Here is a 138,727-nt window from a genome sequence, read left to right as displayed (position 1 = left end):
CCACAGACCGAACTTGGCTGAAGCTGTGGACGGAGTAGCGGGGAAGGGGACGGCACGAGGGGTGGGGAAAGCTGGGAAGGGAGGATTTGGCAGAGGGATGTCATCCTACTGTAGGAGGAGGAAGTTCATCTTTGCCGGTGGGGCTGAGGCGGCCCGAAGCCGGCAAGACGGAGGCTACGGCAGCTCAGGGGGATGACGACGGGGCGAGGAATGAAGGGCTGGGAGTCAGAGGACCCGGGTTCTAACGCCACTCCGCCTCTTCTCTGCTGTGTGACCTTGGACAAGTCGTTTCGCTTCTCTGTGCCTGTTACCTCATCTGTAAAACGCGGATTAAGACTATGGGTCCCATGTGGGACACGGACTGTGTCCGACTTCGTATTTAGCCCAACGCTTAGGAGAGCGGCTGGCCCACTTAATAAATACCAATTTAAAAGGGGGGGGGGGGAGAGTGGTTCAGTGGTTACCCAGGGCCCGTGGGGGCCGAGCGATGGGGAAGTTGGCTCTGGGGGAGATAACAGAGGAGACAACTGCCTTATCTATCCAAAAAAAACCAGGCCTCCAGGCAGCTCGGCTGTTCTCGCCAGGGCGGAAACGGGCACACAGAGATCAACAGCGATTACCAAGCTCAACGGACCCCCCAAAACCTCGCTATCGCCTCTGTGGCCTCTCGGCCCCCAGCCCCACGAGATCCCTCTGCGGGGCTTTGTGATAATAATGGCCATGGTATGTTAGGAGCTTAGTAGGTGCCAGGCACTGTAGTAAGCACTGCGGAAGGTACAAGCTCACCAGGTCTCATATAGGGCTCACAGCCACAGCGGCAGAAGAGATCATGAGTCCCCATTTTGCAGCTGAGGGAACTGAGGCAGAGAGAAGGGTTTTGGGTGGTTTTTTTAATGGTATGTGTTAAGCACTTACCATATGCCAGGCACTGTATTAAGCGCTGAGGCAGAGACAAGTTAATCAGGTTGGGCACAGTTCCTGTCCCACACAGGGCTCACAGTTTTGATCCCCATTTTACAGATGCGGTAACTGAGGCCCAGAGAATATTAACTGTGGTACTTGTTAGGCGCTTTCTAGGTGCCAAGCACCATTCTAAGCACTGGGGTGGGCACAGTCCATGTCCCTCATGGGGCTCACAATCTTGATCCCATTTTACAGATGAGGTAACAAGCACAGAGAGAAGTTAACACAGCACAGTGACCTGCCCAAGGTCACGCAGCGGACACGTGGCGGAGCCGGGGTCAGGACCCATGATCTCTGACTCCCGGGCCCGCTCTCTTTCCACAAGGCCATGCTGTGACTTGCTCGAGGTCACAGAGCCGACACCTGACTCGCCCAAGGTCACACACCAGACAAGGGGCCGTGTGGGGCTTAGAACCCCGGTCCTCAGACTCGCGGGCCCAGATTCTCCAAGAAGCGTCCAGTCTACTGTGAAAAGCAGCCTTTCGCCTCTGGAGGGGAGGCGGAGGACCGGGTCCCCTCACGCCCTCCCCTCCCTGGTGTTCGGAGTCCCGGGGGGGTGAGGGGAAGGGGGTGACCCCGGCCGGATGACAGGATGGACCGGGCGCCCCAGGTTGGCGGCCGGTCTAGACCCTATCTCCCCTACGCCCCCAGCCAACTGCCCACTCATTTCCCCCCAGCCAGCAGGTCGCTGTCGGCTGTTGCCCTCCTCCCGCCCCCACGAACCCCGATTAAAGCTGGGCCCAGAAAAATCCCGAGGCCCCGATCCGATCGCATCCGCACCCGTGGCGGTCTCGTGCCGGACGCGAACCTGAGGTTTTGAGCGGCGGGGGGTCTGGGCCGGTCCACCCCGATGGGTCCCCCCCTCCTGCGGGGCGGGGGGGACTGTCTCGACCCCCATTCCGGGGCTGAGAACCCTTCCGCTGCCCCCTGCTCTACCTGGCCTTCCCCGCCCCCCCCGGGCAAGAGACCCCCTGCCAAGACACACCAGCCCGACTCTTTCGACATTTATTTCTTCGTGAAAAGAAAAATAAAATAAAAACACAAAAACCACCCTCAGGTAACAGGTCCGGGGGGGAGAGGAGCGGTGGCGGGGGAGTTGCACGTGGGCCAGGAGCAAGGGACCCAGGTTCGGGGGACCACCGCCCCTCACCTCCTCTACCCCCCAAGCCGGGCCCGAGAGGTAGGGCCGTTCCCTCGGCCCCTCCTCGGGACCCCGTCCTCGGCTGCCTCCGAGGGAGGGGAGCGGGGCCGCGGCTCGGGCTCCGACTCTGGCCGCCGTGGAGGGTAGGGGAGCCCGTGCTGGAGGGGGAGGTGAGGGGGCGCGGCAAACCATGCGGGGAGGGTGACGGCCATCCGCCCCCTCCCCCGGGGCGGGACGAGGAGGAGACCACGGCGGCCGGTAAAGGGAGACTGGTCCTCTTCGTTCATCAGGCAAGAGACAGAACTGAAGGACGGGGAGGGTGGGTCAGGCCGGGAGCCTGACCTTTCACCCCCAACGGGCGCTCTTCTCCTTCCCCGGAGCCTGCAGCCTCTTTGTTCTCCTCCTCCTCCTCCTGCCATCGCCGGCCCCCGCCTCCCTCCCCAACCCGCCGGCCCTTCCCCTCACCGCTCAGAGCCTCCTGGGCGAAGTATTTGACATCCACATCCTGATCTTGGGTCAGCTTCTCCAGGACTGGCTTGACCTCGTTCTGCAGTGTGCTGGCCAGGGATGAGGACGGAGGGCATCAGAGGGGAGGGCAAAAGGGGCAGGGGCTAGGAGTTCCTGGCTTTGGGGGTTCGGCTGACGCCGACGACACCGGCTCGCAGGGGGGCCACCGACTGTGTTCTAGACTGGAAGCTCGCCGTGGGCGGGGAATGTGTCCGCTATTCTGTACTCTCCCAAGCGCTCAGCACAGTGCTCTGCACACAGTAAGCCCTCAATAAATACAACTGGCTGACCGGACGGCAGCTCTCTGCTCAGCAAGCAGGCGCTCGGGCTCTCCTGCCGCTCACAGCCCCGCCCCGGGGGTGCGCCGTGCGCCCCCGGAGGAGAACGGCCCTCCGGGGCGGGCTGCTCCGCCCTGGTCCGCCCGAGGGGCGGGAGGGAGCGAGCGCCCTGACGTTCGGGGACGGGGGACCGCCTGCCGGCCTCTCCGCCGCTCCCCTCCGCTCCCGGCCCTCACCTGTTGTCCAGGATGGGCCCGATCTTCTGCAGGGACTTGGCCACGTTGAAGCGGACGTTGGCCACGGGGTCGCCGGCCATGCGCAGGACGGTGGGGAGCATGTGCTTGGTGGTGATGTCCTGCCCGCAGACTTCGGACAGCACCTGGGGGGCGGGGACCGAGCGGGCCCAGGCAGAGGCGTTAATAACGACAGCGCTCGTTAGGTGTTCCCTACGTGCCAAGCACCGTTCTAAGCACCGGGGTAGAAACGACGTAGTAAGGCTGGACGCGGTCCCTGTCCACACGGGGCTCACAGTCAAGATCCCCATTCGGCAGATGAGGTAACTGAGGCACAGAGGAGTGACGCAGACTAGTCCTGACTCCCAGCCCCGCGCTCTATCCACTACATCACGTCGCTTCCCACATCCTCCCCCCGCAGCCCCCGACCACCGGGGCCTTCTCCCCTCTCACGGTCACCCCCACCCCGGCTCTCTGACCCCCGCCGGCCTCTCACATTGATGCAGAAGAGCGTCGTCATGCGGTGTAGGTAGTTGGGGTCTCCGGCCATGGCCAGCACCTTGGGGATGATGGTGGCGTGGGCCCACTCCTTCCCAAACTTCTCCACCAGTTTCTTCAGGTTGCTGGTGGCCGCCTCGCGGATGGCGTACACTACGGGGCGGGGAGAGGGACGGGCCCGGCCCGGGATTCAGGCTCCGGCCAGTCGGAGGACCCGAGGCCAAGGGTACGGCTTCCCCGGCCCCGGGTCATCTCGACCAGCACCCCGTCTCTGGGGAAAGCGGTCCCTAACCTCGACCGCGAGTCAGAGGACCACCTGGCCCACGGCAGCCGCGGCCCGACCAGACCTTCCGCCCCCCCGGCGGGGGCCGGGGAGGATCTGAACGGCTGAGGCTCGATCGCTACGGCTGTTCTGACCAACTCTGCGTCCTCCCTCGACCTCCCCTCCTCCGGGCTGACCCAGTAGTCCGGCCGACCCCTGGGGCCTCTCCCCCTCCGGCTCCCGGGACCCCTCCCCCTCCGGCCCCGCGCCCAGCCCAGAGGGCACGGCCGCCCCGGCCCGATCCGCTCAGCCCGGCCCCGGCCCTCCCCCGTGGTCGTCGCTCACCGTGGTCCACCAGCCAGGCCATGCACAAGGAGTTGAGCTTCTCGTCGAAGAACTCCACGCCCTGCGGGCAGAACGTTACGGGCCGGGGGTGAGGGGCGCGGGGAGGCCGAGGGGCCCCCCTCCCGGGGAGAAGCCGAAGCACAGAGCCGAGGGGGAACCGTGACCCCGGCCCGTGCCCTTCCGAGGTCAATTCTGTCTTGCTTTTGGCACCCGGTCAAGAGCCCGCGCCCCTCGCCCGTGGGGCCCTGGCCGTGGCCCACTCACCAGCTGGCCAGCCAGCAGGGGCATGTACTCGATGATGGCCAGGCGCACGCGCCACTTGGCATCCTCGGCCAGCTCCACGATGGCGGGGAGCAGCGACTGCGACAGCTGGCGGATGCCGATCACCTCGTTCACGCAGTCCAGGTTGGAGATGATGTTCAGCCGCACCTCGGGGCACTGAGGAGGTCCCCCCCCGGTCACCACTCCTCGACTCCGCCGGTCCCAAACCCCCCTTCCCGAGTGATTCCCCACTCCCGAGGCCCACCAGCCCCACACCCCCGTCCCCTAGCCCCCACCGGTCAGCCCCACCTCATCCTTCAGCTGGGCCAGGAAGAGGGGCAGGAGGTGCTCGATGGTGTTGTCCTTGCCCAGGATGGGGGACAAGCCCATGATGACCGAGGCCAGGGCCGACTTGACGTGCTGGTTGGCGTCCGACACCAGCTCCTGGCGAGCGAGGGGCGGTTAGGTGGGGCGGGGGGCCGGTCCCCGCCAACGCTACCTGGTCCCTCAGGACTCCCCCGCCCCGGTTCGCCTCCCCGCGCCCACCCCCGGCCCCTCACCTTGATGCAAGGCAGGATCTGGGTCATGATCACGTTCTCCCGACAGTCGGAGGACAGGTTTTCACAGAACTCTGGCCCCGGGAGAGACGAGAAGGCGTGATCTCGGCGGCCTCCCCCTTCCCCGCCTGCTCCCTCTCCCGCGTCCGGACTGCGGCCTCCCACGCCCCCCGACTCGATCCCTGACCCGTCACCGACCTTTGACCTTGTGAGAGGCTGCCGCCCTCACCTCGGCCTCACAGTCCTTCATGAGGTTCTGGAAGGCCGGGACCAGGTCGGTCTTGGTGATCTCGGGCCCGACCGCCTTCTGGAGCTGAGGAGACGGAGAGACAGACGCAGTCGCGGGTCAGGATCGATCCGCGGTATTTCCTGAGTGCCCGCTGTGCGCTGAGCGCTCGGGACGGTGCGGTAAAACTGAGTTTGCAGACGTTTCCTGCCCACAGGGAGCTTACAGTCTAGAAGGGGAGACAGACGTCAACGTAAACACAGACTACGGATACGTACACGAGTGCCGCAGGGCTGAGGGGAGGGTCAAGAGAGGGAGCGAAACCGAGCGCAACGGTGACACAAACGGGCACGCGCCAGTCCCGACCCTAAGCCTTCCCCTCCCCTCACCCCATCCCGGGATACCTCCGTGATCTGGTCGGCCACCACACAGTGGACACACCGGAACCCGTCCTCGGGTGCAAGCCAGCCCCAAGCCTTCCCCTCCCCCTGCCGCCCAGCCCCCCCGTCCGGGTCACCTCCGTGAACTTGTCGGCCACCATGTAGCGGACGCGCCAGGACTTGTCCTCGGCCGCCTGGCGCAGGGTGGGCATCACCAGGGCCTCCAGGTCCTCCTGGGGCAGCAGCTGGGCGATGTTCACGCAGGCCTCCACCGCCAGCAGCCGCACCGAGTCCTGTGCCCCGGGGTGGCGAGGCCCGGGGTGAGAAGGGAGGGGAAGGCGGACGGTCGGGAGGATGCGGCGGCCAAGCGGGCCCGGCCCCTGACCGGCAGAGCACGGGCCCGGGCCGGGGGGGGGGGGGGGGGGCGGGTCGGGGGCTCCGGGCCTCAGAGCCACCCTTAGGTCTGAGTCAGCACCGGGAGCCGCGTCGGGCTCGTGGGTTGGGGACGGATGAGCTCGGGTCGAGCCTGGGAGGGAGAAGGGGTGTGGCCAGGAGAAAGAGCACGGGCTCGAGTCGAATCGGGAGACCCTGGTTCTAATCTAAGCGGCCGGGGCAAGTCGCTTCTCTGGGCCTCGTTTCCTCAGCCGCACGATGAGGACGGGACACCTGTTCTCCTCCCCCCTCGGCCCGTGGGCCCTGGGCGGGCCGGGGCCGACCCGACTGGATCCCGTATCCTCCAGCCCGGCGCCCGGCGAGCGGTTGGCCGACGTCACCGCGACGGTTCTAGGGGGAGACCGTACAGGCGGAGGGCGGGGAGGAGGAGGAGGAGGAGGACGGCCACCTGCTCGTCGGAGGCCAGGTTGGAGAACATGGGGATGATCTCGCTCTTGACGTTGTCCAGCTCCAGCACCTTGGCGAACTCCCCCAGCTTGGAAGCCGCCGCCCGCCGGACCATGGGGGTGTCGTCCGAGCACAGGTTCCGGAAGTACCTGCTGGGCGGGGGTGTGGGTGTGGGGGAGCGTTCTCCCCTTCCGGACCGGGAGGGCCGAGTCTCTCCTTGCCCGGTTGGGTTGCCCGGCGGCCAGGGTCCCAGAGGGGAAGGAAGATGCCCGGAGTTCACCCGGGGAGGCCGCCCTCACTCCCTGGGGCGGCTGGGAGGATCGGAACCCTCCCCCTCCCCCCCGGCCCGGCCCTCCCCCGCCGGGCCCCGGGGGGCCGGACTCCCACTCACTGGCGCAGCTCGGCCTTGACGGCGCTGGAGACGCGGGGGTAGCAGACGGAGAAGAGGCCGCAGGCCGAGGTGCGGGAGGTGAACCAGTCACCCCCGGCCAGCCGCTTCACCAGGGGCACGAAGTGGGCTTCCAGGTCCGAGGGCGAGTGCTCGTGCGAGATGGCCCGCAGCGACTCCACCGCCTTGTCCCGCACCACTGTCTCCTCCACCGTGGCCAGGGACTCCAGGGGCGGCTGGCGGGAGGCGGCGGGGGGGCCCCAGGTCAGGCGGGCGCACGCCTCCGGCTTAACCGAGCCCACCCCCGCCCCCGGCTTACGCTGACCTTCTCCAGCTCCGGTCCCGGCCCGCGCCGTCATCCGGCCCGGAAGCGGCACCCTGCTCTCCCCCCCCGCCCCCACCTCCTCCGGGAGGCCTTCCCCGCTGGACCTCCGTGTCCACCCCATCCCTCCTCCCTGCCCCACAACACTTTAAGTACACATCTGTAATGCGAGTGACGTACATTAACGTCCGTCCCCCCTTCTGAACTGTAAGCTCATTGGCAACGGGTCTACTTACTGTCATACCGTACTCTCCAGAGTGCTCGGCGCAGTGCTCCGCACACGGTAAGCGCTCGATACGACCGAACGAACGAACGCCGGCTCCTTTAGGCCCAGTTGTTCCCCGACTCCCTCATCTGCAGGTCTGATGTCTCCCGGCAGCGAGGCGAGGGGTCCGCCCGGGTCCCCGGCCCCGACGGGACTGGCCTCCTGGGGTCCCACACCCCGATTCCTCCCCGCCCCCGCTCACCAGCAGACAGTGGACGTACTCCGGCCCCCCGACCAGAGAGGTGAAGGTCCCCAGCTGCTCCGCCAGGGCCAGGAGCACCTCGTCTTCATCGTAGATGGTATCTGGGGGGGGGGGAGACAGAGAACTCGGACGGCCGCCTCCCGCCTCCGCCCCCCGGAATCCGGTGACCCGCCGGTGTGGGCACCCCATCCTCCCGTCCTCTGTCCTTTCCGCCCCCCCGGCCCTGATCACCCCAGCCCCAGTACCGGTGAGGAAGGGCAGCAGTTCGCTGCGGGTCCTCTCCACCCCCAGCGCCAACGCAATCGTCGACAACTTCTTGATGCTGTTGAGACGGAGCTAGAGGAGGACAGTCGGGGGAGGGAGAGAGTCAAGGGACTGATCGGGAAGAAACATCCTCCCCCTGGCTCCCGGCCCGGGACCCGATCCCCTGGGAAAGCGGGCCTCTGAAGACTCCTGCCCTGTCAATCCCCCTGCTCCAGATGCTTCCCGGGATCCCTCCCTTCGAAACTCACGCCCATCCGAGGGATTACGGAAACCGGCCAAGGGTCGGTCTAGTTTCCATCCTCTCCCTCCCCTGGGAAGAATCCTCAGCCAAGGGGACGGCTCGATATTAAGACCGTAAGCTTGTGGCGGGCACTCTCCCAGATGCTTAGTACGGTGCTCCGCGCAGACTAAACGCTCGATATTAAGGATCGGCTTCCACGGGACACTATCCTCCAAGGTCCTCTCCGTCGGCCCCAAAACCACGACACTGGCACGAGAAGCCCGGCGTGCCAGTGGGCCGTGACCCAGTGGAAAGAGCCCGGGCCTGGGAGTCAGAGGACCTGGGTTCTAATCCCGGTCCCGCCACTCGCCTGCTGCGTGACCTTGGACGGGTCGCTTCACTTCTCTGCGCCTCACTTTCCTCCGGTGCGAAATGGGGATTCGACACCTGGACCTCCTCCTACGTAGCCCGTGCGCCCCATGTGGGCCAGGGGGCCGTCCCTGACCTCACTCGCATCCACCCGGCGCTCAGAACAGCCCCTGACACGCGGTGAGCGCTTAAATACCCCGATTATTATCAGGGAAACCGGCCAAGAGTTGGTCGAGTTTCCGTCCCCTGGGAAGAACCCTCGGCCGACGGGACGGCTCCATATTAAGACCGTGAGCTCGTCCCTCTACACCGTAAGCTGGCTGTGGGCAGGGAACGTGTCTGTTGTCTCGGCGTACTCTCTCACGTGCTTAGGACGGTGCTCCGCGCAGAGGAAGCGCTCAGTATTATTCATCCAATAGCATTTCTTGGGCGCTTGCTCCGTGCAGAGCACTGGACCGAGCGCTCGGAATGGACAATTCGGCAACTGCTAGAGCCCATCCCTGCCCAGTGACGAAGGACTGGCTATCGCAGGACACTATCCTCCGACGTCCTTTCCGTCAACCCTCCTTCCAAGGATGTGGAGAGGGCCACGGTACCCCCCAGATCTCCGGGGGGGGGGGGGAGACACCCAGAAATGGGCCAATGAGAAGGCGGCTCTGGAGCATCCCTTTCGGCCAATGGGATGCTCCATTGCTTAAGGAGGGAGGGAAGGAAGACTTCCGGTTAATCCGGTCTTTGGGCCCGAGAGATAAGATCTGCTATTGGCTCCTGCAACGAGGGGCGAGGGAAGGCGGGGAACTCGCTGACCCCCCACTTGTCCATCATCCACCTCCACTATTCTGTGAGCCCGACAATGGGCAGGGACGGTCTCTCTCTGTTGCCGAATTGGCCCTTCCCGGCGCTTAGTCCAGTGCTCTGCACATAGTAAGCGCTTCATAAACACTACAGAGAAGCTCAGTGGCAAGAGGCCGGGCTTGGGAGTCAGAGGTCACGGGTTCTGATCCCGGCTCCGCCACTTGTCAGCTGTGTGACTCTGGGCAAGTCGTTTCACTGGGCCTCTGTTATCTCATCTGTAAAATGGGGATAAGACTGTGAGCCCCCATGTGGGACCGCCTGATCACCTCGTATCCTCTCCAGCGCTTAGAACGGTGCTTTGCACATAGTAAGCGCTTAACAAACGCCATCATTCATTTTCTTGAATGATTATTCATTCGATCGTATTTATGGAGCGCTTACTACGTGCAGGGCACTGGACTAAGCGCTTGGAATATTCATTCAATCGTACTTATGGAGCGCTTACTACGTGCAGAACACTGGACTAAGCACTTGGAATATTCATTCAACCGTATTTATGGAGCGCTTACTAGGTGCAGAGCACTGCACTAAGCGCTTGAAATATTCATTCAATCGTATTTATGGGGCGCTTACTAGGTGCAGAGCACTGCACTAAGCGCTTGGAATATTCATTCAATCGTATTTATGGGGCGCTTACTAGGTGCAGGGCACTGAACTAAGCGCTTGGAATGGCCAACTCGGCGACAGAGGGGGAGGGCAGGGTCAGATCCACTGAAGCTCCCCAATGCAGCACCCAATTCAGCCAGGGGACCCCCCCTTTTTTTATTTAACGAAGCCCCCTCCACCCAGGGACCCCCTCGCCCCCATTGGCTTAATGAGGACCCTTTTGCAGAGGCCGCAGCACCGGCCAGGCCTCGCTCGATCCTTCCGCCGGGGGCCTCCCCGAGGGCCACCAATCAGGGACGCCGTCTCATCCCCATCGGGGGGTCAGGGAAGATGAGAGGAGTGCGGTGATTGGCTGCGGCGGGAGAGTGCCTCTTTCTCTCTCTCGCTCTCCCCCCCACCCGCGCCGCCCCGCATCTCTTCCCCAACTACGGACCTGGACATCTTCGTTGCGGAGCTCGTCGATTAGCACGGCGATGGGGTAGAGCGAGTCGTCGCCGTCGGCCGCCGCCATCTTGCCTCCGTCCTCTTCCCGGCAGGTTCCGGCTGCCGAGCTGAGAGGGGGAGGGAAAGAAGGGAGGGGGGAAATGAGTCAGAGAGAGCGCGATGCGCGCGGAGGGGGCGGGGCCAGGGGAATCCCGCGCTCCCATTGGCCAGGACGCGCAGGCTTGAGCCCACCCCCCCGCGCGCGCCGCTCTCCCCATTGGTGGAAAGGCGAAGCGTTCCCCCCCCTCCCCCCTTGGAGCACGGCCATTGGCTGCAACCCTCAGCGGCCCGTCCCACGCTCGTCTCCGATTGGCTGAGGCCGGAAGGGACGCTCCCGATGACGTCCGAACCCACGGGGGAGGGGGAAATGCCTTTGAAGGAGACATGCGCTTTTGCTCGTTTGGTAGCTAGGCAACCAGCCACCGCCCTTCCGCCGGGGCTCACCGCTCATTGGCTGGCCCCCCTAGCAATAGCCAATGGGCTTTCGGCCAATGGGAGAGGGGGCTTATGTCACGCCGGAAGGTGATGACGTCATAGGGCGAGGAGGGAACGCCTGGTCAAGGCCTTAAAGTCGCTGACGTCAGTGGAGGAGCGTCATGGCTCCCTCTCGTTGCCAAAACGGTGTGCCCAAACAACAGTGCTGTGCACAGAGTAAGCGCTCAGTAAAGATAGTGAATGACTATGACCATGAAGAAACCGAGGAAGTGATGGCATCTCTCCAATTTCAGGGCTCCCCCTGCTAATAATAATACTTGTTATTGTTAATAAGTATTATTATTAAGTATTAGTATTACAATATGAATATAATAATCGTATTACTAATAATAATGTTGGTATTTGTTAAGCGCTTACCATGTGCAAAGCACTGTTTTAAGCGCTGGGGTAGATACAGGGTCATCAGGTTGTCCCCCGTGAGGGTCACAGTCTTCATCCCCATTTTACAGCCGAGGTCACTGAGGCCCGGAGAAGTGACGTGACTTGCCCGCAGTCACACAGCTGACAAGTGGCAGGATTCGAACCCACGACCTCGGACTCCCAAGCCCGGGCTCTTGCCACTAAGCCACGCTGCTTCTCGTTAGTAATACTAATTCTATTAGTACAGAGTCAGGCACTGTTCTAAGCGCCGGGGTGGATACAAGCAAATCCGGACGGACACTGTCCCTGTCCCACATGGGGTTCACAGTCTTCATCTGCGTGGCTCAGTGGAAAGAGCCTGGGCTTGGGAGCAGAGGTCGTGGGCTCGAATCCCAGCTCTGCCACTTGCCAGCTGGGTGACCGTGGGCAAGTCACTTCCCTTCTCTGGGCCTCGGTTCCCTCATCTGTAAAATGGGGATGAAGACTGTGAGCCTCACGTGGGACAACCTGATGACCCTGTATCTACCCCGGCGCTTGGAACGGTGCTCTGCACATAGGAAGCGCTTAACAAATACCAACATTGTTATCATTATTATCCCCGTTTTACAGATGAGGTCACTGAGGCCCAGAGGAAGCGCAATGACTTGCCCAAGGTCACACAGCAGACAAGCGGCAGGACGGGGATTAGAACCCACGACCTTCTGACTCCCAGGCCCATGCTCTATCCACTACACCATGCCGCTCTCAACTGGTGTGATCCCTCTCCTCTCCCTTCCAGTCCTGGCTCAGCCTTCATGTCCAAGCTGTGTGACCTTGGGCAAATCGCTTCACCTCTCTGAGCCTCAGTTACCTCATCTGGAAAATGGGGATTGAGACTGTGAGCCCCTCCTGCGACAGGGACAGTTACCAACCCTCTTTGCTTGTATCCACCCCCGCGCTTAGTACAGTGCCTGGCACATAGTAAGTGCTTAACAAATACCGTTATTATTATTATTATCCCTTTGCACAACCCCCCGACTGAAGGCCCAGAGACGGGCCTCCTCCAGGAAGCTTTCCAGGATCGCTCCACGTGACTCGGTGTCCAGTCGGCTCCGGGCCTGCTTCCGGCCCCACACTCTCCCCACCGATTTTTTAAAAAGGTATTTGCTAAGTGCTCACTATGTGCCGGGCACTGTACTAAGCACTGGGGTAGGCACAAGCTAATCGGGTTGGACGCAGTCCGTGACTCACATGAGGCTCTCAGTAGAGAAGCAGCGTGGCCAGAGAAGCAGCGGGGCTCACTGGAAAGAGCACGGACTTTGGAGTCAGAGGTCATGGGTTCGAACGCCAGCTCTGCCACTTGCCAGCTGTGTGACTTTGGGCAAGTCACTTCACTTCTCGCTGCCTCAGTTCCCTCATCTGTAAAATGGGGATTAAGACCGTGAGCCCCACGTGGGACAACCTGATTCCCCTGTGTCTACCCCAGCGCTTAGAACAGTGCTCGGCACATAGTAAGCGCTTAACAAATACCAACATTATTATTATTATTATTATTATTAATCCCCATTTTGTGGGAGAGGCCACTGAGGCGCAGAGAAGTTAAGTGCTTTGCGCAAGGTCACAAAGCAGACAAGTGGTGGAGCCAGGAATAAGACCCAGCTAATAATAATAATAATGTTGGTATTCGTTAAGCACTTACTATGTGCTGAGCACTGTTCTAAGCGCTAGGATAGATTGTAATCAGATTGTCCCACGTGGGGCTCGCATTTTTTAATCCCCATTTTTACCGACGAGGTAACTGAGGCCCGGAGAAGTGAAGTGACTCGCCCAAAGTCACACAGCAGCCAAGTGGCGGAGCCGGGATTCGAACCCGTGACCTCTGACTCCCAAGCCCGGGCTCTTTCCACTGAGCCACGCTGCTTCTCCGGTCCTTCCGGTTCCCGGGCCGTGCTGCTTTGAATGAATTTTGCTTTTGAGTCTGAGCTGAAGCCGGCTGGGTTGGTCAGGTCCCTCCACTCGGGAACTGACCTGGAAGATTTCAGCTTTTGCAACATCCCTTTGGAATCTTGAAATAATTGAGGGAGCTCAGTGGATTTAGTCTGGTGTTCGGTCTCAGACCGTGAGCCCGTCGTTGGGCAGGGACGGTCTCTATCTGTTGCCGAACTGTCCGTTCCAAGCGCTTAGTACAGTGCTCTGCACGTAGTGAGCGCTCAATAAATACTATTGAATGAATGAACGAATGGTGGGAGCTCCCCTCCGGACTGGAAGCTCCTTGTGGGCAGAGCACGTGTCTACCAACGCTGTTGAATCTTCCCAAGTGCTTAGTGCAGTGCTCCGCACACTGTAAGTGCTCAATAATAATAATGTTGGTATTTGTTAAGCGCTTACTACGTGCCGAGCACTGTTCTAAGCGCTGGGGGTGATACAGGGTCTTCAGGTTGTCCCACGTGAGGCTCACAGTCTTAATCTCCATTTTACAGATAAATACCACTGATCGAATCCCCATTTAACAGATGAGGAAAGTGAAGTCCAGAGACTAATAATGATGGTGTCTGTTAAGCGCTTATATGTGCCGAGCACTGTTCTAAGCGCTCAGGGGAAAAAGCCCGGGCTGGGGAGTCAGAGATCATGGGTTCAAATCCCGGCTCCGCCGCTTGTCAGATGTGTGACTTCGGGCAAGTCACTTCACTTCTCTGGGCCTCAGTTCCCTCTTCTGTAAAATGGGGGTGAAGACCGGGAGCCCACGTGGGACAACCTGATCACCTTGTATCCCCCCCAGTGCTTAGAAGAGTGCTTTGCACATAGTAAGCGCTTAGCAAATGTCGTCATCATCATACAAGGTAATGAGGTTGCCCCAGGTGGGGCTCACAGTCTCAATCCCCATTTTACAGTTGAGGTAACTGAGGCACGGAGAAGTGAAGTGACTTGCCCAAGGTCACACAGCGGGCAAGTGGTAGAGCCAGGATTTTAATAATAATAATAATAATAATATTGACTTCCCTTCTCCGAGCCTCAGTTTCCTTATCTGTTAAATGGGGATAAGATGCCCATCTCTCTCTCTTTCCCCCTTCTAGACCATGAGCCCCCTATGGAACAGGGACTGTGTCTGATCGGAGCGTATTGGTCACCCCTGTGAAAATTCATTCATTCAGTAGTATTTATTGAGCACCTACTGTGTACAGAGCACTGTACTAAACGCTTGGAATCTACAATTCGGCAACAGATAGAGACCATCCCCGCCCATCGATGGGCTCACAGTCTAATCGATGCTTAACAAAAATGCTTAACAAATACCACAGTGACCATTATGGTGTGTGGTGAGAGGCAGGGTAGTACTTCCCTCTAGAGGATGGGATTCATTCATTCATTCGCTCTTTCAATCCTATGTACCGAGCGCCTACTTGAAGCAGCATGGCATGGTGGAGAGAGCCGGGGCCTGGGAGTCAGAAGGTCATGGGTTCTAATCCCGGCTCCCCTCCTGGTCTGCTCTGTGGCCTCGGGCAAGCCACCTCACTTCGCTGGGCCTCAGTGACCTCATCTGCAAAATGGGGAGGAAGACCGTGAGCCCTACGTGGGACAGGGACCGTGTCCAACCCCATTTGCCTGTATCCACCCCGGCGCTTCGTACATTGCCTGGCACTTAGTAAGCGCTTAACAGATACCATAATTATTATTGTTACTCTTACCATTCTCCGAAATCCGTCCCGGTAGAGAACACGAGAGGACGGAGTGGACCCGCCGGGCCGCTGACCCCTTCCCACGGCTCCCAGGGGAAAATCCAGGGGTCATAACCCCTTCCCCACCCCACCCTCTCTTCCCCCTCCCTCCTTCCCCTCCTCTCAGCAATGTCCTCATTTGTATATATTATTTATTACCCTAATTATTCTGTTTATGAGGTGTCCATCCCCTTAATTCTATTTATCATGATTATGTTGTCTTGTTTTTGTCCGCCCGTCTCCCCCGATTAGACCGTGAGCCCGTCACTGGGCAGGGATGGTCTCTATCCCGGCCCTGCCACTTGTCAGCTGTGTGACTGTGGGCAAGTCACTTCACTTCTCTGGGCCTCAGTGACCTCATCTGGAAAATGGGGATGAAGACTGGGAGCCTCACGCGGGACAACCTGATGACCCTGTGTCTCCCCCAGCGCTTAGAGCAGTGCTCTGCACAGAGTAAGCGCTTAACAAACACCAACATTATTATTATTATCTGTTGCCGAACTGTCCATTCCAAGCGCTTAGTCCAGGGCTGCGCACATAGTAAGCGCTCAATCAATACTAGGGAATGAAGGAATAACCAGGGTAGGTACTAGATGGCACTAGAGGGCGCAAGAGTCCCGTCCTCCAGGACAAACCACGCCCCCTAGCCCCTAGGCCACGCCCACTGGGGGGCTCTTAGACCACGCCCCTACCTCTACGTCACTCCGTATTTGGCCTAGGCCACGCCCCTTGGTCCTACGTCACTCCACATGGGGTCTAGACCACGCCCCCTGGGACCTGGGCCACGCCCCCTCCCTTTGCCACGCCCATTCGGGCCTGAGTCACGCCCCTGTTGCTTACGTCACGCCCTATAGATATCAAGCCACGCCCCCACCCTCTCTGCCACGCCCCTGTAGCCTACGTCACGCCCCAAGGGCCTAGGCCACGCCTCCTCTATAATAATAATCACATTGGTATTTGTTAAGCGCTTCCTCTGTGCAGAGCACTGTTCGAAGCGCTGGGGGAGATACAGGGTCATCAGGTGGTGCCACGTGAGGCTCCCGGTCTTCATCCCCATTTTCCGGATGAGGTCACTGAGGCCCAGGGAAGTGAAGTGACTCGCCCAAGGTCACACAGCTGACACGTGGCAGAGCCCGCAGTCGAACCCATGACCTCTGACTCCGAAGCTGGGGCTCCTTCCACTGAGCCACGCTGCTTCTGCACCAGGGGACTCGGGCCTGGGAAGGGGAGGACGTGGGTTCTCAAGCCGGCTCTGCCCATTGCGTGCTGTGTGACCTTGGGCAAGTTACTTAGCTGCTCTGGGCCTCAGTTTCCTCCTCTGTAAAATGGGGATTTGATGCCCGTTCTCCCTCCTACTTAATAATAATTGTAATAATTACGGTATTTGCTAAGCGCTTACTATGTGCCAAGCACTGAGTCCCTGTCCCACGTGGGGCTCGCAGTCTCAATCCCCATTGTACAGATGAGGTAACGGAGACACAGAGAAGTGACTTGCCCAAGGTCCCACAGCAGACACGTGGGGAAGGCAGGATTAGAACCCACAACCTCTGACTCCCAAGCCCGTGTTCTTGCCACTGGGCCTCGCTGCTTTCCATCCCGCCTCTGCCACTTGTCAGCTGTGTGACCGTGGGCGAGTCACTTCACTTCTCGGTGCCTCAGTTCCCTCATCTGTAAAATGGGGATGAAGACTGTGAGCCTCCCGTGGGACAACCTGATGACCCTGTATCTCCCCCAGCGCTTAGAACGGTGCTCTGCACATAGTAAGCAAGCGCTTAACAAAATGCCAACATTATTACACTTGGGCTGTGAGCCCTATGTGGGATAGGGACTGTGTCCGACCTCAGCGCTCGTGGGCAGGGAATGTGACCGTTTACTGTTGCGTTGTACTCTCCCGAGCGCTTAGTACACCGCATACGGTAAGCGTCCAATAAATACCACTGAACGAATGAACGAGAAGAGTGCTTGATGCCTACTAAGTGCTTAATAGATGCCATAATTATTATTTTACTATCACCCCCATTAGACTGTAAGCTTCTTGAGGGCAGGGGACTTGTTATAGGTCGGGACAGGGCCGTGCACACAGTAAGGGCTTAATAAATGCCACGGACTGATTGATCTAGCAGGGGAGGCAGACACTAAAGCCAATTCGAGATGGAAGGAAGTGATACCTGGAACTGGGCCACGGGTTGGGCACAAGGTTCTGTGGGGTTTAAGAAAGTTTGGGCCTGTTTATTGATTTAGGTGTGCGTGCGAGGGGGTGTGGGTTTATTCAAGGGAGCAGCAGGAAGCCGCGTTGTTCCCCTGTTGGTTTTGCAAATTCCTCCCGGCTCAGAATACCGAGAAACACAGAGTTGCACAAACAGGACATACTCACTTAACAAATACGCTCTCTCTCTCTCCCTCTCTGTTTCTCTCTGCGAGCTCCACCGGGTGGATCAGGTACCCCATGTTGGTATCTGTTAAGCGCTTACTCCGTGCAGACCACTGGCTGGACACAGTCCCTGTCCCGCAGTCTCACTCCCCATTTTCCAGATGAGGTAACTGAGGAACAGAGAAGTAAAGTGACTTGTCCGGGGGTCTCACAGCGGATACGTGGCGAAGCCAGGATTAGGACCCAGGTCCTTCTGACTCATTCATTAATTCATTCCTTCATTCAATCGTATTAACTGAGCGCTTACTATGTGCGGAGCACTATACTAAGTGCTTGGAAAGTACAATTCAGCAACAAATAGAAACAATCAGGACCACGCTCCATCCACTAGCTGAGGGCGCGCTTAAGCAATTTACAGTTCCCTGGGGTGAACTCCTAGTGATGAATTATTTTGAGCCTATGAGTTTATTTAACTTATGATACCTTGGTGGAATTATCCGCTGCCTGCCTGTTCGTTTAGACCGAAGAGCTCCTGTCCTTGGTTTGGTGATTCATTATTAAGTGCAATTATAAATTGTATTATTATTTGCAGATAAATAAATCCTTACTTGGATGGGTCTTTTCTGTATCTCCAAAATATTTTTTATCCCATAACCTGTCAGTCCTCCCATTATTTTTGTGAGGTAGAGGTCGCTTCCCAATCGAGCAATCATTTATTGAGTTTATTACGTGCAGAGCACTGTATTAAGTGCTTGGGGGAGTACGATACAACAGAATCAGCAGGCACGTTCCCCGCCCCAAAACAGGCTTACGGTCTAGAGGGGGAGACGGACATTAATAGGAATAAATGAGTCATTTATAGTATACGATTCGAAGGTAGGTATGTAAGTGCTGTGGGGTTGGGTGTGGGGTGAGTATCAAATGTCCATAGGCCCAAGGACGCAGAAGGGGCACAGTGAGTAAACTGGCATTAGAGGAGCGGAGGGTGCGGGCTGGGCTGGAGGAGGAGACCATTGAGGTGAGGAGGAGGGGGCGAACTGATCGAATACGCAGAAAAATTCAGGGACTTGGCCAAAGATACCCAGAAAGTCAGTGGCCCAACAGAGCCTGGCCTGCTGGCTCCTAGCCCAGCCTTCCTCCCTCTGCCTCCCTTAAAAAGCTGGCGCCAGAAAAGAAATTGTTTCGGCAACTTGCTTTCTCGATCCCTGTAGTTGAGTTTTTAGAATCCTGTTAGATAGGTATCGGCAATCCTAGTCTGACCCAAGTTCTCTGATCCTTCATCAGTGATAATAATAACGGTTAATATGGTTCTGCCCTGGGAATCCCAGGCTTGACTTTCTTATAATGAGGGTGGAGAAGTCCGATGCAGGTGTTTGAGGGTGCCGGTCCTGGGCAATCAATCGGTCAGTCGTATTCAATCCTATTTATTGAGAGCTTACAGTGTGCAGAACACCATTCTAAGCGCATTCATTCATTCATTCATTCATGCAATCGTATTTATTGAACGCCTACTGGGTGCTGAGCACTGAACTAAGTGCTTGGGGGAGTATAATACAACGCTGAACAGTCACATTCCCTGGCCACGATGAGCTTACGGTCTAGAGGGTAGGACAATATAAGAGAGTCGGTAGACACGTTCCCTGCCCACGAGGAGCTTACGATCTAGAGGGGGAGACAGACGCCGATGGAAAGAAATCACCGACGGAGTTGGACGTAAGTGCTGAGGGGCCGAGGGAGGGGTGAGAAAGGGAACAGATCCAAGTGAGAGGGTGACGCAGAAGGGAGTGGGAGAAGAGGAAGTGAGGGCTTAGTCGGGTTGTGTCTTCGATAGGGATTGAAGGTGGAGAGGGAGGGACGGTCTCTTGGATATGAAGAGGGAGGGTATTTCAGAATTGAGGGAGGGAGTTCCAGAGTCTACGGAGACCGCACTCCGGAGCCAGCAGAAGGACACCTCCAAACTTGCCCATCCAGAGCTCCACAGAGAAATAAGTTGACCACTTACCCCGAGGAAGCAGGCGAGTGGAAAGGGTCGGAGAGAAGAGATTCACCAGCTCAGGTGATAGAAAGGAAGCTCCTTGTGGGAAGTCATTTCGTTCATTCATTCATTCAATAGTATTTATTGAGCACTTACTACGTGCAGAGCACTGTATTAAGCGCTTGGAATGGACAATTCGGCAACAGGTAGAGACAGTCCCTGCCCACTGACGGGCTTACAGTCTAACTGGGGGGGGGGGGGGGTCTCGTTCTTCTGGTGTGTTCTTCCAGGAGCCCACCCGGAGTTCCCACAAGACGCATGTGCCCCTCTGCACAGATCTTTTGCCTGGCTGAGCTCTCCACCCCTAAAATCTCACCGTTGTTTCTTCGCAGCTTGTGGTCCACTCTGGCCCCCTGGCCTTTTTCTTCTACGCTCCTGCCCTAGCTCACTGAAATCCAAACCAGGGCAAGCCGGAGGCCCTCACTGGCTAAGAGCCCTCCCTGAATTGAGGCACCCGGCCAGGTAGGAAACAGGGGCACGGAGCACTTTAGGGAGAGAGCAGAGAGCATTTCAGGGAGAGGGCCGGAGCAATGCAGGGAGAGGGCCGGGAGCGTCAAGAAATGAGACTGCAAGCTCCTTGTGGGAAGGGATCACCCCTCCCGACACAAGCCCTCCTTTCTTCTTCTCCCAATCCCTACTGCATCGCCCGGACTTGCTCTTTCTATCCATCCCCCTCCAGCCCCGCACCACTTAACGTCCGAATCTGTCATTTCTTTCTATCTATTAACGTCTGTCTCCTCCTCTAGACCCTAAGCTTGTTGCGGGCAGGGAACGTGTCTGTCTATTGCTATATCATCCTCTCCCAAGCGCTCAGTCCAGTGCTCTGCCCCCTCTAAGCGCCCAATAAATACGACCGACCGTCTATTGCGCTGAACTCCCCCAAGCGCTTACTACGGTGCCCCGCACACCGTCGGCGCTCCATAAATGCCCCCCGATGAATAGTCCGGAGGCCGCTCTGTCACTATTACAAAATATTTATTTCCTGAATAAAAAAAAAGCACTTAAATTAAGAGGGGGAGGGGTCCCCAGCTGATTCCCCCCCAGGGCCACTGGGCTCAGGAGCGGCCCTTGGGGGGCCGGGGTGGGGAAGTTAGGTGGGAGGGGGCTAAAGAGAGGGGGCCAGAGCCAAAGGTACCAGAAGGGCGAGGAAGGAGGAGAGGGCGAGGTGGGGATGGGGGGTGGTCCCGGAGCGGGGGGTGGACTGATGTTGGCAGAGGCCGTCGGAGCAACAGCGGACTTCCACCTGGTCCAATCCGCCGTACACCGACAGGTAGGGGCTCTTGCACCAGCCCGCGGTCGCGCAGCCCTTCACCATAGCCTGAGGACCCCACAGCTCTGCGGGGGGCGGGAGGAGGGAGAAAGGGGGGAACACGAGACAGTCAACTAGGCCGCAGAGACCCCCCCATCACCAGGCCCAGAATGGAAGCAGCGGGTTTCCTTTTTTCTAATGGTCCCAAGTCCCGGGTACTAGAATAATAACAATAATTTTTAAGTTCTTACTATATCGCGAGCACTGAAATGATCAAAATAATAATAAAGATATGATAGTAATAATTAGGGTATTTGTTAAGCGCTTACTATGTCTCAAGCACTGGAAGAAGAAGAAGAAGAAGAATTGTGGTATTTGTTAAGCGCTTCCTATGTCTCAAGCACTTGTCTGTCCGTCTCCCCCGATTAGACCGTAAGCCCGTCAAACGGCAGGGACCGTCTCCATCTGTTGCCGACTTGTTCATCCCAAGCGCTTAGTACAGTGCTCTGCACATAGTAAGCGCTCGATAAATACTATTGAATGAATGTAATGATACTAAATGTGGTATTTGTTAAGCGCTTACTACGCGCCAGGCGCTGTACTAGGAGCTGGGATGGGTTGAGAAGCAGCGTGGCTCAGTGGAAAGAGCACGGGCTTTGGAGTCAGGGCTCATGAGTTCGAATCCCAGCTCTGCCACTTGTCGGCTGTGTGACTGTGGGCGAGTCACTTAACTTCTCTGTGCCTCAGTTCCCTCATCTGTAAAATGGGGATTAAGACTGTGAGCCCCACGTGGGACAACCCGATTCCCCTATGTCTACCCCAGCGCTTAGAACAGTGCTCGGCACATAGTAAGCGCTTAACAAATACCATCATTATTATTATTATTACGAGCAAATCGGGTTGAACGGAGTCCCTGTCCCACGTGGAGCTCACGGTCTTTACCCCCATTTTACAGATGAGGGAACTGAGGCACAGAGAAGTAAAGTGACTCGTCCAAGGTCACAAAGCAGACAAGCGGCGAAGGCGGGATTAGAATCCAGGTCCTTCTGACTCCCAGGCCTAAGCTATAGTCAGTCAGTAGGCTACACTGCTTCTCGGAAGAGCACGGATTTGGCAGTCAGGATCCCTGCCCACAGTGAGCTTACAGTGGCTTAGTGGCTAGAGCCCGGGGCTGGGAATCAGAAGGTCGTGGATTCTAATCCCGGCTCCACCACGTGTCTGCTTTGTGACCTTGGGCAAGTCACTTCACTTCTCTCTGTGCCTCAGTTCCCACATCTGTAAAATGGGGGATAAGACTCTGAGCCCTTTGTGGGACAGGGACTGTGTCCAATCTAACTTGTATCTACACCAGTGCTTGACACATAGTATCTGCTTAACAACAATAATAATAATAACTGAGGTATTTGTTAAGTGCTTAGTATGTGCCAAGCACTCTCCTAAGCACTGCGGTGGATTACTCTCCCGAGTTCTTAGTACAGTGCTGTGCACGAGGTAAGTGCTCAATAAATACCATCGAATAAATTCATTCCATGGTATTTATTGAGCGCTCGCTACGTGCAGAGCATCGTATAATGAATAAATGATCGAACCTCCACTCTACACACGCACCCTCCAAGGATAGGGACTGTATTACTTCCTCCTGTCATCCCCTCTCCCAGCCCCACAGCACTTATGTCTACATCTGGGATTTATTTGTTTCTAGTAATGTCTCTCTCCCCCTCTGGATTGTAAACTCGTTGTGGGCAGGGAATGTGTCTGTTATATTGCTCTATTTTGCTCTCCCAAGCGCTTAGTACGGTGCTCTGCAGACAGCAAGGGCTCAATAAATACCATTAGACTGACCGACTAACTGAAGCCCGGCCACCCCGAGGGCGAGGTTCTGGGCGTGGGCTGAATCCCGGAACCACAGAGCACCTGGTTTCTGGTTTCCCCTGATGATTGATGACCACTGTCCCTTGCTCACCCACCGCCCCCGCAGTGCTCCTTCTTCTGTGTAAAAGCAAGAGGAAGGAGGAGGAAGGGGGGATGAGGGAAGAAAAAAGAGGAAGGAGGAGGGATGGGGGACTGACAAAGGGGATGGGATATGGAGGAGGCAAAATGGGAGAAGGGGAATAAAGGAGGAGAAAGAAGGGGGATAAAGGAAAAGGGGGAGGAGAGGAAAGAGGAATAAAGGGAGGGAATGGGGGAGGAGGGGGAAGCAGCGTGGCCTAGTGGAAAGAGCCCAGACCTGGGAGTCAGAAGAACTGGGTTCTAATCCCAGCTTCTCTACTCGCCTGCTATGAGACCTTGGTCAAGTCACCTCACTTCTCTGTACCTCGGTTCCCTCATCTGCAAAATGGGGATTCGCTAGTAGTTCTCCCTCCTGCTTTAGACTGCGAGCCCCATGGGGGACTTGATCATCTTGTATCTGCTCCGGTGCTCAGCTCAGTGCTTGACAAGCAGTAAGCACTTAACTGATGCCATTATTAGTATTATGAATAAAGGAGGAGGAGGAAGGCCAATAAAAGAGGATAAGGGAGGAGAGGAGAGGAAGGAGCGGGCGGGGGAATAAAGAAGAAGGAGGAAGGGGATGAGAGGAGGGAGGAGGAGGAGAAGAAAGGGAGGAAGGAAGAGGGGGGAAGGGGATAAAAGAGGGAGAGGGAGTAGAGGGAAGGGAAGAGGGAAGGAGAATAAAGGAGAAGGGGGATAGAAGAGGAGGAGGGAGGAGGGGAGGAGAGTAAAGGAGAGGGCTAAGGGGATAAAAGAGGAGATGGGAGGGAGGAGGGGAAGGGGAGTAAAGGAGGAAGGGGATTAAAGAAGAGGAGGGAGGAGATGGGAGGGAGAAGGGCAGAGAGGAAGGAGGGTAAAGGAGGAGGGGGAAGCGGGGTACAAGAGCAGGAGAGAGGGGAAGAGAGGAGAGGAGAGAAGAGGGAAGGAGAGGGGAGGAGAGGAGTGGAGAGGAGAAGAGAAGGAAGGAGAGGGGAGGAGGTTCTGACCGTGCATCCCAGTGGCCTCCAAGCAGTGGTCCATGGGGCCCTGGCAGGAGATGGTGGACTCTTCCCGGTGGGAGCAGCCGTGGGTGCTGTTGCCCCAGCAGCTGCGGCACTTCACCCCATTCGGGGGCAGCAGGGAGTGGTGAGTGACTGTGGGAGGGGCAGGGGACGGCTCTGAACCGGCTCCCCCACTCCCCCACCCCTCCAGCCCGCCCCCCCGCCCGGGGCCCCGGCCATACCCGGCCCGCCGTTGCAGAGGCTGGAGTTACAGCAGCGCAGCAGGGTGAAGGTATGGTTGTTGTGGAAGCCCAGAGGGCCGCTGCAGTCGGACAGCTGGCCGCAGCCGCGGATGTGCCTCTCGTCCGGGGCGCTCTCTGCGAGGACACGAGGACACGGAGCCCGTCGCTTGTCCCGGCCCGGCTGGCCTCCGGAGCCCTCCGGCCCCCGGCCCCCTCACCTACTCCAACCCAGGCCTCGCCCTCCGCTCCTCCGATGCCAACCTTCTCACCGGGCCTCCATCTCGTCCACCTGGCCGCCGAACCCTCGGCCGGGCCTGGAACGCCCTCCCTCTTCACACGGTAGTAATTATTCTGGTATCTGTTAAGCCTTTACAACGTGCCAAGCACTCTTCTAAGCGCTGGGGGAGATACGAGGTTAGACTCTCACCCCTTTCCGAGCCTTACTGAAGGCCCATCTCCTCCAAGAGGCCTTTACCTTTCCTCTTCTCCCACTCCCTTCTGCGTCGCCCGGACTCGCTCCCTTTATTCGTCCCCCTTCCCGGCCCCACACCACTCGTGTCCACAGTCCGCCACGTCTCGATTTCTGTCGATGCCCGTCTCCCCCTCTGGACCATCGGCCCGTCGAGGGCGGAAACGCGTCTGTTGTCGTTTCGTCCCAACCGCTCAACAGATACGATCGAATGACCGAACGATGGAGTGGACGGGATGAGGTGAGGGGTTCTGGATGCCCGGGGGGGCGGGATGGAAAGGGGTGGGGGGCTCACCGTCGGGGACGCTGTAGGAGGTGAGATCCACGCACTGGTCCTGGGGGGAGCAACGCATGGTGCGGTGCATGTTCCGCTCGCAGGAGAGGTCCGAGGACCCGCAGGTGACACACTCCAGCCCACCTCGGGCAGGCGTGGACCCCACACCTGCAAGGCGTGGGAAAACAACATCAGCCCAGGGCCCGGACCCGGCGCCGAGGGGTCAGGGGACGGGGAGGGTGTTTGGTAACCGCTGCACCACTGAAGCAGCGTGGCTCAGTGGAAAGAGCACGGGCTTTGGAGTCAGAGTTCATGGGTTCGAATCCCGGCTCGGCCATTGTCAGCTGTGTGACTTTGGGCAAGTCACTTAACTTCTCTGTGCCTCAGTTACCTCATCTGTAAAATGGGGATTAAGACTGTGAGCCCCAGGTGGGACAACCTGATTCCCCTATGTCTACCCCAGCGCTTAGAACAGTGCTCGGCACGTAGTAAGCGCTTAACAAATACCAACAATACAACAATACAATACAATAGAGCCCGGGCCTGGGAGTCAGGAGGTCATGGGTTCTCATCCCACCTGTCCGCTGTGTGACCTCAGGCAAGTCACTCGACATCTCTGTGCCTCAGTTACCTCGTCTGTGGGCCAGGGACGGTGTCCAACCCGATTTGCTTGTATCCCCCCCAGCGCTTAGTACGGTGCCTGGCACATAGTAAGCGCTTAACAAATACCGTAATTATTATCGTTATCATTCCGATCTATGTGACGAACAGCTGGTTAGATCTCACTTCACCGGGTCGGACCCAATCCCTGTCCCACACGGGGATCACTGTTTTTGGGGTTTTTGAATAGTGTTTGTTAAGCACTTTCAGTGTGCCAGACACTGTACTAAGCACTGAGTAGATCCCAGTTCATCAGGTAGGACCCAGTATCTATTCCACATGGGGATCGCAGCTTTTTTTTTTTTAATGGTAATTGTAGTGTTTGTTAAACGCTTACTATGTGCCAAGCACTGTACTCAGCTCTGGGGTGGATACAAGCAAATCGGGTTGGACACAGTCCCAGTCCCACATGGGGCTCACAGTCTTAATCCTCATTTTAGCACCTTATCAAAACTCTGCCCCCCTCCCTTCTTTCCTCCCTAACAGCCTCAACCTTTCGCTCTCCATTGGCTTCTTCCCCACAGCTTGCAAACATGCCCATTAGTCCCCTATTCTAAAAAAAAAAACCCTCCTTTTACCCCATAGCTCCCTTCAGTTTTCATTCCATCTCACTCCAACCATTCCTCTCCAAATTCCTGGAGCGGGTTGTCTAAACCCGCTGACTCAAATTCCTCTCCTCCAATTATTTTCTGGACTCCCTCCAATCTGGCTTCCTTCCGCTTTGTTCCAGAGAAACCAATCTCTCAAAGGTCACCAGCGATCTCCTTCTTGCCAAATGCAACAGCTTCTACTCCGTCCTAATCCTCCTCGACCTCTCAATTGCCTTCGACACAATGGACCACTCCCTTCTCCTGGAAACGTTTCCAACCTTGGTTTCGCTGACTCTGTCCTCTCTTGTTTCTCCTCTTATCTCTCTGGCCGTACATTCTCGAGGGCACCTTCTCCCCCTCTCCCCCTAACTGTGGGGATCCCTCAAGGTTCAGTTCTCGGTCCCCTTCTATCCTCCGTCTACACCCCCTCCCTTGGAGAACTCATTCGCTCCCAAGGCTTCAACTACCACCTCTACGCTGATGATACCCAAATCTACATCTCCTCCCGTGATCTCTCTCCCTCTCTCCAGCCTCGCATCTCTTCCTGCCTTCAAGACGTCTCTTCTTGAATGTCCTTCCATCGCGTCCAACTTAACATGTCCACAACAGAGTTCCTTATCTTCCCACCCAAACCCTGTCCTCCCCCTGGCTTTCCCATCAGTGTAGACGGCACCACCCTCCTTCCTGTCTCACGAGCCCGTAACCTTGGTGTTATCCTTGATTCCTCTCTTCCATTCAACCCACATATTCAATCCATCACTAGATCCTGTCAGTGCCGCCTTCACGACATCGCTAAAATCCTTTCCTCTCCAGCCAAACGGCTATCGTGTTAATACAGTCACTCATCTTGTCCCGCCTGGATTATGGCTTCAGCCTCCTTGCTGGATTTCCCTCAGCCTCCTGTCTCTCCCCACTTCGGTCCCTACTTAGCTCTGCTGCCCGGATCACCTTTTTTTGGAAAAAGCGTTTTACCTTTCTACAAAAACGTTCAGGATACATCACCCCACTCCTCAAAAAACTCCAGTGGTTGCCGATCCACCTCCGCATCAAACAAAAACTCCTCACCATTGGCTGTAAAGCAGTTCACCATCTCGCCCCCTTGTATCTCACCTCACTTCTTTCCTTCTACAACCCAGCCCACACGCGTCACTCCTCTAGTGCTAACCTTCTCACTGTGCCTCCATCTGGCCTGTCGCTGGCAAACGCTAGCCCACGTTCTGCCTCTGGCCCGGAACCTCCTCCCTCCTCAAATCTGCCAGACAATGACTCTCCCCGTCTTCAAAGCCTTACTGAAGGCTCATCTCCTCCAAAAGGCCTTCCCAGACTAAGCCCCCCCTTTCCTCGTCTCCCGCTCCCTTCTGCATCACCCTGACTTGCTCCCTTTGCTCTTCCCCTCTCCCGGCCCCACAGCACTTATATCTGTAATTTTATTTATCTGTATTGATGTCTGTCTCACCAACTCCAGACTGTAAGCTCGTTGTGGACGGGGAATGTGACTGTCGATTATTTTATTGTGCTCTCCCAAGTACTTGGTACAGTGCTCTGCGCACAGTAAACGCTCAATAAATAGATTGAATGAGTGAATCAATTTTACAGATGAGGTAATTGAAGCACAGAGAAGTGACTTGCCCGAGCTCACACAACAGACAAGTGCTGTATCTGTGAAGCAATTACCGTGGGCTAGACACTGTACTTATTGCTGGGTACAACCCAGTTCCTCAGGTCAGACTCAGTCCCTTTCTCCCAGGGCTCACTGGTGTGTTTTTGTGTGTGTGTGTGTGTGGTATTTGGTAAGCACCTAGTACATGCCAGGCACTGGATTAAGAGCCGGTTAACTAGGTTAACAAAGTTGGGCACAGTTCATTGCCAATCAGGTTCACAATAGTAATCCTCATTTTACATCCATTATTTATTTCTTTATATGAATATCCCTCTCCCCACCTCTAGACTGTGTTTGTTGTGGGCGGGGAATATGTCTACCAACTCTGTCCTCTCCCAAGCGCTCAGTACTGAGCTCTGCAAACAGTAAGCGCTTAGTAAGTACCACTGATTGACTGATTGATGTAACTGAGGCCTAGAGAAGTTACGGGACATACCCAAGATCACACAGCAGACAAGTGACGGAGCCAGGATTAGAATCCAGGTCATTCTGAGTCCCAGGCCTGGGCTCTATCCAAAAGGCCACGCTGCTTCTCTAGGTGGTCAAGGTGGGAGGGAGCACGGCGATTGGATCCCCATTTTACAGATCACTCAAACAAACAATCTCATTTTTACTGAGTCCTTGCTGTGTGCAAAGCACTGTATTAAGTGCTTGAGAGAGTAATCAATCAATCAGTTGTATCTATTGAGTGCTCGCAGAGCACTGTACTAAAATGCTTGGGAGAGTGCAATATAATATTATTCCAGACACATTCCCTGCCCACAACGAGCTTACAGTCTAGACCAGAAGACAGACGTTAATAGGAATAAATGAATTACGGATGCGGACGTACGTACTGTGGGGCTGAGGGTGGGGAGTGAATAAAGGGAGCAAATCAAGGAGGGAGAGGGAGAAAAGGAAATGAGGGCTTAGTCGGAAAAAGCCTCTTGGAAGAGATGTGCCTTCAGTGAGGCTTTGAAGGTAGGGAGGGTGATGGTCTGTCCTACATAAAGAGGAAGGGCGGACCAGGTCAGAGATAGGAAGTGGGCATGAGGTCGGAGGTGATAGACGAGATTAAGGTACAGTGAGTAGACTGGCATTAGAGGAGTGAAGCGCTCCGGCCGGGGCCAGGTAAGAGAGTGGCGAGGTGAGGAAGGAAGCAGCAAGACGATTGAGGGCTTTAAAGTCAGGGGTGAGGAGTTTCTGTTTGATGAGGAGGTGGAAGGGCAACCCACTGGAGGTTCTTGAAGAGTGGCCATTCATGTCCTGAACGTTTCTGTAGAAAGATAATCCGGGCAGCAAAGCATGGACCGAAGTGGGGAGAGAGAGGAGGCAGGGAGGTCAGCAAAGAGGCTGATGCAGTAATCAAGTCGGGATAAGATAAAGACTTGGATTAACGTGATAGCAATTTGGCTAGAGAGGAAAGAACAGATAAATAAATAAATAAATGTTGGTATTTGTTAAGCGCTTACTAGGTGCCGAGCACCGTTCTAAGCCCTGGGGGAGATACAGGGTAATCAGGTTGCCCCACGTGGGGCTCACACACTTTTAATCCCCATTTTACAGATGAGGGAACTGAGGCACGGAGAAGTTAAGTGACTTGCCCACAGTCACACAGCTGCCAAGGGGCAGAGCCAGGAGTCCAACTCATAACCTCTGACTCCGAAGCCCAGGCTCTTTCCACTGAGCCACGCTGCCAGATTTTAGTGAAGTTTGGACCCATAGGACTTAGCAATAAATTGAATATGTGGGAAGAAGAAGAGGAAGAAGAAGGAGGAGAAGGAGGAGAAGGAGGAGGAGGAGAAAAGAAAAAGAAGAAAAAACGCCAAGGTAATGGGCTCGTAAAGTAATAAAATAATTTTAGGGAGATAACGTCTAATAGTTCCAATTTTCTCAATAAAGTCATAAAGTAATAAAGTAGGTAGCCAGAGTACAACGCAACAGAGTTAGCAGACAGTGTCCCTGCCCATAATGAATTTACACTTTAGATGGCGAGATAGACACGAATAGAAATAAATAATTCCCAGGTATGTACATAGGTACCGTGGGACTGTTCTGGAGAAACAGATTTATCTATACACATATATATGAAAATATATCCACAGAGTCTCCATGAATCGGAAATGACTCGACGGCATTCGATAATCATAATAAAACCGTGGGGCCGAAGGTGGGGTGAATACCAATTGCCTAAAGGTCGCAGATCCAAGGGCAGATGAGGAAACCGAGGTCCAGAGAAGCAAAGTGACTCTCCCAAGGCCACCCAGGTGGCGAGTGGCAGAGCTGGGATTAGAATGGGTGTCCTTTGACTGCCAGGTCTGGGCCCTGACCATGGGACCACAGGGGAGGGAGGGGACCAGAGGGGAAATGCGGGGGTCGGGGGAACCGGGAGGGATCGGACTCACGGTCTTGGCGTTTGTTGCAGAGGTCGGTGGTGCAGTGGTTCTCCAGGAGAGTGATGCGCGTCTGGCCCGTCAGGTAGGTCAAGGAGGAGTTGGGCTTCCCGGCCCAGGCACAGCTCTTCTCCTCCTTCTTCACCATCACGCTGCTGGAAACTGACACCCTGCCCAGTCACTCCATCCGTCCCCTCCGGCCAGTCCTCCCTCCGCCGCCCCGATGTCCCGGTCGTTCCCGCCGTCCGCCTCGGCCAGTCCTCCCTCCTCCTTCCCCCGGGGTCCTCACCGTCCTCATCCCAGAGGCTGGTGGTCCGGCAGCTCTGCCTGGCCTTGGGACATTCCTCCACGCTGCAGGTCCCGTCCCCCTCACACCGGTAACACCGCAAGCCCGAGGCTGGGGGGAACGGGGTGGGGAGGAGGCCGGAGAAGGTCAGTCTCCATCCCGCCCCATCCCTGGCGTCCAGGGAGGAGGAGAGGCTTGGGGGGGGGGGGGGGAATTGGAGCTGGGATCCAACACAACGTAAGCTCCTTGAGGGCAGAGATAAAGTCCACTAACTCTAGTGTCCTCTCCCAAGCGCTCTGCACACAGTAGAGCAGGGATTGAAGCTGCTACTTCCAGTGTTCTCTTCCAAGCTCTCGGCACAATGCTCTGCACACAGTAGAATGTAAACTCTGTGAGGGCAGGGATCGCATCTACTAATGCTATCGCACTCTACCAAGCGCTCGTTCAGTGCTCCGCACGTGTAGGGGCTCAATAAATACACGTGACGGATTAGGATCCAAGGACTTGGCCCCGCCCAGCCCCAGGCCCCTCCCTCCTCTCCCCCGACCCCCCGGGGTCCCCAGGACCCAAAACTCTGGTTCCCCATCACCTGAGATCTAGCGTGGGTCTCACCCTCAGTCTTGACTCCAGCCAATCAGTCGATCAATCAATTGATTAATGGTATTTATTTAATGCTTACTGAGTGCAGAGCGCTGTGCTGAATTGAATCCCCATTTTACGGATGAGGAAACTGAGGCACTGAGCAGGGAAGCGAGTCACCCAAGGTCACCCCCTAGGCAAGTGGCAGAGCCAGGAGTTGAAGGGGCGTGGACTAGCGGAAAGGGCACAGCCTGGGAGTCGGGGGACCTGGGTTCTCACCCCGGCTCTGCCACTTGTCTGCTCTCCCAAGGCAAGTCGCTCGATCTCTCTGCGCCTTCGTTACCTCATCTGTAAATTGGGGATTTAAACCTCCTCTTCTCACTTAAACTGTGAGCCCCATGTGGGACAGCGACTGTATCCAACATGATAACCTCGTATCTACCCCAGGGTTTAGAACGGGGCTTGACACCTAGTGAGCGCTTAACGGATGCCATTGAAAAGAAATCCATCTATCAGTGGTACTTATTGAGCGCTTACCGTGTTCAGACCGCCGTACTGTGTTCTTGGGAGAGTACAGTCCAACAGAGGTGGTAGACACGTTACCTGCCCTCAAGAAGCTTATAGTCTCGGGGGGACAGGCATTAATGTAAAGTCAAAAATTACAGATATGTAGATCCTCTAACTTCCCGGCCCGGGCTCTCTCCACTGGGTCTTGCCGGTTCCTTCCTTCGTTCATTCAATCGTATTTATTGAGCGTTTACTATGCGCAGAGCGCTGTACTGAGCAATTGAGAGAGTACAGTACAATAAACACATTCTCTGCCCACAGTGGGCTTACAGTCTAGAGTAAGTTCCTGCGCCTGTCTAGTCTGCCCCCCACCATCACCCGGTCCAGCTCCCAGGCAGGGTCCCTGCAGGAAGCTTTGGGGGGGGGGGGGGCGGGGAGCTCCTCCCCAGGCTCCGCTTCGCATTCCGGTGACCTCAGGCATCGCTGGCCACCTCAGCTACCCGCTGGCCCCCTCAGCTAGTCTCCCGCATATTTGCAGAGGTGCTCATATCCTAGCCTGTAATTTACTCACCGCTCTCTTCCTGGAACTTGGGCTTTTTCCCTCTCTCTCTCTCCCTTTCTCTCCCTCTCTCTCCATCTCTCTCTCTCCCCCTTCTCCCCTTTTCCCTTCCCCTTTCTCTCCATCCCGATCCCTCTGTCTCCCTATCTCTCTCCTCCCCTTTCTCTAGCCCGCCCTCTCTCTCCCCCACCCCCATCTCTCACTCTCTCTCTCTCTCTCTCCTCCTGACTCAGTTCCTCTTCCCCTTTCCCACTTCTTCTCGGTTCCCATCTGGGACCCAGACTAAGGGGTGAGCGCGGAATCTGTAATCCGAATGGTCGCAAGTTGGGCAGGGGGAGAGCATCTCTCGCTTTTAAAGGAACAAGCCCCCACCCCCAAGGGCAAGGAGCCGTGATGGGAGTCAGCGATGGCAGTCACGGTATTCCTTCAGCGCTCACTATCCAGTGGTATTTATTAAGCTCTTATTGTGTGCCGAGCACGGTACCATTCTGTTACCGTGTACTCTCCCAAACGGTAATAATAATAATAATGATAATGATAATAATGTTGGTATTTGTTAAGCGCTTACTATGTGCCGAGCACTGTTCTAAGCGCCGGGGTAGACACAGGGGAATCAGGTTGGCCCACGTGGGGCTCACGGTCTTAATCCCCATTTTACAGATGAGGTAACTGAGGCACCGAGAAGTTTAGTGACTTGCCCAAAGTCACACAGCTGACGAGTGGCCGAGCCGAGATTCGAACCCATGACCTCTGACTCCAGAGCCCGTGCTCTTTCCACTGAGCCACGCTGCTTCTCAGTACAGCACTCTGCACACAGTAAGGGCATTATAAATACAATTAACTGATGGATTGACTGACTGAGCGCTCGAGAGAGTACAGTAAGAAAGTTGGGAGACCCGTTCCTTGCCCACAGTCTAGACGGGGACCCAGACATGATAGAAATGTCTCGAATTTACACCTCGATGCTTTTGGGTGAAGATGGGGTGAATACCAAATGCCAAGAGGTCACAGTGCCAAGTCTGTAGGTGATTCAGAAGAGACGGAGAACCAGGGATCGGAAGGTTTAATCTAAAAAGGCCTCTTGAAGGAGACGTGACTCTGATGAGGCTTTGAAAGTGGGGAGAGCGGTGGTCTGGCATATATGGAGGGGGAGGGGGTTCCTGGTTAGGGGGAGGATGGGGGGAAGGGGTCGGCGGTGAGATAGATGAGATCGCAGTGAGCGAGCGGGCTCACAGTGGGGTAGATACAAAATCGGCCAGTTGGACCCAGTCCCCGTCCCCCACGGGGCTGCCAGCCCAGGTGGGAGGGAGAACAGGTAGTTCATCCCATTTTACAGATGAGGAAACTGAGGCCCAAAGATTCGCCCAAGGTCCCACGGCGGGCCAGTGGCAGAGCGGGGCTCAGAACCCGGATCCTCCGGCTCCCGGGCTCGGTTTTTCCGCGGGGTTCACCGGGGTTAAGGAGAAAGGAGGAGGCGGAGAAGCCTCTTATATGCTGGAAGAGTTAGGGGCTGGAGGGGGGGGAGGGGTGTGGAGTCTCCCCCCTACCCTGGGCCAGCCTCCTGCACCCCCCGACCCCATCCCTCGCTCCCCAGATTCTCAAACTTCCTCTGCCTCTCGTCCCCCCAGCCCCGCTTCACAGTCACAGCCCCCGGCCTTGGCCTACCCGGGGTCCGGAGTCCCGCTAGCAGCAGCAGCAGCAGCGGCGGCGGCGGGCAGATGGTCAGCGTCCTCATGTCTGTCCGTCCGGCCCGCCCGTCTCCCCGTCTCTCTCTCCGGCCCCCGTACCCATGTTGGAGGCTTAAAAAGGCCCAGGCTCCACCCCAACCCTGGAAGGAAGCAGTCAACCGTGTTTGCGTGTGCAGCCCTGCCTGGGGTGAGGCGGGAGGAGGGACGGACGGATGTGGAAGGGATTATGAAAGAGAGAGAAGGGGGGTGACGGGGAGTGAGAGAGGCCTGGCCTAGCTTGGCTCCTCCCGATCCCCCCCGCCAACCCCCATCATCACCCTCCGTGAGGATGCGGGCGAAGGGACCGCCCGTCTGATTCTCACGCGGACCGTTCCGGGCCCGGACACGACACCGGACCTTCACGTCGCGGGCTTTCGTCTTCAGGCCCAGCCTCCCTCCTCTGAGCCCCGTGACTGGGGAGAGAGTAGGGTTCTAATCCCAGCTGGATGACCTCGGGCAAGTCATCTTGCTTCTCTGGGCCTCGGTCGTTTCCTCTGTGAAACGGGGATTTCATTCGTTCATTCATCCATTCAGTCTTATTTAGTGAGGGCTTACCGTGTGCAGAGCGCGTACTGAGCGCTTGGGAAAGTGGAGTACAGATAGAAACACATTCCCTGCCCACATCGAGTTTACAGTCCAGGTAGCGGGAGACAGACGTTGATATAAATAAATTGAATTAATGTCCGTTCGCTCTTCCCTCCGTCTCGCCCCCTCCTACCTCACCTCACTTCTCTCCTGCAACCCAGCCCGCACACTTTGCTCCTCTAATGCCGACCTTCTCACGGTGCCTCCATCTCGCCCGTCTCGCCGCCGAGAACGCCCTCCCTCCTCAATTCTGACAGACAGTGACTCTCCCCCACTTCCAAGCCTTATGGAAGGCTCATCTCCTCCAAGAAGCCTTCCCACTTTTCCTCATCTCCCACTCCCTTCTGCGTCCCTCGTTCCCTTTCCTCTTCTCCCCTCCCAGTCCCACAGCACTAATGTTCCTATGGGGAATTTCATTTATTTGTGTTGATGTCTGTCTCCCCTGCTTTAGACTGTAAGCCCACTGTGGGCAGGGGATGTGACTGTTTATTGCTGTATTGTCCTCTCCCAAGCGCTTAGTCCAGTGCCCTGCACACAGTAAGCGCCCGATTGAATGAATGAACTGTAAACCCTGAGAAGGCCAGGGACTACTGTGTCTGAGGTGATTGGGATTTATCCCCACCCCAACATGGTGGGTGAGGTCGGGGGGGGGGGGGCTGTCCAGGATCTGACTGGAGAAACCCTCTAGGTTTGGACCGACTCCGTGCATTTCTGCGAAACTGCACGTATTGTGACATCCCGTCACGCCTGACTGACGTAAGGGGTGTGATGATGTCATGACACACGCCAGTCAGCATCTGGTGTTCTCGAGCTCCGTCAGTGAAGCAACGTGACCTAATGGGGAGAGCCCAGGCCTGGGATTTCAGAGGACCTGGGTTCTAATCCCGGGTCCACTGCTTGCCTGCCAGGAGATCTAAGGCAAGTCACTTCACTTCTCTGTGCCTCAGTTACCTCAACTGCGAAATAGGGATCCGATACGTGTTTCTCCCTCCTTATTAGCCTGCAAGTCCTATGTGGGACCTGATTCTTTTGTATCTAGCCCAGCACCTAGTACAGTGCTCTGCCCACAGTAAGCGCTCGGTAAATGTGACTGAATGAATAACGCCAGCGCTTACTATGTTCCAGGCATGTACTAAGTGCTGGGATGGATACAAGCATATCGTGTTGGCTCGATAAATATGATTGAATGAATGAATGAATGGGGCTCACGTTCTCTATCCCCATTTTACAGATGAGGGAACTGAGGCACAGAGAAGCGAAGTGACTCGTCAAACAGCAGACAGGTGGCGGAACCAGGATTAGAACCCAGGTCCTTCTGACGTGCTCTAGCCACTAGGCTATGCCGCTCCTCCGTCATTATGACCGGCGGTCATTCTAGGTGCCGATTTCACCCTGGCCGCGGACCACAAAGAAGCCAGGAAGGTGAGCCGGGGAGGAAGGAAGCGGATGATGACTCAGGGGTGGGAGAAGGCCGAGAGACAGGAAATATGAGAGAGAGGGCCTTCTGGAGAGGGAAACCTCATAAAATAATCCAAGGGCTCTCCACGTATGACACTGTGAAGCACTTACAAGGCTCAATAATAATCACGACGTCCAGCAAGCACTTACTAAGTGCCAAGCACCGTACTAAACCCCGGGGCCCAGTAAATACGAAAGTAATTGCTGTCCATCGATCGTATTTACCGAGTGCTTCCTGGCTGCAGAGTAGGAAAGAAGGAAGAGAAAACAAGAGAACACGGAGGGAATAAACCCTCCTGGACCTCGGTGAATTTCGATCATCAGGGGAGGGTAGTTCGGCTCAGCGGAAAGAGCCCGGGCTTCGGAGTCGGAGGTCATGGGTTCGACTCCCGGCTCTGCCACTTGTCAGCTGTGTGACCTTGGGCGAGTCACTTCACTTCTCTGGGCCTCAGTGATCTCATCTGTAAAATAGGGATTAACTGCGAGCCTCCCGTGGGACAACCCGATTACCCTGTATGACCCCCCCGGCGCTTAGAACAGTGCTCTGCACATAGTAAGCGCTTAGCAAATACCAACATTATTATCGGTTTGGGCGTGGGGAATGATGACTTGAGAAACTTGGATGGGCTCCAAAGACTGAGACACAGAAGCGGGAAAAAGGAGAAAATGAGAGGACACTGAGGAAATCAGCCCTCCTGGGTTCAGAAATTTGCTCGATACTCAATCCTCTGAGTCAGGACCCGCTCTCCTGAAGCTCCACCTCCCCCCCCCCCCTCAACCTTTGCAACCCGTGATGCAGGAGAGTTTCGCCGCTTCACATATCACTCACGCCAACACACGCTCGTCACACACATAGACCCACAGTCACAGAGAGAGACACAATCAGAGGGAGTCACTGAGAGACAGCGGAAGAGACAGAAGCAGATACGAGGACCCACACAGAAGGGCAGAAACGGGGAGACTGAGGCAGAGAATCAGACCCGATAGAGAGCGGGGGACGAGGAGGGATGGATTGAAATAGTCACGAATTTAAGATACCGAGTTGGAGACACAAAGAGGAGGAGACGGAAGAAACAGACAAAATCCCCTCACCTTCAGCTGAGCAGTGTGGTCTAGTGGAAAGAACCCGGGCCTGGGAGTCAGAAGACCTGGGTTCTAATCCCAGCTCCTCCCCTTGTCTGCTGTGTGACTTTGGGCATTAATAATGATGATCATTCTAGTATTGGTTAAGCGCTTACAATGTGCCAAGCACTGTTCTAAGCGCTGGGATATATACAAGGTAATCAAGTTGGACACGGTCCCTATCCCATATGGGGCTCGCAGTCTCAATCCCCATTTTACAGATGAGGTAACCGAGACACAGGGATGTTAAGTGACTTGGCCGAGGTCACGCAGCAGACAAGTGGCGGAGCCGGGATTAGAAGCCACGACCTCCGACTCCCAAGCCCAGGCTCTTGCCGTTAGCCCATGCTGCTTCTCACGTGACTTCGTTTCTCTGTGCCTCAGTTCCCTCATCTGCAAAACTGGAGTCAATCCCCTTTCTCCCTCTCCCTTAAACCGTGAGCTCCATGTGCGACCTGATCACAGGGAAGCGGCGTGGCTCAGTGGAAAGAGCCCGGGCTTGGGAGTCAGAGGTCATGGATTCTAATCCCGGCTCCGCCGCTTGCCAGCTGTGTGACTTTGGGTGAGTCACTTCTCTGTGCCTCAGTTACCTCATCTGGAAAGTGGGGATGAAAACTGTGAGCCCACGTGGGACGATTTTCTGACCACCTTGTAGCCCCCCAGCACTTAGAACAGTGCTTGGCATATAATAAGCGCTTAACAAATACCACCGTTATTATTATCATCATCATCTTGTATCTGCCCCAGTGCTTAGTACAGTGCTTGGTACGTAGTAGATGCTTAGCTTAGCAAATACCACAACTCTTATTAAGAGAAAGCTATGGGATCAGAGAGGGAGATACACAGAGAGAGACGGAGAGGGAGACGGAGGCAGAGAGGGTTCCCATGTCCAGGACTCTGGGCCAGACTAATGCAGGGGCTGGAGGAGCTGAATCCATCAATAAATCCATCAATCGTATTTACTGAGTACTTAATGCACGCAGAGGACTGTACTGAGTGCTTAGGAGAGTGCGGTATAGCCCGCAGACTTTGCTCCTCTAGTCCAGGCTCACAAGAGCCTGGGCTTGGGAGTCAGAGGTCATGGGATCGGATCCCGGCTCTGCCACTTGTCAGCTGTGTGACCGGGGGCAGGTCACTTCACTTCTCTGTGCCTCAGTGACCTCATCTGTAAAATGGGGATGAAGACCGTGCGCCTCACGTGGGACAACCTGGTTACCCTGTATCTCCCCCAGCGCTTAGAACAGTGCCTTGCACATAATAAGCGCTTAACAAATACCAACATTATCATTAGTATTCTTATCGTCTCCTCCCGCCTTCAGGACATCTCCATCCGGATGTCCTCCCGCCACCTAAAACTCAACACGTCCAAGACTGAGCTCTTCATCTTCCCTCCCAAACCCTGCCCTCTCCCTGACTTTCCTGTCACGTGGACGGCACTCCCATCATTCCCGTCTCACAAGCCCGCAACCCTGGTGTCATAAGGTGCGCTGCACATAGTAAGCGCTCGATAAATAGGATTGGATGAACGAACGAATCCTTGACTCCGCTCTCGCATTCACCCCACCCATCCAATCCGTCGCCAAAGCCTGCGGGTCTCACCTTCCCAACGTCGCCAAGATCCGCCCTCTCTTCTCCATCCCAACCGCTACCTTGTTAGTACGATCGCTCGTCCCGTCCCGATTGGATTCCCGCGTCGGCCTCCTTTCTGACCTCCCAACCCCCTGCCTCTCCCCACTTGAGTCTATACTTCACTCCGCCGCCCGGATTAGCTTTCTAAAGAAACGCTCTGGGCATGTCACTCCCCTCCTCAAAAACCTCCAGTGGTCGCCTGTCAACCTTCTTCGGGTGAAACAAAACTCATCACTCTTGGCTTCAGAGCTGTCCATCCCCTCGCCCTCTCCTGCCTCACCTCCCTTCTCTCCTTCCCCAGCCCAGCCCGCACGCTCCGCTCCTCTGGGGCCGCTCACCTCCTCACCGGGCCTCCTTCTCGTCTGTTCCGCCATCGACCCCTGGCCCACATCCTACCTCTGTCCTGGAATGTCCTCCCTCCTCACACCCGCCAAACTAGCTCTCTTCCCCCCCCTTCAAAGCCCTCCTGAAAGCTCCCCTCCTCCCGGAGGCCTTCCCAGACTGAGCCCCCCTTTCCCTCTGCTCCTCCCCCCTCCCCATCGCCCCGACTCCCTCCCTCCGCTCTGCCCCCCTCCCCGGCCCACAGCACTTGTGTATATATGCATGTATTCATTATTCTATTTATTTTACTAATGATGTACGTACAGCTATAATCCTATTTATTTACATTGATGCAATTGCTGCGGGTCTACTTGTTTTGTTGGCTGTCTCCCTCCTTCTAGACTGTGAGCCCATTACTGGGTAGGGATTGTCTTTATCTGTTGCCCGACTGTACTTTCCAAGCACTTAGTACAGTGCTCTGCATTCATTCATTCAATCGAATTTATTGAGCGCTTACTATGTGCAGAGCACTGTACTGAGCGCTTGGAGTGTACAGTTCGGCAACAGACAGAGACGATCCCTGCCCAGTAATGGGCTCACGGTCTAAAGGGGGGAGACAGACAACAGAACAAAACAGAACAAAACAGGAAGTCTGGCGTCAGTATCATCAAGATGAAAAGAATCGTAGATATATACACATCATTAACAAAATAAATAGGGTAATAAATATTATATACAAATATGCACAAGTGCTGTGGGGAGGGGAAGGGGGAAGAGCAGAGGGAGGGAGGAGGGGGGAATGGGGACGGGAAGATGAGCAGAGGGAAAGGGAGGGCTCGGTCTGGGAAGGCCTCCTGGAGGAGGTGAGCTCTCAGTAAGGCTTTGAAGAGGGGAAGAGAGTTTGGCGGATGTGGGAAGGGAGGGCGTTCCAGGTCAGCGGTAGGGTGTGGGCCGGGGGTCGACGGCGGGACGGGGGCGAACGAGGGACCGTGAGGAGGTGAGCGGCGGAGGAGCGGAGCGTACGGGGCGGGTTGGAGAAAGAGAGGAGGGAGGTGAGGTAGGAGGGGGCCAGGGGATGGACAGCTTTGAAGCCAAGAGTGAGGAGTTTTTGTTTCGTGCAGAGGTTGATAGGCAACCACTGGAGGTTTTTGAGGAGGAGGGAAGTGACATGCCCAGAGTGTTTCCATAAAAAAATGATCCGAGCAGCGGAATGAAGACTGGACCGGAGCGGAGAGAGACGGGAGGTTGGGCAATCAGAGAGGAGGCTGACGCAATCATCTAGGCGGGTTGTTATGAGTGCTTGTACCAGCACGATAGCAGTTGGGATGGAGAGGAAAGGGTGGATCTTGGCGATATTGTAAAGTTGAGACCGGCAGGCCTTGGTGACGGATCGGTTGCGTGAAGTGAACGGGAGAGCTGAGTAAAGGACGACACCAAGGTTGCGGGCCCGTGAGACGGGAAGGACGGTCGTACCGTCCACGGTGACGGGGAAGTCAGGGAGAGGACGGGGTTTGGGAGGGAAGACGAGGAGCTCGGTTTTAGGCATGCTGAGTTTTAGGTGGCGGGCAGACGTCCAGGTGGAGACGTCCCGGAGGCAGGAGGACATACGAACCCGGAGGGAGGGGGAGAGAACGGGGGTGGAGAGGTAAATTTGGGTGTCATCTGCCTAGGGATGACAGTTGAAGCCGTGGGAGCGAACGAGTTCACCGAGGGAGGGAGTATAAATGGAGAACAGAAGAGGGCCAAGAACTGACCCTTGAGGACCCTCTACAGCTGGTGGATAGGAGGGGGAGGAGGAGCCCGTGACCGAGAATGAAAGGCCGGAGAGATAAGAGGAGAACCGGGAGAGGACGGAGTCCGTGAAGCCAAGGCGAGAGAAAGTGTGGAGGAGAAGGGGACGGTCGACACCGTCAAAGGCAGCTGAGAGGTCGAGGAGGATTAGGATAGAGTAGGAGCCACTGGGTTTGGCAAGAAGGAGGTCACGGGTGACCTCGGAGTGGGCCGTTTCTTTGGAGTGGAGGGGACGGAAGCCAGATCGGAAGGGGTCCGGGAGAGAGTTGGAGTTGAGGAATTCAAGGCAGCGAGGGTAGATGACACGCTCTAGGAGTTTGGAAAGGAAGGGCAGGAGGGAGATAGGACGATAACTGGAAAGGGAAGGGGGGTCAAGAGAGGGGGTTTTTAGGATGGGGGCACACAGTAAGCACTTAATAAATACGATTGAATGAATGAATGAATGAATGAATGCCAACCTTCTCACCGTGCCTCCGTCTCACCTGCCTCGCCCATCCTGCCTCTGGCCTGGAACGCCCTCCCTCCTCATATCCCACAGGCAACCACTCGCCCCCACTTCAAAGCCTTTCTGAAGGCACACAATAATAATAATAGTTTCGGTATTTGTTAAGCGCTTACTATGTGCCGAGCACTGTTCTAAGCGCTGGGGTAGATACAGAGTAATCAGGCTGTCCCGCGTGAGGCTCACGTTCTTAATCCCCATTTTACAGATGAGGTAACTGAGGCACCGAGAAGTGAAGTGACTTGCCCAAGGTCCCACAGCCGACAAGTGGCGGAGCCGGGATTAGAACCCGCGACCCCTGACTCCTAAGCCCGGGCTCTTTCCACTGAGCCACGCACATCTCTTCCAAGGGGCCTTCCCAGACTACTCCCCACTTTTCCTCATCTCCCACTCCCTTCTACGTCCCCCCGGCTTGCACCCTTTACTCTCCCCCCGTCCCAGCCCCAAAGCACTATATGTACATAGAGAAGCAGCGTGGCTCAGTGGAAAGAGCCCGGGCTTCGGAGTCAGAGGTCATGGGCTCGACTCCCGGCTCTGCCGCTTGTCAGCCGGGTGACTGTGGGCGAGTCACTTCACTTCTCTGGGCCTCGGGGACCTCACCTGGGAAATGGGGATGAACTGTGAGCCTCACGGGGGACAACCTGATTCCCCTGGATCTATCCCAGCGCTTAGAACGGTGCTCTGCACATAGTAAGCGCTTAACCAGTATTAACATTATTATTATTATGTACAGATCTGTAATTTTATTCATTTGTATCCACGTCCGTCTCCCTCCTCTACAGCCTGAGCTCACTGTGGGCAGGGAATGTCACTGTTTATTGTTGGATTGTACTTTCCCAAGTGCTTAGTACAGTGTTCTGCACACAGTAAGCACTCAATAAATACGAATAAATGAATGACAGACGCATTCCCCAACCTCAGTGTGTTTACAGTCTAGAGGAAGCCCAGGGGATCCGAACTAAACAGTTCCCAACCCCCTTCCCTCCAAGATCTGCTTTTACGGACAGCCAGATGGTGTACATTTCCCTCCCCCCTAATTCCCCCACCCCCCAACCACACCCTCCCAGCATCAGAGCTCCCTCCCCGCCCTGCTGCTCTGGGCTGTGGCCGGAACGGGTCCCGGTGACCCTCGGTCAATCACTGGCATCTACTAAGCGCCCGTGGTGTGCAGAGCGCTGTACTAGGCGCTCGGGAGAGTACTAGTAGACACATCCTCCGCCGACAGTATAGAAACGGCGTGACTTGGTGGATAGAGCCCAGGCCCGGGGGTCAGAAGGACCTGCGTTCTAATCCCGGCTCCATCCCACGTCTGCTCTGTGACCTCGGCCAAGTCACATCACTTCCCTGGGCCTCGGTTACCTCATCTGTAAAATGAGGAGTAAGAGCGTGAGTCCCATGTGGGACAGGGACTGTGTCCAACCTTGTATCTACCCCAGTGCTTAGGACAGGGCTTGGCCCATAAGGAGTGCTTAACAAGTATGTGATCATTAGCCTTAGTGTGTGTCAAACACTGTACTGAGCGCCAGGGTGGATACGAGATAATCAGGTGGGACACGGCGCCTGTCCCGCGTGGGGTTCACAGCCTAAGGGGGAGGGAGTGGGAGGAGTGAGGATTGAGAAGAGAAGCCGTGAGCTCAGTGGGAAGAGCCCGGGCTTGGGAGTCAGAGGTCATGGGTTCGAATCCCCGCTCTGCCTCTTGGCAGCTGTGTGACTGTGGCAAGTCATTTCACTTCTCTGTACCTCAGTTCCCTCATCTGTCAAATGGGCATGAAGATTGTGAGCCCCTCGTGGGACAAGCGCTTAGAACAGGGCTCTGCACATAGTAAGCGCTTAACAAATACCAACATCATTATTATTATTATTATTCATTCAATAGTATTTATTGAGCGCTTACTATGTGCAGAGCACTGCACTAAGCGCTTGGGATGAACAAGTCGGCAACAGATAGAGACGGTCCCTGCCGTTTGACGGGCTTCGGTCTAGAGGGAGCTTATAGTTTAGAGGGGAACCAGTCTCCCGTGGCCGGCTGACTCAGAAGACCCCGGCTCAGCTTTGGAAAATGGGAAAGGCGAGGTAATCCCCAGACCTGCAAGAAGGAAAGCAGAGCTTTTTTTTTTTTTGATTGGGGTAGATACAAGCTGCCCCTCTCAGGGTGGCACCCGGAGAGTTTCCAGTCCTCTACCGGTCTCGGCTACGGGAGGGAGAGTCGAGCAGCGGCCTGTCCGTTCCATTCCTGGCTCGGGCAGTGGCTAGCGAGGGGCAGACCATCGGCTCCACGTCAAAACTCACGATCAGACCGTGCGCCCGTCAAAGGGCAGGGACTGTCTCCATCTGTTACCGATTTGTCCATTCCAAGCGCTTAGTCCAGTGCTCTGCACATAGTAAGCGCTCAATAAATAGTATCGAATGAATGAATGAACTCACCCGTGCTGGGCAGCAGCGGCGTGGGAGACAGTCGAGGGCAGAGAATCATTCACTGCAAGGAAGAAGGCAGTGGTGGTGAACCCCTTCCGGATTTTTACCGAGAGTAATAACGTTGGTATTTGTTAAGCGCTTACTATGTGCAGAGCACCGTTCTAGGCGCTGGGGTAGAAACAGGGTAATCGGATTGTCCCACGTGGGGCTCACATTTTTGAATCCCCGTTTTATAGATGAGGTAACTGAGGCCCAGAGAAGTGAAGTGGCCTGCCCACAGTCACACAGCTGACAAGTGGCAGAGCGGGGATCCGAACCCGTGACCTCTGACTCCCGAGCCCGGGCTCTTGCCACGGAGCCGCGCTGCTTCTCTGAGAAAACTCTCCGGATCCACTACTAGAACGATTGCAGAAGGAGGTGGGGCGTAGGTGCCCGTGGTGTCGCTACGGGTCGGAGACGACTCCACGGCCTAAGACGGGATATAAGCTAATCAGGCTGGATACTTGGGGGCCTCAGTTTGAATCCCCGTTTTACAGATGAGGTAACTGAGGCCCAGAGAAGTGACTTGTCCGAAGCCAAGTGGCAGAACTGGGATTAAAACCTGGGTCATTTAGCGCACACACCCTCGCCTGTTCTCTCCTCCCCTTCCTTCCCCTGACGCCAGAATCCTTGGCCGCGAAGGAACGGATTTAAAACCACAAGTGCTGACAAGGGGAGGGGGAGAGACTCCGCGTCAGAGAGCAGATCGGTTCAGCCCAGGAGTTAGCTCTAATCCGTCGTATTTACTGGGCGCTTACTGTGTGAAGAGCACCCTACTAAGCGCTGGGAGAGTTCACTACAACGGTACAACAGACCCATTCCTTGCCCACGCCGAGCTTACGGTCTAGAGAACGCGGTCACCCACGGGGTAACGTACGGGTGTCGTGCATCACGTGGGGGCCCACGGGAATAGATCGGCCACGGTCCCGCGGAGAAGTAAATTCGGTCCTTCCCAGGAAAAGAAATCCGATGTTCAAACCCCCTAGTTTGGGAGGCGAGACATCTGCTAGAGAGAGCTGAGAGTTAAGTTCCTTTTTTAAGGGTTTCCTCCACTTCAAATTTTGGTAATCCTTTACCCACTGACTTCCCGTAACATCGCCAGCCTCGGCCGGTCCTCCCCTAGCAACGGGCCTCTTCCGTCAGCAGGGATGAGACGGAGAAAGTGGACCCCGGCCTGGACCCTCCCCCTTGGCCGTGTTCTGTGCGCGGGGCTCCATCCCGTGACCTCCTTCGCCTTCCCCGGAGGGGTGGGAGGGTGAGGGGAAGGCGGCCTCTCGGGGCTCTTCTTGGCCTGACTCAGACCTGGAGCGCTCACTGCTTTCTGGACTGGAAGTGAGCTCAGTGCTGAGCAGCTGATGGGGTTGGGGTCGGGGCGGGGGAGAGAATCAGGGGGACCGAGTGGACACGAAATCCAAATTGAAAGGCCGAAGCCAGCTAAGCCTGGGCCGGGAGCCGAGACAGACAAAAAGCCTAAATCTGCCGCCGGCTCCCCGAGCCTCCACTTCCCCTTGCACCGTACAGATTTGATCCGAGACTTGTTTCGTCTCCCCAGTTACACCCTTGCGGAATCATTCCCACCCCGCTCCTCTGCACTGATAAAACCGAGAGACGGCGTGAATTAGTGGATAGAGCCCGGGCCTGGGAGTCAGAGGGATCCGGGTTCTACTCCCGGCCCTGCCGCGTGTCTGCTGGGTGATCCTGGGCAAGTCACTTCAGCTCTTTGTCCCTCAGTTGCCTCATCTGTAAAATGGGGACGAAGACCGCGGACCCTACGTGGGACAGGGACTGTGTCCACCTGGTTAACTTGTAACTACCCTAGTACGGAGAACAGTGCTCGGCACATAGTAAGCGCTTAACAGATACCGCAATTACTATTATTATTAGGCTGACCTCCTCCAGGAGGCCTTCCCAGACCAAGCCCCCCTCTTCCTCAGCTCCCCCTCCAACACCACGACTCGCTCCCTTTACCCCACCCCCGGCACTTGTATATCGAGGTACGTGTCTATAACCAGAGAAGCAGCGTGGCTCAGTGGAAAGAGCCCGGGCTTAGGAGTCGGAGGTCGCGGGTTCTAATCCCGCCTCTGCCCCTTAGCTGTGTGACTTTGGGCAAGTCACTTCACTTCTCTGTGCCTCAGTGACCTAATCTGAAAAATGGGGCATATGACCGTGAGCCCCACGTGGGACAACCTGATCGCCTCGTAACTACCCGGCGCTTAGAACGATGCTTCACCCGTAGTAAGCGCTTAACAAATACCGAAAACTATTATAATTCTCTTTATATTAACGGTGCGTATAGATCTATCATTCTATTTATTGATAGTGATGCTACCGATGCCTGTTTACTGGTTCCGATGTCTGTCTCCCCCCCCCTTCTAGACTGTGAGCCCGTGGTGGGCAGGGATTGTCTCTCTGTGTGGCTGAATCGTACTTTCCGAGCGCTTAGTGCGGTGTTCTGCACCCAGCGGGCGCTCAGTAAATCCGAATGAATGGGAAGAGGAGGGGAGAGCCTGGCTGGGGGAGCGCTGTGGGCCAGTACGAGGCGCTGATGGAGAGAAGATCCCACCTCGCCGACCCTGAAAATGCGCCGAAGTGGAATAAAGGTTCCGCAGAGGAGGCCGGAGGGCGTTAAGAAAGTAGGGCCGTGGACCCGGATTAGCTGGCGGGGAGAGGTGATCTTAAAGCAGGAGAGATTAATCCTGCCAAGGATTGCCTCTGTCCTGTTCGGCGGCGCTTAGAACAGTGCTTGGCACATAGGAGGCCCTTAGCAGTTATCATTCTTCTTCTTTAGTGGTGTCATGGAATGACACTTATAATAATGATGGCATTTGCTAAGCGCTCCCGATGTGCCGAGCACCGTTCTAAGCGCTGGGGGAGATGCAGGGTCATCAGGTTGTCCCACGGGGGGCTCACAGTCTTCATCCCCATTTGACAGATGAGGGAACTGAGGCGTGGAGGATTTAAGTGCGTTGCCCAAGATCACCCAGCAGACAAGTGGCGGAGCCGGGATCAGAACCCATGTCCTGAGAAGCAGCGTGGCTCAGTGGAAAGAGCCCGGGCTTGGGAGTCAGGGGTCATGGGTTCGAATCCCGGATCTGCCACTCATCAGCTGTCTGACTGGGGGCAAGTCACTTCACTTCTCTGGACCTCCGTCATCTCGTCTGTAAAATGGGAATGAAGACCGTGAGCCTCATGTGGGACAACCTGATGACCCTGTATCTCCCCCAGCGCTTAGAACAGTGCTCTGCACGGAGTAAGCGCGTAACAAATACCAACATTATCATGTCCTCTGACTCCCAGGCCTGTGCTCTTTCCACTTGCCCCAGGTGACCCTGGGGTACCGACCATCTCAAGGTCAAATGCTATCTCGTGACCTCCTGAGCCGGCAGGCGGAGGTCGGAAGTGAGGGTGGGACACCGACCCCGCGACCCAAACTGCCAGATTGACGGCCCAAGCTGGGAATACAGAAGGTGCCCCTCGCCCCCGTGCCAATCAAATTAGGAACGGGCGGGGGGGGGGGCAGAGATTGGATAAACTGAGGCCGGAAGCTGGAATGGCCTAAGGGCACAGGGGATAAACTCCTGCCGCCTCTAACCTTCGGTGCGGAGGAACGGGACCGGCAGCAGCCGGCTGCGGGTCGCCTCCGTCCGGAGCGCGAGAAGGCCGCTCTGCCTGCACCGAGTGAGGAGCCGTGGGATGGGGGAGTGTCCCGTCCCGCTGAGGGCTGGTGGGGTTGGAAGCCAGATGCTTCACCGTGGGTGTGTAACGTTTAAAATGGATTTGCTGCCTAAGTGGGTGCCTCCCCGGGGGACGTGAACAGGGTGGGAGGCAGCCGCCTCACCGAGTGCCAGTAACCATAAGCGGGTAATGTATAACTGGGTTTAACGCATGTGTATGTAACTCATACGTGTATGTCACTCATTAGTGTGTAACGCGTACGTGTATTTAACGCAAAGGTGGATACCTCCTGGGTGGGGAGAGCACATGGTGGGAGCCAGCCGCCTCACCACCTTGTGAGGAAATCGTAAGTGGGCTCGGGTATCCGCCCACAGGCGAGTAACAGAGTGTATTCCTCCCATTAGGGAAACCCTAACACCCTAACACCAAAGGGGAAGCTTTAACACCATGTTTCCCCCAAAAGGGAAGGCCGATTGTCGCGTCTAAGTAATTGATTCATTCAATTCGCCCCGCGGAATAAATTCTATACAAAACTCAGGTTTTCCATCCCCGGCCTCTCTCTCTCTCTCGCCGCACCGATTCCGAAAGAACCTGTCCCCGGCGACGGGTGACACCACTAAACCACGCTGCTCCTCGTGGTACTCATTAAGGAGCTGCGTGACCTTGGACAAGTCACTTAACCTCTCTGTACCTCAGTTCCCTCATCTGTAAAATGGGGATTTAGACTGTGAGCCCCACGTGGGAAAATCTGATTACCTTGTATCTACCCCAGCGCTTAGAACAGTGCTTGGCACATAGTAAGAGCTTAACGAATACCATCATCATCATCATTATTATTATTCTTAAACGCTTACTATGCACCTAGCACTGTCTACCTGCTAGAGTAGTTACGGAATAATCAAGTTGGATACAGTCCCTGCCCCACATGGGGCTCACAGTCTAAGTAGGAGGGAGAGGGATTGAATCCCCATTTTACAGATGGGGTGCCCGAGAGATAGAGAAGTGAAGTGTCCTGCCCAAGGTCACACAGAAGAAATGTTGCAGAGTTGGGATTAGAACTCAGATCCCCTGACTCCCAGGCCCCTGCTCTTTCTACTAGGCCATGCTGCTTCTCTGAATCCCCGAATTGAGAGGGTCCTATCCAATCCAGACCCCGGCTCAATCGATCAGTGATATGGACTGAGCACCTACTGTGTGCAGAGCGCCGAGTCCAGTGCTCTGCACGTAGTAAGCGCTCAATAAATACTATTGAATGAATGAAAGGACAATACGACAGAGATAGTAGCGCCATCTCCGCTACCAAGAAGCTACAGATTCTGGACCGTCTATCTATTCTCTCTCACCTTGATTTCTGCAGGTCTTTGTTTTTCATGTGGGGAAAGAACAAAGGCCCGGGAGCCAGAGGACCTGAGTTCTAATTCCAGCTCCATCACTCGCCCGCTGGATGACTTGGGGCAAGTCGCTTCACCTCTCCGCCCCTCAGTTTCCTCAGCTATAAAAGTGAGATTCAGCGCGTGTTCTCCCTCCCCCCTAGACTGTGAGCCCCACGTGGGTCAGGAACCGTATCTGATCTGATTCGGTCGTACCTTCCCCAGTCCTTTATGTCTTTAATCCCCAGATTCCCCAGTTAACGTACCAGATTAACTAATATCACCATTATAGTCGGCCCATCAGTTAGTCGATCGTATTTGCCGACTGCTTACTGAGTGCAAAGCACTGTACTGAATGCTTGGGGGAGGGCTTGTCTTGTCTTACGCCGTCGAGTCGTCTCCGACCCGCGGCGACCCCGCGGACACATCTCTCCCCGAACGCCCCGCTCTCCATCTGCGGTCGTTCCGGCAGCCGATCCGGAGGGTCTTCTTGGTAAAAATACAGAAGTGGTTTACCATCGCCTCTTTCCACACAGTAAACTCCAGTCTCCGCCCTCGACTCTCTCCCACACCGCTGCTGCCCAGGACGGGGGAGTTTGGACATGGAGCCGATGGCCTTCCCCTCCTCGCTGGCCGCCGCCCAAGCCGGGAATGGAACGGACAGGCCTCTGCTTGACTCTCCCTCGCGTAGACGAGACTGGTAGAGGACTGGAAACTCTCCGGGTGCCACCCTGAGAGGGGAACCCGGCGGGAGGACGATACAACAATATAACAGACACGTTCTCTGCCCACAGCGAGCTTATAGTAATAATAATGTTGGTATTTTTGTTAAGCGCTTACTATGTGCAGAGCACTGTTCTAAGCGCTGGGGTAGATACGGTGTAATCAGATTGCCCCATGTAAGGCTCACAGTCTTCATCCCCATTTTACAGATGAGGGAACTGAGGCCCAGAGAAGCAAAGCGACTTGCCCAGTCACACAGCTGACAAGCGGTGGAGGCGGGATTCGAACCCATGACCTCTGACTCCCAACCCCGGGCTCTTTCCACTGAGCCATGCTGCTTATGCCAGAATGCATTCTGCTCTCCTTCCAAGCCATCTCCCACAAAAGCCCATATCTGGGCTTCCTAGAGACAGGGGAGAATCCATCTTTCTACCGTAAACTAAATAATCCTCTTCCCTTTTTTGCTTCTCTCCCCTCCTTATCTCCCTTCCTTCTCCTTTTTTCCTTTGTCCTGTTACTTATTCCTTCAATCTGCCACTGGCTCCCTCGGGCACCGTTTAAGTTCGCTAATGGCCGTCAGGGCTAAGAAAGCCAACCCTTCCAAGAGAATCTACTAAAACCAAAATAGATTGATTCAAAATAGAATAGAGTTCAAACCAACTGCTGGTGCCCAAATAGCGAGTTGATTTCCTTATTCTTCGATATCAATATTGAATAATAAAAACTCAAGGACAAGCGGCACGGTCTTCAGAAAGAAGCATCGGTCTGGGAGCTAGGAGACCTGGTTTCCTAATCCAGATTCTGTCAATGGCCTCCTGGGTGACCTCTGGAAAATTACTCAAACTGTCTGTTGTCTTCGCTCCTCTGTAAAATGAGGATTATAATACCACACCCCGCGCCCGCTTACCTGGTGTTGGGTTGTGAGTGAAGTGAGGCGAATGGTGTGAAAGTGGTTTGGAAAATTTTTGAGTGCTCTACTCATTCAAGGTATTATGTAATTAATCCTAAGGGCTTTGATTTCTGATCCTGCGATCTCAATAATGAGGTCTCACTAAACAGGGGTCAGGATGCAGCCATGATGCGTTCTTTAAAAACGTGCGTCGAGGAAATGATTTCCCACAGAAGTGCATGGTGTTAATTGGGACTAACACAGTCGATTGGACTGTGAGCCCGTCACTGGGGTGGGATTGTGTCTACCTATTGCCCAACTGTCCATTCCAAGCGCTTAGTCCAGTGCTCTGCACATAGTCAGAGCTCGATAAATACTATTGAATGAATTGGGATCTATTCCCAAACCCCTGGAAATAAATATGAAATGTCTTTATGTGTCACAAACTCTTACCTAGAGCGTCACTAAATTCTGGTTTAATCCTTGTTAAAGTCATTCAAACCATCGCATCGAAGCATTAGCTAATGAGGAGCGGTGAAACGATTATGGATCTTTACAGGAGGCTGTGAAAACAGAAGCTTTTTTAGCTGACGGGTTATCGTTTTTCAACTTTTGGGGAAAAAAGTGCTCGATTTAGATTGAACAACAGGCATCTTCTTGTCTTCGTGAAATACTTCGTAGCCGAACGACTCCCTTTTCACACCTCTTCAAGCCTTCAAACTCCCTCCATCAAAGACTGAAGAAACAGCGTGACCTAGTGGTCAGTGCCCGGCCTGGGAGTCAGAAGGACCTGGGTTCTAATCCTGACTCTGCCGCTTGTCTGTGGTGTGATAATTCATTCAATGGTATTTATTGAGCGCTTACTATGTGCAGAGCACTGTAGTAAGCGCTTAGAATGTACAAATCGATCACGGGAAAGTCACTTACTTCTCTGGGCCTCAGTTACCTCATCTGTAAAAAGGGGATGAAGACTGTGAGCCCCATGTGGGACAGGGACTGGGTCCAATCCAATTTGCTTGTCTCGACCCCAGTGCTTAGTACAGTGCCTGACACATAGTGAGGACTGAACAAAGACCACAGTTATCATTATTATTATTATATGTGGAACACTTGGGAAAGTATAATACAACAAAATGCCACACTATTATTAATCATAATATTATCTGTGCCTCAGTGATCTCATCTGTAAAATGTGGATTAAGACTGTAAACTCCATGTGGGACAGGGATTGGGTCTAATCCCATTTACTTGTATCCACCCTAACGCTCAGTACAGTGCCTGGTACATAGTAATCGCTAAACATATACTACAATTATTATTATTCTATGCAGAGCACTTGGGAAAGTATAATACAACATAATTAGCAGACATATTATTATTATTATTATAACATAACTGTGCCTCAATTACCTCATCTGTAAAATGGAGGTTAAGGCTGGGTGCCCCACGTGAAGGCTTTCTTCAGTCGTTTTTATAAATTCATTTGCTTTCTTTAAAATGGATGTAACTTCTTCAACCCCAAATTTTAAAAGGTGGGGGGAGAGAGAGCATAATTCCTTCATCTGCTTTGTCATTTCACAATGATGCCCTGAATTTGCGGTATCAGACCCAGAGGCTTTATCGCCGGGATTATACATGTCGCGGTCTGGCCGTCACCTGGGATCGTCACCTGAGATATACCTGCATATCTTGTTGAGTAATTCGAATAGCAAGCACTTTTAGTCGTCTGGATTTTTCTTATAAGTAATGTAGATTTCTTCAGATAAGAGATAATTTACAGGGCAACTATTTTATCAACAGTATTTGCCGCGTGTCTGAGGGATTACTACAAATGAAAGATGATCTCAGGACTCCTGCCCTGTGGGGAATTTACACTCCGTATCTTTGGACTGTTTCTGTGTTTTCCAGGTTTTCCCTCAGAGGCAAAACCTCAAGAGGATAAATGCTAGAAATCTAAACCCCAAATTACAGCGATTATACACCAGCTCCGGGGTGTGGAACAGATGATAAGAGTTGAGAAGAGAGAAGGGCCTCCCCCTTCCCCCCTTCACCTCTCCTCAGCACTGTGCTCATTTGGATATATTTTTATTACCCTATTTATTTTGTTAATGAGGTGTTCATCCCCTCGATTCTATTTATCATGATGATGTTGTCTTGCTTTTGTCCGTCCGTCTCCCCCACTTAGACTGTGAGCCCGTCGTTGGGCAAGGATGGTCTCTATCTTGCCAAACTGTCCATTCCAGGCACTTAGTCCAGTGCTCTGCACATAGTAAGCGCTCAATAAATACTATCGAATGAATGAATTTATTGTGGAGAGCCTTTGCCTGGATTACTGCATCGGCCTCCTTGCTGACCTCCCAGCCTCCTGTCTCTTCCCACTCCAGTCCAGACTTCACGCTGCTGCCCGGATCGTTTTTCTACAGAAACGTTCAGGACATGTCACCCCGCACCTCAAATACTCCAGAGGTGGCCCATTCACCTCCTCATCAAACAAAAACTCCTCACCGTTGGCTTTAATTCTCTCCAACACCTTGCCCTCCTCCCCCATCACTTCGCTTCTCGCTTGCACACTTTGCTCCTCTATTGCTAACCTTCTCAGCGTACCTCCATCGCTTCTATGTCGCCGCCAACCTCTCTCCCACATCCTGCCTCTGGCCTGGATCGCCCTCCTTCTTCATAATAATAACAATAATAATAATAATGTTGGCATTTGTTAAGCGCTTACCATGTGCAGAGCACTATTCAAAGCACTGGGGGAGATACAGGGTCATCAGGCTGGCCCACGTGAGGCTCACAGGCTTCATCCCCGTTTACCAGATGAGGTCACCGAGGCCCAGAGAAGTGAAGTGACTTGCCCACAGTCACCCAGCTGACAACTGGCAGGTCCGGCATTCGAACCCACGCTGAGCTCTTTCCACTGAGCCACGCTGCTTCTCATATCTCCCACAGACGATGACTCTCTCCCGCTTCGAAGCCTTATTCACAGATTCGTTCGATAGTATTTATTGAGCGCTTACTATGTGCAGAGCACTGGACTAAGCGCTTGGAATGGACAATTCGGCCACAGATAGAGACCGTCCCTGCCCATTGACGGGTCACATCTCCTCCAAGCGGCCCTCCCCGACTAAACCCCACCTTTACTTACTCTTAACTGTAAGCTCGCTGTGGGCAGGGAATGGGCCTGCTTATAGAGAAGCAGCGTGGCTCAGTGGCAAGAGGCTGGGCTTGGGAGTCAGAGGTCATGGGTTCGAATCCCAGCTCTGTCACTTGTCATTTGGGTGACCTTGGGCCGGCCACTTCACTTCTCTGGGCCTCAGTCACCTCATCCGTAAAATGGGGATTAACTGTGAGCCTCACGTGGGACGACCTGTGTCTCCCCCAACGCTTAGAACCGTGCTCTGCACATAGTAAGCGCTTAACAAATACCAACGTTATTATCATTATTGTTATACTCGCCCACACACTTAGTACAGTGCTCTTCAGAGAGTAAGTGCTCGATAAATACGATGGAACGAATGGAAGTGGTTGTTTTTTATGAAGTTTCCAAGGAGATGTCTCATTCTATGACGCCCCAAATTCTGTGACTGAACCCGGGGACTGACCCCCGCCCTTGGGCTTTGTCACAGTGGACATCCCCGAGATCTTGTGAGTCAGAAGTCTCTTCCGCATAGCAGCAGCCCCACAGAGAAATCCTCCTCCGTGCGCTTAATAAGAGACACAGATACATTTCCCTCCCCCAATCCAAGTTGCCAGGCTAGTGGCAAGAGCCCGGGCTTGGGAGTCAGAGGTCGTGGGTTCTAATCCCGGCTCTGCCGTTTTGTCAGCTGTGTGACTGTGGGCAAGTCACGTCACTTCTCTGGGCCTCAGTGACCTTGTCTGTAAAACGGGGATGAAGACTGTGACTCCCACGGGGGACAACCTCATCGCCTGCGTGGCTCAGTGGCAAGAGCCCGGGCTTGGGAGTCACGGGTCGTGGGTTCGAATCCTGACTCTGCCACTTGTCAGCTGGGTGACCGTGGGCGAGTCACTTCACTTCTCTGGGCCTCAGTTCCCTCATCTGTCAAATGGGGATGAAGACTGGGAGCCTCACGTGGGACAATCTGATGACCCTGTATCTCCCCCAGCGCTTAGAACAGTGCTCTGCGCATAGTAAGCGCTTAACAAATATCAACATTATTATTATTAAAATGGGGATGAAGACCGTGAGCCTCACGTGGGACCACCTGATGACCCTGTATCTCCCCCAGCGCTTAGAACAGTGCTGTGCACATAGTAAGCGCTTAACAAATACCAACATTATTATAATGACAATTATTGTTGTTATCATTATTATCCTCAACTGCCCATGGGGTTGGGCCTCCCGCCCCTCCCACAGCCGCAGTCTCCCCTGAGCGCGTGAAGAGGAGCGGGAAGCGGACGGTAGGGGGCGCGCGCGCACCGCGGTGGTTGGCCGCGCGCCCCCGGGGGCGCGTGCCATTCTTCTCCCTCTCGCCCTCCCCCCGCCCCCCCGCCCGACGCTGAACTTCGAATAGCCCGCGCGCGCGGGAGGGCCAACTCGCCTTTTGATTGGTCGGGAGGACCTCGGTTTCCCCCCCCCGCCCCCCACATGGTCGTTTGAATTCCGTGGGGGGGGGGGGGGGGGGATGGAAGGGATGATGTGGAGGGATGGGCGGGGGGGGTGTGGAAGGGCTGATGTGGAGGGATTCGGGGGGGGCGGGCTGGAAAAGGGCGGGAAAGAGACAGGGAATGTGCGTGCGAGACAGACATTCACTCTCAAGTAATAATAATAATAATGTTGCTATTTGTTAAGCGCTTACTCTGTGCAGAGCACTGTTCTAAGCGCTGGGGGAGATACAGGGTCAACAAGTTGTCCCACGTGAGGCTCCCAGTCTTCATCCCCATTTGACAGATGAGGGAACTGAGGCCCGGAGAAGTGAAGTGACTCGCCCACCGTCACCCAGCTGACAAGTGGCAGAGTCAGAATTCGAACCCATGACCTGTGACTCCCAAGCCCGGGCTCTTGCCACTGCGCCAAGCTGCTTCCCCTAAGTGCCAGATAGGAGGCCTCCCGAAATCAAAGTGACCTTTGGCGTCGGGGTCAGACGAATTCGTGGCCTAGACGAAGGAGCATGGCCCTGGAAGTCAGGGGGCCTGGGCCCTAATCCCGGCTCCGCCACTTGTCCTGCTACCTTGACCTTGGACAAGTCACTTGACTTTGAAGAGTCACGGTGGGGTCAGTGCAGAGAAGCGGCGGGACTCAGTGGATAGAACCCGGGCTGGGGAGTCGGAGGTCGTGGGTCCAAATCCCGGCTCCGCCACCGGTCAGCTGGGTGACTTTGGGCAAGTCACTTCACTTCTCTGGGCCTCAGTGACCTCATCTGGAAAATGGGGATGAAGACTGGGAGCCCCATTGCGGGACAACCTCATCACCTTGTATCCCCCCCCGCCCCCCAGCGCTTAGAACGGTGCTTCGCGCATAGTAAGCGCTTCACGAATGCCATCGGCATCGGCATCATCATCATCGAGTTTAAGCGTTGTAGCTGTAAAAGACAGGAATAACTCCTTAATGTGGTGGTACCCTGAGGAGCGGGTTGAATCGTCCTTGGGCCCTTGAGAGTGAAGAGGCCAGTGATTAGGAGTAAACAGACTCTTGGTGTGAAGAAAGCAGAGGCTGGATAGGTGTGAAGGCAGGCAGCCATCGAAATGTAAATACATATAAACCGGGGTCTTTGGGGGGATGAAAGATGATGGTGATGGTGACGGTTAAGCGCTTACTGTGTGCCATCCGCTATTCTAGGTGCTGGGAGGAAATACGAGGTGATCAGGTTGTCCCACGTGGGGGTCACACGTGTAAAATCCCCATCTGTAAAATCCCCATCTGTAAAATCCCCATTTTACAGATGAAGTAACTGAGGCACGGGGAAGTGAAGTGACTTGCCCAAAGTCACCCAGCTGACAAGCGGCGGAGCTGGGATTAGAACCCATGACCTCTGACTCCCAAGTCCGGACTCTTTCCACTGAGCCACGGACGTGGGACTGGGCCCGCGTCCAACCCGATGATCTTGTATCTACCCCAGCGCTTAGTACAATGCCTGGCACATAGTAAGCACTTAACAGATGCCTTTATTAATATTATTATTGTTATTAAGACTAATTCATCAGTCAATTGTATTTACTGAGAGCTTACTGTATGCAGAGCACTTTATTAAGCGATTGGGAAAGGACAATATAACAATATAACAGACACATTCCCTGCTTATAGTCTAGAGGGGGAGACAGACATTAATAGAAATAAATACATTACAGATATGGACATAAGTGCCGGGAGGCTGGAAGAGGGGAGGAATACATGGAGCAAGTCAAGACGACCCAGAAGGGAGTGGAAGAAGAAGAAGAAGAAGAATGTGGGTATTTGTTAAGCGCTTACTAGGTGCACAGCACTGTTCTAAGCGCTGGGGGAGACACAGGGTGATCAGGTTGTCCCATGTGAGGCTCACAGTTAATCCCCATTTTACAGATGAGGTCACTGAGGCCCAGAGAAGTGAAGTGACTTGCCCACAGCCACCCAGCTGCCAGGCGGCAGAGCCGGGATTCGAACCCATGACCTCTGACTCCCCAGCCCGGGCTCTTTCCACTGAGCCATACTGGGGAGCATAGGGAAGGCCTCTCGGAGAAGATGCGCCTTCGATAAGGCTTCAGATATGAAGAGGGAAAGCCTGGCAGCCCGGAAGCAGGATGTGGGCAAGAGGTCGGCGGCCAGATGGGTGAGATTGAGTGACTGAGCTTCCCCTTTTCCTTCTGCTCCCTCTCTGCTCCCCCTCCGCCCTCTGCTCCCTCCCCCTTTCCCCCTTCACCTCCCCTCAGCACTGTGCTCATTTGTATATATTTTTATTACCCTATTTATGTTGTTAATGAGGTGTCCATCCCCTTGAGTCTATTTATCGTGCCGATGTGGTCTTGTTTTTGTCCGTGTGTCTCCCCCGATTAGTCTGCGAGCCCATCGTCGGGCAGGGATGGTCTCTATCTGTTGCTGAATTGTCCATTCCAGGTGCTTAGTCCAGTGCTCTGCACATAGTAAACGCTCAATAAATACTACTGAATGAATGAGAGTGAGGTACAGTGAGAAGGTTGGCATTAGAGGAGCGAAGTGTGAGGGCTGGGTTGTAATAGGAGAGTGGTGAGGCGAGGCAGGAGGGGGCAAGGGCATTGAGGGCTTTAAAGCCAAAGATGAGGAGTTTCTGTTCGATGAGGAGATGGATGGGCAGCCACACTGGAGGTTCTTGAGTGGGGAAACCCGGCCTTTCGTAGAATTAGGCCCGGGGCTCAACCTCCCCACCTTTAAAGAAAGTGTACGGGTCCACCGAAGGGTCCCTTGCCCGGGCCTCGGTCTGGTCCCAGCTGAGGGGGGACCTCATCACCCCCCAACGCAGTCACGGGTCCCTCCCGCGAGCCACCACCTCCTTCCCTCCAAGGGGCCAAGCTGGGCGAGGCCCAGCGGATCGGCCAGAAGATGGCAAAGAGGTGATGGGAAGAAGGCCCAGGGTGGTGGGTCTCCCCAAGAACTACTGACGACCAGGGGCCGGGGGGCATCCCGAATCTGGGGGATGCCCGGCCCCGGCCCCGGCACTGCCAGCGCCAGGCGCCTCGCCCGACAGAGCCCTGGAACGGGAGGAAGCCCGCTCAACGGGCCCCACCCCAGACCCAGCTGCATCCGTTGGAAAAGAGAAGCCGGGGCCGGAGGATGCAGGGGCCCTTGAACCGACGGCTTCCCGGAGGCCACCGAATCCCTAGACAGCTGGGTCTGGCAGAGCCTCTGGGTAAAGGACCGGTGCCGGCCAAGGGAGGGCGACCCCGTGGCAAGCCAGGACTGCCCCGCTTAAGGCTCTCAGCACCACGCCGGGTGCAAATGGGCACTTCCAAAACGCTGATCTGATTCCAAATTGGGTTTCCCTTCTGAGGCCAGATCTCTGCCAACAATGGAAAGCGGAGAACTCTGTGGTGTCGTGCTGTCCCGAAGGCTTGGTACAATTCTCTGCGCAAGTAGGCACTCAGTAAGTATAAACGTCATTGACTCATTCGTATTCACATCTGTCTCCCCTCCTCTAGACTGTAAACTCACTGTGGCAGGGAAGGTGTCTATGATGATGATGGTATTTGTTAAGCGCTTCCTATGTGCAGAGCACTGTTCTAAGCGCTGGGGTAGACACAGGGGAATCAGGTTGTCCCACGTGGGGCTCACAGACTTCATCCCCATTTTACAGATGAGGTAACTGAGGCCCAGAGAAGTGAAGCGACTTGCCCACAGTCACACAGCTGGCAAGTGGCAGAGCCGGGATTTGAACTCATGACCTCTGACTCCAAAGCCCGGGCTCTTTCCACTGAGCCACGCTGCTTCTCTCTGTCTACTGTTGTACCGTACTCTCCCAAGCACGTAGCACAGTGCTTTGCACACAGTGAGTTCTCAATAAATCCGATTGAACAAATGAATAAATACTATTAACCGATAGAAGAACAGAATCAAGATTCCATCTCTTTCGAGCAGTGTCTTCAAGGGCAGGAACTCTGCCTTGGGATGCAGCTAAGCTCGGTAGAAGCAGCGTGGCCTAGTGGAAAGAGCGTGGGCCTGAGAGTCAGAGGAGTTGGGTTCTAATTCCCACGCTTCCACTTACTGCTGGTTTTCCTTGAACCACTCACTTAAATTCTCTCTGCCTCAGATCCCTCAGATGAAAAATGGGAGTTCTTTTATAAATGGGACCGGATTAGCTTGTATCTACTCCAGCACTCAGTACAGTGCTCGACAAGCAGTGAGGGCTCGATAAATACCACATTTAGGCTCTCCACCACCTTGCCCCCTCCTACCTCTCCTCCCTTCTCTCTCTCCACTACCCACCCCGCGAGCTCCTCTCCTCCGCCGCCCACCTCCTCACCGTCCCCCGTTCTCGCCTATCCCTCCGTCGACCCCTGGCCCGGAACGCCCTCCCTCCTCACCTCCGCCAAACTCATTCTCTTCCCCTCTTCAAAACCCTACTTACAGCTCACCTCCTCCAAGAGGCCTTCCCAGACTGAGCTCCCCTTCTCCCTCTGCTCCCTCTAACGCCCCTCCTTCACCTCTCCGCAGCCAAACCCTCTTTTCGCCCCATCTCCCTCCGCTCCTCCCCCTCTCCCTTCCCATCCCCTCGGCACTATACTCGTCCGCTCGACTGTCTATATTTTCATTACCCTATTTATTTTGTTAATGAGATGTACATCGCCTCGATTCTATTTATTTGCTATTGCTTTAATGAGACGTTCATCCCCTCGATTCTATTTATCGCCATCGTTCTCGTCCGTCCGTCTCCCCCGATCAGACCGTAAGCCCGTCAGAGGGCGGGGACCGTCTCTATCTGTTACCGATCTGTACATTCCAAGCGCTTAGTACGGTGCTCCGCACATAGTAAGCGCTCAATAAACACTATTGAATGAATGAATGAATGAATTGAATGAATTTTCCCAAGTGTTTACAGTGCTCTGCACACAGTCGGCGCTCAATAATAGATACCACTCGTTGATTGAATGGTTGTTCTATGCCCCGCCAGTCAGTCCTTACTGACCGACAGCCCACTTTCAGACCCCATTGGTGATTGATAGGGGAATAAAATGACCTATCGGGTTTTTCAAGATTAAGCTGCTCGCCTGGCTCTAGAGAAGCATATTAAATTCCTCGGCAGTATCCTCCACGCGCCGGTGGGACTTCTTTATAAACGCTCATCTCCGGGATCTCTAGCCCCAAACCTTTCGTTGTGGAGATAACTGTGAGCGCGGGATAAAATAAAATAAAAGGGCCTCCCAAATGAAATAAAAGTCTCGACGAGAAGCCGCTCGGCTGGGGAAAGGACAAATGAAAGGGACGGATTGGAGAAATCCGGCTCACCGTACGGGAGGGTGAGTAAGCGGGGCTGTGTCGAGGATGTGGTGTGTGTGGTATTGGCCGCAAGGCCTCCCGTTCCGGGGGTGCCCCCGCCGCCCCCGGCCCCGGCCACCACAGCTGCGGGATTTCAACGCCCTCCCCTCTGGGTGCCTTTGCCCAGCTGGGGCTTAGGGGTGGCAACCATGAGGGGGACGCCACCCCCCTCCGGCGGTTACCACTCACCCAGGGCGGGTGACGACCGTGGGCAGGGAGGGATAAAAAGATGTCCTCCCCCTCACTCCAGCAGTGTGGCCTAGTGGAAAGACCCCGGGCCCGGGAGTCGGGGGACCTGGGTTCTAATCCCGGATGCCCCACTTGCCCGAGGGGTGACCGAGGGCAAATGGCTTAAGCTTTCCAGGCCTCGGTTTCTTCGGCTGTTCGGATAGGGATTCGACGCTGGCTGTCCCGCCCCATTAGATGGTGAGGGGGGGACGGGGAGTGACGATCATCTTGTCGATCTGCTCCCGGCTTTAGTACGGTACTTACCACACGGTAAACACCTAACTGTAGTTATTACGGAGAGGAGCCTTTTGAAATTTAAACGCCGATAACAGAGATCCATGCCTACATTTGGGGGGACAGGCGGAATGCTCCCAGATGCTAAAAAACCCTCAAAAATTGCCGGTGTGGAGCTTAACCCTCCCCGCCACCTCAAGATAATAATAATAACTGTGGTATATGTTAGGTGCTTACTAGGTGCCAGGCGCTGTCCTAAGCACACTAAGCACTGGGGCTTTTAAAAGCAAACTGTGTTGGACACAGTCCCTGTCCCACGTGGGACGCAGTCCCACGCAGTCTCAATCAGTTTCCTCATTTTCCAGATGAGGGAACTGAGTCCCAGAGAATTGAAGTGACTTACCCAACATCACACAGCAGACAAGTGGCGGAGCAGGGATTAGAACCCAGGTCCCTCTTAGTCCCCAGGCCCAGGATGTATCCACTGTGCCACGCCGCATGCGGCTGTTTGATCGAGGGGGGCCCTGGGACCCTTATAGAAAAGTCTAGAATCCCAAGTCAGCCCCAAGACCAATAATAATAATAATAATGTTGGTATTTGTTAAGCGCTTACTATGTGCCGAGCACTGTTCTAAGCGCTGGGGTAGACACAGGGGAATCAGGTTGTCCCACGGGGGGCTCACGGTCTTAATCCCCGTTTTACAGATGAGGGAACTGAGGCCCAGAGAAGTTAAGTGACTCGCCCACGGTCACACAGCCGACAAGTGGCAGGGCTGGGATTCGAACTCATGAGCCCTGACTCCAAAGCCCGTGCTCTTTCCACTGAGCCCCGCTGCCCAGAATGCTCTGGATCCTTTGGCCTGGAGAAGTGGGGGACACCCCAGGTTCACTCAGCTAATCGATCTGTGGTATTTACTGAACACTACTGTGTGCAGAGCACTCTACTAAGCACTTAAGGAAAGTACAGAGCTGGTAGACACGATCCCTTGCCCACAGGGAGAAGCAGAGTGGCTTAGTGGATAGAGCACAGGCCTGGGAGACAGAAGGACTTGGGATCTAATCCCCGCTGCACCACTTGTCCGCCGAGTGACCTTGGACAGGTCACTTAACTTCATCGGGCCTCAGTTCTCTCATCTGTAAAATGGGGATGAGGACCATGAGCCCCGTGGGGGTCAGGGACTGTGTCAAACCTGATTAGCTCGTAAGTGCCCCAGTACGGGAGTTTGGCACATAGCAAGCGCTTACCAGATATCATTTTAAAGAAAGGACCCGACAGTCTAACAGGCAGAAACACACCCAGAGCTTTGTTTCGGTGACCAGGTTGATGCCAACTTGCTGTGCCAACTGGGCGTGGCAGATCAGAAGACCCAGCCCCTCTGGGGTTGCCATTTCAAGAGATTAAAAAAAACAAATAAAACCTAAATTTTAGCTTGAGCACCCACTGGGTGAAGTGCTCTCTACTTAGCCCTTGAGAGAGAAAAATAATTATCAATCAATCAATGGTATTGATTGAGTACTTACTCCTTACTCGGGCTTGGGAGAGTACAGCGCAAACAGAGTTGGTGGACACATTATTATTTCTTTCTCATGGTATTTGTTCAGCAGTGGGGTAAATACAAACTAATCAGGTTGGACACAGTCCCTGTCCCTCGTGGAGCTCCCAGTCCTCCTCCTCATTCTACAGACGAGGTAACCGAGGCACAGAGAAGTGAAATGACTTGCTCGAGATCACACCGCAGACAAATGGAGGGACTGGGGTTAGAACCATGGCCCTCTGACTCCCAGGCCCCCGGCTCTTTCCGCTAGGCCAAACTGCTCTAGCCCACTTATTACTTATTTGTTTATTGAATTATTTATTCTCTACCGTTGCAATACCGATACCTTTACGAACACTTCTCTCGGCCACAGTTGCTTCATCTGTAGAATGGGAATTCAACCCCTGCTCTCCCTCCCTCTAAAACTGTGAGTTTCATGTGGGACATTAATCGTGTCCAACCTGATTAGTTTGTTATCTACAACACAACTCGGAACAGTGCCTGGCACATAGTAAGCGCTTAACAAATAGCATTTTTTTAAAAATGGAAATATAAATACGATTGTTTGATTGATTCCAAAGAACATTCTTGCTTTGAAGGAATTTACGGTTGCATTTTACAAGAGTTCGCCCACCTACTATGCGCCTACGATAAACCTAAGCTCATAGGGGTCTTTTTAGTACTTCACGTGTTTCTCCCCTTATCCATCGGGAATTTGTGTTTCTGGAATTCTAGAGGGTATCCAGCCGGCGGTCGGGAAGACGCAAATAGGAGTCGTCCTTCCTTCTTGAAAGAGACGCCGGCGGTTGAGTAAAACGTGATTAATCCTCCCTGATTGTTCCTGTCTGAAAAATCTGGAGGTTGATGAGTGAAACGACTGTAGAAAGCAGCTCTTTGGCTCAGTTGCTTGTGGTTTTATGCCACTTGTCTGCATCCGTGTCACGCCCTATTTTTCCAAACCCTGGAAGAAGTTAGAGAAGAGGAAAAATAGCGGGTGACTCAGGTGATATTTATTTCTGTGGTCCAGGGTGTGCTCCCCGTGAACTAGCCCCCTCACCGATCCTGGCACCCCCAGGCCTCGACCCAACGCCCTCCGGCCAACTGTCCGGCAAAGCGGAGGGCCTGGGGGGGTTGGGGGGCACTTGTGGGGTCCTTGACAGGTGACGGGCGAAACTGAAGGACCAAGGGAGAGAGGGGAATGTGTCTGTTATATTGTTATATCGTACCCACCCGAGCGCTTAGTACAGTGCCCTGCGCACGGTAAGCGCTTAATAAATACCATTGACTAACTGCCCCTTACACGTTAAGGCAGGGTCTTAGTGGACAAAGCCCGGGCCTGGGAGTCAGAGGTCGTGGGTTCTTATCCCGGTTCCGCCACTTGTCTGCAGTGTGACCTGGGCAAATCACTTCACTTCTCTGTGCCTCAGTTACCTCGTCTGTAAAAATGGGGATTAAAAAATGTGAGCCCCACGTGGGACAATCTGATTACCCTGTATCTACCCCAGCGCTTAGACCAGTGCTCTGCACAGAGTAAGCGCGTAACAGATACCATAATTATTATTATTCTGATCCCAGCTCTACCCCCCGTCATCTGCGTGACCTCGGGCAATTCATTTCACTTCTCTGGGCCTCAGTTACCTCACCGGTCAAATGGGGTTTAAGACTGTGAGCCCCATGTGGGACAGGGATTGTGTCTGACCTGATTAACTTGTATCTACCCCAGCGCTTATAACAGTGCCCGGCACATAGTAGGTGCTTAACAAGTACCATAATAATTATTATTATATTAGTATCACAGTTATTGCCTAAAACCCACTCTCCTAATCCTCCAAATTCTGGGACATGACGGTTACAGAGACACACCACTTAGGCACATATCTCTAATTTTATTTACGTGTTTTGATGTCTTCCTCCCTGACTCCAGACGGTAAGCCTGTTGTGAGCCGGGAATATGACTGTTTCTTGCTGTTTGTTCTCTCCCAAGCGCTCAGTACAGTGCCCTGCACACGGTAAGCGCTCAATAAATACAGTTGAATGGATGAACGAATGACTCTTTCCGGGCATATTTTTCCAGTGGCAGTTTTGCACCTGATGCACAGAGCCTTGACGTGGTGTTGATAATTATAACCACTGTGGTATCTGTTAAGAGCTGCTGGTGGGGAAGGAAGGGGCCACTGCTAGGAAAGCAGCATGGCCTAGTGGATAGAAGACGGCCCAGGGAGTCAGAAGGATCTGGGTTCTAATCCCAGCTCTGCCACTGGTCTGCCGTGTGAGTTTGGGCAGCTCACTTCACTTCTCTGTTTCTCAGTTAACTCATCTATAACACGGGGATTAAGACCGTGAGCCCCACGTGGGACATGGACTGTGTCCCACTCCGTTATCTTATGTCTACCCCGGCACTTAGGACAGTGCTTGGCACACATTTATGTCCCGGTGGGTAGAGCACGGGCCTGGGAGTCAGAAGGACCTGGGTTCTAGTCCCGACTCTGCCCCATTGTCTGCTCTGTGTCCTTAGCTCTTTTTCAGTGGCCCCATCCATGTCTTCAACTGAGAAACAGACCAGTCTCCACATGCTCTGTGGAACAAAAGATAATTGGTTGCGTGTTATAATTTAACCATTTAAACATTGCCCGCTGGAAAGAGCTCCGAGCCTGGGAGTCAGAAGGACCTGGGTTCTAATCCCAGCTCCTCCACTTGTCTGTTCTATGACTTGGGGAAAGTCACTTTGCTTCTTGGTTCCTCGGTTTCCTCCTCTGTGAAATGGGGGTTAAATCCCTCTTCTCCCTCCTACTTAGACTGTAAGTCCCACCTGTCACAGGGATTCAGTCAGACTGGATTAACTTGTTTATCCCAGCACTGAGTAGTACAGTGCTCTGCACAGAGTAAGTGCTTAATAAATACAATTGCAGCATGGCCTATTCAATAGTATTTAGTATTTATTGAGCGCTTACTCTGTGCAGAGCACTGTACTAAGCGCTTGGAATGAACAAGTCGGCAACAGATAGAGACGGTCCCTGCCGTTTGACGGGCTTACGGTCTAATCGGGGGAGGCAGAAAGACAAGAACGATGGCAATAAACAGAGTCGAGGGGAAGAACATCTCGTAAAAACCGATGGCGACTAAATAGAATCGAGGCGATGTACATCTCATTAACAAAATAAAGAGGGTAATGGAAATATATACAGCCGAGCGGGCGAGTACAGTGCTGGGGGATGGGAAGGGAGAGGGGGAGGAGCAGAGGGAAAAGGGGAAAATGAGGCTTTAGCTGCGGAGAGGTGAAGGGGGGGCGGTAGAGGGAGTAGAGGGAGAAGGGGAGCTCAGTCTGGGAAGGCCTCTCGGAGGAGGTGAGTTTTAAGTAGGGTTTCGAAGAGGGGAAGAGAATCAGTTCGGCGGAGGTGAGGAGGGAGGGCGTTCCGGGACCGCGGGAGGACGCGGCCCGGGGGTCGACGGCGGGACGGGCGAGACCGAGGGACGGCGAGGAGGTGGGCGGCGGAGGAGCGGAGCGTGCGGGGTGGGCGGTGGAAAGAGAGAAGGGAGGAGAGGTGGGAAGGGGCGAGGTGACGGAGAGCCTCGAAGCCTAGAGGGAGGAGTTTTTGTTTGGAGCGGAGGTCGATAGGCAACCACTGGAGTCGTTTAAGAAGGGGAGTGACAGGCCCAGATCGTTTCTGCGGGAAGATGAGCCGGGCAGCGGAGTGAAGAATAGACCGGAGCGGGGCGAGAGAGGAGGAAGGGAGGTCAGAGAGAAAGGTCTTGGCCTAGTGGCAAGAGCACGGCCTTGGAGGTCAGAGAACGTGGCCTTCTAATCCCGGCTCTGCCACTTGTCTACTCTTGACCGTGGACAAGTCACTTTACTTCTCTGTGCCTAAGTCACCCCGTCTGTAAAATGGGGATTAAGTCCGTGAGCCCCACGTGGGAAAACCTGATCATCTTGTGCTTAGAACAGTGATCGGCTCATAGCAAGTACTTAACAAATAGCATAATAATAATTATTATTATTATTACTTATGAATGCTTGACACATAGTAATAATACAGTGAACTTGTTCATGTTACTTATTAGTGATTCCCTTCTCCCAGATCTCCTGGGTTCCTCGAGAACATTCTCTCTCTTTAAGGAACATCACCTCGACATGGAGTAATAGTGAAAGCTCGTACCGAGTGCCCTTCGGTGTGGTGCATTGTATTAATAATGATAGGAGCAGAATTATTTATTGCCTCCCCTTACTAAGCCATCATTTCCCCTCCTCCCTCTCCCTTCTGTGTCACTCTTACACTTGAATCTGTCCCCTTTAAGCGCTTGACATTCACTTTCGTTCATTCAAGCGTATTTACTGGGCGCTTGCTGTGTGCAGAACACTGTACTGAGCGCAATAGCATTGACCCCAACCTCAGCTCCACAGCACTTACGTCCATGTCCGTAATTCATTTTAATGTCTGCTTCCCACTCTTGGCTGTAAGCTGGTCGTTCCTCCCAACTCTGTTGTAAGGTACTCTCCCCAGAGCTTAGAAAGGCAGCGTGGCTTAGTGGAAAGAGCCCGGGCTTGGGAGTCAGAGGTCGTGGGTTCTAATCCCCGCTCCACCACTTGTCTGCCGTGTGACCTCGGGCAAGCCATTTAACTTCTCTGGGCCTCCATTACCTCATCTGCCAAATGAGGATTAAGACTGGGAGTCCCGTGTAAGAAAACCTGATTGCCTTGTATCTATCCCCAGTGCTTGGCACATAGTAAAGCGCTTAACAAATGCCATTGTTAATTACAATGCTCTGCATACCAGAAGCGCTCAATAAATACCACTGAGCTATTGAATGACTGGTCAAAATCCCACTTCGTGCCGTGCACTGTACCAGGTGCTTGGAGAGTCCAGAATCAAGAAGGGACTTGTCCCCTGCTCACAAGGAGTTTTGACTCTAACGGATAAGAGGAACATAAAGATATCTACATCTTCTGAAGTCGAGATATACATTTATACATCAGTGCCCTACAATATAACGTGAGCGTTACATTGTACTCACCCAAGCGCTTAGGACAGCGCTCTGCACAGAGTGAGCGCTCAATAAAAACCACCGATTGATGGATTGACTGATAGCTGAACAGGGTGTAAATAAATTCCTAAACACTAGCGTTGGCTAAAGGGATGCTGAGAGATTAATCAGCCTTCCCTGACTAAGCCCTCATTTTCTCCTCTCCCACTCCCTTCTGCATCATCCTGATTTGCTCCCTTTATTCTCAGCACACCCAGTCCAACAGCAATTATGTTCATAGCCATAATTTACTTATTTATATTAATGTCCGTCTCCCCCTCTAGACTGTACGCTTGCAGCGGGCGAGGAATGTGTCTATGACTCTTACATTGCACTCTCCTAAATACTTAGTACGGTGCTCTGCACACTTTAAGCAATCAATAAATACGATCTATTGATTGATTGGAGGGGTTTAATCTAACACTGACCAACACGACACTTTAAATACGTTAGATAATTTCAATTACGCTTTTGAGCTGTCTCCCTCATCCTGCTCTTTTCTAATTCCCTCTCCTTCATTTACTGCCATCGTTCCTCCTGTTTTCCTGTCACCCCCTCTAGACTCTAAGCTCCTTGTGAGCAGGGAATGTGTCTACCAACTCTGTTATATTGAACTCTCCCAAGCGCTTAGTTCAGTGCTCTGCACACAGTAAGCGTTCAGTAAATTCTATTTATTGACGGATCGGTTGTTGCCAGCTCTGGCTAAAGGCTTGTGGCTTCCCTGGGGTGTCTCTTCAACGGAACCAGGGTTGTGAGGTGTCCAATCTCTGTCTTAGAGATGTTCCTTTCCCATTTGCACTCCTACAGATCTGATTCCATTTGCACGGGGAGGGTTAATTGAGAAATCAATCAATCAATAAAATGAATCGAGCATTTACTTACTATATGCAAAGCGCCGTACCAAGCACTTGGGAGAATACAGTACAGACAAGTCAGTAGACACGTTCCCTGGCCAGAAGGAGCTTCCAGTCTTTGAGCGAAATTGCAAATCTGAAGTTTCCGAAGAAGTTTTAAGTTTCCGTTTCCTCCATCGGTCGGTTGTTCGTTCGTATTTACTGAGTGAGTGCTTACTGTGTACTAAGCACTTGGGAGAGTACACTACAACAATATAACCGACGCATTCCCTGGCCACAGACAAACTTTCAGTCTAGAGGGGGAGTCAGACATTAATATAAATAAATAAATTACAACTATGTACATAAATGCTATAGGGCTAGGAGGGAGGATGAATCAAGGGAGCAAGTCAGGGCGACGCAGAAGGGAGTTGAAGAAAAGCAAAGGAGGGCTTAGTCAGGGAAGGCCTCTTGGAGGAGATGGGCCTTCGATAAGTCTTTGAAAAGATATTCATTCAATCATATTTACTGAGCACCTACTGGTGCAGAGCACTGTACTAAGCACTTGGGAATGCTTCATAAATTTGCGTCATCGATCGCTCTACCGGCTCCTAGATGCCCTTCTCTTCTCAGAGGGAAGCAAGAGCAGAATTCCAAAAGGGCAAGTTGGTTTCCTGCCTGGGGGTTTCCTTATTTCCTCCTGATTTCCTCAGGTTTGGAACTCAGCCACCCCCAGACCCAGACGTGTGCAGAACGTGACCGTGAACTTGATCCCTAGCCCTGATCCTGACGCAGATGTGACATCCGTCAGTGGGGCCTGTACACCTCAGGAGCTTATTTTCTAACCTGGCTCTAACACAGGAAGATCATATCATAGCCTGCTGGCCTGCTGGCACAACGACTGTAAGCTTGTTGTGGGCGGGAAATGTGTCTGTAATAGTGTTATAGCGTAGTAATAATGATAATCATAATTGTGGTATTTGTTAAGCGCTTATTCTGTGCCAGGCGCTGGGGTGGATACAAGCAAATCGGGTTGGATACAGTTCCTGTCCCGCATGGGGCTCACAGTTTTAATCCCCATTTTGCAGATGAGGAAACAGGCACAGAGCAGTGAAATGACTTGCCCAAGGCCACACAGCAGACAAGTGGACCCGGGATTAGAACCCACAACCTCCTGACTCCCAGGGCTGTGTTCTATCCACTACGCCACGTTGCTTCCCTTACTTTCCCAAGCACTTAATGCAGTGCTGTGCACACAGTAAGTGCTCAATAAATACGATTGACTGACTGCCTGTCAACTATGATAACCAATTCATTCAATCATATTTATTGAGTGCTTACTGTGCGCACAGCACTGTGTTAAGAGCATGGCAGAGGACAGGACAACTATAAACAGACACATACCCTGCCCACAACGAGCTTACGGTCTAGAGGGGGAGACAGACATTAATAGAAATAAATAAATTACAGATATGAACATTAGTGCTGTGGGGCTGGGAGGGGGGATGAATAAAGGGAGAAAGGATGACGCAGAAGGGAGTGGAAGAAGAGGAAAGGAGGGCTTAGTCAGGGAAGGCCCCTTGGAGGACATGGGCTTTCAGCGGCAAGAGTAATTGTTTGTCAGATATGAGGAGGGAGGATGTTCCAGGCCAGAGGCAGGACGTCGGAGGGAGGTCGGAGGGGAGAGAGACGAGCTCGAGGTAGAGTGAGAAGGTCGGCATTAGAGGAAAGAAAATGCGGACCGGGTAGGAGTAGAAGAGCAGCGGAGGTGAGGTCGGGGGGTGGGAGGCAAGGTGACTGACTGCTTTAAAGCCAATGGTGAGGAGTTTCTGTTCGATACCGAGGCGGGTGGGCAACCACAGCAGGTTCTTGAGGAGAGGGGAAATACGAACGGTACATTTCTGTAGAAAAATGATCCGGGCAGCAGAGTGAAGTAAGGACTGAAGCGGGGAGAGACAGGAGGCAGGGGGGTCGGCGAGGAGCCTGATGCAGTAAACAAGGCAGGATAGGATAAGTGATTGGCTTACGGCGGGTAGGAGGTCGGATGGAGAAGAAAGGGTGGATTTTAGCAATTAGTGTGAGGGTTAAAACGACGGGATTTAGTGATGGACTGAACAGGTCTTTGTCTTTGAACAGGTCTTTTTGCTTAAGCTGGAGGGAGATAGCCACCGGAGGATTTTCGAGAAGGGGAGAGATGGGAACAGAGCAGTGTTTCCGAAAGACGATCCAGGTAGCGGAATGTAGTACAGACTGAGACGCAGCGTGGCCCAGTTGAGAGAGCCCAGGCCCGGAGACAGAAGGACCTGGCTTCTGGTTCCGTCTCTGCCAACTGCTTGCTATGTGACCTTGGGCAAGTCGCTTAACTCCTCTGTGCCTTAGTTTCCCCGACTGTAAAATGGGGATACCTGTTCTCCCTCCTACTTAGACTGGGAACCCCACGTGGGACAGGAACTGTGTCTGACCTAACTAACTTGTACCTCTGCTGGGGTTCAGAACTGTGTTTGACACCTAATAAGCACGTCACTTCACTTCTCTGGGCCTCAGTGACCTCATCTGTCAAATGGGGATTAAGACCGTGAGCCTCACGTGGGACAAGCTGATTACCCTGTATCTACCCCTGCGCTTAGAACAGTGCTCTGCACATACTAAGCACTTAACAAATACCAACGTTATTATTATTAACTTAAATATTTGGGGGTATTTTCTTGTGGGTCACCGTGGCGTCAAAACAAAACGTGTAAGTGCTTAGCCTGTGCGTCTAGGAAAGAGCCCTGCTTGTACATATACATGATGGATCGATCAATCATATTTTTATTATCATTAATCATTTAGTATTTATTAAGCCCTTTCTATGCGCAAACACTGTTCTGCGCCCCGGGGTCAGTACAAGGTAACGAGGTTGGACACGGTCCCTGTCTCACAGTCTTAATCCCCATTTTACAGATGAGGGAACTGAGATACAGAGAAGTGAAGTGATTCGCCCAGGGTCACCCAGCAGACAAGTGATGGAGCTGGGATTAGAAGGTAGGTCCTGCCTCCCAGGCCCCGCTCTCGCCACGTTGCTTCAATCTGGTCCTGGGGATGGCCCAGGGCTGACTCTCGGGAGAGATGTAGTTTCCTTTTAAATAAATGAGCAGACAGACGAAGATTAAGCCCACAGCTAATCACCCCAGGAGCCGGCAGTAAAATAAAGCAAGTTGCTTAAACACACTCAGTTGGCTCATTATTTTCCCCTCTAGTGAAATCATTTGGCTTTTCGCTTCATTTATGTTTAATGGCCTGGGCTCTTCGCTGGCTTGGTGGCTAGAGCACAGACCTGGGAATCAGAAGGACCTGGATTCTAATCCCGGCTCCTCCTTGTCTGCTGGGTGACCTGGGGCCAGCCACTTCACTTCTCTGGGCCTCAGTTACCTCGTCTGTAAAATGGGGAGTAAGAGTGCGAGTCCCAAGTGGGACGGGGACTATGTCCAACCTGATTAACTGGCCGAACTGTCCGTTCCAAGCGCTTAGTACAGTGCTCTGCACGTAGTAAGTGCCCAATAAACACCACTGAATTAACTTGTATCCATCCCAGTGCTTAGAAGAGTGCTTGGCACATAGTCAGCGCTTAACAAGTACCATAATTAACAGGAGTAGTACGGAGGCGAGCGGCTCTCTGTCTCTTATGGCCTTGCTTCCCATCTGGTGACTTCGGGAAGGCACCAGGTGTGCCTTGGAATCCTGCCGCGCCACCATCTTTAATTTCACCACCCAGGCCCAACTCCGCTCCCGAGGGTGGGAACACACCTGAGCGGGGGCGTGGGCGTCCAAGTGGGACGTGCTGCCCTCCGGAAAGGGCTGGGGCACAATTCCCTGAGTCACGGAGCCCGTGCCCACGGAGGGAGGGAGGGAAATCGCCTGGGGTCCCAAGGTGAATTCGGAGCCGCGGTAGATCCGAAAGCAGGGTTCCTGGCTCCCTGGCCCGCCTCTTCCCAACTCTGCGGTTCAGCCGGCCCAAGGGGAGTCCGGGAGCTCCTCCCTCCTCGCTCCACCTCCTCTACGAGCCGAGGGCGACGGGGAAACCCCTCAGCTTTGCGGGCTGGCAAAAGCTCCCTCCTGGAGCCTCCACCCAAGGCCGGGTGTGCTATGGGCCTGGGGAGGACTGTCCGACCCCGACGTGGAATCGCCAACGGTCACTGGGGACCAAGGAAGGCCGCGCTGGCTGACCGGGCCTTCTCTGGGTCAGTCGATCGATCAGTTAACGGCGGCTTGTTGTTGTTTTTCTGGTATTTGTTCGAGAGCTTACCATTATGCATCAGCGCCTGACTACTTCGCTGACCTCCCGGCCTCCTTTCCCTCCCCACTCCGGTCCATACTTCACTCTGCTGCCCGGATCATTTAGCAGCAAGAACGTCCACGTCCTCCCACCTCTCAAAAGCCTCTGATGGCCGCCCATTCACCTCCGCGTCAAACAGAAGCCCCGCGTCAAACAGAAGGCACAGAAAAGTTAAGTGACTTGCCCAAGGTCACACAGCAGACAGGTGGCGGAGTCAGGATTAGAACCCATGACCTTCTGACTCCCAGACCCGTGCTCTATCCTCTATGCCATACTGCTTCTACGAGCACTAGAATAGATACAAATTGGACATAATCCACGTTCCACACCGGGCTCACAGTCTTAATCCCCATTTTACGAACGAGCTGAGGCCCAGAAAAGTCAAGCGAGTCGCCCAAGGTCACACAGCGGACAAGCGGAGGAGCCGCTGTTAGAACCCAGGTCCTAGAGAGTGGGTGGGGGGAACCGAGGCTTTCCGTGCACGGCCTGAAACCTGACGGTTCAGGGCCTCTTCTCTCTACCGCATAGAACAAGAGGGAGCCGTTGGAAGTTTGTGAGGGGGGAAGCGATGCGTTCCGAAGGGTATTTGAAGAAGATGCGGCGTCCCTCTCTGAGAGACAGGTCAGCTCCTCAGAGATCCCTTCTTTCCCGCAGAGAACAAGGGGTAGCCGACGGAGGTTTCTGAGCAGGGGAGCAACGCGTTCTGAAGGGTTTTCGAAAAAGACGCGGGACTCCTCTCCGAGCCACGGGACGGCTCCTCGGAGGCCTGGTAGCCCGAAGCCGGGGAAGTCAGTGGAGGCAGGGGGCCGGATCCCGTCATCCAGCTGACATTCATTTTCCCTCTCCCTTTCTCTCCAAGAACCAGCTATCTCTCTGTTTTCAGTCTGGTTCCTAGGAACAAAGCCGCCTGAGGAAACAACTTTGGCCTCTGCCCAATGAGCCTGTCAGTTTATGACCTATTTTTAATTGGCTTCCCGTCTGGCAGGATATTTCTGCCCTGAAACCGCCTCATCGTGGCCCGGGACTCCCCCCCCCATACACACCCCTTCCGCGAGGTGATTTAACAGACGACCGAAACTGTGAGGGACCCCTTGGGGAACCGCCGCTCCCCCCGCCCCGTTCCCGGTGGCCGAGGTTGACGGGGAGGGAGGGACTCTCCCCCCGCCGGGGGAGAGCCTGCCCTCACTCGGGAATTGGCAGCGGCTTCTCGTGGCACCCGGGAGGCCGAGTGAGGAGAGGTCTCCGCCTTCCCACCTCCTCCTCCTCCTCCTCCCTGCTGGGGAGGAGCCCCCGGATCCTTCTCCCGTCCCCCCACAGCCGTGGAGACAGAGACACGGGGAGGAAAAGGGGGGAGGGGGGGCGTCTTCTCTCAGAGCCCCAGAAGGCCGGACCGAACTTGGCCGAATCTCCCGGAATTCCCACTTCCCAACTCTGGGTTGGGCACATTTCCCGCCTCCCCCATCCCTGGACCTCTCCCTCCTACCGGGCCTCGGCCCCCGCGGGCTTGGAACGGGACATGACCTTCCCCAGGACGTGCAGCATGGCCTAGTTCATTCATTCATTCGATCGTATTTATTGAGCTCTTACTACGTGCAGAGCACTGTGCTAAGCCCTTGGGAAAGTACGATACCGCAATGAACAGTGACATTGCCTGCCCACCGTGAGCTCGCTGTCTGCTTAACGGCGAGAGCACAGTCCTGGGAGGCAGAGGACATGGGTTCTAATCCCGACTCTGCCACTTATCTACTGTGTGACCTTGGGCAAGTCACTTGACTACTCTGGGCCTCGGTTGCCTCATCTGTTAAACGGGGATTAAGAGTGTGAGTCCCACATGGGACAGGGACCGTGTCCAACCTGATTACCTTGTATCTTCCCCAAGGGTTAGAACAGTGCTTGACACATAGTAAGTGCTTAACAAGTACCATAATTATCATTATTATTATCCCCTGTCATCATCACCATCCCTGAAGCGTTGAATTTGATGTGATGTTGTAATTTTTTTAACTGATATTTGTTTATTCACTCAATAGTATTTATTGAGCGCTTACTATGTGCAGAGCACCGTACTAAGCGCTTGGAATGGACAATTCGGCAACAGATACAATCCCTGCCCGGCGACGGGCTCACAGTGTGCCCTGGACTACACTGAGTGCCGGGAGAGATACAAGATCATCAGGTTGGACGCAGCCCATGTCCCACACGGGACTCCCATCGTAATCCCCATTTTACCGGCGAAGTAACCGAGGCACAGAAAAGTGAAGTGACCCGCCCAGGGTCACACGGCAGACAGGCGGCAGAACCAGGATTAGAGCCCGGGGCCTCTGAATCGCGGGTCCCGGCTCTTTCCACTAGACCACGCTGCTTCATCCTAGGATTTCAACTTAGTAATAATAATAGTAATGATCGATCGATCAGCCAGTGATATTTATTGAGCGTTCACTCTGCGCAGAGCACTGGACTAAGCACTGGGGAGAGTACAATAAAATAATAAACAGACACGTTCCTTGCCCACACCTAGCTTACAGACTACAGCCTACAGACTACTTGCAGCTTACAGACTACAGAGAAGCGGCGTGGCTCCGTGGAAAGAGCCCGGGCTTGGGGGTCGGAGGTCATGGGTTCGAATCCCGACTCTGCCACTTGTCAGATGGGTGACTGCGGGCAAGCCACTTCACTTCTCTGGGCCCCAGTTACCTCATCTGTCAAATGGGGATGAAGACCGTGAGCCCCACGTGGGACAACCTGATTCCCCTGTGTCTACCCCAGCGCTTAGAACGGGGCTCTGCACATAGTAAGCGCTTAACAAATGCCAACATTATCACAGCCGGGGAGACAGACGTTAAGAGAAATAAATAAACGACAGGTTGAGACAGAAGTGCTGGGGGGCTGGGAGAGGGGATGAAGAAAAGGGAGCAAGTCAAGGCGACCCAGAAGGGAGTGGGAGAAGAGGAAATGGGAGCTTAGTCAGGGAAGGCCTCTTGGAGGAGATGGGCCCTCGGTAAGGCTTCAAAGCAGGGGGAGAGCCATCGTCGGATCTGGGGAGGGCCAGAGGCAAGACGCGGGTGAGATGTCGGGGGCGAGGTAGACGAGACCCGAGCAGAGTGAGAAGGATGGCGTTAGAAAGTTACCGCGGCCAATCACTGCGCTAAATAGTGGGACAGACACGGGATAATCAGGTCGGATACGGTCCCTCTCCCACATGGGGTTCCCGGGATAGGAGGGGGAGAGAAAATAGGCAGTGCTGGTATTTGTTTAGCGCTTACTAGGTGCAGAGCACCGTTCTGAGCGCTGGAGTAGATACAGGGTGATCAGGTTGTCCCACGTGAGGCTGACAGTCTTCATCCCCATTTTACAGATGAGGTCACTGAGGCCCAGAGAAGTGAAGTGACTTGGCCCCAGGTCCCACGGCTGACAAGTGGCAGAGCCGGGACTCGGAGCCATGACCTCCGACTCCCAAGCCCGGGCTCTTTCCACTGAGCCACGCCGCTTCACATTCTCCCCATCTCACAGTGCAGGAAATCGAAGCCCGGAAAGGTTCAGCGACTTGCCCAAGGTCACCCAGCAGAATCCGCTTCGACTCCTCCACTGTCGCACCCCCACGAAACCGGCTCCGGGGACAGACGGCCAGATTAAGCCCAAGGGCAGACGTCCTCCGGCCCGGGGCCGTCGGGGTCCGCAGAAGCCTAACCCGATCCAGCCGCTAACTCGTGCGGGCCTCTGTCCTCATCCGTAAAACGTTCTCCCCTTCTCCCTCCCGCTCAGACCACGGGCCCCGAGCCGGACAGGGACCGGCTCCAACCTGATGATCCTGCACGCGGATCCCGTACGGGGAAGCGGCGTGGCTCGGTGGGAGGAGCCCGGGCTGCGGAGTCAGAGGTCATGGGTTCGACTCCCGGCTCTGCCGCTCGTCAGCTGGGTGACTGTGGGCGAGTCACTTCACTTCTTGTGCCTCAGTTACCTCATCCGTGGAAGGGGGATTGACTGTGAGCCTCACGTGGGACGACCTGACTCCCCTGTATCTACCCCAGCGCTTAGAACGGTGCTCGGCACGTAGTAAGGGCTTAACAAATACCATTATTATTATCCCGCACGTCGCCCAGTGCTCGGCGCAGAGTGAGCATCTGACCGCCGCAGACCATCCCTCCTCCCTTTCCGTCCGGGCCTCAGAATCCCGGGCTGCCGGTGGGCCCCCGCCTCTCCTCTTTCCCGGCCCTCCTCGCCCCCCTCAATTCTCCCTCCCCTCTCCGGTCAAGGTAAGGCGGCTCGAGAACCTCTGCTGGCCCCACGGCCCTCTGGGAAGCGTGGCTTCCACCCGGCCCCCAGCCCCCCGGGGTACTCTGGGACCATCCCCCCGGGGCCTCCTCGGCCCCCGGCCGGCTGTCCCCGCTGCGGGCCACCGGCCCAGCCGGCTAACCGGAGGAGAGGTCGGCCCCCGGGGGCCCCGTTGGGTGCCGAGACCCCCCCCCCCGGGTCTGACACGACCCGATCGGTATCCAGGCCCCATTGTGCCCGCCCTAGCAACCGGGGGCGGGGCGGGGAGGTGGGACGGGGACCCACGGCGGGGAGGGGGGCCGCGACCGGGGGGGCACCACGGAGGGGAGTCCCCGCCCGGCCGGGAGCGAGAGGGCCCGACGAGGGCGAGGGAGCCGGGGCCTAGCTGAGGCGGAGAAGGCCCGAGGAGACCTGGCCGGCCGGGCCCCTCCGAGAACCCGTTCCCCGGGGGCCGCGCGCCGTCCCCCGCCACCTCTTTTCCCGCCCGCCCTCCGAGAGAGGCGCCCCTCCCGCCGCCCCGGCGGTCCCGAGCGGCCCGGGGACGGGACCGGGCGGGCCCCCGCGGCCATGGCGTCGAGGACGGGGTCCCGGGCCACCTCCCCCGGCGGGGAAGACGACGGCTCCATCCTGCTGAACAAGGAGGAGCTGGAGGCCCTGCGCTCGGCCTTCGAGGCCGGAGACCTGCCCCAGGCGGCCTCCAAGCTGAGGGAGCTGCTGGCCCCGGCCGAGCCGGGCCAGCTGCACGTGGGGGTGACCGGGGAGTCCGGGGCGGGCAAGTCCTCCCTGATCAACGCCCTGCGGGGGCTGGGCGCCGAGGACCCCGGGGCGGCCCGCACCGGGGTGATCGAGACCACGGTTCAGCCGGCGCCCTACCCGCACCCGCAGCTGCCGGGGCTGACCCTGTGGGACCTGCCGGGGGCCGGGACGCCGGGCTGCCCGGCCGACCGCTACCTGAAGCAGGCGGACTTCGGCCGCTACGACTTCTTCCTGCTGGTGTCCCCGCGGCGGTGCGGGGCGGTGGAGACGCGGCTGGCGGGCGAGGTCCTGCGCCAGGGCAAGCGCTTCTACTTCGTCCGCACCAAGGTGGACGAGGACCTGGCCGCCTCGCGCAGCCAGCGGCCGTCCGGCTACTGCGAGGGGGCGGTCCTGCAGGAGATCCGGGACCACTGCTCCGAGCGCCTGCGCCTGGCCGGGGTGGCCGAGCCCCGCGTCTTCCTGGTGTCCAACCTGGCGCCGGCCCGCTTCGACTTCCCGCTGCTGGTGTCCACCTGGGAGCGGGAGCTGCCCGCCCACCGGCGCCACGCCGGCCTGCTCTCCCTGCCGGACGTCAGCCTGCGGGCCCTGCAGGAGAAGAAGGACGCCCTGCAGGACCAGGTGCTCAAGGCGGCCCTGGTGTCCGGCGTGATCCAGGCCCTGCCCGTGCCGGGCCTGGCCGCCGCCTACGACGACGCCCTGCTGGTCCGCTCCCTGCGGGGCTACCACCGCAGCTTCGGCCTGGACGACGACTCCCTGGCCCGGCTGGCCGAGCAGGTGGGCAAGCCGGCCGGGGACCTGCGGGCCGTCATCCGCTCGCCCCTGGCCGCCGAGGTCTCCTCGGACGCCGTCCTGCGCCTCTACTCCCAGGCCTCGTCCGGGGCCATGCGGGTGGCCCGGGCCTTCGAGAGGGGCGTGCCCGTGTTCGGGACCCTGGTGGCCGGGGGCATCTCCTTCGGGACCATCTACACCATGCTGCAGGGCTGCCTGAACGAGATGGCCGAGGACGCCCGCCGCGTGCGGGTCAAGGCCCTGGAGGACGCCTCCGGAGAGCGCGAGCCCGGGGCCGGCCCAGACGAGGAGGCCGGGGCCGACCAGGATCCCGACGCCTGGGCCCTGGACCTCGAGGGCCGGGGGCGGGGGGGCGCCGGCGGCGAGGGCCGGGGGGACCCCCCCCTCACCATGCGGAGGAAGCTCGGCCTCATGCTCAAGTACCTGCTGGAGGCCTGGAAGAGGAAGGACGTGGTGGATGACAAATAAAAGGGACAGCGAGGCAGAGAGAGAGAGAGCCGGCCGCAGCCGCGTCCGCGTCCGTGTCCGCCGCCGGCGGAGCCCGGGGGGCGGCGGGGGACGGGACCGAGGCCCGGGGCGGAGGGGGAGGGCGGCCAACAGAGGGGACGGGCGCCGAGCCGGGAAGGTGGAGAGAGCGTCCAACCCGGGCTTCCGCGTCCCGGGCGACCTCTCCTTTCCAATCGATCCATCCGGCGGTGGTGTTTATTGAGCGCTCGCGGTGGGCTGAACACTGTACTGAGGGCTTGGGGGAGGACAACGGAACGGAGCCGGCGGACGCGGTCCCTGCCGACGATAACCTTACTGTCGAGAAACCAGGCTTCCCGGCCTCCTTTTTTCCCCCACGCCCTTCCAGCTCCCCACTCCCCACTCCATTCCCAGCTGTCCCTCCCTCTGTCCCTCCTCTCCTCCCTCCTCCACCCCCTTCCCTGCCATCATTTTCATTTTTTTATGGAATCTGTAAAGCGCGTACTACGTACCGGTCGAGACCAGGTGCCGGGGGTAGGTGCGAGCTAATCGGGGTGGACACGGTCCGTGTCCCGCAAGGGGCTTAGGCTCTTACTCCCCAGGTTGTAGATGGGGGAACTGAGGCACAGGGGAAGGGAAGCGACTTTCCCGAGGTCCAACGGCCCACAAGTGGTGGAGCTGGGATCTAGAACCCAGGTTCTTCTGAGTCCAGGGCCCGTCCAGCCACCTGCCTACGGTGGGGCTTCCCGGCTAATAACGGTGACCGCTCCCCCGTCCGTCAAGAGGGGTTTGAGACGGAGAGTCCCGTGTGGGACAAGGACCGGGTCCAACCTGAGTCGCTTTTACCCACCCCAGCGCTCGGTACAGTGGCCGGCACGAAACGAGCGCCGAACAAATGCCGCAGTCGTTATTATTCTTAAACACTTGACGGCGAAGCGACGTGGCCCAGCGGAAAGATCCCGGGCCCGGGAGCGGGAGGCCCCGGGTTCCTATCCCGCTTCCGCCAACCTGTCCGCTGCGTGGCTTCGAGCGAGTCAGTCACCTTCTCTTTGCCTCAGTTACCTCACCTGTAAAATCGGATGAGGTCCGTGAGCCCTTTCGTGGGACGGGGGTCTGGGTCTGACTCGATCATCCGGTATCCGCTCCGGCCTTCGGTACGGTGCCGGGCGCAGGGCAACCCCCTGACGGATAGCATTGAAAAAACCTACGGGCCGAGCACGGCGCCGAACCCCGAAGTAGATGGGAGATCGTCAGGTCGGACGGACTCCCCGTCCCACCCGGGGTGCACGGTCTCCGGAGGAGGGAGGACCCGGATCTCGACCCCATTTCTACCGATGAGGAAACCGAGGCCCGGAGAAATCATCATAAAACTCGGCTGGCGTCCGTTAAGCGCTTACTATGTGCCGAGCGCCGTTCTAAGCACCGTTCTAACAAACGAAGTGATTTGCCCGAGGTCAAGCGGCAGGAATGGCGGGGGGGGGGGGTGGGGAGCCCGGGTTCGGGCCCGGGACCTCTGACCCCCAGGCCCGGGCTCTTCCCATCGGGCCGGGCCGCTTCTCCCACCTCGGGGCTCTTTGCTGAGGTCAACCCTTGGGCCTCCCCCCCACCCCTCCCCGGGTGCCCTCCCCCCGCCCCCCCCCGTCCCACTTGGCTGATCCGACCCCCGAGGTAGCCGAACAATCAGCGTCCGGCCCCATTGTACCCGGCCTTAGCAACGGGGAGGGGGGAGGGGTTGGGGGGGGCGTTGGGGGGGGCGACCCCTGAACCGAACGGAACCGGCTCAATCCCCGGGGGAGGCCGAGGGGACTGGGCCCAGGGAGAGGCCCCGCCACACGTGAGTTGCGGGCCTGGGCCGGGGCGGGAGGACGGAGGGGACTGGTGAGCCGCACCCTTGGCCTCCGCCACGACGATACGCCCCCTCAGAGCCCGACCCCCGGCACCCCGTCGCCCACCCTGAGGGGCCGACCTCAGTTTCGGGGAGGGGTCGGATTCCCGCGGGGGCAGGGAGGGAGGTGGTGACGGTGGTGACGGAGGAGGCTGGGGTCAGGGAGCCGCGGCCTGCGTCCGCACGGACCGGGGCCGGCCCGGTGGGGTTGGGGAGGGGAGAGGCGGCCCCCCAGACAGCCTCGTGCCACGGATGAGCGGGGAGCAGAGTGGCCGGCCCACTCAACCTGAGGTTTGAGGGCCCGCCTCCTTCTCCTTCGTCCAAGGCTCTTCCGTGGGAGCCGGCTCCTCGGCCGGCACGGAGAAGGGCTGCCCCCCACCCCCCGTTCTAATCTTCTACGGACGCCGACCCCGTCCCCCGCCACGGTCCCTTGACCGCGTCCAGCCCCGGAGCGGGCGAGGACCGCCGTTCATTTCTAACCCCGCTTGGGGCCGGCCGGCCAGCGGGCCGGCTACCCGATTTGGAAGAGGTCACCTGACCCGTGTCACTTGAAACGGCGTGGCTTAGCGGCTAGAGCTCGGGCCCGAGGAGCGGGAGGACCCGGGTTCCGGTCCTGCCACCCCACGTGTCTGCTGCGTGACCTCGGGCAAGTCGCTTCGCTTCTCCGGCCTCGGTTCCCTCATCTTTTCAAGGGGATTAAGAGTGGGGGCCCCAGGTGGGACGGGGACTGTATCTGACCTGATTACCTTATATCCAGTGCTTAGAAGAGTGCTTGACGCGTTGCAGGTGTTGAACGAATACCATAATAACTATAATAATACTTACGGAGCGCTGACTAGGTGTAGAGCAGTGTACTGGGTTTGGGGGAGTACAGTTGACAAGGTCGACGTGATCCCTTCCCACGGGAACTTACAGTCCCCCGCTCCCGTCGCCTCCGATAATTTATACTTCAATTCCGCCTCCCCTGGGCTATCCATCAGTAGTATTTATTGGGCGCTAACTCTGTGCAGAGCACTGTACCGATTGCTTGATGAGCAGCGTGGCCTGGTGGGAAAAGAGCAAGTCCGGGAGTCCGAGGTTCTGGGTTCTAATCCCAGCTCTGCCATGTGTCTGCTGTGTGACCCTGGGGGAGTCATTTAACTTCTCTGTGCCCCACCTTCCCTCATCTGCATGATGGGGATCAAATTCTACTCACTCCTACTTAGACTGTGTGAGCCCCGTGTGGGACGGGGCCTGGCTCCCACCCGATCGACCCGTATCTACCCCAGCGCTTAGAATAGCGCTCGTCGCACAGCAAGCGCTTAACGAGTACCGTGATTATTATTATTACTCCACGAGAGATAGCAGGCGCGATCCGATCCCAGTCCCGTGGGCCCCACGGGGATTCGAATTTGAGCATGAATTTGTTTTCTCCTCCCTTCTCCACCTTCCTAAAAATCGCAGCATTTATGTATTATTACTCTACGCCAAGCCCCGTGCTAAGCACCGAAGTAGATACACTACAAGTGAAAAGAACGGAGCTCCGGCCCCAAACGGGGCGGGAGTGAGAACGGGCACCTCGTCCCGTTTGACAGATGAGGAAACCGAAGGCCGGAGAAGTGAAGCGACTTGCCCAAGGACAGCCACCAGGGTAGAGGCGGAGTCGGGATTCGAACCCGAATCCCTCGACTCCCAGGCCGGCGCTCTTTCCGTCCTCGCGCTCTCACCCGGTGCCCCGGTGCCCGGCATCCCGCGTCGACAGACGGGTGGCCGGGAGAGCGGCCGTGGTCTCGGGCCCCCGACCAACCGCGACAGCTCCGGGACGTCCACGGTAGCCCACGCCACCGTGCCCCGGCCCGCGGCGTGAGCTTCGTCGAAGGAGCTCCGAGTGAGGAATTAGGAATGGCGGGGCAGTCTTCCTCTTGCTCTCCAGAGAACAATAATAATGGTATTTGTTAAGCGCTTACTCTGGGCCAAGCACCGTTCTAAGCACTGGGGTAGATTCGAGGGAATCAGGTTGGACACAGTCCCTGTCCCACTCGGGGCTCACGGTCTTTACAGATGAGGTAACCGAGGCCCAGAGAAGTGAAGTGACTCGCCCGGGGTCACGCAGCAGAGAGGCGGCGGAGCTGGGATTAGAACCCAGGTCCTCTGACGCCCGCGCTCTTGCCACTGGGCCACGCTGCTTCTCTCCTCTGCTTCTTGAGTGAGAGGGATGGGGTCCAGTCCCATGATCTCATACCTAGCCCAGGGCTCGGCACACAGCGGGGGCCCCCCCCCCCAGACGCCACGGTTATTCCTGTTCTCCTCATTACCCCCTCACGGCCACCCGCCCGCCCCCCACCGACCGACAGCACGGGCCGGTCCCAACCCCCATCTCCGCGAGCACCCCCACATCAAGCCGGCCCACCCGGCCCCGGGAGGGGATCACGAGCGCGCGTCTGGCCGGATCCAGGCGACCGTGGCCGGCCAGGCCCGGGGAGGCCCGAGGGCGGAGGCGGGGGCGGGAGGAGAGGAGGAGGAGGAGGGGACCGCGGGAGGCGACCGGGGCAAGGGACGGCGGGGTGGGGGGCTAAGGCGGGACGTCCGGGACCGGGGGAGAGCTAGGAGCGGAGAGGATTGGGGAAAAATGACGGTGGGCCCGTGTCCTCCTTCCCCTCGCAGCGAGGTCCCCGCCGGCACCCGGCCACCCCGACTCCTAGGCGAGCCAGCATGGCGGCCAAGGCCAAGCCCCCCACGGGCCCCGGGGCCTCCAGCGGGCAGGGGCCGGAAGAGAAGAACTTCCTGCAGCTGTCGGCGGAAGAGCTGGGGGCCCTGAGGGAAGCCTTCGAGGACGGGAACCTGAGCGCGGCGGCCCGCAAGCTGCAGGACACCCTCCAGTCCCTGGAGAACGTGCGCCTGGACGTGGCCGTCACCGGGGAGACCGGCTCGGGCAAGTCCACCTTCGTCAACGCCATCCGGGGCCTGGGCGACGAGGAGCCCGGCTCGGCCGAGACCGGGGTGGTGGAGACCACCCTGGACCCCACCCCGTACCCCCACCCCAAGTACCCCAACGTGACCATCTGGGACCTGCCGGGCATCGGCACGCCGGCCTTCCAGGCGAGCCGCTACCTGGAGCGGGTCCAGTTCGGCCGCTACGACTTCTTCATCCTCATCGCCTCGGAGCGCTTCACGGCCCACCACGCCCAGCTGGCCTGCGAGATCCAGCGCCTGGGCAAGCGCTTCTACTTCATCCGCTCCAAGGTGGACGTGGACCTGGCCGCCTCGCGCCAGCGCCGCCCGGCCACCTTCTCCGAGGAAGGGGTCCTGAACGAGATCCGCACCCACTGCCGGGACCGGCTGCGGGCCGAGGGGGTGGCCGAGCCCCGGGTCTTCCTGCTGTCCACGTTCGAGCTGGGCAAGTACGACTTCCACCTGCTGGGCGAGACCCTGGAGAGGGAGCTGGAGGGTCACAAGCGCCACGCCCTCCTGCTGGCCCTGCCCAACGTCTCCCGCCAGATCCTGGACAAGAAGCGGGCCTCCCTGCAGCAGCACATCTGGCTCATCGCCGCCATCTCCTGCGGGCTGGATCCCGTGCCCGTCCCCCAGGTGCCCGGCCTCTTCTGCGACCTCAAGCTGCTGGTCAAGGCCCTCCAGGGCTACTATCGCAACTTCGGGCTGGATCGGGCCTCCTTGGCCACGCTGGCCGACCAGGTGGCCAAGCCGGCCGAGGCGCTGAAGGCCGTGATGCGGAGCCCGGACGAGGTGGACGAGGCCCTGGTGGTGCAGCTCTTGGGCCAGGTGGCCGGGGGCGTGGGTGGCTTCACCCAGCAGCTGGAGACCGTGCCCATCCTGGGGGCCTTGGCCAGCGGTGGCGTCTCCTTCGCCATCGTCTACAAGGCGCTCCGCCTCTTCCTCACCATGGTCGAGGAGGACTGCCAGCGCGTGCTCCTCAAGGCCTTCGAGGTGGAGCCCAGGCACCCTCTGTGACCTCCCCCGGAGGGGGGTCGGGGACACCGGGGCGCGCGCGGGGCGGGGGGGCTCCGCTGCCCATCCCCGGGGCATCTCCCCCGGGAGGAGCTTGGACGACCCTGAATATCAGCGAGCCCGGCCACGCGGTCCTCTCTTTGCCTCCGACGTCCGGTCGCCCGGCGGGGCCCGGCCCCGGAGGCCACCGGGCCCCGGCTCTTCCCCCGGCCGCGGGCCCACCCCTCCGGCCCCCGGGGCGGTGGGTCCCAGTCTCCCCCTGCCGCCCACGGGAACCGGGGCAGCCCCCCCCGGGGTGGGAGATGGAGCGGGAGACGGGGCCCCGGGGTGTCCGGCTGTCTTCCCTTCCGGCCGCCCGACCCTCTCCCGAGCTCCGTGCCGGCAACCGGAGCCTCCCGGGAGCCAGAGGTCGACGGACGGGGGACGGTGCGTCCCCCACCCCCCGCCCGCCCTCCGCGCAAACCCTCTGTCAGAGCCAGAGGTTCGAGGCGGGGTGAGCCGGTGGGCTGGGATGGGGATTCTGGGGCCCGAGGGCCCGTGGGACGCCCGGGCCAGCGGAAGTCCCAGGAAAAGGCTGGCGCCGGCAGCAGGGACAACGGTGATATCGGAAGGACGTAGGCTGGGGTACCGGAACCAGAGCGTCAGGGGAGGGGTCCCGACGGGCAGAGGCCCGGCTGGGGTGCGGAGGGGTAAGGCCCTCAGGAGCCGGGGCAGAAGTGGGGTATTCCGATGGTTGGTGATACGGAGCGAGAGGGAGCCGGGCGGCCGGCGGAGAGAAGGAGCAGGAGGGCAGCGGGGGACGGGGAGCTCGGCACAGATCGGGAAAACAGGAACGCCAGGAAAGGCAGAACCTCCCACTTCACCCCGACGGCACCTCCCCAGTGGTCGGGCCCCTCTGAGCCGGGGCGGGGAGGGAGGAGTCGCCCGTTCCCTCGGGGCCAGTGGGTCCCCTAAACGCCCAGAAGGGAAACCGGGGCCCACCCTGGATCCTGCCCGGGGTTGAGAGGGCGGGAAGAGAGTGGAGACCCAAGGATAGATGGAGGGGATCCTCCAGGCCTGCCCCGGGGTGCCCCAGTCGGGACCCTCCCCCGCAGGAATCGCCCCGTCCATCCAGAAGCCGAGCAGGTGCCCCCCTGCAGTCCTGACCTGCTTCCCCCACCCCCCACCCCGGATGCCCGCCCGGCCCGAGTGGGCCCTGCCCGTTGCCAGTCCAAAGCCTCCGTGGGTCAGGTTTAGGTGGGGAAAATCAAGCGGTCATCGTCCGTGCCCTCTGAGGGGCCGCTGAGGGACGGGGAGGATCGCATTTCTGGCGGGAGAGATTTGGGTTGGATACCCGGAAGGACTTCCCAACTTTCTGGGCGTCTCCAGCGCCTCGGGCAAGGGCAGGGCTTCTCCGAAGGAGATCTGGGGACCCCTAAGACCGTGGCCCAGGTCAGGGAGGTCCAGACCCACTCCAGACCCACTATTCCAGCTCGGGGCGGGGCCTTGGCCAAGACAGCCCCCACCCCTCTTGGTCAACCACTTCAAAGCAGGCAGCTGGTCGCTACAAGCTCTGCAGCCCGCCCAGCCGGGCGTCCCCACGGCCGGCCACTTCCCCAGCGGGCCGGTGGCCAGACCGCCGGCCCTCCCCCAACGGAACTGGAGGCGGGGAGGGGGAATCCAACCCGCTTTAGCTGAACTTCTCCTCCAGAACCCAAGGGGCAGCTCAGAAAAGTACAAATCGAGGGCCCTCTCTCTTACGAAGCCTTCCCGAGGGCCGGGCATCGCGTTGGGAAAGATCTCCGGGGAAGGACCGCCGGAGGCGGCAGGAGGCCAATCCGGAGTTCTCCAGAGAAATCTACCCTCGGTCCTGCCTGCTGCAGTCAAAAATTCCCAGTTGAGTTCATCCCAAGGCTTAGTGCCTTAATTATAATGATAATATTTAAATATTTACTATGTGCCAAGCTCTGTACGAAGTGTTGGGGTGATCACAAGCAAATTGGGTTAGACACCCTTTCCCACATGGGGGTACTCACTCTTAGTCCCCATTTTCCAGATGAGGGAACTAGGGCACAGAGAAGTGAAGTAATCTGCCCAAGATCACGCAGCAGACAAGTGATTAGAGCCGGGATTAGAACCCAGGTCTTCCTGACTCCCAGACCCGTGCTCTATCCACTAGACCGGGCTGCTTCCCTCTCCTCTCCTGCCACCTCTCACCGCATTACGGGTAGCGAGCCACAGCCCTCACCACCCGCCGTCGACGTTTACGGGGTAGTTCAGGGGCAGTCCCGGCCCCCCGAGTTTACACGCTAATAGAAAAGATAGACCTAATCGGGCAAACCTCCAGGAGTCAAAAAACCCCACTAGATTCAAAACAACAAAACAGAAGCAAGTGGAAGAGTGGATGACGAACAGATGGGGACCAGGCGTGGGGTTTGGCAGAAAGAACCCGGGCCTGGACGTCAGAGGTCCTGGGTTCTAATCCCGGATCGATCACTTGCCTGCTGCGGTGTGACCTTGGGCAAGTCACTGCACTTCTCTGGGCCTCAGTTACCTCGTCTGTAAAATGGGGGTGAAGGCCGTGAGCACCACGTAGGACAGGGACTGTGTCCAACCTAATTAGCTTGGAGCGACCCAGCACCTAGAACAGTGCTTGGCACGTAGTAAGCACTTAACCAATACCGTCATCATCATTATTATCACTTGGGTTCTAATCCCGGCTCTTTCACGTGTTCAATTTATTTACTTATGTATATTAATGTCGGTCTCCCCTTCTAGACCGTGAGCTCACTGAGGCCAGGGAATGTGTCTATTGTTATATTGTACTCTTCCAAGTGTTTAGTACAAGGCTTTGCACACAGTAAGCGCTCAATAAATGACTGAATGAATGGGGCTCACAGTTCAAGGAGGAGGGAGAACAGGAAACGAATCCCCATTTTGCCATTGAGGAAACTGAGGCACAGAGAAGTGACTCGTCCAAGGGCACACAGCAGGGAAATGGCAGAGCCAAGATTAGAACCCAGGTCCTCTGACTTCCGGGCCGGTGCTCTATCCCCTAGGCCACGCTGCTTCCAGAGGGTGGAAACAGGGAGACCGAGGGTGCAGAATGTTTGTGCCGGGGGTGTTCCGGTTAGGAGAGAGAGGAAGAGGAAGGCCCGGGAGAATGAAATAACGATGATGAGGATAATATTTGTTAAGTGCAAGACAAGTGCAAGTAGATGCAAGACAATCAAGTCAAATCACTCCCAATCCTACCTGGGACTCATGGTCGATGAGGGAACAGGTATTTAATCCTCATTTTCCAGAGGAGGAAGCGACGTGCCCAAGGTCATGCAACAAGCGAAGGATGGAGCTGGAATTAGAGGCCAAGTCATCTGCCTACCAGGCCCGAGCCTTTTTCCACCGGGTCCCACTGCTTCTCCATGGCAGATGTTAGACAAGCAATATGGCCTAGGGGATAGGGCACGGGCCCGGGAGTCTGAAGGTCATGGGTTCTAATTCCGGCTCCGCCACCTGTCTGCTGTGACCTTGGCAAGTCATTTCACTTCTCTGGGCCTCAGTTATCTCATCTGTAAAATGGGGATTGAGACCGTGAGCCTCATGTGGGACAGGGACTGTGTCCAACTTGATTTGCTTTGTATCCACCCCAGGGCTTAGTACAGTGCCTGGCACACAGTAAGCGCTTAAATACCATTATTATTATGCTACAGCTACGACAAAGACAGGAGCCTGTCTTGATGATGATGGCCTTTGTTAAGCGCTTACTATGTGCCAAGCACTGTTCAGAGTGCTGGTGTAGATACAAGGTAATCAGGTTGTCACACAGTCTTAATCCCCATCTTACAGATGAGGGAACTGAGGCACGGAGAAATTAAGTGACCTTCCCAAAGTCACACAGCCAACAAGCGGCGGCGCCGGGATTAGAACTCACGACCTCTGACTCCCAAGCCGGGGCTCTGGAAGCCATCGAAAATGACGTCGAGGTTGCCGACCTGTGGGGGAGGCGGTCGATCGGTGGGTCAATCCTGTCAATTGAGCGCTTACTGTGTGCGGAAAACTGGATTAAGCTCTTGGGAGAAAGCAGTAGAACAAGGATAATAGACACATTCCCCGCTGGCAACAAGCTTAAAGACTAGAGGGGGAGGCAGACATTTAGAGAAATAAATTACAGATGAGGATCAAAGCGCCGTGGAGCTGGATAATGGGGAACAGTGATGGGACACCTGGGAAGGGCTGAGAATTCGGGAACGACAACTTGGTTCCGATTGAGAGAGTGAGTCGAAGGTGCCCGTGGGTCTTCTGGAGGGAGATGAGGCAGGAAGGAGGACTATATTTAGGGCATTCATTCATTTAATCATTCCATCGCATTTATTGTACTAAGGGCTTGGGAAAGTATGATACGACAATGAACGGTGACATCCCCTGCCCACGACGAGCTCAGTCTATTAAGCAAAACTGAAAACCGTAAACTCTTTCTGGGTAGGGATCGCCTCTACTGACTATTCTTTTTTCATTCATTCGATCGTATTTACTGAGCCCTCACTGTGTGCAGAGCACTGTACTAAGCGCTCGGACGGCAACATTTAGAGACAATCCCTACCCAACAACGGGCTCACAGTCTAGAAGGGGGGGAGGAGTTTCCCGAGCGTTCAGTACAGCGCTCGGCGTTCATTCATTCGTTCCCATTTATTGTGCGCTTAGTGTGCAGAGCACTTTACTAAGCACTTGGAAAAGTACAATTCGGCAACAGAGCCAATCCCTACCCAACAGCAGGCCCACAGACTGGGGGGAGGGAGAGCGGTGGCCTTTCCATTCGGCCACGCTGCCGTCCGACGGCGGGGCAGGTGAGCGGTCGAGGCTGGAGATGGAGGTGAGGGACGCCGCTCAAGACCCCCAGGATGGGCGGGATCCTCCGGCCGCCGCGGGTCCGGTCTGGGGATGGAGGGGAGACCCCGGGGGGCGGGGGCGGGAGGTTTCCGGAGAATTTCGACCCGACGAGGATCGGCCCCAAAGCTCCCGGGCCCGGTAACCTCCCCCCACCACCGAATTCCCGCCGCGGGGCTCGCTGGAGAGAGCCCGGGCTGGGGAGTCGGAGGTCGCGGGTTCTAATCCCGGCTTGCCGGCTGGGTGACTTCGGGCCAGTCACTTCACTGTGCCTCAGTGACCTCACCTGGAAAATGGGGATGAAAACCGTGAGCCCCACGTGGGACAACGTGATCACCTTGTATCCCCCAGCGCTTAGAACTGTGCTCTGCACCTAGTAAGCGCTTAACAAACACCACGATTTTAAGGCACCGGGACTCCAGGATCCCGGCAACCTTCCGGTTGACATCGGCCCCCGCCGCTTCGGCGGGAACAGCCGAGGGAGACCCCCCACACCCTCCAGGTTGGGGTGGCGGGGTCGTCCTCGGAGCTGTTAGCTGAGGTCACTCTGGCTTTGTTGGGGACGGAACCCCTCCGGTGCCCCCCGACCCCCCACCCCCACCCCCCGCTGGCCGGGGTAGGGCCGGCCAATCAGCACCTGGACCCATTGTACCGGCCCTTAGCAACGGGGCTGGGGGAGCAGAGCGGGACCCAGCACGGGGGGGGGGGGTGTAATTTGAGCAGCGTGAGAAGAGCAGGAGGCCCCGCGGCCACCACCGCATGTGAGTGACGACCCCGGGGAGGGGGGACGAGGATGGGGACCTTCCGGGGACGCCCGTGTCGCCGCTCCCGCCCCCCGACCATTAAGGACCGACTTCCCGGAATTCAGTTTTTTATCCAGAATCCCCCAAACCATCGGGGGAGGAAGCCCTGGGGCTCTGAACCCCAGCCAGGCCCGTCTCCCCGAGGTGGCCTCCTGGGCGCCGGGGTTGGGTTCCCCCCGGCCCCGGGGCCTAAATAAGAGGAACTGTGGTATCTGTCAGGTGCTTACCCTGTGCCGAACACCTCGCTAAGCGCAGGGGGAGATGCCAAAAGCGCAGGTCGGCCACGGCGCCCTTCCCCCTCGGGGCTCCCGGTCCGGAGGGGAGGGAGAACGGGTATTTCCTCCTCCGTCTGACAGATGAGCACGGCGTAGCGGAGAGAGCGCGGGCTGGGGAGTCGGAAGGTCGTGGGTCCTGATCCCGACTCCGCCACTTGTCTGCCGCGTGAGCTCGGGCGGGTCACTGCGCTTCTCTGGGCCCGTTACCTCATCTGGAAAAGGGGGAGCGAGACTGAGCCCCACGTGGGACAAGGACCGTGTCCGACCCGATCTGCTTGTAATGACGATGATGTTGATATCTGTTAAGCGCTTACTGTACGCCAAGCACCGTTCTAAGCGCTGGGGGAGATACGAGGTAAACAGGTTGGCCCACGTAGGGCTCACGGTCTCCTTCCCCATTTTACAGCTGAGGTCGCTGAGGCCCAGAGAAGTGAAGTGGCTTGCCCACGGTCACACAGCTGACAGGCGGCAGAGCCGGGATTAGGACCCATGACCTCTGACTCCCAAGCCCGGGCTCTTGCCGCCGCGCCACGCTGCTTCTCTAAGCAGAGGGTGGGTCGCGTCCACCCCGGCGCTGGGAACGGTACCCGGCGCGTAGTGAGCACTTAACGGACGCCGTAACTATTACGGTTGGGTGAGGAAACCGAGGCCCAAAGCAGCTAGGCGACCTGCCCGCGGTCCCGCAGCCGGCGAGAGGCCGGGCCGGGATCAGAAGCCGGGGGTGCCGGGGCAGGTCCCACTTCCACGCCTCCCCTTCCCCGGCCGGCCGGCCGCCCACACCCGCCTCTTCCCCCCGCCAGGACCCGCCGGCCGACGGGGTCTCGGCGGGCGGGGGGATGGAGCCCCAGGCCTCCCGGCCTTCCGGCAACCAGGTCCCGCCCCTGAACCCCGACGCCATCCGCGAGTTCACCGCGGCCCTGGGCTCCGGGAACGTGCCCAACGTGGCCCGCAAGCTGATGGAGGCCGTGAAGATGGCGGCCTACGCCAAACTGAACGTGGCCGTGACCGGGGAGCCGGGGGCCGGCAAGTCCACCTTCATCAACGCCATGCGCCAGCTGGGGGACGAGGACCCCGGGGCCGCCGCCACCGGGGTGGTCGACACCACGCGGGACCCCACCCCGTACCCGCACCCCAAGTACCCCAACATCACCCTGTGGGACCTGCCGGGCATCGGCAGCCCCGAGTTCCGGGCCGAGGGCTACCTGGCGCGGGTGGCCTCCGACCGCTACGACTTCTTCATCCTGCTGGCCTCCCAGCGCTTCACCTACAACCTGGCCCAGCTGGCCTGCGCCATCCAGCAGCAGGGCAAGAAGTTCTACCTGGTCCGCTGCAAGGTGGACGTGGACCTGGAGGCCTCCCGGCGCCGCCGGCCCAGCTCCTTCGACCCGGAGCAGGTCCTGGCGGAGATCCGCCGGGACTGCCAGGACCAGCTGAGCCGCCAGGGGCTGAGCGGCCCCCGGGTCTTCGCCCTGTCCAACTTCAACCGCGGCCTCTACGACTTCCCCCTGCTGGAGGAGACCCTGGAGAAGGAGCTGCCCGGCCACAAGCGCCAGGCCTTCCTCCTGGCGCGCCCCAACGACTCCCTGGAGGTCCTGGAGAAGAAGAAGGCCGCCCTGGAGGAGCAGATCTGGAAGCTGGCCCTGGCCGCCTGCACCGTCAACAGCGTGCCCGTGCCCGGCCTGCCCGGCCTGCCCGCCGCCTGCGAGGTGGCCATCCTGACCGATTCCCTCAGCGACTACTGCCGTAGCTTCGGGCTGGAGCGCGAGACGCTGGAGGAGCTGGCTCGGGAGCTGGGCCTGCCCCAGGAGGAGGTGCAGGGGCTGATCCGGTCCCCGCTGGCCCAGGACATCACCAGGGGGCTGGTGCTGCAGCTCCTGGCCAGCGCCTCCCAGAGCGCCCAGCTCCTCTTCCAGTACTTCCGCCAGGCCGTGCCCACCTTCGGGACCCTGGCCGCCGCCGGCCTCTCCTTCGCCGCCATCTACCTGACCCTCAGGACCTTCCTGCAGCACGTGGCCGAGGACGCCCGGCGCATCGTGCTGCTCGCCCAGCGCAAGCGCGGCCAGAGGGACGGGGAGCCTCCCCGGCGGGCCCCGCCCGCGCCGCCCGAGCCCCGGGGGTCGGCCGAGGCGCTCCCTCCCGCCGCCTCCCCTCCTCCTCCCGCTCCTCTGCCGGGCCCGTCAAAAAGTCCTTCCTGAGCGCCCGAGGGGACCGTTTCCGTTGGCCGCAGGAGGTCGTCAGTTTGGTGATTTTGGGGGGGTTTCCGAAGGCGTGGGTTAAGCGCTCGACGGGGGCCGGGCGCTGATCTAAGCGCTGGGGGGGATACGAGCCGATCGGGTTGGAAGGCGTCCCCGTCCCGCCTGGGGGGTCGCGGTCTCCGTCCCCGTTTTCCAGGTGAGGTCACGGGGGCATAGGGAAGTGACCTGACCAAGGTCACGCAGCAGACAGGTGGCAGGGCCGGGATCAGAACCCGGGTCCTTCCGATCCCCCGGCCCGGGTCCCATCCGCTGGGTCGCTTCTCGGGTGTCAGCTGTAGAGACAAACCCCCGGGGGACCGCTCTGGGGGAAGAGGGGCCGGACTCCCTCATCGTTTCCACCGCCACCCGGCCGCGGGTCAAACAGAAAGGAGGACTGAGGGTCGAGGGCTGGGGGAAGGCGGAGGAGGATCGAGTGGCTGGAGGGCGGAGGAGGCTGTGAGAGAAGAGAGGAGAGAGGCTCGGACTGCGCCGAGCTCACCAGGGAACGGCCGCTCGCTCCCGGCGCGGCCCGCGGGCAAGGTGACGCTTTCCCCAGGGTGAAAGGTCGCCACCCAGGCAGAAGGGGTGAAGGGGTCACCACCCGGCCCGGCCCCGGGGGGAGAGGGGCCGCCCTCCTGCCCCACTGCGGCTCCAATGCCCACCGCCCCGGCCCTGGGAGCGTACGCACGTTTGCGACCGCCCCAGAGATCCCGGCTCCCCTTCCTATCGTCTCCCCACTCTCCGCCCCGACCCCCCCCCCCCCGATTTAAACTCTAAAACCCCTAGGAGCTCGAGGGGAAGGCGGGAGAATGCGGGGGAGCCCCTGGGAGAAGGGAAGGTCCGAGTCGACGTGGGCTTCGCGGGGAAACCCGAGCCGGCTCGTGCGGCCGGCCCGCCGTCGGGCAGCCCGGGGGCGGCCGCCTCGGCCCCCCGAAGCCCGGCCAACCCACCTCCCGAACCGGCGCCAACGAAAAGACGACATCACCCCAGCTCGGCCCAGGGACCGGCGGGGGGGCTCGGAGGCCAGATAAGCTCACGAGAAGGGGGGAGACTTTGCCGAATTTATTGACTGCCACGCCCGCCCCCCCGCCGGCAATCCCCCGGTGCCTCGGTGGGCGGGCGGCGCCACCCCGGCGACCTGGACCGGGGCCGGTAGAGGCCCGTGGATCCCGCGTGGCTGCCCCCGCCTCATCTCAGCTCCCCATCCACCCCGCCGAAGCGACGTCGGCGGGCCGGGGGTGGGTGGGGACGGGGGAGCCCAGTAACCACCACGGCGGCCCCTCCCTCCTCCACGCAGGGGCCAGGAATCACCGTTCTCCTTCCGCGCGCGACCCCACTTTCCTCCCGCGGCGGCCGGGCCCCGAACCCGAGGCTTCTCCAGCTCCGGCTGCCCTCCAGGGAGGCACCGGAACCGGGTGCCTTCTCCCCCAGACCATCTCTCCACACTGCGGCTCTCCGAAGGGGCGGGCCGGGCCCTCCCTCGGGTCCGTCCGGGGGCCGTTGTCCTCGAGGAAACCCAGGAGCTCCTCTTCCCCTCAGGCGAGCAGCCGGCTGTATTCGGCCAGAGCCGACGACTTCTTGACCCCATCCCAGATGCGGGCGGCGTAGTGGAACCTGGGGCGGGGGTCCAGGAGGGGGGAAAGGGGTTCATCGGGCGGGTCGGCGCCCGCTGGGACGTCGCAGCCCCCGCGGTCTGAGCCGCGGTCAGAGATGCTCCCGCCGCCGACCGGCTCGCCCGCCGACGTCAGGAGCGGGGCCGGCCGAGAGCGTCCCTGGGCCGGCAGCCTCCCGACTGGCCCGGGGGCACCCCCTATTAACAGAGGTCATGCTGAAAGCCCCGAGGTCAGCCCGGTGGGCTCCCAAGGCGGGGGGGAGGCCGAGGATGGGAAAGGCAGAAAGACCAGCCGGATGGACAACCGGACAGGTGGGCGTGGAGGAGAGAGACCAGCAATCCACGGGGAGGGCAGCACGAGCCCCACCCGCGAGCATCTGAGTGACCCCGGGCAGACTGGCCCCAAATCGGAATTTTCTACGGGAAATTCTTTCCCAGGCTGGCATGGGCAATAGTATAATAATAACGACGACGTATCTGTTAAGCGCTTACTATCTGTCAAGCACTGTTCTAAGCGCTCTTCTACGCGCTGGGGTGCACACGAGCAAATCGAGTCGGTCACGGTCCCCGTCCCACGGGTGGCTCGCGGTCTCCATCCCCATTCTACAGATGAGGTAACTGAGGCCCAGGGAAATGAAGTAACTTGCCCAAGTTCACACCGCTGACGAGCAGCGGATCTCGGATTAGAACCCAGGTCCTTCTGACCCCCGGGCCCGGGCTCCACTCTCACGACGCAGTCGTCCCGGCCCTGGCTCCCCCGGGATCAGTTCCCCGGCCCTCCCCGGTCCGTGATCCGTCCCCGTCGAACCCCCCTCGCCCCTTACCAATTTTTCTCGGTGAGGATGGTGTGGGAGAGTTGCGGCCGTGCCATGGACATCACCTGGCTTCGGAGCTTGTTCACCAGCGACTGGAAGCTGGGGTGGCCCCGGTAGCCGGGCAGCAGGGAAAAAAGGGGGCCGGAGCCGGGGCCTGGGGACACGGAGGGGGCGGCCCCAAGGGGGGGGGCCGAGTGGTCAGGGGCCACCTCCCCACCCAGATCTGCTTCGTGCGGCAAACCCGGCGGGGCCCCCCCGCCCACCAGGCTCACCCTCAGCCCACCTGCCCGGGGGAGGCTCTCGCCGTCCCCGTCACTCTCCATGAACGGCACCAAGAAGAGGTTGACCTCCGAGTCCAGGAAGTCAGGGGGCAGCCCTGGAAACACGTTGCACTCCAGCATGGACAGCGTCCCTGCAGGGGCAGGAGGAGGGGAAGCCACAGAAATCGGGGGAGACGGGACGACACGAGCTTGGGGGCGGCGATGAAGAGAAGGGTGGGGAGAGGGGAGGAGGAGGAAAAGAAAAGGGGCCACAGGGGGGAGGGGGTGGAGATGACTGGGATGCAGGGGGGGACTGGAAAGGGCAGGACCCGGGGATAATGCTGATGCCAGAGTCCAAGGCGGGGGAGGCGGGGGAGGCGGGGGGTCGAGCTCGGCCCCGCCGGATGGGGGTTGGGAAGAGGGGCGGGGGCGGTCCTGAGGGTCTCACCTTTGTAGCGCAGATGGGAGTGGGCCATCAGCTGGTCGATCACCAGGTGCATCTGGCGAAGCTTCCGAGGGCAAAAGTCTTCTCGGCGGGCTTTGTTCTGCAGAAACACTGGGCAGGGGTGGGGAGGAGAGACCATGAGCCGGGGTAGACCACCCACCCCCACGCCAGGGGACCTCCCTCCCTCCCCGCATCCCCCGGGACGCCCCCCCCCCCAAACCAGGCCTCTCCCGTACCCAGGTGGGGGTAATACTCGGTCCCTTCGTCGGAGCCCGGGGAGCCGCTGGCCTCGTGGCTGGGGGATGGGGTGGACGGTTTCACCATCTCCGCCGTCTGTAGAAACCTGTCGGGGGCGGCGGGGAGGGGACGGACGACACGGGCCCCTGAGTCCCCTCGGTCGGGCCGGCCCCCGCATCCACCGCTTCCCGACCCCCCACGGCCCTCACCTGTAGAGGCTCAGGTCGGTGAACCAGTCCTGCACCACGATGACCACGTGGCAGACCGTGAACAGGAAAGCCGCGATCTGCAGGGACTGGGGCGGGGAGGACCGGGGCGGCCACGGTCAGCCGCCGCCCCCTCCCCGCGCCCCCTCGGCCCTCCCCGGCGCCCCAGCTCGGGCCCCCCACCTGCATCTCCACGTAGGTGTGAGGCAGGTTGTACTCCGGAGGCAGCTTGCGGTCGTTGTTGATGAGGTGGTCCAAGATGGAGGGGCTCAGGATGGGCTGGGGGGACAGGGGCCGGCGGGCGGCCAGTGAGGGAGAGGACCGAGTCCGGGGGACCACAACAGCCCCTAACTCGAACCGCACCCTGAATCTGGGGGGGGCTATTAGAGGAGGGGGCGGAATCACCTGAGTGTCCAGGAAGACTATGCGCTCCTGCGTGATGAAGAAGTCGATGCCGCTGGTCTGGTTGCCCCCCCTCTCCTTCATCTCGGGGCTCTGGGCCCGGAACACGTAGGCCCTGGGGAGGGGGCGGCGAGGGGGTCGCGGGTCACCGCCCGGCCCGGCTGGGGCCTCCTCCTCCCGGGTCCGCCCTCCCCCAGCGGCCCGGTCCCACCCACACACACCGCCCGGGCTGGGCAGAGCGGTCGGGGCCCGGGACGGCCACCACCCCCCACAGCGATCGCTCTCCCCAGCGCCCGTCCCCCGTGGCGGGCCTCACCTCTGGTCCTCCTCGGGGGTGTTGGCGGACAGCAGCGACATGACCATGGACTTCCCCGTGCCCTGCAGTCCCAGGACGCCCACCACCAGCACGTCCGTCTGGTCCAACAGGTACTGCGGGGGGACGGACGGGGGCAGTGGGGCTCAGGGGGACGTGTGGATTGTGGCAGGCCCAGAGGGGGCCCCCCATCAGGAGTGGGGGGGGTGGGGAGGTGGGCCGGTTACCTCAATGGCGCTGTCACACCAGTTCATCTGGTCGTCCACCAGCTTGATGCTGTGCTTCATCCGCTCGGGGGGCAGCAGCTTGGCCTGGCCCACCACGGCTGGGGGTGGCGGGAAGGGCGCGCGAAGGAGAAGACAAGAGAGTACGCACAGCGTGTCACGGCTCCCCCTGCCCCGATGACCCCCCGGCCCACAACAGCCCCCAACCCGGGCGCCGCCCCCCTGCCCCGCTCCCTCCCCGAGCCTGGGACTCACGGTCCATGGCAGCAGGAGCCGCGGGGCCCATGCCCCGGTTCTGGATCTGGTAGACGGGCTGCGTGGGCCTCTGCCCCTCCTTCTCCCCCTTGGGGGGCACGGGGGCGGCCGGGGGCGTGGGGGCGGAGCCCTCCACTGGCGTGACCCCCGCACCGGGCCCCTTCCCTTCCTCCCGAGGCTTCATGAGGACGATGGGCTTCTCTAACGGGGGGGCCGGGGCGACGGGGGCCGCGGGGGCGGCCGGGGGAGCCAGGAGCTTGGACTGCGGGACACGGGGTGGGGGGTTGGGAGGGGGGGTCACTCCGACTCCGCAAATCCCGCCTCCCCTCCCCAACAGATACCGGCCAACCCGTGACGCAAGGCAAGGCACCCCGCCACGCGCCGGCCCACACGCGAGGTCGGTTCTGCCCAGACCCAGGCCTCGAGAGAGCCCCCCAATCCCCCCCCCGGCAGCCCCCGGCCGCCCTCTGCCCCAGCCCGGCCCCGCGGGCCCTCACCCGCTCAGCCGGAGGCTTCGAGAGGATGATGGGGGTCTTCTGCATGACGGAAGTCCCTGGTTCTTCGCTTCCATCCTGGGAGGTGAGAGAGCGAGGGGGCGGTCGCCAGGTCGGGACCCCAGCCCCTCCCCATCACCACCTCTCTTCCCTCTCCTTCCCCTCTCTCCCGGAATCAAACCCCTGCCCTACCACCTCCCTCCCCCGTGGCCCAGCCCCCTTCCCCAAGGGGGTGGGAGCCTGCCTTTGTCCTCTCCCAACCCCAAGGGTGGATTGTCCCACTTCCTCGAACCCTTCCCCGCTGCAAAGCCGCCCGCCCCCTCGGCCTCAGCCCCGCCGGACCCGGCAGGGCCCACTCACCCGCCTCTCCCGCTCTCGGTCCCAAGGGACGTAGTCCCTCTCCCGCCCCCCGGGGCCCGACAGGTTCTGGGGCCCGCCTGCTCCGGGCTCCTTCCAACGGCGACGCCGCTCCGGCCCGTACAGCCCCGGCTGGCTGTGCCCGGACTCCGACATGGCCGTCACGCCTGGAGGGAGGGGATACCGTGTGTACACGCGTCTGCACGCGCGCGAGGGGCCGGGGGGGCCGCACGCACCCGCGCCTCTTCCTTCTGCCTGGGGGGAAAACCGGGAGGAGCAAGAGTGTGGAGGTCGACGACGGTGGCATTTAAGCGCTTACTATGTGCGAAGCACTGTTCTAAGCGCTGGGGGGGGGAATACAAAGTGATCGGGTTGTCCCACGTCGGGCTCACAGTCTTCATCCCCAATTTCCAGACGAGGCAACTGAGGCCCAGTGAAGTGACTTGCCCAAAGACTCGGCTGACAAGCGGCGGAGTCGGGATTTGAACCCGTGGCCTCTGACTCCCCAGCCCGTGCTCTTCCCGCCGAGCCGCGCTGCTTCTCTGGCTTGGATTCTACCACTTGTCTGCTGCGTGACCTTGGACAAGTCACTTTCCTTCTCTGTGCTTCGGTGACCTCATGCGTAAAATGGGGACTAAGACCTAGCCCCAAGTGTGTCAAGGGACTGTGTCCAACCTGATCAGCTTGTATCGCTCAATTAATCATATTTATTCAGCGCTTGCTGTGTGTGGAGCACTATACTAAGTACTTGGAAGAATACAATATAACAGAGTTGGGAGACACGTTCCCTGCCCACAAAGAACTTACAGTCTAGAGGGGGAAACAGGGGGGAATAACAGAATTATTATTTCTTAATAATAATATTATAATAATCTTAATAGAAATATTGTTATACTATATTGTATATTATTAATAGAAATGTGAGAAGGAGAATATGAGTCATAGGTCATGGGTTCTAATCCCACCTCCGCCGCTTGTCAGCTCTGTGACTTTAGGCAAGTCACTTCACTTCTCTGGGCCTCAGTTACCTCATCTGTAAAATAGGGATTAAAACTGTGAGCCCCATGTGGGGCAACCCGATGACCTTGTATCCCCCCTCTGCTTCGAACGGTACTTGGCACATAGTAAGCGCTGAACAAATACCATCATTATTATTATTAAACAAATTACAGATACGAACATAAGTGTTGCGGGGCTGAAGAAGGGGTAAGGAGTGCAAATAATAATAATGATGGCACATTTGTTAAGTGCTTTCTATGTGCGAAACACTGTTCGAAGCGCTGAAGCCAAGTGCAAGGGCATCCCAGAAGGGTCTGGGAGAGGAGGAAACGAGGGCAGGGGACGTGCCTACCAACTCTGTTTCACTGTACTCTCCCAAGCACTCAGGACAGTGCTCTGCGCTCAGGAAGCGCGCAATAAATATGACCCCTTGATAGACGCGCTTTTAGTAAGGGTTTCAAGGTGGGGAGAGTGACCCTCTGTCGGATAAAGGGAAGGCGTGCCAGGACAGAGGCAGGACATAAGCAAGGGGTCGGCAACGAGACGGAGGTACAGTGAGTAGGTTGGCATCAGGGGAGCCAAGTGTGCGGGCCGGGTTGGAGGGGGCGAGGAGACGGACGACTTTAAAGGCGACGGCGTGGAGTTTCCGACGCGGAAGCGGATGGGCAACCCCTGGAGGTTCTTCAGCAGGAAGGAAACACGGACCGGACGTTTTGGGAAAAAATGATCTGGGACGGCAGACTGGAGTACGGCCTGGAGTAGGGGGCCGGGAGGTCGGCAAGGAGGATGACGCAGGCGTCAAGGCGGGGACCTCCGCGGTTCAGCACAGTATCCCGGTATGTAATAAGCACTTAACTAATACCCTATAAAAGAGCTCGAGAAATACCACGGATGGAAGTGGCGCGTTCCCTGCCCTCAAGAAAATTATACTCTAATAAGGGAGAGGGGCGTAATAATTATGGCTGGAAAAATGACACTTTCTGAGAAGTAGCACGGTGTGGTGGCTAGAGCACGGGCCTGGGAGTTAGAAGGTCTTGGGTTCTACTCCCGGCTTGGCCACTTGTCTGCTGTGTGACCTTGGGCAAGTCACTTCACTTCTCTGGGCCTCAGTTCCCTCATCTGCAAAGGGGGGAGTAAGACCGTGAGCTATCCCATGTGGGACAGGGACTGCGTCCAACCTGATTACCTTGTATTTACCCCAGCACTTTGAATAGTGCTTCGCACATAGTAATCATAATAATGTTGGTATTTGTGAAGCGCTTACTACGTGCCGAGCACTGTTCTAAGCGCTGGGGGAGATCCAGGGTCATCAAGGGGGTCCCACGTGAGGCTCCCAGTCTTCATCCCCGTTTTCCAGAGGAGGTCACTGAGGCCCCAGAGAAGTGAAGTGACTTGCCTGAGGTCACACAGCTGACAAGTGGCGGGGCCTGGATTTGAACCCAGGCCCTCTGCCCAGAGTAGGCGCTCAATAAAGACGACTGAATGAGGCGCTGGGTCGAACGCTCTGCACACAGTAGGCGCTCACTACGGAGGCCTGAATGAAGGAAGCGCTGGGTAGAACGCTCTGCACGTAGTAGTTGGCGCTCACTAAAGACGACTGATTAACCAGGTATCGATCAACGTAAATGGGCGCGAATCAATCGGTCGAAACGGGGGACCGAGGACTTACCTGAGGCCGCCGCCGGCGCCGCCGCGTTAAGGGCGTAAAGCGATCGCCTCAGCCCCGCACCCAAAGCGCATGCGCGGCGCCCAACGCGCGCGCCCCCCCCTCCCCTCCGGCGCCGCGGAAGTGGGTCCACGCCTGCGCAGAAGGGAGGGAATTTTCGCGCAGGCGCGGCCCGGGGTGAGCGCGCGCTCCGGGTCCCGCGAGGGGCGCATGCGCCGACGAGGAGCCGGCCGTTCCGCCGCCGCCTGAGGGCGCATGCGCTGTAGGAAGAGCCGGGAGGGAGTGAAGGCCGCGGGGAGGAGGCTGAGCAGGTGGCGGGTTCGAGTCCCACCGCGGGCCGGGCCGCGTCATCTTCATTCATTCAGTCGTGTTTATTGAGCGGTTACTGGGTTGCCGAGTTGTCCATTCCAAGCGCTTAGTGCAGGGCTCTGCACATAGTGAGCGCTCAATAAATACTATTGAATGAATGAATACTGTGTGCAGAGCCCTGTACTAAGCGCTTGGAATCGCTTACTGGGTGCAAAGCACTCTAGTAAGCGCTTGGGAGGGTACCGTACAACAACAGACACGTTCCCTGCCCACTGCAAGCTCACAGAATAATAACTGTGGCATTTATTATTAATAATAGTGGCATTTGGTAAGCACTTACTATATGCCAGGCCCTGTACTAAGCGCTTGGGGTGGATAGAAGCAGATCGGGTTGGATGCAGTCCCCCTCCCGCACAGTCTTAATCCCCATTTTACAGATGAGGGAAGTGAGGCCCAGAGAAGCGAAGTGACTTGCCCAAGATCACACAGACAGGTGGCAGATTAGGGATTAGAACCCATGACCTTCTGACTCCCAGGCCCGCACTCTTTCCACTAGGCCTTGCTGCTCTTCTGCTTCTTTGATAAGCGCTTATTAGGTGCCAGGCACTGTACTAAGCGCTGGGGTCAGTCCAAGCAAATCGGGTTGGACCCAGTCCCTGCCCCACGTGGGGTTCACAGTTTCAATCCCCATTTTACTGATGAGGTAAGACCCAGAGAAGGGAAGTGACTTGCCTAAGGTCACACAGCAGACAAGTAGCAGAGATAAGATAAAAATAGCCCCGATTTTAAGCCCCACAGTGGCACAGAGAGAACATCTTGACATGTGATTTAAAAACAACCAACCTCCGCATTCCTCCCGGGTTCCTGTGCCAAAGCGGGACGAGGAACCCGAAGTGGAGTCGCTGTGGGAAAGCGGCGAGCTGAAGCCACCATCTGATCCCTCTTACAGGCCGGAAATTTGATAGGGAGGGGAGAGCGCTTTGGTCCTAGAGAATCGGGGTGATCGTTTCTGCCACTCAAACCCCCCAGAACCGCTCAGTCTCACCTCGCCTGGGACGGGACATTTGCTGTCTTTCCTTAAATTCACCTCATCGATTTGGCAAAAGAAACTTCATTGCTCAGATCTCTGGTGTTTCCTCTCTTATTCCGTACCCATCCTCTTACATCGCGTATCCGTGTGAGCGAACATCCAGATATTTACGTTGATTTATTCCTATTAATACCCATCTCCCCTTCTAGACTCTAGGCTTGTTATGGGCAGGACCTTGTCTGCTTGTTCTGCTGTATTGTATTCTCCCAAGCGCTTAGTACGGTGCTGTGCACATAGTAAGCACTTAATTATACCACTGGTTGATTTCTCTACTTGTAAATATTTCTTTGTCTCCCCCCACCTCTCCCAACCCCGTTAAATTGGAAGTTCCCTATGGGCTGCGAAACAGCGTGGCCAACTAGAAATAGTCCAGGCCTGGGAGTCAGGGGACCTGGGTTCCATTTCTGGCCCCACCACTACCTGCTGTGTGACTTTGGGTGAGTCACTTCACTTCTCTGTGCCTTCATCTGCAAAATGGGGGTTCAATACCTGTTCTCCCTCCTGCCTTACTTTGAGCCACATGTGGGAGCTGATTACCTTGTATCTACCCCACTGCTTAGTACAGTGCTTGACACATAGTAAGCGCTTACCAAATACCACAATTATTATTATTAGGGAACGTATCTTGTGTGTCCCAAGGGCTAAGCTCAGTGTGCTGCACCCAGTGGGACCTTAAATTTGTGTGTGTGTGTGTGTGTGTGTGTATTTGGTAACCATTTACTTTGATAGATACAATATAATCAGACACAGTCCCTGTCCTACCTGGGGCTACTAGTCTAAAGAGGAGGGAGGCAGGGATTTAACCTCCGTTTTACAGATGAGGAAACTGAGGACCAGAGAAGTGACTTGCCCCAGCTCCCTCAGCAGGCAAGAGGCAGACAGGAGGATTAGAACCCAGGTCCTTTGACTCCCGGGCCCGTGCCTTTCCACTAGGCCACGGCGTTACTCAAATGTGACTTTTCCTCCTCTTAATGACAGTGATAATCGTGGTATTTGTTATAACTTTTACCGCGTGTCCAGCGCAGTACCGTTCTGACTCTGAGGCCGAAGACGTAGGATCCCAGACCTGGCCGACCCTTAGCTTTCTGACTGTGGAAGATATAAGACAGTGTGGCTTAGTGGAAAGAGCCCAGGCTTGGGAATCAGAGGACCTGGGTCCTAATCCCGGCTCTGCCACTTGTCTGCTGTGTGACCTTGGGCAAGTCACTTCACTTCTCTGGGCCTCAGTTCCCTCATCTGTAAAATGGGGATGAAGACTGTGAGCCCCACGTGGGACAATCTGATTACCTTGTATCTACCCCAGTGCTTACAGCATTCATTCATTCCATCGTATTGAGAGCTTACCGTATGCACAGCACTGTACTAAGCGCTTGTAATGTACAATTTGGGAACAGATAGAGACAATCCCTGCCCAACAACAGGCTCACAGGCTAAAAGGGGGAAACAGACGGCCAAACAAGTAGTCAGGCATCAATACCATCAAAATAGATAAATAGAATCTTATACACATCATTCATAAATATAATTAATAACTGTGTTTAAGCGCTTACTATGTGCCAAGCACTGTACTAAGCGCTGGGATGGATACAAGCAAATCGGGTAGGACACAGTCCACAGTCGGAGAAGCAGAGAGGCTTAGTGGAAAGAGCCTGGGCTTGGGAATCAGAGGTCGTGGGTTCTAATCCCAGCTCTGCCACTTATCAGCTAGTGTGACTTTGGGCAAGTCACTTCACTTCTCTGGGCCTGTTACCTCATTTGTAAAATGGGGATAAAGAGTGTGAGCCCCGTGGGGGACAACCTGATTTCCTTGCAGCTACTCAGCGCTTAGAACAGTGCTTGGCACATAGTAAGCACTGAACAAATACCATAATTATTATTAATAAAATAGAGTAATAAATAATATATTCAGATATACACAAGTGCTGTAGGGGCAGAACAATGCTTGGCACACAGTAAGTGCTTAACAAATACTATAATAAATAGAGAAGCAGCGTGGCTCAGTGGAAAGAGCCCGGGCTTGGGTGTCAGGGGTCGTGGGTTCTAATCCCTGCTCCGCCACTTGTCAGCCGTGTGACTTGGGGCAAGTCACTTCACTTCTCTGTGCCTCGGTTACCTCATCTGGAAAATGGGGATGAAGACCGTGAGCCTCACGTGGGACAACCTGGTTACCTTGTATCCCCCCTAGTGCTTAGAACAGTGCTTGGCACATAGTAAGCACCTAACAAAGACTATCATCATCATTATTATTATTATTAGCAGTTGGCACCCGACTGGGAGCCCGTCATCGGGCAGGGATTGCCTCTATCTGTTGCTGAATTGTCTATTCTGAGCGGTGAGTCCAGTGCTCCGCACATGGCGCTCAATAAATACTAGTGAATGGAAGGAGACCAGACTGTGGTGGGAATAAACCTCTTTATTGGTCCAAAAGTGTCAGGAATCATTGGTCATTTAAAAAAAACCCACCCAAAACAACCCACTCCCGGTTCCGATCACTTCTTTGGTTTAACAAATTAAATATTTACAAGGGGCGGCGCGGGCGCGGGGGCCGGCGCTTCCCGGATCTCCCCACCAGGGGGCGCCCCGCACCCGCCCTTCCCCCGCCTGCAGAAGGGAGGGGAGGGAAATGGGAATGGGAATGGGAATGGGGGGACGGGAATGGGAATGGGAATGGGGGGGCGGGGATGGGAATGGGGGGGACGGGAATGGGGGGAGGGGACCGCAACTCTGACCCCAGACCCAAGCACCCCGGCTCCCAGCTCCCACAGGTCCCGCTCCCCTCCCGGAAGCCAGGCCTCTCCAATCCCGCCCCACCAAAGGCTAAGCATCTCTCCCCCTCCATCCACTTCTCAGTTGCTCTGCCGGGCTCTGAGGAAGCTCCCTGTAGTGTCTTCCCTTCCTCTCTCCCCCCGCCAGACCCCCTATTTATAGCAGCTTCAAGCCCCCACGCTGAGCTGGGGGGTGTCTCTCCCGCGGGGGAGGTCTCCCCCTTTCCCGGCCGGCTCGCCCTTGCAGCTGGTGAGGCGGGGGTGGTCCCAGGGCTGGCCCCCCTGACGCCCGCGGCGGAGGGCTCCGTCCCCGGGCCGAATAGCTCTAAGCAGCTCCCTGAGGGCAGTGTCCGACTGTATTCTGGTGGGGGGCGGCGTCCCAGTCACCCCAGGGCCTGGGACTGGAACCCCCCGCCGCACAACCTAGGGGTGAGGCAGAGAAGGGGGTGGGCGTCAAGGAGGGGAGGGGCGGAGCCGGGAGAGGGATGGGGGAGAGGGCAGAGCTGGGAGAGGGGGCTGGGGGAGGCGGGGCAGAGCTGGTTGGCGTGAGGGTCCCCTCACCAGCTATGCGGTGTCCGTGGGGGCAGGGGGCGGCCCCAGCTCCAGGGCGGCGTTGAGGAGCCGGGTCAGGGTGTCCAGTTTTCCTCCTATGGCATCGATCCGCTTCTCCAGGTCACGGTGGGAGTTGCTGAGGCCGGACTGGAGGTCGCACAGGATCATGTGCATCTGGGGGAGGCGGAGGACGGGGCTCGATCGGGACCCCAGCTTCCTCCCAGATCCCACTTCCCTCCCCACAACCCAGCCATCGCCCACCACCACCACCCTCTCCCTCCCAACACACACACGCGCCTGGATTTTGAAGTGCTTAGCACGGTGCCTGACACACAGTAAGTCCTTGCCGAGTGCCATGATTATTAATGGTGGTTTTTGTTAAGTGCTTACTATGTGCCAAGAACAGTGGAAGATACAAGATCATCAGATCGGACAGAGTCCCCCTCCCACGTGGGGCTCACAGTCTACACAGGAGGGAGAGCAGGTATAGAATCCCCATTTTATAGAGTAGGAAACCAAGGCACAGAGAAGTGAAGTGACTTGCCCGAGGCCACACGGTAAGTGGCAGAGCCAGGGATAGAACCCAGGTCCTCCTGACCCCCAGGCCCAGGCGTCTTCCCCTAGGCCATGCTGCTCCGCTGCTTCTCGGACGTTATCGTTGGATATCATCATTACTATTATTATTGCTACTGTCATTATTAATAATAATAATAATAATGTATCTGTTAAGCACTTACGATGTGCCAGGCCCTATATTAAGCACTGGGGTGGATACAAGTTAGGTTGGACACAGTCCCTGTCCCACACAGGGCTCACCGTCTTAATCCCCATTTCCCAGATAAGGTAACTGAGTCACAGAGAAGCAGCATGGACTCGTGGATAGAGCCCGGGCTTGGGAGTTAGAAGGACCAGGATCTAATCCCAACTCCTCCACTCATCTGCTGTGTGACCTTGGGCAAGTCGCTTAACTTCTGTGTGCCTCAGTCGCCTCATCTGAAAAATGGGGATTAAATCTGTGAGCCTCACGTGGGACACGGACCGCATCCAACCTGATCACCTTCCATCTACCCCAGTGCTTAGTACAGTGCCAGGCACACAGTAGGTGCTTAATAAATCCCATTTTTTAAAAAAAAAGTGAAGTGACTTGCACGAGGTCACCCGCAGACATGTGGCAGGACCCGCATGAGAACTCAGAGAAGCAGCGTGGCTCAGTGGAAAGAGCCCAGGCTGGGGAGTCAGAGGTCATGGGTTCAAATCCCAGCTCCGCCACTTGACAGCTGTGTGACTTTGGGCAAGTCACTTCACTTCTCTGGGCCTCAGTGACCTCAACTGTAAAATGGGCACTGAGACTGTGGGGCAACCTGATCTCCTTGTATCCTCCCCAGCACTTGGAATAGTGCTTTGCTCATAGTAAGCGCTTAACAAATGCATAGAGAAGCAGCGTGGCTCAGTGGCAAGAGCCCAGGCTTGGGAGTCAGAGGTCACGGGTTCGAATCCCGGCTCTGCTACTTGTCAGCTGGGTGACTGTGGCCAAGTCACTTCACTTGTCTGGGCCTCAGTGACCTCATCTGTAAAATGGGGATTAACTGTGAGCCTCACGTGGGACAACCTGATGACCCTGTATCTATCCCAGCACTTAGAACGGTGCTCTGCACATAGCGCTTAACAAATACCAATATTATTATCATTATCAACCCAGATCCTTGGGACTCCCCGGTCCGTGCTCTATCCACGAGGCCACACGGCCTCTCTGTGAGGGGAGACCTTTACCTTGGAAATGTCCACCAAGGAGTTCACCTGATCCCTCAGCTTCCGGTGTTTCAAGCGCACCTGGCGGAATCTAGAGGGAGGAAAGGAAAAGGAACAGGAAAAGGAAAGGGGGCGGGCTGGTCCCGGGAACCCCAGCCTTGACCCCGCGCCCCGGGACCCACACGTGGATGGCGGCCAGCAGGCGGCGCTAGTGCGACCGAGCGGCCCCGACCAGCAGGCGGCGCTAGTGCGTCCGAGCCGCCCCGACCAGCAGGCGGCGCTAGTGAGTCCGAGCGGCCCCGACCAGCAGGCGGCGCTAGTGAGTCCGAACAGCCCCGACCAGCAGGCGGCGCTAGTGAGTCCGAACGGCCCCGACCAGCAGGCGGCACTAGTGAGTCCGAACAGCCCCGACCAGCAGGCGGCGCTAGTGCGTCCGAGCGGCCCCGACCAGCAGGTGGCGCTGGCGCGTCCGAGCGGCCCCCGGCTCCTCATTCATTCATTCACTCTGTAGTATTTATTGAGCGCTTACTATGTGCACAGCACTGGACTAAGCGCTTGGAATATACAATGCGGCCCCAGATAGAGACCATCCCTGCCCGATGGCGGGCTCGCAGTCCCGCCCCCACCCCGGGCCTCGCGCCTCGCGCTTCGGGCCTTACTCGTGGATGGCGGCCAGCAGGCGGCGCTGGTGCGTCCGAGAGGCCCCCTGCTCCTTCCGACGCCCGTGCTTGAAAAAGTGCCAGGCCTCCTGCAGCACCCGGGCGGCCGACTCCTTCATCTGCGCGAGGGACCCGACCCGACCCGACCCGACCGGACGGTCAGCGGCACCTCACACCCCAGCCGCCCCCCAAATCCCCGGGCAGAACGGGGGAGTGTGGCCCTGTGCAGGGATGCAGGGGTCGGGTGGGGGGTGGGGGGGGGGGCGGGGAGAACAGCGGGCGCCCCACCTCTTTGGCACATTGGATGTCCATCATGAAGTTGTGCACGTGCTTCTCAGCCTTGTTGAATTCCAGCTTACGAGCCACCACGGCCACCAGCAGCGCGGTGCAGCACACACCCTGCCCAGAAGGGGGAGGCCGCATGAGGGCAGGGGAGCCGCCCCTCCCCCCCCAATTGTCCCTCGAGTGACTTGCCCAAAGCCCCCCGGCAGGCAGCTGGCGGAGAAGGCAGGGCCTCTGACTCCCAGGCCCGGTGCTCCTTCCACTGGGCCACCCTGCTTCTTCCTCTCCTCCCCCTCCCTTCCCCGCCCGCTTCTAAAGCTCCCACCTGCCGGTCCGATCCGGTCCGGTCCGATCCGATCCGGTCCGATCCGGTCCGGCCCTCCCCTCCCTGCCCTCAACTGCCAACAGCTTTCGCTGAGTCAGGCCCTGCCCTGCCTTCCCGCCCCGGCTAGGCCCCGCCCCCTGCTCCTGCCCCACCCGGATTGGCCCCCTCAGCCCCTCTAAGCCCCGCCCCTCCCTCTGCCCCACCCGGTTGGCCCCCTCAGCCCCGCTAAGCCCCGCCCCCTCCCTCTGTCCCACCCGGATTGGCCCCCTCAGCCCCGCTAAGCCCCGCCCCCTCCCTCTGTCCCATCCGGATTGGCCCCCTCAGCCCCTCTAAGCCCCGCCCCCTCCCTCTGCCCCACCCGGATTGGCCCCCTCCCCCCGCTAGGCCCCGCCCCCCTCCTCCTCCCGGATTGGCCCACTCGGCCCCTCTAGGCCCCGCCCCCTGCCCCACCCAGCCTCATCAGGCCCCGCCCCCTCCTGCTGCTCCACCCGGATTGGCCCCCTCCGCCCCGCTAGGCCCCGCCCCCGTCCCCGTCCCCCCCCCCCAGAGCGGGAGGAGGGGGCGGGCGAGGAGGAGCGCGGCCCCCGGGGCTCGGCTCACCATCACCCCCGTGCAGAGGCAGACGATTTTGCCCCAGAAAGTGCCCGGCACCACGTCTCCGTAGCCGATGGTGAGGAAGGTGATGGGGATGAGCCACAGCGTATCGCTCAGCTGGCCCGTGTTGTTGGCCGTCTGCCTGCGGAAGGGAAGAGGAGGGGCGGGGAAGGGAGGAGTGGGAGCCCGCTCGGGGGGGGGGGTTCCACGGCCCACCGCCCCGCACCTCCCATGAAGAAGCGGCGGGGCTCAGCGGCAAGAGCCCGGCGACTTGATCCAAATCACACAGCAAAAGTGGAAGAGCTGGGATTAGGACTCCTCTCCATCCTGAGCTTTTTCCCCTAGATCATGCAGCTTCTCCAAACACAACGCTCTACACACAGTACAACATTCGATAGATATCACTGGTTGGTTGAATTCCAGACTGGGATTCGGGGATCCTGGGTTCAAGTCCTGCCTCCGTGCTGACCCTGGGGAAAAGCTCTCTAACTTTACGGGCTTCAGCTCCTCTTCTGCACCGACGCTCTATAATAGTCAATCGTGATTACTGTATCTGTTGAGCACTTAGAAGCACTGTAACAGAGGCAAGATCATCACAGCTGATTAGCAATCAGGGTGGTGGATTAATCAGTTGATGGATTAATCAACTCATTCGACAGTCTCTTTCCCACATGGGGCTTACTGCCCAAGGGCCGGGGGGGAGGGGGGGGGGGAGAGACAGGGAATGAATCCCCATTTTGCAGGCGGGGAAACTGAGGCTCGGGGCGACGAAATAGCTTGCCCTCAGATCACACAGCGGGCGGGTGGCAGAGTTAGCATCTGAGGAATCGCACGGCGGGCCCCCCTTCCCCCGCCCCTCACCTCTCGGCCACCGAGAGCACCCAGGCGGTGGTGACCCACAGGCCCAGGGTGAGGCCGAGCAGCAGGCGTCCGGGGTGGGTGTTCATGTAGAGCTTGGCCAGGAACCAGTATCGGAAGCGGACCTGGTTGAGGGCGCCGATGCTGCGGTAGGAGGCGTTGAGCAGGACGCCGCTCCGGAGCAGCAGGGCCCGCGGCACCAGGTAGAGGCGCAGCAGCATGGCCAGCGACAGCAGCGTCTCCGACTCGGACAGGAACACCCTCCAGCCGCGGCCGGACCGGGCCCGGTCCCGGGGGCACGACAGCCCCGCCGGCACCGGGTGCAGCCCGCACACCACCAGCTCCAGCGCCATCAGCACCACCTGCCGCCGCCGCAGCGCCACGCGCCAGTCCCGCAGGCCGTTGTCCGTCATGAACAGCTGCGGGGACGGAGGGAGGGAGGGAGGAAGGAAGGGAGGAAGGGACCGACCGACGGATGGACGGACGGATGCGGGGAGGGAGAGAGATAAAGGAAGGAGGGAGGGAGGAAGGGCCGACCGACCGACGGATGGACGGACGGATGCGGGGAGGGAGAGAGATAAAGGAAGGAGGGAAGGAGGGAAGCGCCGTCGAGGTCGGCACGGCCCGGAGACGCTCCGCTAGGCCTCGCCCCTTGGGAGCCCCCGCCCCCTTGGCGGGACACGCCCTTTATTCATAATGTCGGTCTCTGTTAAGCGCTTACTACGCGCAGAGCGCCGTTCTAAGCGCTGGGGGAGATCCGGGGGCATCGGGCGGTCCCTCGTGAGGCTCCCGCTCTTCATCCCCATTTGACAGAGGAGGGCACGGAGGCCCAGACAAGTGAAGGGACTCGCCCACAGTCACCCAGCGGACGAGCGGCAGAGCCGGGAGTCGAACCCATGACCTCGGACTCCGAAGCCCAAGCTCTTTCCGCTGAGCCGCGCTGCTTCCCCCCTTTAGTGCAGCCGTAGGACCCGCCCCCTTATTGCAGCTGTGGTTCCCGCCCCCTGTTAGGCCCCGCCCCTTCTCCGGTCCACCCGGCCCCGCCCCCTCTCGACAGCCGTTGGCCCCGCCCCCTCACCCTCTAGGCCCCGCCCCCGCTCAGCCGCATTAAATAATGTTGGTAGTTGTTAAGCGCTTACTAGGTGCAGAGCACCGTTCTAAGCGCTGGGGGAGATAAGGGGTTGTCCCTCGTGAGGCTCACAGTCTTCATCCCCATTTGACAGATGAGGTAACTGAGGCCCGGAGAAGTGACGTGATTTGCCCACAGTCACACAGCTGACAGGTGGTGGAGCCGAGATTCGAACCCATGACCTCTGACTCCCCAGCCCGGGCTCTCGCCACTGAGCCGCCCCGCCCCCTCTCCACAGCTGTAGGCCCCGCCCCTTCATTTCCACCAGGCCCCGCCCCCTCATAGCAGCTGTAAAAAATAAAAATGAACGGTGGTATTTGTTAAGCGCTTACTAGGTGCAGAGCACTGCTCTAAGCGCTGGGGGATACAAGGCGATCAGGTAGTCCCACGTGGGGCTCGCCCTTTTCAGCCCCATTTTCCGGATGAGGTCACGGAGGCCCAGAGAAGTGAAGTGACTCGCCCAAAGTCACACAGCGGGCAAGCGGCAGAGCGGGGATTCGAACTCATGACCTCTGACTCCCGAGCCCGGGCTCTTGCCACCGAGGCCCCGCCCCCTGCTCGGCTCGGCTAAGCCCCGCCCCCTCCAGCTGGCTAGACGCCCCCTCCCCAGCCCCCCTCTTTCCTCCCCGCCCCCCGCCTGCCCTCCTCCTCCTCCCCCGATAAGGAGCGCTTGGCCTCGATCCGCTGTTTATCGCAGAAGCCACGAGTCCGGCCGGCTGAGGGGGGGGGGGGTTGAGAAGGAGGAGGTGGAGGATGGGGGTCAGGATGCCTGGGTCCCGGCGGGGAGGGGGGAGGACCTCAGAGACGCAGGAGGGTTGGGGACCGCGTCGGGGAGGGGGCGGAGGTGAGGCAGGGTCTGGGGGTACCCGGGAGGCCCGGATCCCGGAGGAAGCCGGGGATGCAGAGGGGGACTCCTGGGGGGGGGGGGGGGCTGGAGGCCCCGGAGCTGGGATCCTGGGACAGGAGCGGCAGCTGGGGAGGGTCCCGGGGGGGTGGGAAGGGGAGTCGGGAGCTGGGGGGGGGGCTTCTCTGGAGGGGAGGCTGCGCCCCCGCTCTCCTCTGGGGGCTCAGGCTGCTTCCCACAGCCGGCAGGGGTGTGGTGAGATGCCAGGGTGGAGATTGCTCCGCTGACACCATTACTCAGCCCCCGTCAGCGGAAAACCACGAAGGAGCGGGAGGGAGGAGGAAGAGGAGGAGGAGGACCACGATGTTGAAGATGGAAAGGTTGCCGGGTGACGGGGGGGGGGGGGGCAGAGAACGGGGAGGGCAGAGCCGCGGGGTGGAGGGTCTGGGCCAATGAAGTCTACCTGGACCTCCTTGGCGTGGAAGGCCAAAATGAGGATGAGGAGGAAGAAGGTGGAGATGCTGATGGCACATTTCACCAGTAAGAAGTAGGTATCCCACTGCAAAGAGGAGAAGGGTGGAATGAGGAAACAGCTTGGTTCCCTCTCCCTGTTTCCGGTCCTCCCGGGACCCGCCCCGGCCCCCCACCCCCACTCTCTCCGCCTTCAGCCTCAGAGGTGTCAACTCCCCCGTCTGCGGACCTCCTGATCCGGACCATCTGCAGGTCCCGGTGCCCTCCGGGAGTTCCCCCCGAAACGACCCCTGCAAGGAGAGCTGACCGGCAGGGCGAGGACCCCCTCCTCACCCCCACCCCAGACGTTTTGAGGAGATGCCCCATCCAGACGCGGAGAGGCCTCCATCCCACCCCGTTCCCCAGCTCCTGCTGCCCCACATCCTCTGGTCTGTCCCTTGAACTCCGTCCTCCTGCCTGTTCTTTCCTCCTGGCCCGGCTCCCAGCCCAGAGAGGGAAGGGGGCGGAAGTTGCGGTCTTGGGACAAACCACAACTGAGATTTTTCCTTTGTCTGCTGACACCTTCGGCAAACACGGAAAAGCCAAGAAATCCCAAGGGGAGTGGGGGGAGAAACGCGGGGGAGGGAACGGGCCCGTGTGGCAGGGAATGAGACCCGGGGGGTGGGGGGAACGGGACCCGAGGGGAACGGGCCCCGGGGGTCTGTGGGGGAGACCGAGCTGAAGCCGGGGGGCGGGCGGTGGAAGCCAGGGTTTGGGGGGATGAGACGGAGGGATTGGGTGGTAGGGCTGGGAGGTAGAAGGCCTGAAGCCTAGAGGGGAGTGTTGAGGAGAGGCTGGGGGGCTGGGGGCAAGAAGAGGGGTGGGGGCTGGAGGGGCGGGAGCAGGAATGGGGTCTGGGGGGGGCAGGAAGAGGAGCAGGTGACTGGGGTGGGGGGGAGGGTTAGGCTCAGATGTCCGGGTTCAGCTTGGGTCTGACCGCACCTGTTTGTCAGTTGGCAATACCGGGGGCCCTCGGAAGCTGGGGGCAAATTCCAGCCCCTCCCCTGGCCCAGGGGCAAAAGGGGAACAGGAATCAGTGATCTGCCAGCTTCCTGTCCCGCTCCCTCCCTTCCTTTTCCCCCTCTGGGGAACAAAGGAACCTATGTCTTGGGGATGGGTTCCTGCCCCCTCCCACTCTGCCCTTGCTCCCTCCTTTGTAGGTCATTCTGATCCCCTGCGATCTCTGCTCCTCACCTTTGATAACTGTGGTATCTCTTAAGCTCTTACTACGTGCCAGGCACCGCGCCGAGCGCCGCGGTGGATGCGACCAAATCGGGGTGGACACGGTCACTGTCCCACCCTGAGCTCGCAGTCTTAATTCCCATTTTACAGAGGAAAGAACAGGTCCAGAGAAGTGAAGTGATTTGCCCAGGGTCCCACTGCAGATGAGTGGCAGAGCCGGGATTAGAATCCACGGGCTCCTGACTCCCAGGCCCCTGCGGCTTCCCTCCGGCTCACTTCCCATCACTTCTGCTCCCCTCTGATCATTCCCCTCTCATCTCTCCCCCCCCATTGCTCACCTCCGACTGCTCAGGCTCACCTCTCATCACCCCTCTCTGATTGCTTCACCTCTGATCACTCCCTTCTGCTCACTCCCCTCCCGATTACTCCTGCTCACCTTCGATCACCCCCTCTATTGAGTCTTGGCTCTTTCTTCTCCCTTCCATCCCACCCTTCTCCTCTCTTCATCCCCTTCTAGTTATCTCCTCCATTCCCCTCTTCTACTCTCCGTTCATCATCCCGCCTCTCAAACCTTCCTACCTCTTGTCTCCAAAAGCTCCCCTTTCTCCTTCCAGCCCATCTATTTCTAGTAATAATAAGAGTTTTTATGGTACTTCTTCAGCACTTACTACGAGCCAAGCCCTGGGGTAGATACAGGTGAATCAGGTTGGGCACGGTCCCTGTCTCACACAGGGCTCACACTCTTAACCCCCGTTTTCCAGATGAGGTAACTGAGGCCCAGAGAAGTGAAGTGACTTGCCCAGGGTCACCCGGCAGACGTGTGGCGGAGCCGGGATTAGAACCCAGGTCCTTCTGACTCCCAGGCCCGGGCTCTCTCCACTAAGCCAAGCTGCCACACTGCTTCTATCCTGCCATTTCCTTCACCCTAGATTCCTGAGTGGTTCAGCCTGAGAAGGAGGGGAAGACCCCCGCCCTTTACCTCCTTGCTTTCCACCTCTCCCCAGGGTGGGGAGTTCTCTTATTTTACCTGGGGGCCTGGACCCAGACAGGCCCCTCTTCCCGAACCCAAAGGATCTAGACTAACCCCAGGGGAACCCCTAATTTCATGTCTGAGCGGGACCCCCCCCCCCCGCCACTCCCACACACCGTGGAAATCACCCCAGGCCCACAGAACAGAAACCAGCCCCGGAAGGCTGGGGTGAGGGGTGGAGGGAGGAATTGGACCTACTTCAGATCACCCCACCAGAGGAGCCCCAGATTGGATGGGTTCAGTCAACTCTGAAGCCCAAGCCCAATCGTTCAGTCATATCTGAATCTCTTGCACGGCTGCGGGGAGGGAGGCAGGTTCTTTCCAGTTTTCAGCACTGTCCCTCGTTCCCTCGCCTCAGTGGTACCACCGAGGCCTCGGGGTGGGGGAGCGGGGCAGGGGGCGTGAAGATCCCTCTGGTCTTTAGGGGGGCCGGGGCTAAAGGGAGGCAGGAAGGGAACGGGACTCCGGGGAGGAAGAGAGGGGAAGGAGAACTGAGGACCTAAAAATCCATCTCCTCCAAGAGGTCTTCCCCGATTAAGCCCTCATTTCTCCTTCTCCCACTCCCTTCTGCACTTGGATTTTCACCTCTTATTCTCTCCCTTCCTCAGCCCCACAGCACTTACGTACTTACCTGCAATTTATTTGTTTATATTGAGGTTGGTCCCCACCCCCACCCCCAGACTGTGTAAGTTCATTTTGGGCAAAGCATATGTCTTCCAGCTCTGTTCTATTGTACTCTCCAGAGTGCTTAGTCCAGGGATCTGCGCATAGTAATAGCTGAAAACGTTTAATTGACTGACTGAGGAGGGGCCTGGGAAGAAGCGAGGGAGGGGGTCGGAAGGACACTTGCGAGACACCTGGGGAGAGAGCGGCACTTGGAGGGAAGGCCACCGACAGACCACCGTTCTCTCCGTCTTCAAGTAACAATAATAATAACTGTGGTATTTGTTAAGGGTTACTATGTGCCAAGCACTGTATTAAACGCTGGGGTAGGTACAAGGTAATCGGGTCCCTCATGGGGCTCGTAGTCTAAGTAGGAGGGAGAACAGGTTTTGAATTTCCATTACTGCCGATGAGGGAACCGAGGCACAGAGAAGCAAAGTGCTTTGCCCGAGGTCACACAGCAAGTAAGTGACAGAAGTGGAATTAGAACCCAGGCCCTCTGACTCCCAGGCCCGTGCTCTTTCCACTCGGCCACACTGTTTCAAAGCCGTACTAAAATTATAACTCCTCCAAGTAGCCTTCCCTGTCTAACCTGTCTAAGCCCTCACTTTTATGTCACCTACGCCCTTGGGTCTGTACCCCTTGTTAATAATAATGATAATGGTATTTGTTAAGCGCTTACAATATGCTAAGTACTGTTCTAAGCACTGAGGTAGATACTAGTTAATCAGGTTGGATTCAGTTCCTGTCCCACATAATAATAATGAGGGCATTTGTTAAGCGCTTACTATGTGCCAAACACTGTTCTAAGCGCTGGGGGGGGGGGATACAAGGTCATCACGTTGTCCCACATGGGGCTCACAGCCTTAACCCCATTTTCCAGATGAGGTAACTGAGGCACAGAGAAGTGACTTGCCCAAAGTCACACAGCTGACAAGTGGCGGAGCCGGGATTAGAGTGGACTCCTAAAACCACTCACACTCTTAACCCCCATTTTACAGGTGAGGTAGCTGAGGCCCAGAGAAGTGAAGTGACTTGCCCAAGGTCACACTGCAGACATGTGGCGGAGCGGGGATTAGAACCCAGGTCCTTCTGATTCCCAGGCCCGGGCTCTGTTCACAGAGCCACTCTGCTTCTCGAGCACTTCTTCTCAACCTTCTTAAGCACTCTGATATTCACCCCACCCACAGGCCCACAGGACTTTGGTCCATATCTTTGTAATAATAGAAATGATAGTATTTGCTAAGCGCTTACTATGTGCTAAGCATTAAGGTAGATACAAGATAATCGCGGTGTCCTACATGGGGCTCACAGCCTTCATCCCCCTTTGACAGATGAGGAAACAGAGGCACAGAGAAGTGAAGTGACTTGCCCAAAGTCACACAGCTGACAAGAGGCAGAGCCGGGATTAGAACCCACATCCTCTGACTCCCAAGCCCGGGCTGTTTCCGCTAAGCCACGCTGCTTCTCATATTTTGCCACTTCCCTTTAATGCCTTTTTCCCCATCTAGTTTAGTCCTTGTAGGGGGAGAGTGTGTCTATTCTATCGTTTGGTGCTCTCCTAAGCACTTAGTACGACGCTCTGCAGAAAGAAAGCACTCAAAAAATGCCTTCGATTGATTGGGAGCTGTGGAGGGAGGATAGGCCAGAGCGGCTGAAAGCACGTGAAGAGGGGCTGGGGAGGGAGTCAGCCAGTCAATTGTATTTATTGAGCGCTTACTGTGTGCAGAGCACTGTCCTAAGCACTGGGGAGAGTACACTACACTAATAAAAGGACACATTCCCTGGCCACAACAAGCTTACAGTCTAGAGGGGGAGATAGAGATTAATATAAATAAATAAATGACAGATTTATTGTGGGGCTGGGAGTGGGGATGAATAAAGGGAGCGAGTCGGGGCGACGCAGAAGGGAATGGGAGAAGAGGAAAAGAGGGCTTAGTCGGGGAAGACCTCTTGGAGGAGGTGGGCCTTCAGTAAGCCTTTGAATGCGGGGGAGAGCCGCCGTCTGTGGGATATGAGGAGGGTGGGTCTTCCAGGCCAAAGGCAGGAGGTGGGCGAGGGGTCGAGGGCAAGATGGATGAGATGGAGGTACGCTGAGAAGGTTGGCATTAGAGGAAAGAAGTGTGTGGATTAGGTTGGAGTAGGAGAGCGGTTAGGTGAGGGAGGAAGAGGGGGCAGGGACAGGCCTAAAGTGGCCCGGTGGCTCTTGAAAGGGAGCCGGAGTGGGAGGACAAGCCCGGAGGGGGAGACGGGGGCCCTATTAATGTCGGTCTCCCCCTCTAGACTGTAAGCTTGTTGCGGGCAGGGAATGTGTCTCTTAGTTTACCGTTGTACTCTCCAGTGCTTTCCATACAGTAAGCACTCAGTAAGTACAGACTGAATGAATATTGTTCTATTGCACTCTCCCAAGCGCTTAGTACAGTGCTCCGCACACAGTAAATACGACTGACTGACCGAAGAGGGTGAGTCTTGCGGATTAGAAATCCGGGACGGGCTTAGCCCAACCCACTCTGACCCCGCTCCCGCCCATGCCCAAGCCAGGATCGAACCTGCCCGTGCCATCCCAGCTTGGCCCGGTACAGGCCATCCCGGGCCACAGGACCGGCCCGGCCACAGCTGTGGCACACGGCCCTCCCTTCCAGCTGTGCGCTCCGTGGCGCCAACCTGCCAGGGTGCCAACGTGCACAACCCACTGTTCCCTAACCACCAGACGTACGTAACCGCACCTACAACCACGGAGGCGGCGCTCAAGAAACACCAACGATGGTTCGATTGATCGATCACTATCACCGTCCCCCAGACCCCGCCGGCTACACCCGACCACAGCTGCTCCCCACACCTCGGTGCACCTAAAGCAGCGTGGCTCAGTGGAAAGAGCACGGGCTTTGGAGTCAGGGCTCATGAGTTCGAATCCCAGCTCTGCCACTTGTCGGCTGTGTGACCGTGGGCGAGTCACTTAACTTCTCTGTGCCTCAGTTCCCTCATCTGTAAAATGGGGATTAAGACTGTGAGCCCCACGTGGGACAACCTGATTCCCCTATGTCTACCCCAGCGCTTAGAACAGTGCTCGGCACATAGTAAGCGCTTAACAAATACCAACATTATTATTATTATTAAAATCAACAGCAACTGCTACCTACAACCCTGGGCACGCACAACCGCAGCCGCTCCCCACACCAGCATGTACACCCCAAAGCCACTGTTTCCTACACCACCGGGCCCACACGACCACAGCTGCTTCCCACACCACCATGCACACACAATTGCAACTGCTCCCCACGCCACTGTGCCGGTGTGATGGTTCCTCAGGCCACTGAGCACGCACAGCTTGCAGCTCAAACTCAGTAGCCGCTGGGCCACTGCCTTGCGGGCAGCATCCCCTCGGGAGGGACCCTGGGGACAATTCCTCTCCGACCTGGTCCAGCTGTGGCTCCGCAGGGCCCCGACCCCTGCCTGGAAAGGGGACGGCAGAAGCCCTTCACAGGTAGTCGGCCCCTCCGGCTAATTCCACCCGGCCCCATCCCAGCCGATAGTAATAATAATAATAATGATGGTATTTGTTAAACGCTTACTATGTGCCAAGCACTCTTTTAATCCCTCCCAGCATCGGGTCAATCCCAGTCAGCCCCCGGCCAATCTCCTCCAACTCCACCCGCCGATCACCTCCAGCACCCCCAGCTCTCCCAGCCAATCCCACCCAGACCCCAGCCAGCCCCCCGACCAACCCCCCAGGGATTCAGGAGCTGGTGCAGGGCCGGAGGTGGGGAGGGAGGGAATGGAGAGGAAACTTGGAGACCCCTGGTAGCCCCAGGGGTAGGTGGCCCCAGATTCTTGGGGGGGATCTGAAGGTGACCCAGTGGGGTCCTTAGTGGGGAGACAAATGGTTCCCTCTAAGCCCTCTCTAGGCTCTGGGGCCCCCGAGCAGCTTTCGAGGAGAACCTGGAGGCCAGAGAACCCCAGCAGTGACTGCTGGGTAGAGTGGAGGAATCCTGCAGGCCACTGGGAGCACCGGGCAAAGAGAAGCAGAGGCTGGGAGCACCGGAAGGGAAGAAGAGCAGGTCTGGGAGCAGTGCTGGGGAGAGGAACAGAGTTGGGAACACTGGGAGGGAAGAAGAGCAGGTCTGGGAGCACTGCTGGGGATTGGAACCGAGCTGGGAGCACTGTGGGAAGAAGAGCTGGGCTGGGAACCCTGGGGAGAGAGGAGGAGGAGGAACTGGGAGCATGGTGGGGGGAGGAGTGGGACTGGGAGCACAGTGGGGGCAGAGGAGCAGGGGCCGGGAGCACCGTGCCGGGGGTGTCCGGAGAGGAGAGAGGCAGAGAGGGGAAGGTCTGATGCGGACTGGGCGTCCCGGTGGGAGTCTGGGACCCGCCGGGTCAGGCCGGGGTCACTCCCACCTGCTCGGCCGGGTCCCGGGGGGACCGGGGGCGGAGGGGGGGCCGGCGGTGCCCGGCGGAGCGTGAGAGGGCGGTTGGCTGGACGGCCGGGAGGGCGGCTCTCGGCATCGCTTCCTGTTGGCGCCCGCTTCCCCGGCCCCGGCCCCCGCTCCGGCCCAGGCCCGGGCCCCGGCCCAGGCCCCGCTCCCCCCTCCCCACCACCGGCTCCGCCACTGGGGAAATTCCACCAGACCCCATTCAGGCCAGTCCCCGGGGCCAGGGGTCTCTCTTGGTTCTGCCCCATCCCTTCTCCCACCCCTTAGCTCTCCGTCCTCCACCCTCCCCTGGGTCTCTAGGCAGGGCCTTTTCTCCAGCAGGGTCCCCCGCCCTCCGGGGCCAGTCCTCTTGGCTTCATCTCCACCCCTAGGGTCCCCCAAGCCCCCAATCCCCCCCATCCCTGATCCCTCCCCTCTCCCTCGGCCCCAGGACCACCCCCACCCCCACTCTATCCTCCAGCTCCGCTTCTCCCTTCAGGGACCCCCAAAGCCCGCCCTCTGCCCCCAGCCCTTGGACCATCCCCCGCCAACCGTGCCTTCCCGCTTCTCCTTCGTGTCCCCCCCTAGGCCATCCCCACCCTGGCCCTCCTTGCCCTCCTGCCTCGTGCCCCGCTGCCCCGGGGTTCTGCAGCATGAGGACAGCAGGCAGAGGCCTGCCCCGACCCCCCACCTGATCTAGACCCGGGCATCCGAGCCTCCCGCCCCCATCTGAGCCCCTCCCTCCCCTCGCTCAGAACCAATGAGTCCGGGCCCACCGCTCCGGCCCCCACCCACCGAGACCCTCCCCGGCTCCCGGAGCCCGGTGCCCTGGAGGGAGGCCGGTGGGTCCGGGGGCGATCCCGGGTTCCCCCGACCACCCCCGGCCCCCGGGGCCCAGGCGAAGGGCGGCACCCTGCTCTGGTCAGCCCGGAGCCGCTGCCCCTCCCAACGACGGTTAGATAAGGGTCCCGGCGCTGGCTGGGAGTTATTCCAGCACGGGGTGCCCCTCTGCTCCCCCCACGCAAAGCCCCTCCTCTCTGCCTCCACCTCCAGCTCTTCCCCCTTCCCCTCAGTTTCCAGCCTTCGGTTCTTCCCCCCTGCCTCCAGCCTCCAGTTGCCCCCCCCCCCACTGCCTCCGGCTCTCCCCCTCCCCTCTGCCTCCAGCCTCCAGCTCTCACCCCCTCCTCTGCCTCCAGCTCTCCCCCCGGTTCTGCCTCCAGCCTCCAGCTCTCCCCTTCCCCTCTGCCTCCAGCCTCCTGCTCGCCCCCTCCCCTCTGCTTCCAGCCTCCAGCTCTCCCCCCTCCCCTCTGCCTCCCCCTCCTCTGCCTCTCTGCCTCCAGCCTCCAACTCTCACCCCCTCCTCTGCCTCTCTGCCTCCAGCTCTCACCCCCTCCTCTGCCTCCAGCTCTCCCCCCTTCCCTCTGCCTCCAGCCTCCAGCTCTCCTCCCGTTCTGCCTCCAGCCTCCAGCTCTCCCCCTCCCCTCTGCCTCCAGCCTCCAGCTCTCCCCCCTTCCCTCTGCCTCCACCCCTCCCCCTTCCCTTCTGCCTCCAGCCTCAAGCTCTTCTCCTTCCACTCTGCCTCCAGCCTCCAGATCTCCCCCTCCCTTCTGCCTCCGGCCTCATCCTCTTCTCCTTCCACTCTGCCTCTAGATCACGCTCTTCCCCTCTCCCCCCTTCCTTCTGCTTCCAGCCTTCAGCACTTCCCTGCTCGGCCTCCAGTCTCTGGCTCCTCTCCTCTCTGCTCGGCCTCCAGGTCCGGCTCTTCCCCTTCCAATCTACCTCCAGATGCAGTCCCCCCCCCCCCCCGCAACCTGTCTCCACCTCCTGCTCTTTTCCCACTCCTGCTCTGCCTCTAGCCTCCAGTACCACCCCCTACTCACACACACACACACACACACACATCCCTCTGCCTCCAGCTCCAACTCTTCCCTCCCGGCCCCCCTTGCCTCTGGCCTCCACCTCCGGCTCTTCCCCCTCTCCTCTGCCTCTGGCCTCCCTGCCTCCTCTCAGCCTCTTCACTCTGTACAGACTAGGAGTCCCCAAGCCCTCAACTCTACTTTGCCTCCGCACTTCTCTCCCCAAGCCCGGGATCCTGCCCCGGCCTCCACCGCCCTCCCGGGCCCCGGCCACCGGCGCGCCCCCTCTGCCCCACGCCCAGAGACCCTCCCTCCGATCTCTGGCCAACCTGCCCGCTCCCCTCCCCTTGCCCATTCCCAGAGACCCTCCCCCCCCTCCCCCGACGGCCCCGGCCACCCGGCTCACCTCACACTGGCCGAACCAGAGTATCTCCGCGTGTAGGACCATGAGGGCCACCCCGGCCATGGCCAGGGCCAGCGTCCAGCCCGCCAGCTCCTTCTCCTGCTCCAGCAGCCTCTTCCTCCTCCGCAGCCCCCACAGGCCGGGCACCTTGGGCCCCTCCAGCTCCCCCATGGCCTTGGGAGGCTTGGGCCCGGGTGGGGTGGGCCAGCCCCCTCCCCCCCCGCCCCCCGCCCCCCAGCTCCTCGAGGCCCTCGAGCGTCGCAGGAGCCAAAAGGTAGCCAGGGCTGGGGGGCGGGGGGGAGGGCAGGGCAGGGGACGGGCACGGAGGCTGGCACGGGGCCTCCGGGCCAAGCGGCCTCTCCGACGGGACGGGCACCGACCGGTCCCTGCCAAGGCCGCCCTCGGGATGGGGGCCGGGGGGAGGGTCCCTCGGGGGGGGGGGTGGTCCCTGGGGAGGGGTCCCCCTCTCCCACGGTCGGTCGGTCCGTCCCGCCCTCGCGGCAAGACCGACTGTGGTCCCCGCAGTGGGCCGGCCGCCCTCCGGCCGCCCGGGGTGATGTCACAGCCCCGGGGAGGGGCCGGGGAGGTCCGGGCCGGGGTGGGGGGGAGCCCACCCCCACCCCCATCCCCACCCCCAGCCCGCCCCCTCCAACAAGCTCCGGGAGGGGCCGGGGGGTGTGTCCCACGGGGAAGACGGGACACACACTCCCAGAAACATGACACCGCAGCTCATGCTCACACATACCCAGAAACTCAATACAGTTACACACACACACAGAAACTGAATACAGTTACACACATCCGGACGCTGTGCCTTACACCGGGCAAACCCTCAAAACCAGAGACCCTCCCGAGGGCCTCCCCCATCTCCACTTCCTACGGGAAACCCGAAGACCGAAATACGCATCGTGCCCAGACACACACACAAGCACACGTGCACACATACGCTCACATTCCTGCACACGCCTACCTACCCCCCCCCCCCCCCCCGCCACACCTTCTCAGGTACACAGTGATGCACATGCACGCAAGCAGATGTCCAGGCGCCTGCTCTTGGGCAGAAATACGCGAAGGAAGGGTCGGGGAGGACGGCGAGGAGGGGGAAGAGGAGAGTCGGGGAGTGAAGAACAAGAGGGGAATCTGCTGAGGGGTGTGTGGCCAATAAGGCGTTTTCAAGGATGCAGTCCCCAAGGGCGTGCAGTTTTCCGTCCCCCCCATCCCTCTATCTGGGGAAGGACGGGGGTGTGATCACGCAGGTGGGGAGAGGGGAACCTGGGTCTCCCCCAGTTTCCGGGGCTCCGCCTGCCCCGGCCACAGGTGAGAGGCTGAGGCAGCAGTTTCGGGGAGATGCTCTCGCGGCCCTGAGTTGCAGCCGCTTCTGGGGAGTAGCAGCGACTGCCACCGGGTCAGGGAGAACGGTTCTCCGGGCGCCCCCCACGTCCCCCCCGGCAGCCGCTCCTACGGAAAGGTGAGCGAGGCCTAACTCGGGCCTTGCACCTTCAGCCTCCCGGGGGTCCTAGGGCTCTGGGCGGGCCGGGAACCCAACCCAGAGGGAACTGAGGGGCAGTGAGGCTGGGGCCCACCCGACCAAGGGAACCCCTTGCTGGGAGGGGCCAGGAAATGATTGGGGGACGGGGGTTGGAGCTGACTCAGGCCTAGTGTCTCCCCCCACCCATGAGTCACCCCCCGGCCTCGCCTTAGGGGCTGGGGGCTCCAGAGGAAACGGTGAGTCAGGATGGGGCTCGTGAGTCAGAGGCCGAGGCCGAGAGGGGCAGAGGAGGGGTTCTCCGTTTTAGGCTGAAGATAGAGGGGCGGGTGGGACGGGGGGGAGAGGACGAGAGGATCGGGGAAACGGAAGATCTGAATCCCGGCTCGATTTATTCCTATTAATGTCCGTCCCCCCCGCCTCTAGACTGTAAACCCGTTGCGGGCAGGGAGTGTGTCTGTTTATTGTATCGTCCAAGCGCTCAGTCCAGCGCTCGGCACCCAGGAAGCGCTCAAGAAATACAGTCGACTGATCGGTTGATTGAGGGGACAACTGGGGCCCGGGTGGAGTAAAATGACTAGATGCCAGGAGGTGATGGAGGCCGGGTCGGGGTGGGGACAGAACTCCCGGGTCCTGGGGAAGAAGCAGGGGCTGGAAGCCCAAGGCCCCACAGCGAGGCTGTGACCCAGTGCCTCGCCCCAGAATTAGCTGCATCTCCGGGCCTGGATGGAGCCCAGATATCGGGTTCAGTCTCGAAGGGGAGGGGGTGGAGGACGGACAAAGGTGCCTTTGATAGGGTCGGGGGGGGGGGATGGGGTGGGGCAAGACGGGGAATGCCAGGCGGAAAGGTCATCCGATGCCGGGGGCTGTTCACAAGCGTCTGGGGGAAGTGAATCCCGATGAACCAACCAGTGAGAATGGTGTCCAGCCATCCCTCCCTCCATCCCTCCACCCACCCGACCCACCGGCCTCCTTCCTCCAGGACCTCTCTCCTCCTCCACCTCTAGACTCTAAACTCGTTGCGGGCAGGGGATTTGTTTACTGTTATATCGTCCTCTCCCAAGAGCTTAGTACAGTGCTCTGCACACAGGAAGCGCTCAATGGAGCTCTCAATAGAGAAGTAGCGTGGCCTAGTGGATGGAGCACCGGACTGTGAGTCAGAAGGTCATGGGATCTAATTCTGGCTCTGCCACTTGTCAGCTGTGTGACCTTGGGCAAGTCACTTGACTTCTCTGTATCTCAGTTCCCTCATCTGTAAAGTGGGGGTGGAGAATGTGAGTCCCCCATGGGACGGGGACTGTGTCCAACCCGATTTGCTCGTATCCTGCCCAGCGCTGAGTACAGTGCCTGGCATAGAGTAAGCCCTTAACAGATGCTATTATTATTCCTATCTATTATTTATTAATAATGGTTTATTGTCCGGTATTACTAATAATAATGATAATAATAAATACGATTGACTATGATTGACTCCGCCCGCTCTTCGCAACCGAGGGCCGGGGAGGGGGCGACACCGTGTGGCTGCGCCTGGTACTGCCGCCGCTTAACACAATCGATCAATCGATAATAATACTAATTGTGGTATTTGTTAAGCGCTTACTAGGTGCCAGACCTTGCACTAAGCGCTGGGGTGGATACAAGCAAATGGGTTGGACACAGTCCCCTTCCTACATAGGGCTCACCGTCTCAATCCCTGTTTTACAGATGAGGTCACTGAGGCCCAGAGAAGCGAAGTGACTTGCCCAAGGTCACACAGCAGACAAGGGGCAGAGCAGAGATTAGAATCCATGACCTTCTGACTCCGAGGGCCGTGCTCTGTCCACCACGCCATACTGTTTCTCACTACATCATGCTGCTTCTTTTATGCTTACTCTATTTATACTAATGCCTGTTTTATTTGTTCTGATGTGTATATACATATATATATATATATATATACATATATATGTATCTCTAATTCCATTTATTTCTATTGTTGCTATTGATGCCTGTTTACTTGTTTTGATGTCTGTCTCCCCCCTTCTAGACTGTGAGCCCGTTGTGGGCAGGGATCGTCTCTCTGTTGCTGAATTGTACTTTCCAAGCGCTTAGTACAGTGCCCTGCACACAGTAAGCGCTCAACAAACACGATTGAATGAACGAATGAAAGAGCACTGTACTAAGCGCTTAGGAGAGTACAATATAAGGGAATTAGCAGATACATTCCCTACTTCACACACACACACACACACACACATCCGCACGGACACCCGCCCACCAACCAGCGCCCCCCTTACTCCGCGTGTGCAGGTCTGGGTCCGGGGGTCTCTCTCCGGGAGGGACCCAGGGTTTCTCCGGGGGTCCCGCAAGAGACAGGAGCAGCCTGGCACCGAGACCTCCCGGGGACCCCCGTCCTCGGGGAGATGGTCTGGCCCCGGGCTTCCCGGGATGGGGGTCCGGGGGAGAATTTGGAGAGGAAAAAATCCAGCTCTTCCCAGATATTCCTGTCCCGGCCACCGAACTCCAGTACTCCCGGCTCCTGATCTCCCTCCCCTCAAACCTCTGATCTTTATATCCGCTTCCCCCGCAAAACTCTGACCCCTTTATCTCTCCCCCAATCATTTCAGTCCCTTCCTCTTCCCCGAAGACTCCAGCCCCTATCCTATCCTCCTTCTCCTCCGCTCCCGTCTAGGACCCCTGAATCCCGCTCTACTCCAAGAATACCGTTTTGGACTTAAGGGTCCTTCTGTTTCCGACCCACCTAAAAGGTCACCCCTTCAGTCCATCAGTCAGTGGTATTTATTGAGCACTTACGCACCCCTTCCCGATCATGCCGTCCTTCATCACTTACCTGCTGCGTGGCCTCGGGCAAGTCGCTTCACTTCTCTGTGCCTCAGTGACCTCATCTGAAAAATGGGGATGGAGACTGTGAGCCCCACGTGGGACAAGGACCGCATCCAACCCGATTTGCTTGTATCCACCCCAGCGCTAAGTACAGCGCTTGGTACGTAGTAAGCACTTAATAAATAGCCCAATTCTTGCTATTAATTATTATTCAAACATATTAGCAAAGCTAGTCATACCTAGGAGTTTCTTTTTTAAAGATTTAGGAAATTGGTGCTTTGGCTGTCCATCACTGATCTCCATTCTCGGGGGCTTTCATGCGTCTATCTGCTGAGGTGTTGTCCAATAATAATTATGGTACTCGTTAAGGGCGTACTGTGTGCAAAGCACTGTGGTAGTTACAAGTCATGGGTTCGAATCTCGCCTCTGCCACTTGTCAGCTGTGTGACTGTGGGCAAGTCACTTAACTTCTCTGTGCCTCAGTTCCCTCATCTGTAAAATGGGAATTAACTGTGAGCCTCATGTGCTCTGCGCATAGTAAGCGCTTAACAAATACCGACGTTGTTATCATTAATCAAGATGGACACAGTCCCTGTCCCACAGGGGGCTCACACTCTTAATCCCCACTTTACAGAAGGGGGAACTGAGGCCGAGAGAAGTGAAATGATTTGCCCAAGGTCACACAGTGGACATGGGGCAGAGTCGGGATTAGAACCCAGGTCCTTCTGACTCCCGGGACCGGGCTCTACCCACAAAGCCTCACTGTCTACTCACTGGAATGCTGGCTTTGGTTTTTATCTCTGTTCTTCAGCCTTCACCTATGGCAGACAGCACTGGACCATCTGTATCCCCTTGGATCTGCCAACGGGTACTTAACTTGGGTTCTAATCCCAGCTCCGCCACTTGTCAGCTGTGTGACTTTGGGCAAGTCACTTAGCTTCTCTGAGCCTCGGTGACCTCATCTGTAAAATGGGGATGAAGACTGAGGGCCCCACGTGGGACAACCTGAATACCTTGGATCTAGCCCAGCGCTTAGAACAGTGCCTGGTAAGCGCTTAACAAATACCATCATGATGATTATTATGAATTTGTATCGACCTCAGCGCTTAGAACAGTCCTTGACACATAGTAAGTGCTTAACAAGTACCATAATTTGGGGTCCCGCATTCCCCTGGACCTCCTGAATCCCTTCGGCTCCTCTGTTCTAGGGCTTGTTTTCATTCAGATTTTGCACACAGAGGAGCAGATGGCCCAAGTGAAACTTGGAGTTAGAGGCCCTGGGTTCTAATGTCGCCTCCATCGTCCACCTAGTACGCACAAAACAAATACCGTAGAAATAATTATAGGAAATAAATTCCTGTTCTCCCAACTATTTAGACTGTGAACTCCATATGGGACATGGACTCTGTCCAATCTGATTACCTTGCATCTGCCCCATTACTAAGTACGAGGTCTGGCACACAGTTAACACAAAACAAATACTATAAAAAATAATAAATAAATTCCTATTCTCTATGGATCCACTACCAGAAAGATTGCAAACGGAGGTGGGGCGTTCTGGAAGAGATGGTGGTGCCGTGGTGCCGCTATGGGTCGGAGATGACTCGACGGCATAAGGCGAGTCTCCCAACTATTTAGACCGTGAGCTCCACGTGGGCCATGGCCTGTGTCCAATCTATTTATCTGGCATCTGCCCCAGTGCTAAATACAGGGCCTAGCACATAAAAAGTGCAAAATAAACACCATAAAAACGTAAATAAATATAATAAATATCTACTCTACGTAGACTGTGAGTTCCAAATGAAGTGACTTGCCCGAGGTCACACAGTTGGCAAGCATGGCCCAGGAGTCAGACGACCCTGGGTTCTAATCCCTCCTCTGCCACTTGTGTGCTGTGCAACGTCGCTTTAACTTCTCTAGGCCTCCGTTCCCTCTTCTGCAAAATGGGGATGAAGACTGTGAGCCCCATGTGGGTCAGGGACTGTGACCAACCTAGTTAGCTTATATCTACCTCAGTGTTTAGAGCAGTGCTTGACACATAGTAAGCACTTAATAAATATTATTATCATGGGGTGGAGGTGGGATCAGAACTCAGGATTCCTGACGCCCAAGCCTGGGCTCTTTCCAATAGACCCCATGGCTTTTCTGTACTGCTATTGATTGTCTCTCCTTCTCCCTCTCCCCTCTCTTCCCCCCGCCGGGAAACAAAGTAAGTTCTCTGCCCTGTGATGGTTAAATGGGTGCTGCCTTTGATGAGGAGGAGGAGGAGGAAGGGGATGGGTGTTAGCTTTGCTGTCTGGGCCAGTGGAAAAAGCACGAGCAGGGTTCTGGCCCCAGTCCCTAATCTCTGCCATTTAGTGGTGAAGATATGATAATAATAATAATGATTTTTATGGTATTTGTCAAGCACTCGGTCAATAGGAGACGTCAGGAGATCTGAGTTCTAGCCCCGGTCCTTACTTTCCACCATCTAGTGGTGAAGATTTAATAATAACAATAATCATGATTATTATGGTTTTTGTTAAGTGTCCTGGCCAAGGGAAATCTCAGGAAACACGGCTTCTGGCCCCAGTCCTTATTTTGCAGCATCTAGTGGTGAGGATTTTCTATTGTTATTATTACTGCTATTATTATTGTTAATAGTATTATTATTTGAAGCGCTCTGGTAATCAGGAGAACTCAGAAGACCTCATTTTGAGCCCCAGTCCCTACTCTGAGCCACCTGGTGATGAAGTTTCTTACTGCTGTTATTATTAATGATAATAATAATAATATTTTAAGCGCTTCCTAGAGGCATTTCCCAATTAAGCCCTCTTCTTCCCGGCTCCCTCTCCCTTCTGAATCATCTGGGCACTTGGATCTGTGACCTTGGGGCATTTGATATTCACCCCACCCTCAGTCCCTCAGCACTTATGTCCATATCTTTAAAGTTATCATATATTATTTATTTAAATTACTGCCTATCTCCCTCTCTAGACTGTAAGCTCACAGTGGGCAGGGAATGTGTCTACCAACGCTGTTGCGTTGTACGCTCCCAAGCACTTAGTGTGGCATCATTACCGCATCACTGCATCAGCCTCCTTGCTGACCTCCCTGCCTCCTGTCTCTCCCCACTCCAGTCCAGGCTTCACTCTGCTGCCCGGATCACTTTTCTACAAAAACGTTCGGGACATGTCACCCCACTCCTCAAAAGACTCCAGTGGTGGCCCATCCACCTCCGCATCAAACAAAAACTCCTCACCATTGACTTGAAAGCACTTAATCACCGTGCCCCTTCCTAGCAGCGTGGCTCAGTGGAAGGAGCCCGGGCTTGGGAGTCAGAGGTCACGGGTTCGAATCCAGGCTCTGCCGCTTGTCAGCTGGGTGATTGTGGGCAAGTCACTTCCCTTCTCTGGGCCTCAGTTACCTGTAAAACGGCCACTGAGACTGTGGGACAACCTCAACTCCTTGTATCCTCCCCAGCAGTTAGAGCAGTGCTTTGCTCATAGTAAGGGCTTAACAGCTGCATAGAGAAGCAGCCTGGCTCAGTGGAAAGAACCGGGGCTTGGGAGTCAGAGGTCACGGGTTCGAATCCCGGCTCTGCCGTTTGTCAGCCGGGTGACTGGGGGCGAGTCACTTCACTTCTCTGGTCCTCAGTTTCCTCACCTGGAAAATGGGGATGAAGACTGGGAGCCCCACGTGGGACAACCTCATTACCCTGTATCTGCCCCAGCGCTTAGAACAGTGCTCTGCACATAGTAAGCGCTTAGCAAGTACCAACATTATGTGGCACAGTGGAAAAAGCCCGGGCTTGGGAGTCCGAAGTCGTGGGTTCTAATTCCGGCTCTGCCGCTTTGTCAGCTGTGTGACTTGGGGCAAGTCACTTAACTTCTCGGGGCCTCGGTTTCCTCATCTGGAAAATGGGGACTAAGACGGTGAGCCCCACGTGGGACAACCTGATGACCCTGTATCCGCCCCAGCGCTTAGAACAAAGTAAGCGCTTAACAAGTACCAACATTATTATTATTATTGCAGGGTATGGCACAGAATAAGCGCTTAACAAATACCAACATTATTATTATTTAACGAATACCAGCGGTGGCGGTAAAGCCAAGGCGGTCACCAGGTCCTGTCCCTGGTGCTGACGGCGGGGCCGGGGGAAGGGGAGGGGGCGAGGCTTGTCCTCGGTCCTCAACCGAGCCCCGGTTCTACCCCTTCCCCTCCTCCGGACCCCCGCCCCCCCCCCAACCTCCGCCAGGCCGGGGAGAGGATGGTCATGTGACTCTGAGCAGTCACTTCACCTCTCTGTGCCTCAGTTCCCTCCTCTGTCAAATGGGGATGAAGACTGGGAGCCCCATGTGAGACAATCTTTCATTCATTCCTTCATTCAATAGTATTTATTGAGCGCTTACTAAGTGCAGAGCACTGTACTAAGCGCTTGGGATGAACAAGTTGGCAACAGATAGAGACAGTCCCTGCCGTTTGACGGGCTTACGGTCTAATCGGGGGAGACGGACAGACGAGAACGATGGCGATAAATAGAGTCGAGGGGAAGAACGTCTCGTAAAAACAATGGCAACTAAATAGAATCGAGGCGATGTACATCTCATTAACAAAATAAATAGGGTAATGTAAAGATATTACAGTCGAGCAGACGAGTACAGTGCTGAGGGAAGGGAGAGAGGGAGGAGCAGAGGGAGATGGGGGGAAAAGAGGGTTAAGCTGCGGAGAGGTGAAGGGGAGGCGGTAGAGGGAGTAGAGGGAGAAGGGGAGCTCAGTCTGGGAAGGCCTCTTGGAGGAGGTGAGTTTTAAGTAGGGTGATGACCCTGTATCTCCCCCAGCGCTTAGAACAGTGCTCGGCACATAGTAAGTGCTTAACAAATACCAACATTATTATTAGCCTAAGCAGCGGGGCTTCTGACTCTTAGACCCGTGCTCTTTTTTTTTTCTTACGGTATTTTGAAGTGCTTACTATAATAATAATAAATAATCATAAGGTTGGTATTTGTGAAGCGCTTACTACGTCCAGAGCACTGTTCTAAGCACTGGGGGACACACAGGGTGATCAGGTTGTCCCACGTGAGGCTCACAGTTAATCCCCCTTGTCCATGTGAGGTCACTGAGGCACCGAGAAGTGAAGTGACTTGCCCCCAGTCCCCCAGCTGACAAGTGGAAGAGCCGGGATTCGAACCCACGGCCTCTGACTCCCAAACCCGGGCTCTTTCTACTGAGCCACGCTGTTCTGTGTGCCAGACACTGTAGTATTGATTCATGCATTTACTGAGCACTTACTGAAGTGCTTCTCTAAGCACTTACTGCTTAGAGAAGCAGCGCGGCTCAGTGGAAAGAGCCCTGGCTTGAGAGTCAGAGGTCACGGGTTCGAATTCCGGCTCCGCCACTTGTCAGCTATGTGACTGTGGGCAAGTCACTTAACTTCTCTGGTCCTCAGTTACCTCATCTGTAAAATAGGGATTAAAACTGTGAGGCCCCACGTGGGACAACCTGATCACCTTGTATCTACCCCAGCGCTTGGAACAGTGCTCTGCACATAATAAGCGCTTAGCAAATACCAACATTATTATTATTACTTACTGTGCACAGAACACCAAAATAAGTGCCTGGGAGAGTACCCTGAACAATAAAACAGAGTTCCTGCCCACGATGAACTTATTGTCTAGAGGGTGAGACAGACATTAGAAGAAATAGATAAATTATACAGGTGTACGTAAGTGCTGTGGGGCTGAGGGAGGGGTGAATAGAGGGAGCAAATCTAAATGCAAGGGTGATGCAGAAGGGAGTGGGAGATGAGGAAACGAGGGCTTAGTCAGGGAAGGCCTCTTGGAGGAGGTGGGCCTTCAATAAGGTTTTGAAGGTGGGGAGAGTCATCGTCTGTTGGATATGAAGAGGAAGAATGTTCCGGGTCAGAGGCAGGACGTGGGCGAGAGGCCGGCGGTGAGATAGATGAGATCAAAGTACAATGAGTAGGTTGACATTAGAGGAGTGCAGCGTAACAGAAGACAAAAAAAAAAAAAATCCGGGGAGGACAGGGTTTGGTTGGAAAGATGAGGAGTTCTGTTTTGGACACATTAAGTTTGAGATGTCAGCGGGACAACCAAGTAGAGATGTCCTGAAGGCAGAAGGAAAGGCGAGACTGCAGAGAGGGAGAGAGATCAGGGCTGGAGATGTAGAAGTGTTTAATCCAGTGTGCCGCCCCCAGTGAGCACTCAGTAGATACCATGGACTGATTAATTAGGACCAGAGCTGAGCTCGCACCTGTCGACGGAGGTGCTGGATGGGAAAAGCAGGGGCTGGCTGGAAGGCAGAGTTTTCCGGTCCCTCCTCGTCCTGGGCTCACAGCCAGTGGAAGGATTTTGTGCAAAAGTCAGAGAAAGTGGATTTGGGGCGGGGGTTGGCGGTGAATGACTAAAGCGGACCCCACAGGGAGATGCTGGAGGCTGAGGCCCCAATTCTTCACCTCGCGTTTTCCCTCAGAAGCCAAATCCACTCCGCCCCCCCCCCACCCTTCCAAAATCCAGCTCCCACAGAGAAATCACCCAGATTCTAAACTGGGGCCTTTCCCCCTGCCGAGAGATCTCCCAGATTCTCCTCCCCCCACTACCGCAGAGAGATCTCCCAGGTTCTCCCTCTCCTCACTGCTGCAGACACATTGGCCCGATTGGGATTGAGTCTCTGTCCCACTCTGTTGTCCCAGGGCGAGGCCAGGGCCCAGTTTTCGCAGAGCCCACACGACGGCCATCTCAGAGGGGCACCCACCCACCCTCCCAATAAAAACCGCCCTCGTCCGTTGTTCCAGGTATTTAACTTTCTCCTCGAACCCCCTGTCCCCCTGTCTCCCCCATCCCTTGCCCCTAATGACCTGGCCACTTACTTTATTGAGAAAATTGAAACCATCAAGGTGTGATCTTCCAAAAATCTCCCCTGGCCCTCCCCAGTCCCTCCCTCATGCTGCCCCTTCTTCGACTCTCCCATGTTTCCCAGCAGTATCTCTAGAGGAGATCTCCTGCCTTCTCTCACAATCCACCCCCTCCACCTGTGCATAGGACCCCATCCCTTCTCCCCCGCCGACTGCCTTCTTCAACTGTTCACTCTCCAACGGCTTCTTCCCCACTGCTTTCAGACATGCCCGTGTCTCCCCATCCTAAAAAAAACCTTCGCTTGATCGCACAGCTCCCCCCAGTTAAAGCCCCATCTCCCTCCTGACATTCCTCTCCAAACTCCTTGAACGAGATGTCTACATCCACTCTCTTAAATTCCGCTCCTCCAATTATCTCCTTGACATCTTCCAGTCTGGCTTCCGTCCCCCTCACTCCATAGAAACCGCCCTCTCAAAGGTCATCGGTGATCTTCTTCTTGCCAAAACCGACGGTTTCTACTCCTCCCTGATTCTCCTCGACCTCTCAGCTTCCTTCAACACCATCGACCACTCCTTCTCCTGGAAACGATACCCACCCTCAGTTCCACTGACTCTGCCCTCTCTGTTAGGTTCTCTCCCTAACTCTCTACCTGCTCATTCTCATTCTCTTTCCCGGGCTCCTCCTCTGCCTCCCATTCCTAACTGTGGAAGTCTCTCAACGTTCAATTCTGGGTTCCCTTCAATTCTTTTTTTTTTATGATATTCGTTAAGCACTTACTATATGCCCAGACACTGTTCTAAGTGCTGGGATAGATACAAGGTATTCAGGTTGGACACAGTCCGTGTCCCACGTGGGGTTCACAATCTTTATCCCTATTTTACAGATGAGGTGACTGAGGCAAAGAGAAGTGAAGTGACTTGCCCGAGGTCACACAGCAGACTAGTGGCAGAGTCGGGATTAGAACCCAGATCCTTCTGACCCCCAAGCCATTAGACCACACTGCTTCTCTCTCCCTCTACACCCACTCCCTTGCAAAACTCATTCAACTGCCACGGCTTCAACTACCACCTCTACCAAGATGACTCCCAAATCTACATCTCCAGCCCTGATCTCTGTCCCTCTCCGCAGTCTCACCTTTCCTCCTGCTTTTAAGACATCTCTATTCATTCAATAGTATTTATTGAGCGCTTACTATGTGCAGAGCACCGTACTAAGCGCTTGGAATGTACAATTCGGCAACAGATGGAGACAATCCCTGCCCATTGACGGGCTTACGGTCCAATCGGGAGAGACGGACGGACAAAAACAATAGCAATAAATAGAATCAAGGGGATGGACATCTCATTAAAACAATAGCCATAAGTAGAATCAAGGGGCTGGACGTCTCATTAACAAAATAAATGGGGTAATAAAAATATATACAAATGAGCTCTACTTGAATGTTCTGCCGTCGCCTCAAACTAAATATGTCTAAAACAGAATTTCTCGTTTTCCCATCCCAGTCTGCCCTTCCCTTGACTTTCCCATCACTGTAGCTGACACCACCATCCTTCCTTTCTTATAAGCCTGTAACCTTGGCATTATCCTTGACTCCTCTCATTCAACCCACATATTGATGCCATCAGGGAATCCTGTCAGTCCCTCCTTCCCAACGTCTCTAAAACCCACCCTTTCCTCTCCATCCAAACTGTTACCGTGTTAATCCAATCATTTATCCCAGTCCGCCTCGATGACTGTGACAGCCTCCTTGCTGGCCTCCCTGCCTCCTGTCTCTACCCGCTCCAGTCCATACCTCACTCTGCCGCCCACATCATTTTTCTATGAAAAGTTCAGGTCGTGTTTCCCCGCTCCTCAAGAACCTCCAGTGGTTGCCCATCCATCTCCTCGACAAACAGAAACTCCTCACCGTTGGCTTTAAAGCGCTCAGTCAGCTTGCCCCCTTCTACCTCACCTCACTACTCTCCTACTACAACCCAGCTTGCACACTTCTCTCCTCTAATGCCGTCTCGCTCACTGTCCCTCTATCTCATCTATCTCACCGCCGACCTCTCGCCCACATCCTGCCTCTGGCCTGGATCGCCCTCCCTCCTCATATCCAACAGACGATGACTCTCCCCACCTTCAAAACCTTATCAAAGGCCCATCTCCTCCAAGAGGCCTTCCCTGACTGCACCCTCCTTTCCTCTTCTCCCACTCCCTTCTGCATCACCCTGACTTGCTCCCAATATTCATCCTCCCTCCCAGGCCCACAGCACTTAAGTCCATATCTGTCATTTATTGATTTATATCGATGTCTGTCTCCCCCTCTAGACCGTCAGTTCGTTGTGGGTACGGAAGGTGTCTGCTAGATTGTTAGAGTGCCCTCTCCCAAGTGTTTAGCGCATGGTAAGCGCTCACTAAGTACCCTCTAGACTGTGAGCTCGATGTGGGCAGGGATTGTCTCTTTTTACTTTCTCAAGCGCTTAATACAGTGTTCTGCACACAGTAAGCGCTCAATAAATACGACTGAATCCCATTTTCCCAGGAAGAGGGCGATTCCGAGGCCTGGAAGCTGAGCCCGCAGGGGGGCGCTCTCTCCCCAGCCGGGATTTACTTGGACTCCTTGGGAAATTAGGAAATTCTGGGAATTTCCTTGAGTTCCCGGCTCACGGGCAGCATCAGGCCTCACGTGGGACGTTTCTCCTGGACTGAACAATCCCTCGGGAGGGAGCTACCGGGAAGAGAGCCGGGAGCTTGAAAACATCATTTCCTTGGCTTTGTTGGACTCCCGAAGCGGGCGGGATGGAGGCTCCGTACTGGATTTGGAGAAAGTGTCCCACACTGTGGCTGGAAACTTTTAATCCCCCCTCTGAGCTTCCCAGTAGGGTCCACCTACATACGGGGACAGCATGGTTTAGTGGATGGAGCACGGGCCTGGGAGTCAGAAAGACCTGGGTTCAAATCCCGATTCCTGTGTGTGTCTGCCATGTGACCTTGGGCAAATCACTTTACTCCTCTGGTCCTCAGTTCCCTCATCTGTAAAACGGGGATTAAGAGTGTGAGTCTCAGAAGCAGCGTGGCTCACTGGAAAGAGCATGGGCTTGGGAGTCAGAGGTCATGGGCTCAAATCCCGGCTCCGCCACTTGTCAGCTGTGTGACTTCTCTGTGCCTCAGTTACCCCCCCCCCCCCCCGTAAAATGGGGATTTTAAGACTGTGAGCCTCACGTGGGACAACCTGATCACCTTGTATCCTCCCCAGCGCTTAGAACAGTGCTCTGCATGTAGTAAGCGCTTAACAAATGCCATCATTATTATTATTATTATGTGGGACAGGGACAGTGTCCAACCTGATTAACTAGTATCTACCACAGTGCTTGGTAAATAGTAAGCGCTTAACAAGTACCATCATTATTATTGTTATTTCAGGGAACCACTGGACCAGCAACGTATTCCACGTTTGACTGGCTCATATCAAGGCACTTTATAGCTGAGCAAATAGCTGTCTCAGGACAGGGTTTTTGTGGGGGGAAGGTTTAGTGAACTTGTTAAACGCTTACTATGTGCCAGACACTGTTCTAAGTCCCAGGTAGATACAAAATAATCAATTTGGACCCAGTCAGGTCTCATATGGGGCTCGTAATCTTAACCCTCATTTTCCAGATGAGGGAACTGAAGCCCAGAGAAGTGAAGGAAGCGGCTTGCCCAAGGTCACACAGCGGACAAGTGGTGGAGCCAGGATTCGGACACGGGGCCTTCTGACTCCCAGGCCCGGGCTCTATCCACTAGGCCTCTCTGCTTCTCGAGCCATAGTTACCACCTACTGATCCACCCCGATATGAACCGGATCCCCAAGTGATCCAGGAAGCTCTGCCCTGGAGGAGCTGAGGGAACCAAGAGTTACGCAAGTGGGAGAGGAACAGAACATTCAAAAAGAATAAGAACACAACCAAAAGAGATAAATAGAAGCAGCATGGCCTAGTGAATACAGCCCAGGCCCGGGAGTTAGAAGGAGCTGGGTTCTAATCCCACTCCGCCACCTATCTGCTGTGTAACCTCGGAAGGCACTTCACTTTTCGGTGCCTCAGTCACATCATGGCTCAGTGGAAAGAGCCTGAGCTTGGGAGTCAGGGGTCATGGGTTCGAATCCCGGCTCTGCCACTTAGCTGTGTGACTGTGGGCAAGTCACTTAACTTCTCTGTGCCTCAGTTCCCTCATCTGTAGAATGGGGATTAACTGTGAGCCCCACGTGGGACAACCTGATTACCCTGTATCTATCCCAGCGCTTCGAACAGTGCTCTGCACATAGTAAGTGCTTAACAAATACCAACGTTATCATTATTATTATTATTATCATGTGTAAAATGGGGATTAAGACTTTGAGTCCCATGTGGGACATGGACTGCATCCCACCTAATTAGCTTTTATCTATCCCAGCGCTTAGTACGTAGGAAGTGCTTAACAAATGCCACTTTTTAAATAGATAGATAGATAGATAGACAGACAGACAAATAAATAAATAAATAAATAAATAAATAAATAAATAAATAAATAAATAAATAAATGTCATTGGATCGGGCATCTTTCAGCTTCGTGAGAGTGTTTAAGTTGCCTCCCGCACCTGACCCCAGTTTGAAAAAGAAAATTCCAACTGGACCCTTAGCTACCTTCCTATTATGAAGAAGATGATTATTATGGTATTTGTTCAGCACTTATCAATCAGTCAGTTGCATTTACCAAGCTCTCGCTCCGCAGAGTGCGGTAGTGAACACTTGAGAAAGTACACTACAGCAGAATTCCCAGACCCAGTCCCTACCCATAATGAGCTTTCTGTCTACAGGGGGAGACAGACGTTAATATAAATAACTAAGTCATTTATAATGTGTAATTTAAAGATCTGTACCTAAGTGCTGTGGGGTTGAGGGTGGAGCGAATATCAAATGTCCTAATGCTTACTATGTGTCAGGTACTTTCCTAAGCACTGGGAAGCGCCGCCGAGTCGATTCCGATTCATAGCGACTCTATGGATATACTTTCTCCAGAAAGTCCTGTCCTGCCTTCTGCCATAATCTGTAATAATAATAATAATGTCGGTATTTGTTAAGCGCTTACTATGTGCCGAACACCGTTCTAAGCGCTGGGGTGGATACAGGGTAATCAGGTTGTCCCACGTGAGGCTCACAGTTAATCCCCATTTTACAGATGAGGTAACTGAGGCACAGAGAAGCTAAGTGACTTGTCCACGGTCACACAGCTGACAAGTGGCCGAGCAGGGATTCGAACCTGTGACCTCTGACTCCCAAACCCGGGCTCTTTCCCCTGAGCCATGCTCTAACGGTTCTTCCGTTATCGCTGTTATGGTCTCTGTCCATCTAGCTGCCCGTCTGCCTCTTCTATGTTTTCCCTGGACTTTTCCTAGCACTAGTGTCTTCTCCAGAGAATTAGTCTTCCTGATTATGTGTCCAAAACATGCTAATCTGAGTCGAGTCATTTGGTCTTTCAAAGACCACTTTCTTTGAAATTAATCAGGTTGGACACAGGTCCATCTCCCACGTGGGGCTCGCAGTCTTAATCCCCATTTTACAGATGAGGGAGCTGGGGCACAGAGAAGTGAAGTGAC

At 56.9% G+C, this 138,727-nt stretch overlaps 7 protein-coding genes across 8 annotated transcripts; 3 read left to right on the top strand and 4 right to left on the bottom strand.

Moving 5' to 3' along the window:
• Positions 1-1,952: 1,952 nt before the first annotated feature.
• On the bottom strand, positions 1,953-10,563 carry PPP2R1A (protein phosphatase 2 scaffold subunit Aalpha). Its single transcript, XM_029066364.2, has 15 exons — positions 10,416-10,563; positions 7,914-8,004; positions 7,669-7,769; positions 6,883-7,115; positions 6,493-6,640; positions 5,789-5,944; positions 5,244-5,358; positions 5,049-5,119; positions 4,798-4,932; positions 4,492-4,665; positions 4,228-4,288; positions 3,619-3,773; positions 3,126-3,268; positions 2,570-2,661; positions 1,953-2,407 (listed from the first exon to the last, which is right to left on the bottom strand). The coding sequence occupies exons 1-15, from the start codon at positions 10,491-10,493 to the stop codon at positions 2,391-2,393; spliced, it is 1,770 nt and encodes a 589-aa protein (XP_028922197.1). The 5' UTR covers positions 10,494-10,563; the 3' UTR covers positions 1,953-2,390.
• A 9,814-nt stretch (positions 10,564-20,377) lies between these two features.
• On the bottom strand, positions 20,378-33,787 carry PLAUR (plasminogen activator, urokinase receptor). Of its 2 annotated transcripts, XM_029064528.2 has the most exons (7): positions 33,503-33,787; positions 30,196-30,303; positions 29,919-30,068; positions 24,646-24,792; positions 23,882-24,016; positions 23,646-23,792; positions 20,378-20,756 (listed from the first exon to the last, which is right to left on the bottom strand). In XM_029064528.2, the coding sequence occupies exons 1-7, from the start codon at positions 33,570-33,572 to the stop codon at positions 20,527-20,529; spliced, it is 987 nt and encodes a 328-aa protein (XP_028920361.1). In that variant the 5' UTR covers positions 33,573-33,787; the 3' UTR covers positions 20,378-20,526. The 2 variants fall into 2 exon arrangements, with proteins under 2 accessions (XP_028920361.1, XP_028920363.1); XM_029064530.1 differs by lacking the exon at positions 33,503-33,787 and having other exon boundaries at positions 29,919-30,061; positions 30,196-30,287.
• A 42,961-nt stretch (positions 33,788-76,748) lies between these two features.
• Positions 76,749-78,500, top strand: LOC100681107 (interferon-inducible GTPase 5-like). The gene has a single exon (XM_007665800.3). The coding sequence runs from the start codon at positions 77,027-77,029 to the stop codon at positions 78,470-78,472; it is 1,446 nt and encodes a 481-aa protein (XP_007663990.2). The 5' UTR covers positions 76,749-77,026; the 3' UTR covers positions 78,473-78,500.
• Positions 78,501-80,215: 1,715 nt separating this feature from the next.
• On the top strand, positions 80,216-84,426 carry LOC103164682 (interferon-inducible GTPase 5-like). Its single transcript, XM_007665799.4, has 2 exons — positions 80,216-80,303; positions 82,998-84,426. The coding sequence occupies exon 2, from the start codon at positions 83,046-83,048 to the stop codon at positions 84,300-84,302; it is 1,257 nt and encodes a 418-aa protein (XP_007663989.2). The 5' UTR covers positions 80,216-80,303; positions 82,998-83,045; the 3' UTR covers positions 84,303-84,426.
• A 5,409-nt stretch (positions 84,427-89,835) lies between these two features.
• On the top strand, positions 89,836-92,466 carry LOC100093562 (interferon-inducible GTPase 5). Its single transcript, XM_029064685.2, has 2 exons — positions 89,836-89,923; positions 91,041-92,466. Exon 2 carries the CDS (start codon positions 91,077-91,079, stop codon positions 92,433-92,435), a length of 1,359 nt encoding a protein of 452 aa, XP_028920518.1. The 5' UTR covers positions 89,836-89,923; positions 91,041-91,076; the 3' UTR covers positions 92,436-92,466.
• Positions 92,467-93,516: 1,050 nt separating this feature from the next.
• Positions 93,517-100,836, bottom strand: SMG9 (SMG9 nonsense mediated mRNA decay factor). The gene is made up of 14 exons (XM_029064293.2): positions 100,763-100,836; positions 98,098-98,261; positions 97,741-97,815; positions 97,244-97,505; positions 96,992-97,089; positions 96,768-96,880; positions 96,455-96,566; positions 96,233-96,328; positions 96,053-96,138; positions 95,843-95,949; positions 95,610-95,717; positions 95,185-95,313; positions 94,911-95,055; positions 93,517-94,088 (listed from the first exon to the last, which is right to left on the bottom strand). Exons 2-14 carry the CDS (start codon positions 98,248-98,250, stop codon positions 94,010-94,012), a joined length of 1,563 nt encoding a protein of 520 aa, XP_028920126.1. The 5' UTR covers positions 98,251-98,261; positions 100,763-100,836; the 3' UTR covers positions 93,517-94,009.
• Positions 100,837-104,841: 4,005 nt separating this feature from the next.
• KCNN4 (potassium calcium-activated channel subfamily N member 4) lies at positions 104,842-122,164 on the bottom strand. Its single transcript, XM_029064526.2, has 9 exons — positions 121,972-122,164; positions 112,379-112,474; positions 109,946-110,361; positions 109,091-109,226; positions 108,172-108,282; positions 107,884-108,002; positions 107,246-107,315; positions 105,485-105,649; positions 104,842-105,346 (listed from the first exon to the last, which is right to left on the bottom strand). The coding sequence occupies exons 1-8, from the start codon at positions 122,137-122,139 to the stop codon at positions 105,488-105,490; spliced, it is 1,278 nt and encodes a 425-aa protein (XP_028920359.1). The 5' UTR covers positions 122,140-122,164; the 3' UTR covers positions 104,842-105,346; positions 105,485-105,487.
• Between the last annotated feature and the right edge of the window lie 16,563 nt (positions 122,165-138,727).

Source organism: Ornithorhynchus anatinus, chromosome 5 (assembly GCF_004115215.2).
Source record: "Ornithorhynchus anatinus isolate Pmale09 chromosome 5, mOrnAna1.pri.v4, whole genome shotgun sequence".
Lineage (NCBI taxonomy): Eukaryota > Metazoa > Chordata > Mammalia > Monotremata > Ornithorhynchidae > Ornithorhynchus > Ornithorhynchus anatinus.
The sequence above is the reverse complement of the archived record's forward strand: the minus strand, read 5'-3'. Positions and strand labels throughout refer to the sequence as shown.

Coding starts and splice junctions, on each gene's coding strand:
- PLAUR (XM_029064528.2), bottom strand. CDS start 33,572: ATGAGGACGCTGACCATCTGCCCGCCGCCGCCGCTGCTGCTGCTGCTG. Junction 24,793..29,918: donor CTGCAACAAACGCCAAGACC/GTGAGTCCGATC, acceptor CACGCCTTGCAG/GTGTGGGGTCCACGCCTGCC. Junction 20,757..23,645: donor GGAGGCCACTGGGATGCACG/GTCAGAACCTCC, acceptor CGCCCCCCGCAG/AGCTGTGGGGTCCTCAGGCT.
- LOC100681107 (XM_007665800.3), top strand. CDS start 77,027: ATGGCGTCGAGGACGGGGTCCCGGGCCACCTCCCCCGGCGGGGAAGAC.
- KCNN4 (XM_029064526.2), bottom strand. CDS start 122,139: ATGGGGGAGCTGGAGGGGCCCAAGGTGCCCGGCCTGTGGGGGCTGCGG. Junction 108,283..109,090: donor GCCTCTGCACGGGGGTGATG/GTGAGCCGAGCC, acceptor CCTTCTGGGCAG/GGTGTGTGCTGCACCGCGCT. Junction 105,650..107,245: donor CCTTGGTGGACATTTCCAAG/GTAAAGGTCTCC, acceptor CGCCTCCCCCAG/ATGCACATGATCCTGTGCGA.
- SMG9 (XM_029064293.2), bottom strand. CDS start 98,250: ATGTCGGAGTCCGGGCACAGCCAGCCGGGGCTGTACGGGCCGGAGCGG. Junction 97,506..97,740: donor CGAAGCCTCCGGCTGAGCGG/GTGAGGGCCCGC, acceptor CGTGTCCCGCAG/TCCAAGCTCCTGGCTCCCCC. Junction 94,089..94,910: donor ATCCTCACCGAGAAAAATTG/GTAAGGGGCGAG, acceptor CCCCCGCCCCAG/GTTCCACTACGCCGCCCGCA.
- LOC100093562 (XM_029064685.2), top strand. CDS start 91,077: ATGGAGCCCCAGGCCTCCCGGCCTTCCGGCAACCAGGTCCCGCCCCTG.
- LOC103164682 (XM_007665799.4), top strand. CDS start 83,046: ATGGCGGCCAAGGCCAAGCCCCCCACGGGCCCCGGGGCCTCCAGCGGG.
- PPP2R1A (XM_029066364.2), bottom strand. CDS start 10,493: ATGGCGGCGGCCGACGGCGACGACTCGCTCTACCCCATCGCCGTGCTA. Junction 7,770..7,913: donor ACTGCTGCCCTTCCTCACCG/GTACTGGGGCTG, acceptor CCCCCCCCCCAG/ATACCATCTACGATGAAGAC. Junction 2,662..3,125: donor GGGCCCATCCTGGACAACAG/GTGAGGGCCGGG, acceptor ATCCCTGGCCAG/CACACTGCAGAACGAGGTCA.